The sequence below is a fragment of the Narcine bancroftii genome, chromosome 4 (assembly GCF_036971445.1).
Source record: "Narcine bancroftii isolate sNarBan1 chromosome 4, sNarBan1.hap1, whole genome shotgun sequence".
In the NCBI taxonomy this organism is placed as follows: Eukaryota; Metazoa; Chordata; class Chondrichthyes; order Torpediniformes; family Narcinidae; genus Narcine; species Narcine bancroftii.
In genome coordinates this window covers 45,421,634-45,565,812 of record NC_091472.1, presented here as the reverse complement: position 1 = coordinate 45,565,812, position 144,179 = coordinate 45,421,634, and the positions used below count along the sequence as shown (strand labels likewise).

The following is a 144,179-nucleotide window of genomic DNA, read 5'->3' as shown; positions in this document are numbered from 1 at the left end:
CTCAAAGGATAAAATCAAAATGCTTTTATTAAAAAGGAATGTGGGAGAGAGATTCAATTTTACAAACCTTGTTAAAGATCTATTGGAAGGCTGCCCATTATATGATACAGTCCAATGAGGTATATTTGGGAATGATCATTTCCAATACTTTTCACAGGCCCTCCAGAACCCCAGTCAATTATCAGCACAAGGTTCAAGGAGAGGAGACATCATCAGATATTTATATTTTGGCACTTTCCCAAAAGAAATAGTTCAGCAGGAAGACGTTCGTCTCACTCATTTTGCTCAGGGAAAATGTATATTATTCATACTAACATCAGGCCAATACTTGGTAATGTTCTTAGACTGATTTGTGTGGGTACTTTGTGTATTTTATAAATGAATTATTCACCATCAGGAGAATGAAATAATTATTAATTTCTTTGCACTTTGTGATATCATTGATAATATAACAAATTACCTTTATGTTTTTATCCTTGGGAATTAAAATCTCTTTCATGACACTAAGAAGAGCTGTTTACCAACACTTGTTTTTCCTAAAAAATGCATCGTGCCACATTTCATCAGTATTGTAGGAATGAATGGAATCTCCAATTACTTGCAAATTTTATAGTTTAGGAATGAATTTATCTTGTGCTCCCACAATACAAGTTTTCCCCACATTTTGAGAGAATGCTGACAAACGTTATGCAAATTCTCTGCTCTCCACTGTTTTTACTAATATGGTTAGAATAAAAGATAGTAACTAATCAAAATTATACTCCTGTATTTGGTTTGAAGTTAAAAGAGAATTGAAATTATTTATTATGGCATTCGTATACAGTAATATCCCTATTATCTAGGACCCATCGGGATTATGGATGCTGGAAATGCAAATTTTCCGGTTGCCTGAGAAACACTCTTACAATGCCTAACTATTACACCCATATTAAGAATAAACTGTTTAAAAGACAAAAAGACCATGCAAAATGTAAAGCAATTTGAAAAACAAAATCAATTTTGTGGTCCTTAATTATGTAGAGTTCACTTTAATTAGATAATATCTGTAACTTCCAAAATTTAAATTTAAATTTGAACTAGCACTGTAACAACATTGCACTAACTGCTACATTAACCATGTGTTGTGGGCAGAATCGGAGGGTTCACAGAGAAACGAGTCTGGCCATAAAAGTTACAATCGCTTGTGCACAAGTGATTTCTGTAGACTACAGAAATATTTTACCCTTCATCAGAGATGAATAAGACTGGATGACATAGATTTAGTGCAATGAATAAGAGATTTAGAGAGTTGAGAAGGACCTTTTTCACCCAGAGAGTGGTAGTGTTGGAGAGATTGGTGGAAGCAGAGTTGTTGACAGCATTTAAGAGGTGTCCAGATAAACCCTTGAATTGCTTAAGCATTGAAGGCTGTGGGCCAAGTTCTGGAAGACGGGATCAATATAGATGGGTCCACTGGCTGGCGTGGACCTGTTTCCATGATGATTGGCTCTACAATCATTGCATCTAATTTCTCTTCAACTTGACATGTAAGTGTACCACCTATCTTTGCTGTTAGTTCAGAATCTTGAGTCTCTTTACCCAACTTCATTGTGGAAGCACTATGACATCAAGAACAGTAGTGGATTAGGGAGATCATTTGCTATCAGGTTCTGAAGCCAAGCAGAGATGGGCATTAAATGTGAGCTTGTCAATAATATTTAAAAAAATAAACTTGGTCATCTGTGAAGAATCTCCAAAAAAAAAAACAGCTTTGGGACATGTTGGTTATTCTGTCCCCATCTGACATTAATGGCAAGCTTAACATGTTCCTCATTTTATGCTTCCACATAACCAAGTATTTTGTAGTCTTTTCAAGAAAAAAGCTATGAGTATTCTATTGGAAAAAGTGAGAGATTTCTATCAGAGGATAAGATTGCAATCCAAAGATTGTTTTTATATTGGTTTTGGTGGAGTGATGTTCACAACTCCATTATAAATGCTCTGGATTTACTTAGCAAGAGAAATAATTCTGGTAGTTGAACTTAACAAAATATATGTTGGGAATTGGTGGCTTTAGCATGAGTCCAAATCAAACACAGACACAGTTAAAGAAACATGTTTTGAAGCTCATTTTTTAACATACTGACAGGCAATCCTATGTAACTTTAATAACATCACAGTAAATATATTTAATTTAATTTTCAGAAGCGTTTGTAAAGTAAGCTTACTAATGGAAAATAAATTTGACTTTGCCTCTCCATCATATTGCACAAGAGCTTTCCAGATAAGTTTCAAACAGATAATAAACTTGTGAGATGAAACTGATGGTGATGAATTTTCCAATACCTGATCTTTCAAAATGGAAAAAAAATAGTTTATTTAGCATCTGGCTACGTCCACACAACCGCCAATATTTCCAACATTGATCCTGATTATTTATTCTGCTTCAGCCCTTCAGCACTATGACCGAAGAAAGGACAAGTTTGCAAAAAGCTGCAGCTACTTAAAATGAGATTTCCATTCATTGTAAAGAAATAATTCCAAATCCGAAACTATTTGACCAAGTGATGGGGCTGTTTATAAGATAAACCCTTTGGTTTTAAAAGAATAAGGAGTTCTGCTGAATTACATAATTACTGAATAGTTTAGGTTTGGAAGTCCACCAGATCTTTATTGGTTTAAATGAAGAACAATCCAGTTTCTTGCACTTCCCTATCCTTTCCCCATGGCCCCACAAATTACTTACTTTCAGTTATTTATTCATTTCTCTATTGAATGCTTTAATTGAACATGCTCCCATTACCTTGGCACTGCATTCGAAACCATACTAGCTCCCTCTGTAAAAACAAGTCACTTATAGTTATTTTACTAATCATCTGACTTCTATGTTTCTTCACTCTTGGCTCCTCCACTAACGGAAACAGTTTCTTTCTATTTATTCTATTTACACTCTTCATGATTTTAAATATATCTCAGATTTCCTTCCTCTGTTCCAATTTCTCCTGTCTGTTCATCACAGTTTCTCATCCCTGAAATTATTTTGTTAAATATCTTGCCTTTACACCTCTTTGCCTTTACATCTTCACACCTGAGGTAATATTCCAGTGTTCTATGTAATTTATTTGCTATTGTGGTCATTGTCTTTATATATAAAGCCAATTTTTTTAAACAACTTAGCTTGTTAAATAAATAAGTGCATATACCCCAAGGTTCCTCTCTATTTTAGTACAGAAATAATATAAGGTATTAAAAAAATGGAAAACTGCTTGGTTTAACATAGCAAAGTTCTCTGCCCTCAGAAGAGTTTATGGACACCATGAGATGACTTGGGAGAGGTTTTCATTCCTGTGGGAAATTGCCATTTTAAAGCTGACCAACATTTCCCTCCACTAAGAGGCAGCTCAAGGTAGATTGTTACACATAGTTTCCTCTCAAGCTAATAAATTTAGGCCTGGAACCTCAAATGTACCCAAAGATAAGGATAGGCTCCCTGACCCCAAATTATATTTCCAATGTTGAATACAGGCCTCATTTGCATCCAACCAGGGGGCATGGGAGTAAATAGTGACTTGCAATAGGAAATGTTTGTAGATAAGCCTGTTGCGTTAGAAGAAGCAGACTTGTATCTGAAAGGAAAACTCTTTCTAGGAGATAACAATGGGTTGGATGAAAAGTGAGAACCACGTGACATATATAAGTGGTCAAGGACCAAATTCAGACTCGATCACTTGAGGCTTTACCAATATGCTATCCTTCCTGTCATCTATGTTGGATAGAGCAGTACTGGCATCAATAGAGAGGTGAGGGTCCTGCCACATCAGGTGACACCATCAGAGGGGGTGACAACAAAAATGACTGTCCATAAATTTTTTTTTGTGCAGAGTTTCAGCAAAAATATATTATCTTTTTATAAAAAAATATGCCTGTAGTTAGTTATGACAACAAAAACATTATTTGTAAGCCCAGTTTACATGTATCAAGATACCTACAAGGCTAAAACTCCATGCTAATTTACTTTTTAAACCATCTAATGCTTCATAGCTGTCATTATTATCCAATTACAATGATGTTTCGAATCACGTGATTTCGTCTGAACGCACTAAAAGCATGCGCTGTTGTTTTTGTTGCTGCTGGTATTTTTATAATTGCTGCTTTTGTCAAATTTTCTGCTGTTTTAGCTACAATATTGTGCTAATTAATACTTGTGAACCTATATCAATAATTTTTTTTGAGAATGAAGTAGTAATTAAAGGAAATGAAGGAGAAAAATCAAAAAAAGCCTTCTGCTCAGTTTTCTTACCAAATTTTCACTTTAAACACTTGAAACGATGTAAATGTAAATACATTTAGGCTGTATATATGACATTGTAATTTAAAGGTGTAATTTTAATTTTTCTTGATGTTTATCTCACTACTATTGCCATTACATTCAGTGATATATGGGAATTATGATTTACAAGTAACATTAGTACAAAAACATTACTAAGGATACTGTATGGTCTGGTAGGGAAGGAGTTCCATATTGGGAGGGGGGGGTGTGGGGTGGGGATTTTGACACCATGAATTACCGCACTGGGTGACACCAACCCTAGTGAACCCACCGGACAGCAGTCCATTTAGTATCTGGATAAAAGAATACTAAGAGGCCTGAACTTTCTCATCCACTCAGCTAGTGAACCCACCGGACAGCAGGCCATTTAGTATCTGGATAAAAGAATACTAAGAGGCCTGAACTTTCTCATCCACTCAGCAAGTTGCAAATCTCTGACAAACCATTTTCCTAGGACTATTTATAACCAAGATAAAATTCCAAGGATTGTAATTCATTGACTGTGAATATGTTTGGGTTCTGAGATTGTAAAAGGTAAATGCGATTTCTTTTATTCTGATCATGAAATGGCTATTCATTTAAAAGCATTCATTTAAGATTCGATTCCTTTATTGTTAGGTAATATAGTGCAACAAAACGTAATATTACACAAAATTGCCCTCTGCCTTCTGTAAAGCAGATATAGAGTCACCATTAGTGTCGCTTGTCAGCCCTTGTAGTAAGAGAGAAGAGGGAATTTTTTGTTATGTGAGCGGAAGGCTATTTATTTCACAGGAGTGCTGCCCAGCTGAAAAGTAAACTCTTGAGTTATAAGAAAAACCATTCAGTTTACCAGGAATGAATAAGGAAAATATTGCACATGTTTAACATTCACTTTACCTGACTTACTTCCAAGAACATTAGACATTATTTCATCTAAAGTGCTCTCACACCCCATTAGTCTTACTTTTATTCAACATCCAGATAATTTAGAAATCCTAACAATGACCAGATTAAATGAAGTAGAAACATAAGGCCATAAGACTTGGGCAAAACACAGAAGTCTGCAGACACCGTGATTGAGGACAAACTCAGCAGGTCAAACAGAGTACTTTAAATAGCAAAGCTAAAGATACTGCACATAATCAACCTTTCGGGTTTGATGAAAAATTCAGGCCCAAAACGTTGGTTCTGTATCTTTAGCTTTGCTATATAAAGTACATTGTTTGCCCTGCTGAATTTCTCCAGCACTGTGTGTTTTTATACAAGACTTGGAAGCAGAATTAGGCCAATCAGTCCTTCAAGTCTGCTCTGCCATTCAATTCATGACAGATGTATTTTTCCTTTCAACCCCATTCTCCTGCTTTCTCTCTGTAATCTTTGGCACTCCACTCTTATAAATCAAGAACTCATCAACCTCTGCTTTAAATATACCAAATGACTTGGACTCAACAACTGACTATGGCAATGAATTCTAAAGATTCACAACCCTCTGAATGAGGACAGTTTTCCTCATGTCTGTTCTAAATGGACATCCTTTTATTCTGAGCTGAGAGTCTCAGATTCCCATTACTGGAAACATAATCTCCAGGTCCAATTGATATAGCCCTTTTAATATTCAGAATAATTTGATGAGATCCTCCTCATCCTTGTAAACTCCAGTGAGTATAGGCCCAGTTATTAAATGTTCCTCGTGCTTAATGAAGCTTTGGGCACTCAGTCCAGATTTGTCAATTGAGGGAAAACCAGCACAGCACTTCCTCCTTTTTTTTAAAAAAACAAAAGCATTTTAAGGCTAACTTTAATATAATTGTAACTGTTTCTGGGTCCCCCACTAGCTACCTTTCTACTCATAAGAATTTCAAAATTTCCTAGAATTTTTCAACATAATTATGGTGTAAGACTGGGGTTTTAGGGGACACTCATGTATGCATGCACTGTTTTTAATGCATGATTTTAATTTCACTGATGCAGACCTTCAATTACAGTTGTATTTTACTGAGCTAATATAGGGTATGAAAACTATCTAATCATGCTCCAGTGCAGGCAAATCTTTCTTTTCTTTGGCTTGGCTTCGCGGACGAAGATTTATGGAGGGGGTAAAAAGTCCACGTCAGCTGCAGGCTCGTTTGTGGCTGACAAGTCCGATGCGGGACAGGCAGACACGGTTGCAGCAGTTGCAGGGGAAAATTGGTTGGTTGGGGTTGGGTGTTGGGTTTTTCCTCCTTTGCCTTTTGTCAGTGAGGTGGGCTCTGCGGTCTTCTTCAAAGGAGGTTGCTGCCCGCCAAACTGTGAGGCGCCAAGATGCACGGTTTGAGGCGTTATCAGCCCACTGGCGGTGGTCAATGTGGCAGGCACCAAGAGATTTCTTTAGGCAGTCCTTGTACCTTTTCTTTGGTGCACCTCTGTCACGGTGGCCAGTGGAGAGCTCGCCATATAACACGATCTTGGGAAGGCGATGGTCCTCCATTCTGGAGACGTGACCCATCCAGCGCAGCTGGATCTTCAGCAGCGTGGACTCGATGCTGTCGACCTCTGCCATCTCGAGTACTTCGACGTTAGGGATGAAAGTGCTCCAATGGATGTTGAGGATGGAGCGGAGACAACGCTGGTGGAAGCGTTCTAGGAGCCGTAGGTGGTGCCGGTAGAGGACCCATGATTCGGAGCCGAACAGGAGTGTGGGTATGACAACGGCTCTGTATACGCTTATCTTTGTGAGGTTTTTCAGTTGGTTGTTTTTCCAGACTCTTTTGTGTAGTCTTCCAAAGGCGCTATTTGCCTTGGCGAGTCTGTTGTCTATCTCATTGTCGATCCTTGCATCTGATGAAATGGTGCAGCCGAGATAGGTAAACTGGTTGACCGTTTTGAGTTTTGTGTGCCCGATGGAGATGTGGGGGGGCTGGTAGTCATGGTTGGGAGCTGGCTGATGGAGGACCTCAGTTTTCTTCAGGCTGACTTCCAGGCCAAACATTTTGGCAGTTTCCGCAAAGCAGGACGTCAAGCGCTGAAGAGTTGGCTCTGAATTGGCAACTAAAGCGGCATCGTCTGCAAAGAGTAGTTCACGGACAAGTTTCTCTTGTGTCTTGGTGTGAGCTTGCAGGCGCCTCAGATTGAAGAGACTGCCATCCGTGCGGTACCAGATGTAAACAGCGTCTTCATTGTTGGGGTCTTTCATGGCTTGGTTCAGCATCATGCTGAAGAAGATTGAAAAGAGGGTTAGTGCGAGAACACAGCCTTGCTTCACGCCATTGTTAATGGAGAAGGGTTCAGAGAGCTCATTGCTGTATCTGACCCGACCTTGTTGGTTTTCGTGCAGTTGGATAATCATGTTGAGGAACTTTGGGGGACATCCGATGCGCTCTAGTATTTGCCAAAGCCCTTTCCTGCTCACGGTGTCGAAGGCTTTGGTGAGGTCAACAAAGGTGATGTAGAGTCCTTTGTTTTGTTCTCTGCACTTTTCTTGGAGCTGTCTGAGGGCAAAGACCATGTCATTAGTTCCTCTGTTTGCGCGAAAGCTGCACTGTGATTCTGGGAGAATATTCTCGGCGACACTAGGTATTATTCTATTTAGTAGAATCCTAGCGAAGATTTTGCCTGCAATGGAGAGCAACGTGATTCCCCTGTAGTTTGAGCAGTCTGATTTCTCGCCTTTGTTTTTGTACAGGGTGATGATGGTGGCATCACGAGATCCTGAGGCAGTTTTCCTTGGTCCCAACAAAGCTTGAAAAACTCATGCAGTTTGGCATGCAGAGTTTTGCCGCCAGCCTTCCAGACCTCTGGGGGGATTCCATCCATACCTGCTGCTTTGCCACTTTTCAGTTGTTCGATTGCCTTATATGTCTCATCCAGGGTGAGAACCTCATCCAGCTCTAGCCTTAGGGGCTGTTGAGGGAGCTGGAGCAGGGCGGAATCTTGGACTGAGCGGTTGGCACTGAAAAGAGATTGGAAGTGTTCTGACCATCGGTTGAGGATGGAGATCTTGTCGCTGAGGAGGACTTTGCCGTCTGAGCTGCGCAGTGGGCTTTGGACTTGGGGTGAGGGGCCGTACACAGCCTTTAGAGCCTCGTAGAAACCCCTGAAGTCGCCAATGTCCGCGCTGAGCTGGGTTCGTTTGGCGAGGCTAGTCCACCACTCATTTTGGACCTCCCGGAGTTTGCGCTGAAGATGGCTGCATGCGTGACGGAAGGCTTGTTTCTTCTCTGGACAGGACGGCTTTGTAAGGTGAGCCTGGTGGGCAGCTCGCTTCTTTGCCAGCAGCTCCTGGATTTCCTGGCTGTTTTCGTCAAACCAGTACTTGTTTTTCCTGCAAATACGCAACAAGGAAAGATCGTATTGACAAGATTGGCACAGATAATATTGCTACACTCCTGAATAAGCAAGATCAAGGACTGTATATCGCTCTCAGTAATAGTGCAGTGCAATTCTTCATATTTTTCACTCAATGTGGTACAAGCTTTTCGTTCTCTCCTACTCTATACTTTGTCTGTCTTGCAAAGCATGTTCCTCTGTAACATTTTCCAGTTCTGATGAAAGTTCATCGACTTAAATGTTAATTTTGATTTTTTTTTCTCCATACATCATCCAGCTGACCTTTGCTGCATTCTCGCCAAAGTTTCCACATCCTTCCAGTAATATGGTAAGCAAAAGGCACACAGTACTCCAAACATAGCAAAATCAAAGTTTTATACTTCTGCACTTTCTCCAGTACCAAGATAAATGTCCATACCTCATCCTTTTCAAAGTAAACCCATCCAAAACATGTGAAATGTATGGTTGTCTTTGTAATGTTAAAAGTAACGGACCAGATTCTGCTGGTAAGAAAGAAAATATGCAGATGCTCGGGTCTAGGGCAGCTCACAAAGTCACGCAGTTTCTTTAGGAAGTAAAAAGCAGTCAATGTTTTGGGAAGGGCTCAGGCCCAACATGTCAACTTTCTTTCACTTCATCTAGATGCTGTATGACCTGCTGACTTTCTCCAGTACTTTATTGCGTATTTTACAAGATTATGTTGAAGCTGCCTTGGCAAAAGTTGTTATCTAATTTCTGACAGTTATAATTAAATCTGGGTGGGGTTCAAATTTGCTGGGATTTTGCTCTAGTTAAATATACCCAGAGATCACAGGATGAAGTAGAGTTGCCATCCTGCAAAAAACAGCAAGTTGCATTGATGCAACAACTTTCATTCAGTCCAGATTTTAAGATACTTCATAAAGAAACAAGTATTTAAAATTTAGGAAAAGTAATTAAAACCTGTCAAAGCAATAGATTTTAAAGGGCAGTCTGAGGGAGAAGTTCTGGTCCACATACTTTAGGAAGGATTTAATGAGGAGATTCATCTGAATGTTGGTTGTGGTGGAATGTTTTAGTTATTAGGAGAGATGTCTGATTTCCCCAGAGTGAAGGAGGTAAAGAGGGGACATGATTCAGGTATACAAAATTATGAGATGTATAGAACTATAGAACCATTAAATGCTACAGGCTATTTGGCCCTTTTAGTCTGTGCTGATCATCATTCAGCTAGTCCCATTGACCTGCTCCCATTCCATAAAACTTCAGACCTCCCCCATCCATGTATTTATCCATTTTATTCTTAAGACTTAAGGTCGAGCCCACATTCAGATGGCAGCTCATTCCACCCTCCCATCACTCACTGGAGGAAGAACTTTCCCCTAATGTTCCCTCTAAACCTTTCCCCTTTCATCTTAAAACAATGACCTCTTGTATGTATCTCCCCCAATCTAAGTGCAAAAGCCTACTCACATCCAGTCTGTCTATACCTCTCATAATCTTGTAAACCTCTATCAAATCTCTCCTCATTCTTCTTCGCTCCAAGGAATAATGTCCTAACCTGTTTAATCTTTCCTTGTAACTCAACTCCTGAAGACCCGGCAACATCCTACTAAATATTCTTTGCACTTTTTCAATCTTATTGATATCATTCCTGTAGTTAGGTGACCAAAGCGGCACACAACATTCCAAATTTGACCTCACCAACTTCAACATTACATCCTAACTCCTATACTCAATACTTTGACTATAAAGGCTAAGATGCCAAAAGCTTTCTTTAAAACCCTGTCCACTTACGATGCCACCTTTAGGGAATTGTGTATCTGTATTCCTCAGTGCCCTACCATAAACTGTGTATGTCCTAATTTGGATTGCCCTTCCAAAGTGCAGCACCTCACACTTGTTTGTATTAAACTCCATCTGTGATTTTTTGCCCCAATTTCCCAGTTGATCCAGATACCTCTGCAAGTTTCCACTTCACCTCTTTCCTTTGCATCATCAGTAAACTTTCTGATTCATTTTACCACAATATCATCCAGATAATTGTTATAGACAACAAACAACATGGTCCCAACACAGATCACAGAGGCACACCGCTAGACACAGGCCTCTAGTCTGAGAAGCAATTGTCCACTACCACTCTCTCTTTCTCCCACACAGCCAATTATGAATCCAGTTTACAATCTCTCCATGGATACCTAGTGTCATAACCTTCTGAACTAACCTCCCTTGTGAGACCTTGTCGAAAGCTTTACTAAAGTCCATGTAGACAACATCCACAGCTGTTCCTTCATCTACCTTCTTGGCAACCTCCTCGAAAAACTCTACAAGATTTGTTAAACACGACCTACCACACACAAAGCCATGCTGACTGTTCTTAATCATCACTCAGCTGTCCAAATACTTATCCTATCTCTTAGAACACATTCCAATAATTTGCCTGCTATTGATGTCAGGCTTCCTGGCCTATAATTACCTATAATAGTTTATTTTTGGAGCCTTTTTTAAACTATGGGATAATATGAGCTACCTTCCAATCCTTTGGCACCTCACCCATGGCTAAGGATATTTTGAATATGTCTTCCAGATCCCCTGCAATTTCTATACTAGTCTCCCTCAAGGTCCGAGGGAATATCATATCCAGCCTGGGGGATTTATCTACCTCTGTTCACTGTAAGGCAGCAAGCACCTCTTCCTCCTTAATCTTCATCTGTTCCATGACACTTCTGTTTGTTTCCCTTCCTTCCTTATTCACTATGCCAGTTTCCTGAGCAAAAAAACAACCTAATTATATGAGGCCCTATCCTGATCCTCTAGGGTGCCTATTTCATCCCTTACTATCTTTTTACTCTTAATGTACTTGTAGAAACACTTCAAGTTTACCTTCACATTATTTGCCAAAGCAACCTCATGTCTTCCTTTTGCCTTCTTGATTTCCTTAAGTATTTTCTTGCATTGTCTGTACTCTTCAAGTACCTCATTAGTTCCTTGTTGCCTACAGTTGCTTTACACCTCCCTCTTCATCTTAACTTGATCACCAATATCCCTTGAAAACCAGGGTTCCTTCTGCTTGTTAACTTTGTCTTTAAACCTAGCAGGAAAATGCAAACTTTACACTCATATAATTTTGCCTTTAAAGTCCATCCACTGACATAACACACCCTTGCCAAAAAACAACATATCCCAATCCACTCTTCCCAGATCCTTTTTCATTTCCACAAAATTTGCCTTCCTTCAATTTAGAATCCTAATATGAGGACCAGACTTATCCTTTTCCATGATTAACTTAAAGCTAATGACATTATGGTCACTGGACCCAAAATGTTCACCTACACATACATCTGTCATCTGACCTGTCTTGTTCCCCAATAGGAGATCAAGTACAGCAACCTCTCTAGTTGGTATCTCTATATATTGATTTAGAAAACTTTCCATAGTACATTTCTCATACTCCAAGCCATCCAGCTCTTTCACAGTATGGGAGACCCAGTCAATATTTGTAAAGTTAAAATCTCTTCTTGTCACATCTTTATACTTCTTACATCGGTCCGTTATCTCTCTATAGATTTGCTCCTCCAATTCTCTCTTACTATTGGGTGATCTATAATACAACCCTATCAGTGTGGTCACACCTTTCCCGTTCCTCAATTCCGTCTATTTGGCCTCTAGACAAGCCCCCCAGGCTGTCCTAACATTGCACAGCTGAGATATTTTCCCTGACTAGCAATGCCACTCCTCCCCCTTTCATTCCTCCCCTTCCATCACCTCTGAAGCAACAGAACCCTGGAACATTAAATTGCCAGTCCTGCCCCTCCTGCAACCAAGTCTCACTAATAGCAAAAATGTCATAATCCCACATGTCATTCCATGTCCTAAACTCATCAATCTTTCTAACAATACTCCTTGCATTAAAATAAATACACCTGAGAAAATGTTTACCATATACAAACCTTTGATTTCTGTCTATATATGCAGTCCTTCCATGACCTTTATTCTCCTTCTTCTCACAAACTGTTCCAACATTCTGGTTCCCATCTCCTTGCAAATCTAGTTTCAACCCTTTGGGACAAGACTAACAAACCTACCCGCAAGGATATTAATCCCCTTCCAGTCCAGATGCAATCTGTCCCATCGGGACAGATGGCACCTTCCCTAGAAGAGAGCCCAGTGATCTAGAAACCTACCACCATATCCTCAGCCATATGTTAAGCTGCCTTTCCCTCCTATTTGTAAACTCTCCAGCATGTGGCACAGGAAACAATCCTGAGATCATTACCCTGGAGGTTCTCTTCTTCAACCTGGCACATAACTCCCTGAACTCTCCTTGCAGGACCTCCTCATCCTTCCTACATATGTCATTGGTCCCAACATGGACCACAGCATCTGGCTGATCACCCTCCCACCTAAGAATGTTGTGAACTCTATCTGAGATATCCTGGAACCTGGCACAGTGCCTCTCATCTGTCTTCCTAACTATGGAATCTCCTATCTCTACAGCTCACCTCTTTATCCCCCTTCCTTTCTTAGCCACAGCACCAGACTCCGTGCCAGAGACTTGATTGCTATGACTTGTACCCAGTAGGACATCCCCTCAACAGTATCCAAAATAGTATACTTGTTTTTCAGGGGGACGCCCACCTGTGGGCCTTGCTCTGCCTGCCTGTTCCCTCTCCCTCTCATAACTGTAACCCATCTATCCTCTTCCTGTCTACTATTTGTAATAATGTCCCTGTAACTCCTATCTATCACACCTTCTAACTCCCGAATGCTCCGGATTTTATCCAACTCCTGCTCCAAGGCCTTAATGCGGCTTGTCAGAAGCATCAGCTGAATGCACTTCTCATGTGTGTAGTCATCAGGGAAACTACCAAGTTCCCTAACAATCCACATCCTACAAGAAGAGCATTCCCTGGGCTCCATACCCACACTCTCCCTATCTAACCCTTTCTCACTATCCCTCTTTCTCTATCCCACTCTCTCTATCTCACTCTCTATCGCCACAACACTAACACTCTCTGCCTATTATGCTGGTGGTGTGGGTCCTAGGGGAGGTGAAAAACCAAAGAAAAAAACCTGCAGCCAATTTCAGGAAAAAACTTTGGAAAATTTTGAGCATTGCCAGCAATACTATTTCTAATATTATATAATAATTTAGACCAATAACCAATGATAAAAATAAAATAACATTGATCCTCCCTTCGCAGCTTCTCCCTCTGTGTCTCACCACCCTGGACTTCTCTCTGCAACTGTCGCTGCTCCAACCAGGCTTCATCGGGCTTGGGCTCCGCGCCACTGCTCGCTGGGCCTCACCGGGCCTGGAATCTTTGTTTGGCCTCTTCAGCCAGGTATCTCACGAATCCTCTTACTCTTACTCCTTCTCCTGTGGACGGACCTCTCTCCTTCTTTGAGATCACCTCTGCTCACTCCTCCCACTCTCCGTACACAATCACTCAACTCGTCGACATTCCTGCCTCAACTCGCCAGAACTCCCCAGAATAGACTTCAGGAAACATTTCTAATTAAAACTAAAGGTCATAAATTTCAGGTAAAGGATAAGTGATTTGGAGGTGAACCAATGAAGATCTTTTTCACCCAGAGAGTGGAGAGTGCTTAGAACACACTACCTGAGAGAATGGTGGAAGCAAAGTTGATGACAGCATCAAAGAAGTGTTTAGAACTCTAGATAGGGAAGGATATAGATCATGTGTTGGATGGTGGAATTAATATTATGTGTGTGTGCTGGTTAGCATTGGCATGGTGGGCCAAATGGCCTTTCCTTCCTATGTAAGTATAATTATGAGAATGGAGAAGTAGAGATGAGGGTGTGATTAGGAATAAATTTGAGAGCATTGGGTCCAGGCAGCCTAACTACCACTGTTAATACTGCAATAGTGTAATTAGGGATAGAAAAGAGGCCATAGCGATCAGGATAATGGGGTGGGGGGGGGGAGAGAGGCCACAGAAGAGATTGAAATAATAATTAGAATTTCACACAAAGAACATGGGAACATAAAATATAGAAGCAATATATAGTGCACTACCAGTAACCATAAAGACTAGGCTGAGGGAATGATAGGCTTTCATGTATAGAAGAATCTTGCTGGACTGGATCCAGGTATAGGAATGGCAGGAAGGGAGAGGTGGCTCGACCTTTATGGCCTAGGACCAGGGGGAGGAGTCATAGGGCATGAGTCATCAGTGGGCAGGCCAGCTCCATATATACCGTAGTCAATCATAACTATATACAATGGAGCAAACATATCACCACACAATAGTACACTGTTCTGCTGTACTATTCAATAACATTAAAATGGTGGCTAATCCTTTATCTCAGTGCTAATTCCATTATTTCCCAGCATCCTTCAACAAAAACCAGAAAGTGGCTGGACTGGGGAAAAGTGTAGGTCAGTGAACATGCTGAATGAACAAGATTTAGTGTAAATTGGATTGCAGAGCACAGAATTTTGGATGAACATGTATTTTGATAGTAGAACAAGGGAGGTCATACAGGTGTGTTTTAGTCACACTTCTTATCCAACTAGATAACCCATGGGAGTTTCAGGTCTGGTATTGAGCAGGTTAATCTTTGTCCGCTATTGAGTAGATTAACCTTGTCTAGGCAAATGAAAGGGCACTCCCAATGACTTAAATGTTTTCTAGCTGGTGGATAAAAATGATCAGCCAGGGTTTTCTATCTTGATTACCATCCAGTGACTCTTGCTGCTACAGCTTAGGAATTAGGTAAGAACAAGAATGGGTTTGAATAGATGGCTCACTCAAGTTAACATTCAGTTTTTGGGCTGGTACATAAAGAGACTTCACTCAAATACAGGAGAAACATAATCCAGTGCAAGAGGGTATAAAGCACAAAGTTGTAAACTTGTAAGATTAACAAAATTGTATCTGCATCACTTATGTCATTCGTCCCAGCTCAGTGCAGCTGAAAATGCAAAGGGAGCAGCTGCCATGTGGCTGGCAATATTTCAACAGTGACCAGTGGCTTGTTTTACAAGTGTGAATTGACTATAAAGAGCCATGATTGACAAGTATTCCAGGTGCCAGTGCATCTCAAAGTTTTTTTTTCTCTGGTTAAAAACCTAAATCCAGTAAGGCACCAAGCTGGAATGATCGGCACAGACGTTAATCTTGCTTGTGAGCTGGATATTGTTCCAATATTTACAATGTAATGCTGAAGGGATTTTGGATGTGAGAACCATTGTGCATAATTATGTTTGTGAAATCAGAGAGGAGGAACCTTCTCAAATTACTGTCCTCTATTTTCAGCTGTCCAGTTTAAGTGATATAGGAGCATCTCATTACGCTCAGATTTTTCGAGGACGTGTGTCTTCAAGGTCATTAACCTTCACAGGAAGCAAGTTAAAAAGCATTGTCAGCACTGTAGAATATTGGAAGTCACCACAATGTAGAAATGAGAACAAGGCTTAAAATGTTCAGGGCACCAGAACACAGAGTGCATGACAGTCCTAAAGCAGCAGTGATACTGAAAGCCCATGCATTATCGAATCAGGGGTCCCCATACTTTTTAGACCATCGACCCCTTCATGGAAACCTTGATCCTTCATAGTTCCCCAGGCATGTAAATAAATAAATAAATAGATGGATAGATACATAAATAAATAAGCAGATCATTAAGTAGACATGCACTTTCCATATGCATTAGTGAGGGAAACTGCATACCATGTGCATGGTGTCTGGGACACCCAGTAACAACCTAAACTTTGTTACAGCACCCAGTCGCTAAGTAACAAATTTGTAAACTATGTAAGCAAGTGATTATAATAATAGTAAAAAAAAATTCTTCTGGCTGGGAAGATGCCAAATGGAGCGGGGTCCAAGTCTTCAGCATTGGTGATGGCAATTCCATTTTCGACATTGGGTGCGGTGCCATCCCCATCAAAGAAGTCACCTCAGGGTCCTGAGAGGAGTGGGTAATCTTGAGCTCATGGCAGGTGCGGGGATGTCGGGCTCCCAGCTGGAGCGGGGACCTCAGGCACCTGGCAGGAGCAGGGATGTCAGGTTCCCAACAGGAGCGGGGAACTTGGGCTCCACAATTCTTTCGACCCCAAGGTTCAATTGAACCCCCAGCATTTATCGACCTCCTTTCAACCCCTTGGGATTTTTTGACCCCCCCTGGATAGTCCCATCAACTCCTATGAGTCGATAACAATCACTTTGATGATGTAAAATTTAGTTTGAAAGTCTATAACTGTCGAGGATCAGCAAGTCTTCTTAGGCTATCGCTGTGCTGGTTTGGTCATCTCTAACACATCATTGGGAACTTCAAATGTATCTTATAACATACAGAATCTCTGTCTGCAGATCAGGAACCAAAGAGACTGGGTTTTTGTTGACTTTGCTGGGAGTTACTACTCCATCTGTTCCCATAAGGATATACCATACCATCAGTCCAAGAAACTTGAGGACCACTGTCTTTAAGAATTTTAATTGGCAAAATATCAAAAGTTGAAGAGAAAACCATGGCTCTAGCCATGCATGGCAACATGAAAAACAATAGAACGATTCCCTTACTAACTCTGAATGTTCATTTTCATTTGCAATCCGATTAACTGGGTGCTCTTTTTTAACTACTTTTTAAAAATTCTTCGCTCTTAATATGTTAACCAGTTTGTTTGTTTTTCTACATTCAAAGAAAAAGTCAACGTATATTTCAAACCCATCTTACATCTTGGCCTATTTTTAATTCTCTGCCTAACTTTCAAGGAGTTTAATCAAAGAGTCCCAGAGGTCTTTCAAAAGCACTCATGCTATAGGATTTTCAGCATTGAGTCTCTCTATACTGTCAGTGACTCCTCCTTGTTAGTGTTTCGTTAGAGTGGTTTTCCATGGTTACTTCATGATGATTACTTTTGTGGTCCTTTTCTCACCAGCAGTCTTAGACATAACCTACAATTAAAGTTCTATGACTAAAATTATAGTCCGATAATCTGACTCATAATTACCTGCAATTTAGCCAATAATAATGGTAGAGTGATTCGTTTTGTAGCCAGCTCTTCATTATTATAGTGGGGTTGATTTGCAGTGCTCTCATCAATTCCTTACTAACAATGTAGGGTGAATCTAATTGGCTGAATACTGGATTCTGTGACAATGGGGATCCCAAGATTAAATCCAGGGGAATCATCAGTTGACCATTTCTTGCTGACGTGATTGTGAAAGCTTCTGCCTTTAGCAATTATATTTTGCATCTCACCATTATTGAAAATGGGGAGAGTTTAGGATGTGAATCTTCCCACGAAAAGTTTAATTTTTCTAATGCCATTCATATGTGACAAGACTGCAGAATTTTAATTTGATACGGAAATTGTGGGATAGTTTAAATTTGCCTGTTCCATGCTGTTCAGGTATTGTAGCCTTATCAGATTGTCACCTTATTTTTTTTGTTGTGCCTCATGTTTTTTCTGACATGCCCTTCTGTACTTCTCAAAGTTCAACGTTCAGATTTATTGTCAGAGTAGATACATGACATCACTTACAACCCTAAGATTCTTTTTACTGTGGGCGAGGCAGAATTACCACTTATTGGAAGTGTAAAAGAACTGTATTCAAGATACATATACAAAAGTGAGAAATGTAAACAAGAAGGACGTGCAAAAAAATAATGTGCAAAGTGCGAGTCCTTAAATGAGTCCCGGATTGAGTTTGTTGTTGAGGGGTCTGATGGTGGAGGGATAGCAACTGCCTGAACCTGGTGGCATGATGACTTCATGATGATTAGTTTTGTGATCCTGTTCTCACCAGTAGCTATACCTCTTTCCTGATGGCAGCAGCGAAAACAGACCATCTCCTGCGTGATGTGGATCCTTGATGTAAAAACACAAAATGCTGGAGAAGCTCAGCAGGTCAAACAGTGTCCTTTATGTAGCAAAGGTAAAGATACAAATTGGGCACTCTCAGTTGCCCCAATAATTGCAATGACAAAGACTTGAGGGAAACGATAGGCTTTATTGCACAAAAGTCTTGAGCTGGCCCGAATCCAAACTAGGGATGTGCAGGGAAGGGAAAGGTGGCCCGACCTTTATGGCCTGGGTCCCGGGGGAGGAGTTCAGGTAAGAGTGTCATCAGGGGATGGGCCAACCCAAGCCAATTAGCATATACAATCCATGCCATTACATTACATAACTGACGTTTCAGGCTTGAGCTTTTCACCAAGGTATGAGAAAATGCCGGCTGGCATAAGAACAGAAGAGTGGGGGTGCGTGGGGGGAAAGGGGGTGGCAAAGGCATAAGATGATAGGTGGAGAAAGGAAGGAGGAGGCAGCCACGATAAGGGGAAGGAAGGATGGCTGGGTGGTTGGAAGAACAAGAAAGATAGGAAAGGGGGAAGGGGAAAAAGAAGGTGAGCAAGTTTAGTGGAAAGCAGTAAAGTCATGTTAATGCCATCTGGTTGGAGAGTGCCCAGATGGAAAATGAGGTGTTGTAACTCCAATTGCAGGCAGTCTTGGTGGGACAGTACACAAGTCCATGGACAGACATGTGAGTGTGGGAGTGTGACTCGAAACTGAAATGGTTGGCTACTGGGAGTTTGTTGTGGTTGTGAATGGAGAGGAGGTGCTCAGCGAAGTGATCTGCCAGTCTATAACTGTTCTCTCCAATGTAGAGAACACCACAAAGGGAGCACCGGATGCAATAAATAAGTCTTGTGGACGTACAAGCAAAGTGTTGCTTCATTTGAAAGGCCTGTTTGGGGCCCAGGACCTTGCTGAGGGAGGAGGTGTGGGCACAAGTGTTGCACCTTCTGCGGGCAAAGGGGAATGTTCTGGGGTGTGATGGGTGGGGAGGGATGAGTGCACAAGGGAATTGTAGAGGGTGTGGTCCCTGTGAAAGGCCGAGAGTGGAGTAGAAGTAAAAATGTGTCTGATGGTGCAAACCTGTAGTAAGTGCCGGAAATTCTGATGGAAAATGTGTTGCACATGGAGGCTAGTGGGGTGGTAGGTGAGAATGAGGGGGATTCTATGTTGCATCTGAGGGGCCAGTGCAGATGAGCGGGAAATGGAGGAGATGCAGGTGAGGGCTAAGTTGATAGTGGTGGAGGGGAAAGCACGTTTGTGAAAGAAGGCAGACATTTCGGAAGCTTTGGTTCATGATGATTCTTGATGCTCTCCGACAGCAGCGTTCCATATAGATTTTCTCAATAGAGGGGAGAGTTTTGTGTGTGATATACTGGACTGCGTCCACTAAATTTTGCAGGGCTTTCCACTCAGAGCTATCGCTGCCACCATACTAGGCAATGATGTACACTTTCCACCAAACATCTGAAGAAGGTTGCCAAGGTTTTTGATGTTATATGAAACCTTCATGAACTCCTGAGAAAGTAAAGGCGGTAACATGCTTTCTTCACAATGACATTAGTATGTTGGTTGCAGGACAGGTCCTTGAAATAGTGATCCCAGATAGTTAAATCTGCTCATCCTCTCCATCTCTGATAACCCAATTATCACTGGATTGTACACCTCTGGACTCCCCCTCCAGGTTTTAGTGACATTGAGTGTGATGTTATTGTTAGGACACCATTCAGCCTAGTTTTCAATCACCCTCCTCCAACCTTCTTTATTAAACCAGGAATTATTCCATGGCTTGTTTGTAAGTGGGAGTGTTATGCTGGACCATGACATACAGACTGGTGGTGCATATCAATATATCTGTTGGTTATGGATCTTGAAGTCCCCATTAAGTACCTCCTGAGCCTTCATTACTTTCAATACTTTTCCCAGTGTATTTCAAGAGAAAAATAGGTTCAACAGAAGAGTATAGATTCATTAGTTGAGAGACAACAGTATTCAGTAGAAGAAATCTGAAGCCATGAAAAAATAAGTTGTTATTTAAATGGAGAGAACAACATAGTGGCACAGATAGCTAACAATAGTGCCATGCTATTACAACGGGTTTGAATCCAGTGCTGTCTACAAGGAGTTTGTACGTTTCCCCTATGTCTGTGTGGGTTTTTCCGGAGTGCTCTGGTCTCCTCCCACATTCCAAAGAAGTTGGTAGATTAATTAGGTGTATCCAAGTCGCATGGGTTCGAGGACTGTAAGGGCCCTTTATTGAGCTGTATCTCTAAACTTAAATTAAAAAAAATATATATATAAAACCCTGTTGTGGTACAAATTAATCGTGGGTCCCAGTACTAAACCCACAAAAGTTAACAGGTTAGGACAGGAAGATATATTAAAGACAACTGAGATGTTGGACCAAGTTTTGTACTGTAAAGACCACTTTTTTTCCTCACACTGCTGTCACTGTGAATATTTATTATCTTTTTCTGGTTGAGAATTTAGTGTTCTCATTTTTTAAGTACCTGTTTGGTTCCAGTAAGGAAGGATTTTGGTGCATATGTACAAAGTACTTGTTTATAAGACAATAAATTCATTATTCATCATTTGCAATGGGTAAGAAACACCAAATTGATTTCTGGGATGAGAGAAAATTGAGGAGCTTGGACTTTTACTTATTTGAGAACAAGAAGTAATATTACAGGCTTCAGTGAATGACACGGGATCTCTGCGACCATCTTGTAGTTATGTGTGTCCCTTATAAATGACAAGAATTTTTTTTTTTGGAAAGTCAAGTTATTAATTGAATACAAGTTCCACTGTCGCCAAAAATGCGATTTGAATTTGACTCTCTGGATTGTTAGCCAGGCATCTGGATAACTAATCAGTAAGTTAACATCAGTGGGTATTGGTCACTCTAGTAACTTGTCTTTATGTTGCTTACATGATCAACAGCCTTGCAGATCAGTGCACAATTATCAGGTAGTTGGGTGTGACAGTTTCTTTCTGAGCATAATTTTAGATGCACTGGATGTAAGAAACTTGTGAGAAATTATACTGAGCAGGTATTTATTTCTGCTTATCTAATACTTTCCAAATTGCAATAAAATGACAATTATATTTTAGAGTAGATTATATATACTGCTGCTGTCTTGCTCAGGGCACAGGGCACGATCTTTCAGTATACTTACAAATGTGACTGTGCTGACCTTTAACCTTCTCCTCCTGTTCCCTCAGTAGCTTGTGTGCTACCTCTGCAAACAAGGTTGCACATTCCAGAAGCAACAAGGTCCTTGCAAGAGGACACTGTGATGGTAATTTTTTTTTTAGCCCATCTCTCACTGAGGTTGTAATTAATCCATCCATCAAGTAAAGGCAAAAGGGGTGCTGGTAATTTGGGGGTGGGGCAAGATTCCACCAGTTGCACAGTTGGCATTTCAGGCATGTATTATTGACATCTGAGAATTCATAGTCAGGAGACAATAAGTGTCACAAATTATTTCTGTTGCAGAGATGTTACATCTTTGCCCAATTCAATCTCAAACAACACTCGTGAATTGTTTGCAAACAGAGCAGGAAGCGTGTCAGTTCTTCAGGCCCACACCGCAGCGACTCCACAATCATGTTATCATATCAGAGGTTTGAATCTGGACCTCGAGTTGCCGGTGAATTGAACAGGGTCTGTGCAGCGGCAGAGCCTACGGGAGCGCTGGAGGCAAAGTCAGAAACTTTGTGACTCTGAGGAAACTCTTTTTTGCTTCTCTTTCTCTCTTACTGTAAGGAGTGCCAGGCAATATCAATGATGATCCTTTGTCTGCTTTATGGAATATATATCATATATGTTACATTTTTAATGTATTATTACGTGACAATAAAAAGAAACTTGAACTGTGAACCTTCAAGTATTTTACTAAAGTCATGGGTACTTTACTTGGTGAATGGTGAGTCAATGGACCAACTTAAACCAACAGGCCAAGCACAGGCAATGTTGTACAGATAGTCCCTGGCTTACGACTGTAATTGAGATCGAAGGATCGGTCGTATCTCGGAATGAAAATAAACCGGAATTCTGCCCGTGCGTGTGGAGTATTGAAATCTTTGAGCAAACTTTTTAATCAAATCTTTCTTTCATTGAAGATTTCTTTTTGGATTTGACAAACTATAACAAGGATACATGCAGGGCACATAAGAGCCAAAATGTGTGTACTTATTATTTAGCGTTCCAGGGTCCATAGGCTGGGCGCAGCCATCTTAATTCCTGTGTGCATGCGTTAGTCTTCGGTTGGCGCCTGCACAGTGGGTTCGTGTGTTGAAGTTTAATTGGCGCATGCGGGAGAGTTAAGTGCCCTGATGATATTGAATTTGCGCCCTTAACTCTCCTGCATGTGCCAACCAAACTCCAATGCATGAACACATTGCGCGTGCTCCATCCGAACTCAAATGTGTGAATGCACCACGTATGTGCAAACCAAACTCCAATACACAAACCCACTGTGCATGCAGCAATCAAAGACAAACACATGTGCAAAGGAATTAAGATGGCCACACCCAGTCTATGGACTCCGGGACGCTGAATAACAAGGAAAGTATGCACCTTGTCCCATATCTCTGTTATAGTTTATCAAATACAACATAAACCATGTAAATTTTATATGTTTTATTACATATTTTTTTTTTAAATTGGTTGTATGTGCAGATGGTGTAAGTTGAGTAGGTTGTAAGTCGGGGGTGCCTGCATCTTCAGAATATTTTGGATTGTCTTTTTTCTTGCTGTGAATTCCGCTATATTCTACTATGGAAGAGCAAATAAAAACTCTATTCTGGCACTTTCTCAGAAGTGGGCTTCATTTGTGCCTGAAAGCAGTTAACTTCCTCAAGAAATTTGCAGTTGCAAATATATTTATATTTTCTTGGAGGCTCAAGAGTACCAATTTCAAATCTCAGGAGGGATTTGATCATTTTAAAACCTGTAAGCCAATGCCATTTATAGTCCAAGCCAAGTTGAATGCATGGCTGTGCATGCAGACATTAACTTCAAGCAAAGGGATGTTTCACATTCCAGTGTTCCCCATGGGAAAACATTTTAAAAAGCAAAATCAGTGAATCACCTGTAAGCTCTGTAAAATTAATTTTCTTTATTTAATTGTCTTCAATTTTTTTCAACTTTGCACTTGGCAAATATCAAAACTTGTCAGTTAACCCAAAAGGTCTGCAGAAACTCTCTACAGATAGTTTCTACAAATCCACTAACTCCCACAGTTACCTTGACTACACCACTTCACTATATAGATTCTATTCCTTTCTCTCATTTCTTCCACTTCTGCTGCATCTGCTCTCAGAATGATTTCTTTCACTCCAGAACTTCCAAGATGTCCTCCTTCTTCCAAAAACATTGGTTCCCCTCTACTGCCATCAACTCAGCTCTTACCCACATTTCCTCTATATCCCACCTCTAGACACAACAAGGACAGGATTCCCCTTGATCTCACCTAACACCCCAACAACCTCTGCATCCAATATATTATACTCCACAATTTCTGCCACCTGCAACATTATCCCACCACCAGACCCATCTTCCCCCAATCTCCACATTCCACTTTCTTCAGGGACTGATCCTTCTGAGACATTCTCATCCATTCATCCTATCCCATGAATCACTCCCTCTGTACCTACCCTTGTGAAATTTTAAATGCTACACTTGTGCCAACATGTCCTTCCTCACCACAATTCAGGCAATCCTTCCAAGTGAAGCAACACTTCATGTGAATCTGTAGGGAGTTTCTACTGCATTCACTACTCCCATTGTGGTTTCTACTACATAGGAGAGACTAGACAAAGACCTTCTCGCTGTCCACTGCAATAACAGGGAACTCCAAGTGACTAACCAGTTTAATTTCACACATTATTCTCAGAATGACATGCCTGTGCATGGCCTAATACACTGCCAAACCGAGGCTACACGGAAATTGAGGAACAACACCTCATATTCCGTCTGGGTACTCTCCAATCAATGGCATTAACAATGACTTCTCCAGCTTCCATTGGGCCCCTTCCAATCTCTCCCTCCTTCCCTATCCTTTCCTCTAGCTCCTCACCTCCTTCCCTCCCCAATCAGGAAGCTACCTCCTCCCCCATCACCTCAGCATTTTTCTCTTCTGCCCTTCCACCCATAATTACCTTTGACCTCTGGACTGTTGGCTGGTGCTCTTACCCCTGTCCCTCTCCCCATTTCTCCACTTATCCTCCCACTTTTTTACTTTCAGGCACCTGCCTGCTTTTCAACAATACCTTGACGAATGGCTCAGGCCCAAAATGTTGGATACCCTTTGCTTCCTCTCAATGGTGTGTGACCTGCTGAGTTTCTCCATTACTTTTGTGTATTGGACATCAACATTTTTCAACCAGGATTGTTACTTCAGTCCTTTTAGATCAAAGTCATGCAAATTAAAATACAATAAAAACTGCAGCAACAAAAGCCTATGATGCACTTTTTGGAGTATTTTAGAAAGTCATAGCTCATTGTCTTTATATCTTTGAGAAATATGAAAAGATGGCATAATTTATCAATGCTCCCAGACTTGAATGGTCACAAAATGGAGTAACTCAGGGATCTGTAAGTTCACCAACATTTGGCAATCATGATTTTTGTTTCTACGCTTCATCAACTGTAAGAATTAGACATTTACACCCCAACTTTCCACTGTGATCTTTACTTATAAGATGGAACACTTTTCCCTGCATTTGTTTTATCTCATATGGCTCAATGTTCAAGATGGCCCAGTGCACAGTTTGCTGATTTTAACGTTTTCTCCAAATTCTAGCTTAGTCTAGAATTAAATCAACAGCTCATGATTTTTTTTAAATTTAGAGATACAGCATGGTAACAGGCCCTTAAGGCCATGACTCTGTTCCACCCAAATATACCAATTAATCTACAAATGCCGTACATTTTTGGAGAATGGGATGAAACCAGAGCCCTCGAAGGAAACCAACATGGTCACGGTGGAGCTTAGAAACTCCTTGCAGATAGTGTTGAATTCAAACTTGGGTGGCTGTCACTGTAAGAACCGCTATGCTTACCACACAGCCCATTTTGTGTTCCATTTCTGCACAAAGGCCAATGTTATTAGTTTTATTTTTATAGAGTGTGACTATATGTATAAATGACCCTCTCTGCAGTGTGATGTCTGAGACCATATCACCATTCCTTCACTCTCACTAGGTGACCATTTTGAAATTTCTTACCTTATCTTGACAGAACAATATATAAAACAATCTTGCTCCGTCAAGGTGGAACAAGATAGCTTTAAGAGAAGTACCCTCCAACATCACCCCACAACGCTAAATGTGGTCTTGTTAGTGGTATTCATTACCACTAACCACACTATAAAGAATTGCAGTTCCCCTGTGAGACACATGGAAGCAGAATCATTTAAACAATTGATACTAATGATGATAACGGGTGCAGTTTAGTCTTTTAAAAGGTTACAAATTTTTACCGTATTCCTCAATGGTCTAATTATATTTATTGTCCTTATTTTATCCTTGTTTCATTTCCTATGGATACGTAAGCCAAACCACATTGAATTCTTTGCTTTTTTAGCCAGAACAAATTTTTGTGGGTTATTTTGTTATCCTATCTGGCTCAGTTACAGAATACTTTATTCTGAGCATAGCACTGTTTTCGTTCTGTTTTCCCACAATTTTCTACGTATCATTCAGGATCAGACATTGATCGAGGTAATCCTTGCTTCTTTCACCTGGTGAAAGCATTTTTTGTTGAGCATTATGACACCTTGCACATGCCACCCCGATGTAAATATAACCATAAGACTGTAGAAATAGAATGAGGCCATTTGGTCCACTGAGCCTGCTCTGCCATTCAAATCATGGCTGATGTATTTATCCCCTCAAAACCATTTTCTGCATTCTTGGACCCCCTGACTAATCGAGAATCTGTCAACCATTTTAAATATACCCTAAAAACTTGCCCTCTATGGCCATCTGTCCCAACAAATTCCATAGATTCACCACCCTCTGGCATAAGACATTTCTCATCTCTGTCCCAAAGGAATATCCTTTTATTATGAGGCTGTGCCTTCTGGTACCAAACACTTCCACTACTGAAATTATCTTCTCCATGTCCGATCTATCCAGGTCTTTCAATATTTGATCGGTTTCAATCTTTCTAGACTCCAATCAGTGTTTTGTTCTGAATTCCAGTTAGTACAGGCCCAGAGACACAAACACTTTTGATATGTTAATTCTCTCATTCCATAGAACCATAGAACAGTACAGCACAGAGACAAGCCCCTTCAGCCCTTCTAGTGTGTGCCAAACCATTTTTTTTGCCTAGCCCCACTGACCTACACCCAGTCCATAGTCCTCCATACTTCTCCCAACCTGTCCAAATTCTTCTTAAATGTTAAAATTCACCCCGTATTCACCCCCTCAGTTGGCAGCTCCCTACATTACCATCACTCTGAATGAAGAAGTTCCCCTCAAAACTTTTCCCCTTTCACTCTTAACCCATGTCCTCTGATTTGTACCTCACCTTCCCTCAGTGGAAAAATTCTATTTACAACATTTACTCTGTCTATCTCCCTCATAATTTTAAATACCTCTATCAAATCTCCCCTCATTCTCTTATGCTCCAGGAAATAAACTCCTAACCTGTTTAACCTTTCCTTGTAACTCAGTTCCTGAAGTCCAGGCAACATCCTAGTAAATCTTCTCTTCACTCTTTCTATCTTATTGATATCTTTTCTGTAGTTAGGTGACCAAAACAGCACACAATACTCCAAATTTGGCCTCACCAATGTCTTATACAACTTTTGAATAATATCCCAATTCCTATACTCAATACTTTGATTAATGCCGAAAGCTCTCTCCAAAACCCTATCCATCTGTGACACCACTTTCAAGGAATTATGTATCTGTATTCCCAGATACCTCTGTTCTACTGCATTCCTCAGTGCCCTACCATTTACCATGGTTTGTCCTTCCAAAATGCAACACCTCACACTTGTTTGCATTAAATTCCATCTGCCATTTTTCAGCCCATTTTTCCATCTGGTCCAGATCCCTCTGCAAGCTTTGAAAGCCTTCTTCGCTATCCACATTGCCTCCAATTTTGTGTCATCTACAAACTTGCTGATCTAATTTAATCATTCATTATCAACCAGATCATTGATATAGATGACAAACAACAATAGTCCCAGCACCGATCCCTGAGGCATACTACTAGTCACAGGCCTCCAGTCTAATAAACAAGCACTCATCCCTCCCCACCAATCGCCCCCCGGCACCTTTTCCTGTGGCCGTAGATGGTGCAACACTTGCACCCACACCTCCCCAGGCCTTTCAAATGAAGCAACACTTCATTTGTGTATCTGCAGAACCGATTTGCTGCATCTGGTGCTCCTTCTGTGGCCTTCTCTAAATCAGAGAAACTGAGTACAGATTGGGAGATCGCTTTGCTGAGCACTTTCACTCCATCCGCTCCAGTGACAGATACCTCCCAGTAGCCAACCATTTCAGTTCTGCGTCACACTCCCACACACATATGCATGTCCATAGCCTTATGTACTATCCCAAGAAGACCACCCACAAATTGGAGGACAACACCTGATTTTCAGTCTGCGCACTCTCCAGCCAGATGGCATTAACATCGACTTTTCCGGTTTCTGCTAATCTGCTCTCTTCTTCCCCTCCCCCATTCCCCTAGCCCTTTCTAGTTCTCCTCCAACCATTCCCCCTCGCTTCACCTAGCCATCTCTTTTCCACCTATCATCTCCTGCCTTTGTGACCACTCCTTTGTTCAGATACCTGCCAACATTTTCTATACATTGATGAAGTGCTAAAGCATTAAATGTCGATTATGTATTTTAACTTTGCTATATTGTAGCGCATCGAATAACTCAAAGATTTGTTGACTCAAACCATGACTTTTATTAACAAAAGACTGGAGCGTAATACATCAAGGTTTTTTTTCCGAAACTTTATTTATTAATTTTAACCTATGAAGAAAGTAAGTAATTCACGTACAGAAAAAATACAAAATAAAGTAATACAAGTATAAATAATATAGTTAATACAATACCAATCTCAGCATCTCCCCCTAACAACTAAAAACTAAGACTAAAAAAAAACTATTTTTAACCCCTAAACCCCTCTCCCCACCCCCACGATAAAGAGTGAAGAATTAGTACTATTAGTATAATAAAAAATATATATATATCTTTAAAAAAAGATCGAAGTATATAAAAAACCAAAAAAAATTTAATTAAGTATTAATTATTAATCCAAAAATTTTTATTATATAAGAATATATACGAAAAAACAAAAACAAAAAGAACTTAAATGAAAAAAAACCAACTAATAATAAAAAAAACTAAAAAAAATGAAAACATATATATAGAAAAAATATATAATAAAAGTAATACATCAAGGTTGACCAGTCCAGACTGACCTGGGTCTGGTTAGAAGCAGCCCTTTATGACCTGCCAGTAGGCGTGGCTACCGCTCTCAGCCAATCACTACTACTATATGTAAATATATACAAATATATAGATTGGTGATAGTATCCTGTACTATCACATATATAAAGGACACTGCTTGACCTGCTGAGTTTCTCCAGGTTTGTGTTTTTACTTTTTAAAGCCACCTCCACTCTCTGGCTTCTCCCATGTAACCAATGTTGAATCCAGTTGACTACCTCCCCGTGAATAGCTAGCGTCTGAACCTTTTTGACTAACCTCCCATGTGGGTCCTTATCGAAAGCCTTACAAATCCACAGCCTTTCCTTTGTCAACTTTCTTGGTAACCTCCTTGATAAGATTGGTTAAAAACAACCTGAGCTCATTAGACAAACTTCAAACCATCCAGTGCTTTTACAATATGGGAGACCCAGTCAATAAGTGGAAAATTAAAATCTCCTACTATCACAACCTTTCTGCAGCTGTCTGCTATCACTTGACAGATTTGCACCTCCAATTCTTACTGACTATTGGGGGTTCTATAATACAACCCCATGAGTGTGGTCATACCTTTCCTATTCCTCAGTGGACGAGCCCTCTGGTCTGTCCTGCCTGAGCACAGCTGTGATATTTTCCCTAACAAGCAATGCCACTCCACCCATTTTCATCCCCCATGTTCTATCACATCTAAAGCATTGAGCTGCCAGTCCTGCCCTTCCTGCAACCAAGTTTCACTGATGGCCACAATGTCATAATTCCACATGCCAATCCACACTCTAAGCTCTTCTGCCTTTCCTACAATACTTTTATTGAAAGAAATGCACCTTAGAAAACTTCATCCACCTACAACCCATTGACTTCTAACAGTGTATGCAATTTTTACATGATCTTTTCCCGCCTCCACTCTATATGCTCTGCCACTCTGGTTCCCATCCCCCTGCAAATCTAGTTTAAACTCACTGGAGCAGCACTAGCAAGCCTTACTGCAAGGATATTAGTCCCCCTCCAGTTCAGATGAAAACCGCCCCATCGATACAGGCCCCACCCTTCCTGGGAAGCGACCCCAATGATCCAGAAATCTGAAGCCCTCCCTCCTGCACTACATTTTTAGCCACGTATCAATTGACATTATCCTCATACTTCTAACCTCAGTAACATGTGGCATGGGAGTAATCCTGAGATCACAACCATGGTGGTCCTGTCCTTCAGTCTAGCACCTGAACTTTCCTTGCAGGACTTCCTCACCCTTCCTACCCATATCATAGGTCCCTAAATGGACCATGACATCTGGCCGCTCACCCTCCCTCCTGAGAATACTGCGAGCTCAATTTGAGATATATCGAACCCTAGCACCAGGGAGGCAACATACCATCCAGGATATTCGATCTCTTCCACAGAACCTCTTATCTGTCCCTCTAACTATGGAATCCCTATCACTCCTCACTTCCCTTTTTAATCACAGGACCAGTCTCTGTGCGAGAGACCTGATCACCATGGCTTACCACAGTCAATCCCCCACAACAGTCTTCAAAATGGTATATTTGTTATTGAGGGGAATGGCCACAGGGGTGTCCTGTATTGACTGTCAGTTCCCTTTCCCTCTCCTAACTCTCACCCACCTAGCTTCCTGCTGCCTCCTAGGTGTGACAGCATCCCTGTAACTCCTGTCTATCACACCCTCTGCCTCCTGAATGATCTGGAATTCATCCAACTCCAGCTCCATTTCCTTAACTTGGCTTGTCAGGAGCTGCAGCTGGATGCACTTCTCACAGATGAAGTTGTCAGGGATACTGCTGGCTTCTCTAATGACCCACATTCTGCAAAAGGAGCATTCCCCTACCTTGGCTGCTATTCCCACTGTTTATGACTAGAGAAACAAAATGTATGATATCTAAAACCTACCCTTACCTGTGCCTGCCTGCAGAATACTTTTTGTTCCATGAAAAGGGTAGCCCTTTCTTATTTCAACTACTATAATCCCTCACCTCTTACCTTTTCTCCACAAAGCCTGTTGAGCCAACTTTTTACCACTCTGACTCTGACCACTCCCTTGATGACTTCTCCGCTACGCAGTCCCTCACTTTTATAGTGATACTTGGCTTCTTCCTCCAATCCTGGAATCTTTCTTTTAAATCTCCTCTGGACTCTCTCCAATGCGAGCACATCCTTCCTTAGATATGGGGCTCAAAACTATTCTCAATACACCAAATGCTGTCTGACCAACACCAGAGAAGGCTTCAGGATTGCATCCAAGCTTTTATGTTCTAGTCCTCTCAAAATGAATGTTAATGTTGCATTGCCTCTCTTACCACTGACTCAACCTATGTTATATGTGGATTATGGAGAAACACATGGCCTCCCTGCTTGCCTGGAATATTGTGGATTGTGGGTTGTCACATGTCCTCCATGTCTGAAAGTTATTCAGAAGTCACATTACCTGTCAATCAAGTTGGACTCCAGCTACCCATTAGAGCACACCTTGCCGTTGGCTCGTTTAAATTACCTAGGGTCATTATTGGCTAGACACCCAGATCAGATCTGTTTAAAACATCAACACATAGCACATTCTTGCTCTCTGCCTCATGGTCTAAGCCCTGGACATCGCTCCATGCAAGGACACTCCATGTGGACGTCGGTGGAAGTGTCGTGGGTAAGCTGTGCACTACAGTGAAGCTGAGCCTTGCAGAGGGCTGCACCCCCGTTGGTACACTAAACTGGGTATGTATGTGAAAGTCCCTGTCTGTGTTCAAATGTCTGAGCATGCAGAGTATAGGCAGCCTCTTTTATCGGAGTCCAATGTCTATATCATTGTTTAAGTAAAATAATAATCGAGTACCATTTGACGTTCTTCCCTGTTTGTCTCCCATAAGTTCATTAAAGTTACGTGTGATAGAGGAGTCACGTGATGGAGTAGTGGCCGGTAGGAGAATACCAGCCCTCTCCAGAAAAGAAGCAATAAAGTGAAGAAAATGCAAAGTTCAAGAAACACAAAACATAACAAATAAAAGATAAAGTTGTGGAGAAAAGAAAGAAAATGGGACCCAAGAAGGAAAAAGTAAAAACAACAGAAAAAAAAGAAGAAAATACGCCGGAAAAGAAAGGAGAAGGCCTTACCTGCATGAAAGAACAGGGAGCCATCGTGGAGAAAAGAGCCCATTCCCCAAGGTTGGTGACGATCCTGCAGAGTCGCGACCTCCCGACCGCTGGACTGCAAAAATGGCTCTCTGAGCCAAAACAAAAGTGCGCAACTACGCATGCACAGTGCGTTCACTAAGGAAAAAGAGAACACCGACGGGAGGGGGGGCCCAGCTGAAGAGCGAGCAAACACAGCACGAGCAGCTGAGGGATGCCCGACACCACGGCTCTCAGCTGGAAGAAGAGGAAAGCAACAGGAAAGGGAGTGATAGGAAAGAAGAAAAGCAACAGGAGGCCCAACAGATGACTAACTCAGAAGAAGAGGACCAACAGCAAGAAGCCAACCAAGAAGAAGCCCAGCAAAGTGAGGCAAGCAACTCAACAAGAAAGTCAGAAGAGACACAGATAAAAGGAAGAGAAGTAGAAGACACAAACACAGGTGCAGACACAGAAGAAGAGGAAGAAAAAGACCAAGCTCTGCACAGAGAAATAGAAGGCAAAATAGATGGACAGTATATAGATTTTAAAAATTTCAAGAACAAATGAGAGCATTAAAAGAATGGTTGACATTAGAATTTAGTGAAATGAAAAAAAAAGAAAAGCACAGAAGAAAAACTGAGTAGAATAGAGCTGGTCATGACAGAAATAGGGAAAAGATTAGAAAATGTGGAAGAATGAGAAACGGCTGTAGAAATGGAAGTGAATGACTTAAGAAGAAAATGACAAAAAAGTTAAACACAAGAGTTGTTAGCTCAGAAGATGGATATAATGGAAAACTATAGTAGGCGAAACAACATAAAGATAGTGGGCCTAAAGGAAGATGAAGAAGGCACAAATATGAAAGAATTTATAAAAGAATGGATCCCAAAGGTCCTGGGAATGCCAGAAATACAGGAACAAATGGAAATAGAAAAGGCATGCAGAACACTAGCTCCGAAACCACAGACACAGCAAAAACTAAGATCCGTTTTAGTAAAATTTCTGAGATACACGACAAGAGAAAATACACTGGAGAGGGTAAGGAATAAAATTAGAGAAGACAAAAAAACATTGGAATACAAAGGTCAAAAAATATTTTTTTACCCAGACATAAGTTTTGAACTCTTAAAGAAGAGGAAGGAGTTTAATACAGCAAAATCGATCCTATGGAAAAAAGGTTATAAATTCATGTTAAGACATTCAGCTGTGCTTAAAATATTTATCCCTGGGGAGCAAAACAGACTGTTCTCGGATCCGGAGGAAGCATGAGAATTTGCAGAATGCCTGCAGGACAGAAGGAGAGATGAAGAGATGTAACAAGAACAAAGAACAACAACAAAATACATTTAAGGATGTAAAAATAATGTATAAGTAAGAACTAAAGAAGGGAAAGAAGAGGGAAGAAAGGAAATAGGGGAGAAAAAAGATGAGCTTTGTTATATGTGAAGATAAAAAAAAATTCTGGAGGGTGTTGGGTGGGAGAGAATAACAATCACTGCAAAATCAGTTGATGCTTGCGAGCGGGTTCGCAATCCAAATGGTGAGGGGAGTTGTGGTTGCCCGGCAAGGGACAAGGGGCAACTTAGAGAGGGGGAGGGGGACATTTGGGGTTAAGGGAATTTTAGATGTGGGAGTTGTTGAAGTATTTTATGTTTTAAAAGCATTGTCATACATTGAGTTCAAAAAGGGAAAACTGAGAGATGAAAATGGGGGAAAGGGGGATGGTGGTGGTGAGGAAGTGGAATTGAGGTGTAAACAGAATATGAGATGGCCATGTTGAACTATATGACTATAAATATTAATGGAATACATAACCTAATTAAACAAAAAAGGCTATTAAATTTCCTGAAAAAAGAAAAAATAGACATAGCATTTGTGCAGGAAACGCATCTAACTGAAGTGAAACATAATAAATTAAGGAGAGACTGGGTAGGGCACGTAACGGCAGCATCATATAATTCAAAAGCCAGAGGTGTAGCTATATTAATAAATAAAAATGTACCAATCAAAATAAAGGAGGAAATAATAGATCCAGCAGGGAGGTATATAATGATAAAGTGTCAGATATATTCAGAATTCTGGAATTTGATCAATATATATGCACCTAATGACGAGGATCAAAAGTTTATGCAAGATATTTTTTTGAAGATTGCAGATATGCAGGGGAATATATTGATAGGAAGGGATTTTAACCTTAATTTGGATCCAATGTTGGATAAAACAGGACAAAAGACTAGCAAAAAGAATAAAGTGGCCAAATTTATGGTTAAATCAATGCAGGAAATGAAACTTATGGATATATGGAGGAGGCAGCACCCAAGAGAGAAGGAATACTCATATTATTCGCGTAGGCATAAAGAATAATCAAGGATTGATATGTTTTTGTTGTCGGCCCCTATTCAAGGGAGAGTTAGGAAAACTGAATATCAAGCTAGATTGCTATCTGATCATTCACCCCTGTTATTAGCAATAGAACTGGAGGACATCCCACCAAGAACATATAGAGGAGGTTAAACTCCATGCTACTTAATAGACAGGAATTTAGAGTTTATTGAATGCCAAATTAAAATGTACTTTGAAGTAAATATGGAATCAGTGAAAGACAAATTTATATTATGGGATGCAATGAATGCCTTCATTAGAGGGCAGATAATAAGTTATATAACTAAGATGAAAAAAGACTACAATCGGGAAATAGAACAGTTGGAAAGGGAGATAGTCAGTACAGAAAAGGAATTAGCAACAAGGGAAGATATAACAAAAAGAGAATTGGCCGCAAAGTTACGTGTCATTGTAACATTTGTGTCCAGAGTTATCTCTCTGTGAATCCACTGAACCTGATACTCTTCTCAACTTGACAACCTACAAGTTAAACTTTATGGAATCCTGCACTAACATTCCTAAGCCCCTTTCAACTTCTGTTTTCTGAATTCTTCCCCATTGAGAAAATAGTCTTATACCTTTATGCTTTCTCTCAAAATATATGAGCGTACACTTCCCCGCACTGTATTCCATCTGGCACTTCGCCCATTCCCCCAACCTGTCGAAGTCTCTCTGTAGAGTCTCTGCTTCCTCAGCATTACCTGCTCTTCACCAATATTTGTATCATCTGGAAACATCACCAAGCCATCAATTCCTTCACTCCAATCATTAATATATAAAGTGAAAAGTAGCGGACTCAACATTGATCCCTGCAGAACACCACTAGTTATCAGCAAACAATTAGAAGAGACGTGTTTTATTCCCACTCTTTACTTCCTGCTTGTCCATCCGTGCTAGTATCTTTCCCATAATACCATGGGGCCCCATCTTGTTTAGCAGCACCTTATACAAAGACCTCCTGAAAATTCAAGTAAATGACATTCATTGGCTCTCCTTTGTCTGTCCTGTGTGTTATTTCCTCAATTTGTTTGGCAAGATCTCCCCTGAACAAAACCTGCTGACGTGAGGGTATTTTATCTTATGCTTCAAATCTCATCATTAATAATGGGCCTAATATGTTATCAACCAACCTATTGTTCTCCAAAATTACTACCTTGCTCAGGATTTGATTTATTTTTTTAACCACTACACCCCCCCCCCCCCCCACCCCTTCTGCCCCCATGCCTGATTTGGATGTTTAGCACCCAGCTGTGATCTTCTTTCAGCCATGGCTCTGTTATCCCCACATGATCACTCCTATCAATTTCTAATTGTGCTTTAAACTCATCTATCTGGGTTCAGAAGAATGGGGCGGGGGGGAGGAACACCTCATAGAAGCTTTTTGAATGTTGAAAGGCCTGGAAAAATTACATGTGGCAATGTTGCTTCTTGCGGTCGAGGAGTTAAGGACAAGGGGGCACCATTTCAGAATTGAAGGGCGGCCATTTTAAACAGAGATGTGGAAGAATTTCTTTAGTCAGAAAGTGCAAAGCCTCTGGAATCTGCTAGCAAGGGCAGCTGTGGTCATTGGGTGTATTTAAGGCAGAGATTGGTGTGTATCTGAATAGTCAGGGTATATCAAAGGTTAAGGGGAGAGGGCAGGGGAGTGAGGCTGAGTGGGAAAATGAACCAGCTCACGATGGAATGGCAGAGTGAACTTGAAGGGCTGAATGGCCTACTTCTGGCTCTTTTCTTTTATGGTCTTATAGTTTCATGGACTGCAGAATCTTGCAGAAAAGTGAATTCCCACTATTTTTTAAATTAATCATGAGAACGTCAAATATACAGCTGCAAACAAAAGTTCATGTGACACATGCATAAATCACAATTGACATTACAAGTTGAATTACATGTCATTTCCAATTCCTAAATTGCATGAATTCATTGATGTGTATTTAATTTTTTTTTTGCATACTTTCCGTATATTAAAAATTAAACAGAACAAGTCCAAATGGTGCTTCTCAAAAAATGAAGTGAGAGTTAACATTTTATGACATCTGCAAAGTATGGGCTTTTAAATTTTAAATGTAAATTTAGACATACAATGCGGCTACAGGCTCTTCTGGCCTACAATTCTCAGTACGTTTTTGAATGGTGGGAGGAAATTGGAACATCCGGAGGAAAGCCACACATACATGAGGAAAACATACAAACTCCTTCCAGACAGTGTTGGATTTGAACCCCAGTCGTTCTCCTCAGCATCTCACCTCTCTGCTGCTGAACCCACTGGTGATGACAAAAGTAGAGCTGGTGGAAGTGGTAGACCAATGCAATCAATAAAGATCAAGGTGCCACAAGTTTCATCAGCCTCTGTGCACATACTCTGATATATGATGGACATGGAAACATTGTAGCTCCATTGCTTTTGGTGCAGCTTTGTTGTGTTTTTCATTGGTATCTTGGAGATGCTTTCGCTGCCCTTGCATGCTAATCTCATCAAGGGCTGATGGTGTTAAAGTCAACCCATTGGATACAGTTCTTCAGATTGACTTTGAAACAGCTGTGAAGATTTGGAATTCTCTACCCTAGAGGCCTGTGGGGGTTCACTCACTGAAATAAGAATGATTAAAATATTTCTGGACATTAGAAGAATTAGGGGTGTGATGAATGTGCTCTGATTAATCTTTAGTCTATTGTTAAAACTATATTTCATATGTGCATATATATATATCTTAGTAAAAGTTAGTTTTGGGTGGACACGGCTCATTTACATTCAATGCATGCACATGGTTCTTTGCAGCTGTTAGCTGGCTTCAGCATCAAAAATGCATTTGCATTTTAAACACCATTGGCCACAGAAGCCAAATTGCAGAGACAGAACAGCTGTTGATTGCAGTTGAAGAAAGAGGGATGGAAGGATTTATGATAGGTTTTGAGATACTGAAAACAATAGGTGTTATAAACGCAGGGCCATTTTTCCCTCATTTGAGCAGACACCACGGAGGCACACAGGAACTTAATGCTTTTAACACATCAGTGTGCAAAGACCTTAAGAACTTTGTTATGGACCCTGGACAGTTTTATATTTGGACCAGGAACAAGACTGAAATGCAGCATGCTGAGAAAGCAAGCAGCTGCTTGGAGCGCGAGAGCCATGAACTGGGAGAATTGACAGCTGTCAAGAGCACGAGAGCCCCGGGCTGAAGCCAGTGAGCTCATGGAGAGCATGCCCACTATTGTCAACCCCTCTCCACCAATCAAGAGAGCTGAAGGCATGTGCTGGGGCAGTTGAAGAGCCCAGCGCGCTGAGTTTGAACAGTCATTTCAGATGTCAGTTAGTCAGACGATTGGTCTGTGTGTGGGTGCCTGGCAACTTCAGCAGGCAGGAGGCTGAGTTTTGTTCACAGGTTCCAGCACTGCTTTTTCCATGGGTGCCATCACTGTTGTCCTGACAGCAGTACGTGAGAACTTCATGTTAGTGACGAGGAGGTCACTGTGTGAAAATTCCCCTGTGAAGAAATTAAATGTGGCTGTTACCACATTAAAAACTTAGGAAAGTCTCTGGTGTTTCCCTGCAAAGGTCGTAAGTCTGGAGTGATGACACTAATCTCTCTCCATGTCCATCTGAAAGACCTGTGTACAACTAAACTAAGAAATCGATGCTTGGAGATCACATTCTGTTGACTGCTCTTTTGACTGACTGACTTGAGGTGAGTGACTTGAGGTTTTATTTTGGGGCATTTTGGGCTTGGATTGTAATGGTCTGGGGATTTTTTTCCACATGCACAATATAAATATCTGTTGTTAGTATATAGTTCCAATAAAGGCTTATATTCAGGTGTTAATTTTATTGAGTTAATTCTATTATTGACAAATGTTAATAATTTTTGAGTTAAGCTTCTTTCTTCTTTCTTTGGCTTGGCTTGGCGGACGAAGATTTATGGAGGGGTAAATGTCCACGTCAGCTGCAGACTCGTTTGTGGCTGACAAGTCCGATGCAGGACAGGCAGACACGGTTGCAGCGGTTGCAGGGGAAAATTGGTTGGTTGGGGTTGGGTTTTGGGTTTTTCCTCCTTTGTCTTTTGTCAGTGAGGTGGGCTCTGCAATCTTCTTCAAAGGAGGTTGCTGCCCGCCGAACTGTGAGGCGCCAAGATGCACGGTTTGAGGCGATATCAGCCCACTGGCGGTGGTCAATGTGGCAGGCATCAAGAGATTTCTTTAGGCAGTCCTTATACCTCTTCTTTGGTGCACCTCTGACACGGTGGCCAGTGGAGAGCTCGCCATATAACACGATCCTGGAGAGGCGATGGTCCTCCATTCTGGAGATGTGACCTACCCAGCGCAGTTGGATCTTCAACAACGTGGATTCGATGCTGTCGGCCTCTGCCATCTCGAGTACTTCGATGTTAGGGATGAAGTCGCTCCAATGAATGTTGAGGATGGAGCGGAGACAACGCTGGTGGAAGCGTTCTAGGAGCCGTAGGTGATGCTGGTAGAGGACCCATGATTCGGAGCCGAACAGGAGTGTGGGTATGACAACGGCTCTGTATACACTTATCCTTGTGCGGTTTTTCAGTTGGTTGTTTTTCCAGACTCTTTTGTGTAGTCTTCCAAAGGCGCTATTTGCCTTTGCGAGTCTGTTGTCTATCTCGTTGTTGATCCTTGCATCCGATGAAATGTGTCTAACAATTGCTGCTGGTGAGGCTGAACAACTTAAAAGACAGAAATGATCTCACATAAGTGACATGAGAGATTTGCCAGAAATATATTACTGAAATCCAAAACAAAGGGGTTAGTTGAAAAAAATCTGCCATTTTGTTAAGATGCAGAACTGACCAGCAGCAATATTTCCTGCAGAGGGGGAAAAGCTGCCTATGTATTACTCCTAATAAAAGGGTAACACTGAAAAGTGTATTTCAAAAGGGATACCACTTTCCCACTGCTCTTTTGAAAATAAAGCGTGCAGCCTCCTCATGGAAGAAATCTGAAATCAGAAGATAGAAGATCTTCTCATATTGACATCCTGGAAAGACAAGACTTGTATTATCCTATTCAGAAGAGAGAAAACATAAGTGGCTTTTAATCAAGTAAGACCATTTATCATTTGAGCTCAGAAGATGGTGGCTTTCTCAAGGACAATTCATAGAAAGAATTGTGAGTTTAAAGAGACCTAAAGATATAATGTTTAAAAGTGCATTATAATTATTTCTGAACTGAAAATTTAAGACCTTCAAGCAAGACTAAAATGATGCAATGATGCTAAAGTATTAAAATGAACTTTTCAGGATTTGGGACTTTAACTCACACGCACACGCACACGCACACACTTGAATTTACCCTTGTTTGGTGAGTTTTTCCATTGTTCCTTTGTTAGTGCTAAAAAAGTCTCTTTAGTCCCTATCAAAATTGAGAGGGCTGTTAGTTCATAACAGGGGAGAAAGGGAAACATTTCGGAAAATGGCACAGATGCAAAAGATCTGCCATCATCACTGTCAGATATTCTCTATAAGAGGCGACAGAGTCGCCAGGGGCCAGAGAACATTTAAAAGGGGGCACAGACTGAAATCATAAAGTATTTTTTACATGTTTATGTAGTTGGTTGTTCAAAATTCAAAGTTTAGATTTATTATCAGAGAATCGGTAGTACAAAAATAAAACTGTACTCAAGAAAGGAAATGTATACAAGAGAGAAATGTAAATAAAGGAAAAGTGGAAATCAACTGACTGTGCAATAGAGAAAATGAATACAGTAAAATCTGGGTATCTGGCACCTCTGGGGATTGCAGATGCTGGACATGCAAATTTTCTGGTTGCCTGACACAGAATCTTACAATGCCTAACTAATACACCTGCATTAAGAATAAACAATATGGGAGACAAAAGAAAGTGCAAAATAGTAAGTTATTTGAAAAAAAATCAGTATTGTATACCTTAATTTTGGAAATTCACTTTAATCAAATAACTCCCATAACTTACAAAATTTCAATTTCAATTCAAACGCTGGTCATTGGCACGGTAACAGCTATGCTAACCGTACTGCATCATAATTACCCCCACCAAGTTTACAGATAAAACCTTACTAATATACTTAATACTAGTAAAGATAAAGACACTTACTAGGCAGGGATAGGAAGAAACATTAAGAGAGTTGCCCCAGTGGCGAGCAGAATTGGCCAGCTCATCATCCTGCGTGCTGCAATTTCATTCAAACCACTGCTTCAGGCAGGGCACACAGACATGTCAGCATGAAACGGTTAGCCACTAGGAAATCCCTGTCAAAGATGTGGACAGAGTGAGGGTGATATCCAAGTTTGCGTCCAGTCTCTCCAATGTAGAGAAGGCCACAATGGGAGCACAGGATGCAGTCGTTGATCCCTGCAGATACATAAATGAAGCGTTCCTTCACTTTTTTGAATATTTTATTTAAAAGTTTTTCCATACAGATAACTATTAAACAGCTATGCAATAAAATAATTGTTTAAATTAACAAAAAATCCATTTGCCACATGATGGTTATAACCCCACCCCTTCCTTCCCCCTCCCTCTCCCCCTCACAAAGAATACCACATATATATATATATATATATATATATATATATATAGATAGATAGATAGATAGATAGATATAGATATATAAAGATTTATATAAAGTATAAATAAAGAGAAAGAAAGAATATAATATTATGGATTGCCTGGAGCCTCACAACTCAACACACTGAAATTCAACAGATTTTATCTAGCATTTTTCATTTTAAGGAAGAAGGTTAACACAGGTCTTAAGAGGCTGGAAGAACAGTCCTACATAGTTAAACCTAAAATTCTTTTATATACAGGCTCCAGATTCACAAAAATATGGGATATTTATTTCTCAAATTATATGTAATTTTCTCTAATGCCATACAACTTTGAATTTCTGCATTCCATCTTCCTATATCTAAATATAAGTCTGATTTCCAAGTCACTGCAATATAATTCCTTGCTACTACCAATGCTATTTTGACAAATTTTGTTTGGTATATTGACAATTTTAGTTTAGGTTTTGTTTCTTCTATGTTCCCAGTAAAAATAAATCTGGGTTTAATGGAAGTACTGTGCCTGTAACTTGTTATAAAAAGTTTAGTAAATCCACCCCAAAAGGAGAATGTCTAGCCACATTATCCACTGACTGTCTTGTTTTACCAAAGCCTGTCTGGTCCATATTTATTAATTTTGGTAGAAATGCAGACATCCTATTTGCCAGTGTTTTAGCAATAATCTTACAAATAAATAGGTCTATACGATGACAGCTTCAAAGGGTCATGATCTTTTTTTGGTATCACAGTAATTATTATTGTTGTAAATGATTCTGGGAGATTATGAGTTCTTGATGCTTGATCAAGCATTTCATTAAATCTTTAAATTCTTTATAAAATTCAGGTGGAAAACCATTCTCTCCTGGTTCTTTATTACTTTGTAATGAACTAATTGCTCCCTTCACTTCTAGTTGTGTAATATTTGCACTTAATTCTTTCTGATCTACCATATTCAATCTAGGTAAATTTATCCGCGACAAATATCTCTTTATTTTATTCTCATCTTTTAAGGATTCTGAACTAAATAGTTTAGAATAAAATTTCCTAAACATCTCAATTATTTCTTGAGGTTTATAACTGACTACATTCAAATTATTTCTAATTACATTAATTGTTTTTGATACCTGCTCTGCTTTCAATTACCATGCAAGTACTTTATGTGATCTTTCACCTAAATCATAGTATCCTTGTTTAGTTCTTATAATAGCCTTTTCCATTCTATATGTTGGTAGTTTTTAAATTATTAATTGTCTGCTTTTATCCTTCAAAGTTTCTCTTAAACGATTATTTCTTGTTCTAATCTCTCTACCTCTTTCATATAGTTCTTTTCTGTTTTTTTTTTCTCCATGTTAACCTTCCAGAATTTGTACACAAGGCAGTCCATCTAATACCAAATCCTTTCAGTCCCCTGTCTTTTCAAATAACAGTCCATCATTCTATTTTTAATGGATTAAACATATGAATTGTTGCTTCAAGCTTCTGGTGTTGGAAGTGTTGACTCAAATGTTCTCAGATTGTGCACTGTGTCTACCATACTTATCCTTGCATCAAGGGCAGTCACCTTATAGGCTGCATGGTTCTTCAAACAGCTGGCAGCATTGACCATAATTATGAGTTGCCATGATAACAAGTATTTGTATAAATTATTTCAATGGCATATGTTTATAAATCCACCACATATTCATGGAATACTTTTATTTATTAATGAAGGGTCATTTTAAAGCAAATAAGGATGGATAAATCCCCAGGGCCTGACAATATATTCTCTTGGCCATTGAGAGAGGCTGGTGTAGAAATTGCAGGGTCTCTGGCAGAAATATTTAAAATGTCCTTAGCCACGGTTGTGGTGCCCGAGGATTGGAGGGTATCTCACGTTGTTCAAAAAAGCCTCCAAAAGTATCCCTGGAAATTATAGGCCCATGAGCCTGATGTCAATAGCAGGTAAGTTATTGGAAGGTGTTCTAAGAGATCGGTTATACAATTATTTGGATTGCCAGAAACTGATTAGGGATAGTCAACATGGCCTTGGGCATGGTAGGTCATATTTAATTAATCTTGCAGACTTTTTCAAGGTGGTTACCAGGAAAGTTGACAAACGAAAAGTTGTTGATGTTGTCATCATGGACTTTAGTAAGGGCTTTGACAAGGTCCCACTTGGGAGGTTAGTCAGGAAGGTTCAGATGCTAAGTATTCATGTGAAGTAGTGAATTGGATTTGACAATGGCTGGATGGGAGAAGCCAGGGAGTAGTGGTGGATGATTGATTCTCAGACAGGAGGCCTATGATTGGTGATGTGCCTTAGGGATCAGTGCTGGGACCATGGTTGTTTGTCATCTATATAAATGAACTGGATGATAATGTAGTAAATAGATCAGCAGGTTTGCAGATGAGATGACACTAAATTTAGTGGCATCGTGGACAGCAAAGAAGATTTTCAAAACTTGCAGAGGGATTTGGACCAGCTGGAAAAATGGCCTTAAAAATGGCAGATGGAATTTAATTCAGACAAGTCTATTTTGGAAGGTAGAAAAGAAGTAACTGGGAATACAGATTCATAATTCCCTGAATGTGGATAGGATTGTTGAGAGAGGTTTTGGCATATTGGTCTTCATAAATCAAAGTATTGAGTATAGGAGTTGGGATGTTATGGTAAAGTTGTACAAGACATTGGTGAGGCCAAATTTGGAGTATTGTGTGCAGTGTTGCTCATCTAACTACAGGAAAAATATCAATAAGATAGAAAAACTGCTGCGAAGATTTACTAAGAAGTTGCCCGGACTTCAGGAACTGAGCTACAGAGAAAGGTTAAACAGGTTAGGACTTTATTCCCTGGCCTGCAGAAGAATGAGGGGAGATATAATAGAGGTATTTGAAATTATGAGAATGATAGACAGAGTAAATGTAGGTAGGATTTTTGCACTGAGGGTAGGTACAAACCAGAGGATATGGGTTAAAAGTGAAAGGGGAAAAGTTTAGAGGGAACATGAGGGGGAACTTCTCACAGAGAGTGGTGAGAGTGTGGAATGAGCTGCCAGCTGAAGTGGTGAATACAGGCTCAATTTTAACATTTAAGAATTTGGACAGGTACATGGATGGAAGAGGTATGGAGGGCTGGGGTCTGGGTGCAAGTCAGTAGGATGAGGCAAAAAAAAGGTTTGGCAAATACTAGAAGGGGTCCGTTTCTTGTGCTGCAGTATTCTATGGTTCTATGGTTCACTATTGAGTTTGGAAGTATGTATAGTGTAAGATGCTGGAAAATCATGGTAAATGGTCAATGGAAAAATCTTTCTTAATAAATTCACTAACTATTGAAAAGAACAATAAGTGATCTGCATTTTGCCAATCTGCAACCTTGCTGCTTGGAATGATTCTGCCACATGAGAGGTCCACACAGCTGCCGACAGAAGAGAATATTAATATAATTCCTAATTAAAAATCAAGTTTTACTTCTTGAGCATATTTTTGTCATTTTGATCCTTTGGAACCTGCTGTGAGTCAGGTTCAATATCATATCCATAACTCTGCTCAATAAGGTGTATGTAGACAATTAACAGAATAATTGCTCGTATTTGATACAAACACAGATTTAAGAGATCTCCAGAGAAGTTTGTTTTTACTTGATTTGTCAACGAGTTACAACAATTTAGAACTAAAAGAATCATATCATGTAAGCAGAGAGGCAGTTTGTTCTCATCTGTGATTCTGAGGTTCAGGAACACTAATGGAGGCCTCCCTGATTTACATATTAATTGGATCTTAATGAATGTTGTGTGCAAATGACTCAGGCACATCCAGGGTAGATTAGTTTAAATGTGGTGTGTTTGATGCTTTCATGGCTTCAGTCATATGTAGAACTTGGTGATCAAGCCCATTTGGGAACCAAAGTTAATATATTAGCCTCTAAATGGTTCCTGGCAATCTCAAGAAATGGTACTGTTTATTTTATATGCAAATATCTCACTACTAATGCAGTTTCTCATCATGTTTAAATACCAACTTTTATGTTTTCCTTTGGAAATTATATGCATGACAATCATTCTTTGACAAATTTAATTTATAAACTACTGCTCCCATTATTATAAAGCATTGCTGCTTGACTAAATTAACTCATTTCACTTTGTGCACAGTGGGAGATAAATTCAAAAGTCATTGCTGAACGGCATAATGTGAGTAAACAATTCCCACCACTGCAGAAACCCACCTACCTCACTGTGAATATCTTTAACTAGGCAGTTTTACACAGCTACTGAAACGCAGAAACATTTAGGAAATTTTCTGCTCTGGTGGTAGTATAAAAATGTCAAGACGGAATTTATTATGTAAATTCTACCCCGTAATTTTTCCACTGGTACCCCTTCACATTTTTACAGGGTGGCTGCAGTCAAAAATGACCACAGCTTCTCTGTAAGAAATAGGCCTGACAAATATGATGCCACTTACGATCTTCAAGTGGTGATGATGTGCGTCGGACGTTTGTTTCATGTCCACGTCGACGTCCACCCACATTTGTTGAAGGGTCCACCCATGTTCACCCTCTGACAAATTCCGCAACACAGGAAGGCTGCATAAAAGTGCCCCTGTGTAAAGACCACATTGGAACACACTGGAGGTAATAATTCAGCTGTTTCTGTGTAAAAATCCCAACTGTTGAGCAAGGGATCTCCAATATCTACATGCTGCTCACAAAGTAACATATTTAATTAGCATTTTAACTGCATTCAAAGACAAGAATTGGAAAGAAGAATACATGAGAAAAAATCTTTTGCATTCCATTATTCTCATTGTCCAGTCTTTATAGGAAGGACTCTCATACAAAGAGAAAGATTTAAATGAATCACCAGCAATTTTCCAGTATCATTGAACATTTTTCTATGTTTGGATAGCTGACAGATAAAGCTCCTAAAGGTCTGATGAAAGATAGGGTTTGTTCTGAAAATGTAATCTCCATAAAGAACTGACTTCATACTTACTTGCATGTGTGCATTGGATAAGTCACCTCAGATTTCGCATTTCAGATTTATTGTTAGAGAACATACATGACATCACATACAACTCTGAGATTTATTTTTCCTGTAGGTGCAGCAGAATTACCACTAATTGGTAGTGAAAAAGATACAGCACAAACATGTAAACAAACAAAGAACTATAAACAGATAATAAATGTAAACAAACTGACTGTGCAGTGCAGAGAGAAGAAAATCTATAAAGTGTTCTTAAGAGTCCTTAAATGAGTCTCTGATTGAGTTTGTCGTTGAGGAGTCTGATGGTGGAGGGGGAGCAGCTGTTGCTGAACCTGGTGGTGCACACCTTATGGTCCCTCTACGTCTTTCCTGATCGTAGCAGCGAAAACAGAGTGTGTGCTGGGTGGTGTGGGTCTTTGATGATTGCTGCTGCTCTCCGACGACAGCGTTCCCTGTAGATGTACTCATTAGTGGGGAGGCTTTTGCCTGTGATGTCCTGGGCTGCAGCCACTACCTTTTGGAGGGATTTACACTCAGGCGTATTGGTGTTCCCATTACCAGACTGTGATGCAGCTGATTAGCACACTTTACGTCTCTGTAGAAATTTGCCAGGGTTTCTGGTCTCTTTGTGATTATTCCCAGTTCTTCAGTAATCTATAGCCATAGGATTTATTTTATGCCTGCCAGAGAGAACAGGTAGAGCCTCAGTTCAACAAATTCATCCAAGAGTTGACCCTTTCTGACAGAAATAGTCCAGTGCTGATCCCTCAACCTGAATTAAATCTTTAAGTGCCTCAGCAGGTTTGGATAGACTCAAATCTGCGTCCCTTAGCTCTCTGCCTGTCTCCTTTGTTCTCTTTAGTATGAGATTCACTTTTGTCATTAAAACAAAGATTTTTTAATGGAGATGAGAGCATTACAGATGAAGTGATGGCTGAGCAAATCAACTGACTGCTGAAGGTCACATACATAAACTGTCACAGACCCATCTACACTGGTAGATTTATTTGAAGGCCTGTCTCTTCACTGAATTGACCTTTCTTTTCCTGCTTTCTGCACAAATTTCTGCATATAAATTGTGCCTGCTTGCCTATTCAGATCTTCTACACATGGATTTCATAGTTTCATTCTTACTTGTCTGCAACTTTAGCAGTGTCTTTCCTCAAGTCCATATGACATCTATTCTCACATGTCCTTTCTGATCTCACATTTTCAACCACTGGCACCCCAATAAGTTAGGCAAAGCCGATACCTTCCCCAGCGAGCTGGTCAACTTCCAATCTTTACTAATATTGTTCAAAGATGCCCAGCATCAGCAGTATTCATAATTTTTAAAATCTTAACCATCTGTTATCTTTCCTAAAACATCAGCCAATCCATGAAAACTTCGTTCAGAAATACAATTTTAATTACCATATATACACGTGTAATAGTTGAACCTGTGTAAAGACACTGCTAAAATTGCTGACAAGTAAGAATGAAACTATGAAATCCATGTGTAGAAGATCTGAATAGGCAAGCAGGCACAATTTATATGCAGAAATTTGTGCAGAAAGCAGGAAAAGAAAGGTCAATTCAGTGAAGAGACAGGCCTTCAAATAAATCCCTTTTTGGCCCAAAAATCCCATGTTTTTCATATGACCCATGTAAAAGTAGACCTTCCCCCCATTTTTAGCTCTGTCTGCCCGCCCATCTGAGCTCCCAATGCCCCGATTGCAGATCCTCGACCTAAATGCCTGCCCATCCAAGCTCCTGACGCTCCAGCCACAGACTCTATCCTAGGCCCAGCTGATCAAATGCAGTTTACTACCCTGTTCTGTTGCCTTGCAAAATGCAGATACTTTCTGCGGCCAAAAGAATGACGTATAAAATTTGAGGTTCTCCACCCCCCCCGGCAAAATTTGACCTGAAAGATTTGTCCAAAAAACTCAACTATTATATAAGTATATACCGTAGGTGTGTTCCATCTTGGGCTTCACAAGATTTTTTTGAGAAATGGCCCTAAAAAGGCACAACATTTTAATATTTAAACAACACAAAAATCTTTAGAATTGTGGATTTTGGTGAACAACTGACTAACAATATAATATATTCTTGAATTCATGCATTGTTTATCATTTGCTTTTTTAATTTTTAAAATATTTTACAGTATAACCAATAAAACAGTACAATTACACAATGTGCGTCACAATATTAATTTAATAAATGTTTCAACAAGAGATTCTGTGAAGGATAAATAGATGAGTGGACACCGCAGTAAAACATTGTTTTTAAAAACCGACGCTGGTTCTGGAAGTGCAATAATATATTGAATGTACCAGGCTGGTAGAATGTAACAGGCTTTGTATTCCTGGCACCCCCTCCCCCCACAAAGCTTGACTTACTTCCAAAGTGTTTGTTTCAAATGATTGAAAGGAGCAATTTTTGTTGTAATTATTTAAATTTAAATGCTATTCGGAAATCTCAAAGGGTCGTACAAGACTATATTTAAGTACTTCATATTATAGTTTTAAAAAATGCAGCAACCAGTTTATTCAGCAAGTCAATAAATCTAAGTAGGGAGGTCATTCTGAAATTGTTTCAGAAGACAAGATACGGTTTGGATCTTCTGTGTGCGCACAGTGATGTTCAGATTTCTCATGTTCAACCCTGAAATTATTTTTTCCTGTGGGTGAGGCAAAATTATCACTTATTGGTAATGGAAAAAAAACTGTACACAACATACACATGTAAACAAATTAAAAATGTAAACAAACGTACTGTGCAATGCAGAGCGAATAAAAAAAATCAATAAAGTGCGAATCCTTAAATGAGTCTTTGATTGAGTTTGTTGTTCAGGAGTCTGATAGTGGAAAGGTTGCAGCTGTTCCTGAACCTGGTGGTGCAAATCTTGAGGCACGTATACCTCTTTCCTGATGATAGCAGTGAGAACAGAGCTTGTGCTGGGTGGTGTGGACCACTGCTGCTCTCTGAAGGCAGTGTTCCCTGCCTGTCAGTGGTTCTCAACTTTTTTCTTTCCACTCACACTCCACTTTAAGTGTTCCCAATGCCATGGGTGCTCTGTGATTAGTAAGGGATTGCTTAAGGTGGTATGTGGATGGAAAGAAAAAGGTTGAAAACCACTGTTTTAATTGTACCTAATTGGCTCGTTATGTGCATAACTCCAAAGGAAATGGGCCAAGGACAATTTTTCTCAAGCAAAATATTTCAGTAACAATTGGATCCAGAGCAGTGATTCTCAACCTTCCCTTCTTAAGCAATCCCTTACTAAGCACAGAGTACCTATGCATAGGGATTACTTAAAATGGTATGTGAGTGGAAAGAAACAAAGTTGAGAACCACTGCTGTAGGTGCTCTCCTTACTGGAGAGGATTTTGCCTGTGATGTCCTGGGCTGTGTCCACTACCTTTTGGAGGGCTTTATGCTCAGGGGTACAGTATCGTGCCCCCATACCACACCGTGATGCAGCTTGGATAGTCGGAGGTGGATGTGTGATGTTGCATTGTGAATTATTGTTTCCAATCTGATTCCTTTCAGTTTGTTAATTGGTGTCTCACTGCTTTAGAAGTCTCGGGAAAAATAAGTCAATTATAGACGTCAAATGTCTCAAATGCAACTGTTTGCAATTGTGTATCTTATTCGGGTTAGAATACTATTCAAAGGCACCGTGCTGTACCTGAAAAGTCTGCTCAAAGATGCGGGAAAAATAAATAAGTTTAAACATTTTCGTTTAAGTAATGTTAGAATAGTCGGTGAAATATTAGAGAATTGCCTCTTGTATTACACTCCGTGTTGCGGTTATCTATTTGATAATATGTTCATATATTTATTAATGTGGTGTATATCAATGTATTGATCTTTTCATTTATATTAAAGAGCAATGACAAACAAAAGAGAAAAATGTACTAAGTCACTCTCTGAATTCGAGAGTTTGAACTGCAAGGAGAGGTTGCGCAAAATTGGGTTGTTTCTATGGAGAGGCAGAGGCTTTAGAAAATTATGAAACGCATTGGTGGAGTCGATACCCCGATTCTTTTTCCATTGTGTACAAATGTCAAATATTAGAGGGTATGCATTTACAGTCAGAGAGAGAGAGAGGGAGAGAGAGAGAGAGGGGGGAAATTTAAAGAAGATGTGCATTACCTTTATTTCTCACAGTGATAGGTGTTTAGAACGGGCTCCTCGGGTAGTGGTGGTAACGGATACCAGAGTAGCTTCAAGGAGGCTATGACTTAGGCGCATTAATATGCAGAGAATGGAGAGCTCTAGATTATGTGCAAACAGAAAAAAAATATAGTTTAATTTGGCATCGTATTCAGCACAGATATCATGGTCCAGAGGGCCCGTTTGCGTGCTATGTTCTATTTGGTACATTTGTTTTTCTCTCTAACACCTTGGTTATTAGGGGAAATGGGAACTGCTTCACCTTTATTCCCCGTAATGGGCTTGAAACAACTCCAAAGGAGCAACATGTTAAACTAACATTATTCTTATTGACCAGAGCTTCAATCTATTAACTGAGGTCCGCCTTGAAGACTGGAATTCAGAACCTTGGTGATGTGAATCGTTGTTTATCGAAGAATGCTATTGGAAGCGAGTCTCTGGAACATTTTCCAAACCAATAGGAATATTGCAGAAATCATTATTGTCAGAGCTAAAACTCGCACACGGAAAGGCGAAATTTAGGCATCTATAAACAACGAGAACTGTGGGCTCTTGATACCCTGAAATGGCTCACTGAATGAATATTATAGCAGTTCATTTGAATGAACTCCGTTGTGAACATGTGCTGAGCTCAACAAACGCCCCTGCAAACAACATCCAGAATAATAAGTCTTTTGCGAGCTTCAAACACATATTTAATTGATTATTATTGATGTGATATTCAGCACACCGCTGCAGCCTCCCCAAATATGACATGAAACTCGGGGCTGAAACAGATGCTGGATTTTTTTTTTGGCGCTATCAATAAGTGGAGGTCCCGCCACGCCTGCAGGAAAGGAATCTCAGGGTTGTACGTGATTTCATGTCTGTGGTCTGACCAATGGATCTATCTTGTACGGTACCTAAAATTGCTGGAAAAGCTCAGGAGGTCACGCAGCATCCAGAGGAAGTAAAAGGCAATTAAACTGTTTAAAATTAAAGTCCAGGCATTCGGTTTTGATTGATTCCGCTGGCCTTTCGTTGTAATGAAATTTACAAGTTTTGAAAGTAACTAACACGACAAATTTTCTTTTTTTTTTAAACAAACCGATCCTGAATCGTTTATTTTATATTTATGAATGTGAGCTAATGATCTAAATCGGAACATTAAATTCCCATTTCTCTTACTTTGTCCGGGACGTGTTAATTTTATGTGTGGAGAACTCTAACATCGTGTTAATCAGTGGTGCGTTTGATGACCGAGTTCTAGTTCACTTGGCATCGTCATTTCTATCTCGGGGATATCGAAGCCGTGGATATTTTTACTGACATGTTCTGGGTAAGTGAGCAGTAGGAATGGAGGCTCTTAAACGAGCTGGATTTACTGCTGGGGGGTCGCTTGGTCTCCCAGTGCCGGAATATTCGCCTCTCGGGTTTCAAGGCACTGAAACAGTAGATGGCGTATTTCTTAATGCCGACAGCATTGCTCGACTTTCCGTCTCCCCGAAGTGTGGCGTGTGCGGACACTGCTCACCGCCCCACCCCACCAAACCTGAAGCACAGTGAAGATAGATTTCCTTCCAACGAGGCTTACAATTGAATTCTGCCTATAAAAGGGTATGGCGTCTGTTTTCTGCAGGAAAATAGTGCAGAAACGAATAATGAGCACAGTAAACCTGTCTACAAAAGGAACAGGATGGGTTCGAACCACACACCAAGCAAACCACTGCAGTAAATGTTTTGACTTAACATACAAGTCGCCGATTCTGTGAGTTTTCTGACAAGACTTGCAGCTCAATTAACACACAGAAAATCACACCAAACAGGCAGCTTCTGTGAGAAGCGATGGTCACAAGCAACTCGATGTTTCAGGTCGTCTCTCTGTGTTTTATTTCATCCCTTTACAAAAGGGAAGAGTAAATCATTCAAACGAGTTGCACTTTAACCTGTGCCCTATTCATTCTTTTAAATTGCCCTGTGAAAAGAGGTATGTTTTAAATAAGTGTCTTTTTGCGAAGGTTTTGTTTTCCTCTTAAAGAATTAACAGGGACCTAATCAGATTTGGGGTTCTTATATTCTTCGATAGTTAGATACAGTATTTATTAGATCTTAATGAAGAGGAAATTCAATGATCACATTGGAAGGAATACATGTGCTGTGTGCGGTCAATCAAAAGCCACACTTGTCCCACTTGCTTGGTGTTTTGTTTCACTTAAAACGCGAATAAACTTGATAGCAGTCAATGCCTTATTGTAAGAATATTTTCAGGCTGAATTCAACAGAGGTTACAAGTCAAACTACTGTTTAATTTTTTTTTAGAAAAAACACTCCATCACCAGAAGGCACCTTTCAAAAGTTGCGTGCTGCTGATTGGATGAGGCTTGTAAGAAGTTGCCCAAATTGATCCATTGGCTTTAAGTCCATATTTCAGCAAGTCTTCTGTAACAGTTGTTGACAACATTAATGAACAGGCTGGGTAAAAAAAAGATGCTCGGGTTACGCGCCCCTCATTTATTGCCATTCATCAATTATCGCACTAATCAAAACATTTTTTTTTGCCTCTTTCCTGCTCTTCCAGAATTTGAAGCATGATTGCATCTGTTAATTAGTCGCTAATAGCAAGGTAATGTGCGTTTGATGGATAACCGTGTCATTGACAATCACACCACTCATTCATATCCCCGGCGGTGAAGCGCTCTCGTGTTTGCGCGCAGATTTGTCACGTGTCCATGATCTGGGGCGGGCGAGAATGATCCGCCAGGCGTGGTCTCCATGATTGCTATTCGACTGAGCCAATCGGATTGGCGAGGCTGCCGCCCAATCCAGCCCATCCTTGCCCCTGATTGGCTGAATGGGTCACGGAACAGGGGTCATCGGCCCACGATCTCTGCGTTCACCCTGATGCCCAAGTTAAGCATTGGGACGGGGAGCCTGCCCCGAGCAACCGCAATCACACCCGGCGCCTCGCGGGTGCCATGCTGCTTGCCGGAACATGTAGTTTTGAGCTTCTGGAGACGCGGCCGACCTCGAACCGTGGAGACTACAGCGCCCAAGCTGCTTTGCGCGCGGCTGCGAAAAGGCTGTCAATCACCAAACGTCACGCTGGTTTGCTTATCAATGTATCGGAGGAGGGCGCAGTCAATGCGAAGAATACATAAGAGGGGAAAAAACATCTTCCCTGCAGGGTCGGATTTTTTACTGTACAATGTGAAAACTTCAGTTTCATTCGGCCACCCTCTCTCCTGTTTCCCCTCGCAGGTCGCAGGTTAACCACGAAATGAAACGCAGAAAGATTGCCATTGCGGCGGGGCTTTGCTTTTCATTCTTCCTGGGCACTTTACTGAATTTATTATTGATCCCTGGTTTTGATCATCACCACCAGCAGACCGCCCAGGACCACCTCGGCATTGAGCAGCCCGTGCTTTTGAACCGGGTAACCGACCAAGACCTGTTGAAGCAAATTAAAGAGAGGGACGAGGAGGTTATCCGCTATCGGCGGCAGCTCGCTCCTGCAGCGGCTGCGGGGAGACTGGCCAGACCCCTGGAAAGACGCTTGATGGACTTGGCGCAAAACAGCTCTCCAGATCAGTTCCAATCCCAGCATCAGCAGCAGAGAAGCCCGGATTTCCACGGGAGTAAACCATCAACCGTTCAAGGCGAAAACACCTTCGTTTCCAACAGCCCAGAGACTGACTTTCAGTTCCGTTCCCTTTCTTTAAGTTGTCCAGACATTAATAACGCGACTAGTGTCCATTACTTGGGTTCTGGATACACAAAAGCAGTATACAAAGCGGTTCTTAATGAGACCCTGGCGGTGGCCTTAAAATCGGTTGATTTTGAAGGACACGACATGGAAAACTGCGTTAAACAGTTTGGGACATTGAAAGATTGCTACCGATTGGCGTCTTTCAAACTTGTCAAAGAGATGACACTTTTACAGCGACTACAGCATTCAAATATTCTTAAGGTAGGAACCTGCAAAGCTCATCGGCTATTGCCGAATGAGAAGGGAGTGATAGTGTGTTTATTGGGTGATTTAATTCTTAGTGGAGAAACTCCTTTTCAAAACCCATCCTTGGGATTGATCCTAAGTGTCAAATGTTCACTGTCCGTGAACACTCGGCTCGAATCTGCATCTTAATCTTATCCAAGAGTCTTCAATTAGGAACCGAATGAGTCCTGCACAAAACAACCAGATAGTAATTGAATTTGGTTTCACCATAAATGGATTGTTTGCAAAGGTGTGCTACTAGATTCCGATTAAAAAAAGATTCAGCAGGCCAATTAGTCAGAAATAATTCGGATCGACAGAGTTGGATCATGATATGAACGCGCAACAGTCAAAATCCTCACTATAAACATTCAGTAAACAGACGCCTGGGCTGGGATTCTGCTGGATTGTCAAACGAAATGTCATTTTTATTAGAAGGGTGGGTTTCCCCTTTTCTCTCCCACGTTTATATTGTATGCAGATATCTTGATTGCATGAACTTAGTTCCGCATGAATTGGAAAACGGGTTCTTTCGGGTTGCCGAATTCAGCTCCAAACCCTGTCTCTTTGCGCTCCCCCCCCCCCCCCCCCCCACTATTTAAAGCCTCTCGATTAGGTAATAGAAGATGCGATAGCACCTTGCAGAAAGCTCGGGGTCTGAGAAATGTGTTGCCAGTGTAATAGCAGATTTTCTGAAGGGCCCTGAAATGACTGTCGCTAGAAGGGTCATGGTAGATTTCGAGGCTGCGGCATTGAGCACCAGATTCTGCACAAATACTGTTCCAGTTTAAACTAGAAAATCAGGTCTGATTCAAACATCAACGAGCAATACTTCAGTTGAGGCTAATAGGCTATTTCCTCAGTATTTAAAAAATGATGGCTCTTGCCAGAACGCAGCAGAAACCTGGTACATTACACGTGGAATATGTTAGAAAGTCAATCACACAACTTATGGCTCTTGGTCGTTTTGAAGATGCGCACGTGATTTAATTGGACACATTTTTAGTGAATCCACACTCTTGCAGAGACGTTTAGGTTGTCAGGTCACCTGCTAATGTGCTAATTCCCAATGGCCAAACTTAATCCCGTTACGATCCCCGGGGGAATCCTTCCTGCTGTGATTTACCTCGGGCTTTGTTCACGATTAATGATTTGGTTTTAATTTAAAACAAACTATTGTGGAATCGGCCCTTCAATTAGTCGATTGTGCGGTGCTGCTTTGGACAACCACAACGTGTTTGTTCAGTGTGATTTTCCTTTGGACTCTCTTTGAATAGATCCCTTTTCCAGTGCCGTTGTGCTTAAATTAATTTAGAATGAAGGAAGGCAGATTAAATATATGATAACATGGCCAAAAAAAACCACATGCACTTTTTTTGCGCTCGTACAGCAGGAATGACAATAGCTTATGGGGAAAAAAACGACTAATTACTTTGCGTTCGATGGATATTATTATGTTGTTATCTCATTTAGTGTTTTTAATCTTTTATTTTAATTGGGAAAAGGATTGTGTGGGACGGCCAGGGCAGATGGCAGACTATATGCATAATTTGCAAGATAACAGGCACATTGTGTATTGCCAGGATCAGATGAGACTCATTTCTTTCTGTGACTTGCACAATCCGACCCGTTCACTACCGAATGTAAATACGTGCAGTTCCGAGGTCGAGATGTTGAAACTATAAAGCAAGGCAGCCACATTTTAGGAAAACTGCAGCTCTTATGCTGAGAAGTTAATAATTTCGACATTGGAATTTTTTTTTAAATTCGCAGACGCCAAAGAAACAGAACTCGGCAAAATGTTTTCTGCTTTTGTTTTCATTTCTCAGTGATGAAAAGACAGATCTTAAACGTCAACTCTGTTTCTTCCTGTACATATGCTGCTTGCATGTAGCTTCAGGATTTTCAACGTTTAGTTCCAATATTTAAAGGCTACATTCTAAATGACAGTTAAATGTTACACTTAATAGTTGCATTTGACCCTATCCGCCAACTGCGCTATTCTCTCTCGAATGAATGACATCATCAAATTCTATCTTCTTTTAAAAGATCTGTTTAAGGATCGTGAAAATGGTCCGCAGTTTGTTTTATATAACTTTACGTAAAAACTGTTTGGGCTAATACTTGTTCCTCGACAGTATTAAATCAAAGTTGATTTTATATATATATATATATATATATATAGTGTCAGATTTTGTCAAGAAAAGTTTGGCTGCAAGCAGAAAAAGACCAAGAATAATTGCAACAGAGCTAAAGGGAAGATATCATAACGTTAATTAAGTTGTAGCGGAGTGCAACATGTGTATGATTAAAAGTAAAATGGAAATGGTAGAACCTGGAGCATTCGTTCTATTTCCCCGAGAAGAAGATTTGTGCCAAATTTAAGAATATTTAAGCAAACAAAAATGTAAGCAATACAAATATACCGAACTATTTCAGATTGTATTTTCAGATATGTGTTTAAATGTTTTGTATAAGAATTGTAACAGCCGATGAAATGATACATGGCATTAGTATTGGGAGGCACTTGAGGGTCGACATAGAGCTATTTGTATACGACTACATCAGACGGATGACGAATGACGTTTAAATGATTCACATTAGTGGCACCTCCTTAAAAGAGGTTGTGTTGAAAAATCCAGCTCTCAGGGCCTGCTAAAATGTGCTGCCTGTCTTGAGACATAACCGATTTTTAAAAAATCTAAACTACATTACTTGCTTGTTGAGGCAAACTGTTCATAAACTACTCTTCTGTGAACCACACGCTCACTCAACTAAATGAAGTTTTTAGTGTAGATTTGAATTAGCAGAAACGGCTGCCTTGTTGCGAAATCTATTCTCGTTTCTCCAGGTGCAGGTGTCTAGGGGCAGGGAGAGAATCCTATCTTTGGGCAAAAGTTGTTTAATTAGTAAAATTGGATCCAAGGGTCGCCAGAGCAGAATTGACCCGGATCACTGATTTATGACTTGACATTGAGTTGGTACAAATTACACTCGCTTTGTCACTAAAGCAGAGAAGCCCCCGCCCCTCCCGTCATTGACTTCCCACCCCCTACTAATTAACGTGCTGTCTTGTTCCTTTGCCAACTTGCTACACAACTCGGTCAACCATTTTTTTTGAAATGGACGAAGAAGTCCCCAAATCTCACAGCTGAAACAGTTTATAAATATAGCCAACACTTACAACATCATTGAATCATCCTGACCAGTTATTTTCTGCAAGATGTTCGTAGGAATATTCAATGGCGCTTTGGAGTTGTAAGAAGCATTTGGGGAACACAATATGATTAATGTCTCGATCGATCACTTGTACCAGAAACGCCCCTCCTCCCGAAATCAATGTCATTATTTTACCTGATGGCCGTCATTCGGATGAAAGAAGATGGTAATCTGCGAGACTCATGGGGGGGGGGGGGGGGGGGGGGGGGGTTAAATTGATCATCCACTGGGTGGGGGAAAGCAGTACTTGCATTTCGGTTAACAAAATACACTCGATGAACCAATCTGGAACATGGATCAAGTACAGTACGGGACCGTCCAAGTTAAATTTGCTGCCAAATTAAACTAACTCCCATCTGCCCGCTCGTAATCCATATCTCGCATATTCATATGTCTATCCAAAAGTCACCCTCGGGAGTTGCTTCCACCATTCGAGCGGTAGCGCTTGATTCATGAACGTGGTACTTTGTTTGGTGTGATGTTACTTACATATTATACACGGCCGTGTGAAATATGCGGGAATTCCGGCGAATCAGGCTGATGGGGGGGGGGGGGGGGGGGGGGAAGAGAGAGAAAAACACCTCCCGCCAGATTGAAGCGTGTTCCAGACACGGATCTGTTCAGTCTGGTCTTTTCATTCGTTAGAAGTGGCAGTCTTGTGGATTTGGATTAATGTTGTTCAGTTCATATTAATAGAACATAATAGTTCTCTTCCATTCTGGATGTTATTTTGTCAAGGTGTTAATTTAGTATTGACATTGCAGCAAGCAAATCGTTACAGAGAATCGTCTTGTCAGGCTCACTCGGGCGGGGCAATGCAATGCTCTCCGGTTCGTTATCTCCGAACCTCATTGCTTTCCGCTGGGTTGATCGTTTGCCTGTCATTTTTCCGCTCTGCAGAAGCCGCATTTCAAGAGCAGCTGAGGGCGATCTTTGTTCCGCTGCCTCTCGGGGAGAGAAGGAGGGCTGTCTGGCTGGATATGGCAGTCACCTTCCTACCCCTTGAGAGAGCCGCCCTTTGAGTCTCGGCGGCCCCGAAGGGTCAACACTCTGCCTCCCCGGTCGGAGCTGGCGGCGGTCGCAGACTTAAAGTGGCCCCTCGTGTCGTCGCTCCCGTCCACATGCGCACGATTTTATTTGAATAAAGCCAGTTCCTTGCATTCATGAGAATATAAGATTGGCACGAAATGTTGCACTGTCTCTGAACCCTCTCTCTAATAATAAAGCCCATCACGGTGGAAGAAGGAAAGCACAAATGCTGGAGAAACTCAGCAGGTCAAGCAGTGTCCTTTCTACGGCAAAGGTAAAAGAAAACACACACAAGAACCCACCGGATCGAGGTCATGTGACAAAAAACCCCTGCCGGAGTCTCCCCAGGGAATGGAAGCCTTGTGCAGCACGTTGGGTCTGTTAATGGGTAATTATTAACTCGCGAATCCAGCAATTCAAACACGAGCTAGACTTTAACTCGCCCGAGAATGGCTTCCCGTGAAAAGTTGGACTGGGAGGAAGGTAGTCTTGGGTTAATTTCTTCCGCCGGCACGATAATGCAGACTGGAGTTTGGGTGGGAAATCTGGGTTAGCAAAGAAAAATGACCTGCTCCAGCCACCACTGTGTGATTTCAAGCGGGAGGGTTGTTCATTTAGATCGTGAAATTTAACCATTATCAATTCACTTCAAATGTTGACAAAACAATTGATCCAATTCCACCTTGTTGGAGGATGTAGGGATGAGAAAGAGTAAAATTAGGCTTCTGGTGGTGGTGTTCAGTCACCATTCATTGCTTATTTTCTGTGTATGTGATTGTCGTAAACGAGAGTTACTGACTGAGAACCCTGAAATGCTGGAAACTCAGTCGGTCTTTCAACGTCCATGGGAGAAAAAAATGTATTGCTGATGTTAAGAGCCTGAGCCCTTCTTCAAGGCAATAAAGAGAAAGAACAAAAAAAAACTCCAGGAAATCTCAGAATACAGGCAATCCTGGCTGGGGGAAGAGTCTAGACCAATAAAAGGTGTTAATGAAATGTGATAGAAAGGTGAGAATGGATTGTTTTTGCGATGGAAATAGGGGAAGAGAAAGAATTGGGGGGTCATCAAGGGAAGAATCGGGGGGGGGGGGGTGGTTAATGAAAGCCAGAGAAGTCTTTTTTTTTCTTTTTCAATATTTTTATTGACATTGAAATTCCACATCGAAAAATACAGAGTACATGTTAAAGTCAAAAAGTTACCTTACACTTAAATCAGATCATTTCATCCAAGGAACCTCACATTCTCAATCAAACAAGTTACATTGCATTAATATTTGATTATATCAAAAAAATCTAAACCCACTACCAAAAAAGCCATTTGGCAAAATAAAACAAACAGCCAATGACGGTTGCTCACTCACTCACTGGCCACTCTGAGTGAGGCAGGCCACGGCAAACTATTGATTAGTATTTAGCAAACCTTCCATTGAAAAACGGCACAAAAAGTATTTTTTGCTTAGTGTTCAGATGTCATTAACATTTCAACAATAAACATTTGACAAATTAATCTGATTGTGATTATGAAGATCATAATATCTAAAGCTCTGACAGCTACATCACTCAGAATGTCATCACTGGAGGCGGGACCCTCCTGATAATCCTGAGCAGCAGAATTACCTTCAAATAATGGTGCAGTGTGGAAATGCTGCCGGGTTCAGCTTGCCCTGCAATTTTTCCCGTTCCCTAGGCAGGATGGCAGTGATACTTATAAGGAGAAAGATTGAAAAGGGACGAGAAGGATGTTCCCCCCCCCATACAGAGGATATGGGTAAATGGAGTGAGATGCCTGAGGAAGTCATCGAGATGAATACAATTATAATGTATAAAAGACATTTGGATATAGTAGTAAATGTTAAAAAGGGATGTGGACCAAATGCAGGCAAATGGTACTAACTTCGGAAAGGATCTTGGCTGGCATGGATGAGTTGTGCTGAATAGACTGTTTCCTTTGCTGTCTAATTCTCATTCACATTTCTAAAGAACCCTTCCAGCTTCAGTAACATTAATGCAAAAATGCTCAGTACTAGGGGAAAAATTACCTGTGTATCTTTTGATTTATGTGGTGGTAGTATGAATTCTAAAAGCTTGTGAGAAGTATTAAGAACGTGGACCATAAGATATAGGAGCAGAAGTAGGCCATTCAGCACATCGTCTGCTCTGCTATTCCATCATGAGCTGATCCATTCTCCCACTCAGCCCCACTCCCCATAAGCTTTGATACCCTGGCTATTCGGATAGCTATCAATCTCTGCCTTAAATAAACCCAATGACTTGGTGTCCACATCCACCCATGGTAGCAAATTCCAAAGGTTCACCACTCTCTAGCTAAAGAATATCTATGTTTTAAATGGGTGTCCTTCAATCCTGAAGATAGGCCTTCTTGTCCTAAATGAAGTAATGGAGCATTGAACACTGCCCAGCGCAGGATCAAGCTCTTCAGCCCACGTATCTGTGTTGAATATCATGCCCAAATCAAACTAAAAATCTGCTGCGTGTATCTGATAGCTATTCATTCCTCCCATACAAATTCATATATCTATTAGGAAGCCTCTCCAGTGCTACCATTGTATCTGATACCATCAGTATTCCAGGAAGCCTGTTCCAGGCACCTACCACTCTCTGTAAAATATTTGCTCTGTACATCTCCATTAAACTTCCTCCCTCATACTTTAAATGCATGTTCTTTAGTGTGTGACATTTTTACCTTCAGAAAAGGTGATGAATGTCAATGTATCTCATGATTTTATATATCCCTAGTCAGTGTCACCTCACCCTCAGCCTCCTATATTTCAATCATTCTCCATAATTCATCCCCTCTAATCCAGGCAGCATAATTATAAATTTCTTCTGTATCCTTTTCAAAGCCTCCACATCTTTCCTGTAATGGGTGACCAGAAGGGCACACAGTATTCTAAGCAAGACATAACCAAAGCTTTTCTTTTAGCTGCAAAATGATCTCACCTGGATATGACATGGACTCATAACATCTCCTCATGTGTCAGGAAGCTGCGACAGCAACTGCATTTCCTGGGCAAGGCTACCAGCCACCATTATGTCAACCTTTTACAGGAGCTCTATCAAGAGCGTCCTGGCTCGCTGCATCACAGTGTGGTACAGTTGTTACAGAGAAAAAGATCAGAGATTGATCCACAGGACCATAAGTGTGGCAGAGAGGATCATTGGAATCACCTCCCCACCCCACCCCCCTTCCCCCAATCGACGTGAGGAAAGAGAACCAGGCTGAGGAACAGCTTCTTCCCATGGGCAGTGATGATATTGAACGATCAAAGGAACTGTCTGCATTAACCATCCGAGACTCTCATATTCATGGAACAATATTTAGTTATTTATATGAATACAGTATGTGAATGCTTGTCCTGCATATGTAATATTTGTTTGTGTTTTATGGCTGTGTGTCCGCGTGTTCGGCACTGACGACTGGAGAACTCTGTTTTGCTGCGTGGTACTGGTGCAATCAGATGATAATAAGCTTGACTTTCATATTCAATGCCCTGCCCAATGTAGCCAAGCACCTTCTTTACCACCCTATTTAGTTGTATGGCCACTTTCAACCCCAGATCCCTCTGCACATTGTGGTATTGCTAGGAAGGGTGCAGGGGGAGTGACCACACCCCCTGAGCACATTCTTCCAAAGTGGCACCTTTTGGAACTGAGTGTTCACTGCTCAGTCTCCTGTAATGCGCTTGCACTGGTGGGTCACAGTTCCAAAAGCTGCCACTTTTAAAGAATGTGCTCAGGGGGAGAGGTCTGGCCGCTGGCATCTGGGTAGGAATAGCTCTGAAGGTATTTATTTCTCCTTGCCTTTCAAAATTATGTTAGTGATAAAAGGTTTGTTTTGTTTTCATTTAAATAATTAAATAACACATGCTTATATTATGTTTTAATTTTAAATATGAATAACAATTATGCACTTCCTTTAAAACTGTATCTTACTTTAGTTCCTTGTGCTTTGATGTTAAAATAAAAATGTATAATGAATTTAAAATAATTTGTTATGTGACGTGGTGCTGTCGGCACTACCCCAGTATGATGCCACCACCACTCCCCCCCCCCCCCACCCCAGTCCGATGCTGCCAAAAAAAATCAGTGTGGCCCGCTATTTAACCGTTGACTCTGGTATATGTTGTGGCGTGGCGCCTTTTTTATCTGCTCGCTCCCACTAATGTTAGAACCTGGTTATGTCCTGCCTGCACATGAATGCTTTTAAGAGTCTTACCATGAACTTTATAAATTCTCCTTACACTTGACTTCTTAAAGTGCAAAACCCCAAACATGTCCAGACTTCCATAGTTTGCTTACTTAGGAACTAGTTAATAAAAATGATATTTTGTGCTTCTAGACCGCGTCGAAAGAACCAAAGACTTGTTGATCCAAACCAAGGCTTTTATTAACTAAAAGACTGGAGCATATCACAAGTAGATTGACCAGTCCAGAATGACCTGCCAGTAGGTGTGGCTACACTCTCAGCCAATCACAGTCATCCTACACTACAATCTGTACATATACACATTGGGTGATAGAATCTGTACTATCACAATGCACCATTAAGTGGTTGTGAAATCAAATCAAAAAATGAGTCTAAATCAAGGGATGACCCAGACTTTGAGCTCCCTTTACATAACCCAATGATGAGACAATTTGGATCAGTTTAGAAAATTAAAGTTGAGGATAAATAGTTCAATAGAAATAAAATTAATTTTTATGTTAGTCTACCATTACAACTTAGTTTGCAAATGTTTTGGGGTGAAATTAAAGGCATTGTTTTTTTTGCTCCCATTGAAGTCAGCCACTTGGTTCAAAGTTTCCTTTTAGCGTAATTTAAAATGTAATATACATGATATACTTCAACTTTCGTCTGATTGATGCCAAGAAAGGGTCCCCGTGAGCATTGCCCAGTCCCCCCTAACAATAGGAGAAAGAGAAACAAAAGCAAGTCCCTTCAGAGACTTAGAGTGTTCATGGATTTGCCTCCAGTGTTCCCACAGCTTCACACATTCCTTTTCAAACCGGCAGCAACCCAAACACCAGATCCAGACTGCCGATATGATCGGGGAGTCTTCAGCACCTGAGGCCCTTTAGGATCCCTTCTTGCCTTCAGCATTCTCTGATATCCCGGTTCCAATACCAGGTTTCCATAAGTCAGTCTCCATTCGCTCATATTCTGTGTAAGCCTTTCAACCATGTCCCCAATCACCCACAGCCTGTGTGGGTCCTTCATCCTTCAGCTGCTGAGCCCCTCGCTGGTCCACTGCCGTGGTCACCATTCTGTAGGGTCATTTCTCATGCTTCTCCAAATGGGTTGGAGGGGGGGTGCTCCCTGTTTCTGGTGCCTTGCACATCCAAATTTAAATTTTAGACATACAGCATGATAACAGGCCATTTTGGCCCACGTGTCCATGCCCTTCAATTTACACCCAATTAACCTACACCTCTGATATGTTTTGAACGGTGGGAGGAAACTGGAGTCCCGGGGAAAACCCACGTTGAGACGGGGAGAACGTACAAACTCCTTACAGACAGTGTGGGATTCAAACACTGGTCCCAATCGCTGGTGCTGTAAAGGTGTTGCAGTCACCGCTACGTGCTGTCCCATTTATAAGTTGGAATTTCTGCTTGTATCACCATTTTAAGTAGGAAGTTTCAGACTTCTACCATCCATCCTCTGGGTGAAAATATTTTTCACGTCACCCCTCTCATATTTTCAATTTGACCGTTTTGCTAAAGAAAGTTGGTCATTGGAAATCATTTGCTCATTAGTGCATTGCATAGATGATCACCAGGTTTTTACTCAAAATCCCACCCAACAAAGGTACATGTGCCAAATATCTTCTTCCCTATCCTGTCAACGTGAGTCACCATTTTCAGGCAACTGTTCACCTGTACTCCTAGGTCTCTCAAACGTGTAAAGAAAAAAAAAGACAAATTCTGCATTTTTTCCGTGAAAGAAAACCACGCTGTGAGATAATTGGACACCTACCAAACCAACAGGCTCCACCACTGAGAACGTCACGGGTGGATGACACATGGGAAGGTCACCTTCAAGTTCTCCTCTGTCATCTTCAACTTATCCACCATCTTCATTCATCTTTTGAAGAATGGGAACAGAGCATTTCTGTATGCCCTCTCTGCCTGACCTCCAATCCAGCTGGATTGAGCAGGACAGGTAGCACCGATCAGACTCGCTCGCTCACTCACTGAGTCATGAGGCTGGCTGGTGGCTCCTCTTCCTGTTTCTGCTCATTCTCCAATCCCAGTTGCTTCTGTCATATTCTCTCATGCACTGTTTTTGTTCATTACTGACATGAACAGCTTGGGTTAGGGATGGTTTTCAGAAACAGAACCCTGTCATAACCTGGGAATTTCCTGTACCTTTACCCAGTGGTTCTCAACCTTTTTCTTTCCACTTACATACCACTTTAAGTAATCCCTATGCCATCGGTGGTCTGTGTTTTTTAAGGGATTGCTTAAGGTGGTATGTGAGGGGGGAAGAAAGGTTGAGAATTACTGCTGTAGACCCAATTGTTACTGAAATATTTTGCTTGAGAAAAACTATAATTGCCTCATTTCCTTTGGAGTTATGAAACCATGCACATAACGAGTCAATTGGGTACGATTAAAACAGTGGTTTTCGACCTTTTTCTTTCCACCCACATACTACCTTACTAATCACAGAGCATCCATGGGATAGGGAATACTTAAAGTGGTATGTGAGTGGAAAGAAAAAGGTTGAGAACTACTGAGATAGACAATAGATTGTTCTCCTTGAGGAAGTTTGGAATTGAAAATATGTTTTTTTTAAAAATGATATAATAAATGTTAGATCATTAATGGTTCCTCAAGAGGATTCCAAGGGGATTTGCCATGGGTTTAATACAAATATGCCTAAATGTTCTCCACCATCAAGAATTCCACACTTGCCACTTCTAAGAGGAACCTAAATTTTGGACCTTCAACCCAACAAAAAGTAAATATTACAATCTGTTTGATAATTTTTTTAACATAATTTTGTCATTTGAATTTATTTTGAGTATCTGAATTAGTCATATCCTTTTCTACCATAAATTAACATCTAAACATTGCTTTTCAAACTCCTAAGTCAAGTAAAGTGAAGTTTGTCCCCATGAATACACCACTGGACGTGTAAAATAAAATAGCAAGGTTAATTATACTGTGTTATGTGTTAACTTGCCTTTGAAGTTTAAGTGGGAGTTCATTTTTTTTTAAGCACAGCAATTGATTGTGACCAATTGCATCCATCCATCTACAGAGTAAAATGTTTTGCAAGCTACTTCACTTGCATGATGCTCTCCTTTTTTTTATTAAAGCTCTCCCAGTGAACTTCATGTGCTTGAGCTGAATAAAAAAAGCCATCTGCTCAAAGAAGTGTAGGAAAATGCCTCAGCCCTTTACTCACACAAAATACAGTCACTTTGAGTTAAAGCAGTGCTGGATTCTGGCATAAGAGCACTTCTGAATCACACTAAGATTCTCCCTCCAGTAATTCTGTTTGCTATTCATTTCACACAAAACAGGGCCCATCTTACTTGCTTATTCATTCACGAGGGTCTATTGCTTGCATGCTGTTAACTTGCTGATGACAGCTTAATAAGGTCGTCACTTTGTGTTTCATCCCAGTGAGCTTGTCAAGCTTTGTATGCCAGGCTAACCTTTTCTCTTTTTACTCTAAGTTTGGGGCAGCTGTGTCACTATTATTTAGAAGAATGAAGGGCCTTTGAGAGACCATGGCTGTGACAGATTACACCAAGGTTGTCTTGCACATGAAAACCTACAAGGTTCTCCGTGCCATTATTAGAAACAACAACGGACAATTTAACCTAAAAAAAATTACAAGCTGCATTACAATAGGGAACTTTAACAGATGGCGAGAGACATTGTGTAAATTTAGTAACTTTGATTCTATAGGTCATTCCCTTATTCATACACAATTAATTACCTTTCACCAGAACAATCAGTGGTTGACTTGAGGTGCAAACTGATTTTCTTAAAAAAATACTGTGTCTTGAAAAGTATAAATGTCTTTGTTGTATGTGAAATGAATAAAATTCCAAGCCAAATATAAACCATTTTGTTTTGGAGAATGATGTATAACTAAGGAACAAAGTGGCTGGCACTCTTAGTGTAGCGGTTAGTGCAATCCTATTACAGTACTAGTGACTCGAGTTCGAATCCAGCTCTGTCTGTGTTTCCTCTGGGTTCTCCGATTTCTTCCCACATTCCAAAGGCATACAGGATTAGTTGGTTAAATGGTCACTGTCACATGGGTCTATTTAGGTGGTGCTGGAAAGGACTGTTACCGTGCTGTATCTCTAAACTAAACTGAAAAGAAAGATTGAACTATCTGGAAACCCAGCGATTAGGCTGAAAATAATGGAATCTTTTAACATTACATTTCAGTTATTACTTGAAATTATAAGTACAGTATGTACACAAATGTGAGAGAAGGTTAAATTGTTGTTCAACATGAAATACAAGAATAAATACAATTTCTTTAAATTGTTTTCGATCTTCATTAGTTGAAAATCATATTTTTTTTCCAATACATGCAAGCGATTTCTGTAGGATCTCTATGCCTTTTATTAATGTGTTCGCTCATCAATTTGATTCTGAGAAACAGATGACAGTAGATGAATTATGAAATATGTGGAACCTTTCAGTTAAAACCATTTTTCCAAAACATATATGACTTTGTGTAGAATTTTCCACAGATGTGAACACTTGAAAACATTAATTAAATTGTTTACAAATCACCAATACACAGTCAAATTGTGCTATATTTTGTGGAATGGCAAACTAAGAAATGACAATAATTGGCAGTTTCACCAGCCTGGTGTAAAACAATATAGATTTCCCACTATTTATCACTGATAATAAGGCTGTCATTTCAGGTGTCAAAAATACTTTGAGGGAACAGGTGTAGATGGCGGAAATGTCAGGCTGATGATGTAATCAAGCAGAGGAAGCGTTTCTCTGCAGGTAACCAGTATTATAATTTGACTCCATACTTGACACTTAGTGTTAATGTGGGTAAATATATTGCCATTCTACACAAAAAAAACTTTAAACTCATCATTTATTACATGGATAATACCTGATTTCAATTCTTTTTTTTAAACTTTATTTAAGATTTTCAAAATACATAAAAACGATACAAAAAATAATATCAAAATAATCTAAAATATAAACCTATCCCACCCTCCCGCCCCCCCCCTTCATCCTCAGCATGCCCCGCAAGGGGAGCCAAAAAATATATATGACCACCGAATACAGAAATAAACTATATAGTAACTTAAGATATTTCTAAACCCATACATTTCAAATAAGGTGGCCACATTTGAACAAAAAAAGTATAATTATCATACAAATTATATGTTTTTTTTCCATGTAAATATAGGAGCTCAATTCATTGGGCCAATGAACTATATTTACTACCACATTATCTTTCCAAGTACTTGCAATACACTTCAGCGCTACCGCCAGTGCTAGAAGAACAAAAGCTCTCTGAAACTTATCCAACCCCAAACAAGTCAACGAGACAACATAACCCAATAAAAAAAAAAAAGGGATCTAATGGTAATTTAATCTTAAATAATTTTTCCCAAAATGGTTTGACCTTATCCCAAAGCCAAACTGAATGCAAAAATGTTCCAGTATGCTGTCCACATCTAAAACATAAATCTGAATTACTAAATCCATACTTTTTCAATTTCTCAAGGGTCAAATACAACTAATGCAAAAAATTAAAATTATCCATTAATCTTACATTAAGTAATTTAGTCACCCCATCTTGGCACATAGTTTCCCAATCTTCCTGAGGTATATCATAAGATAAATCCCAAAATAAATTCCCATTTATTTAAATTTGGTTTATCCATGCTAACCTGCAACAAAGCATACATATCAGAAATAAAACCCTTCTTTAACAAATGTGAAATCAAAAATTCAACTTTCATTAATTTAGGTATTTTCATTTCTCTTCCAAAATTATCCCTTATCAATGCTCTAACTTGATAATACACAAATAAAGAATTTGCAGATATTCCAAATTTTCTCTAAATTGATTAAAAGAAAGAAACCGTCCTTTTTTAAAACAATCCTCTATCACCTTTATACCTTCAAGCTGCCATTCATTTCAATTCTTGATGGAGCAACTGAATTAATTAAACAATTATGAAGTAGCAATGTGATTACATAGGGTAGAGTTTAACTTTTCCCATCCATTGGATTTTGCTCTTTATTACTTGCTTCTTTTTTCTCATCTGGTGAGAACCATTCAATTTAACCCCCATAGTTTGGAAATGAAAATTCCTTTGATCCAGTGAAAAATTCTGTCTTCTTTATTGCTTTATAACTAGTGAGGTAGGGTGTATTAAATACCATAATAAGTGTAATCTTGAAACTATATTTTTAATGGAATAATGGAATACCATTTCCAATTTAGTTGGCAATTAGATTAATCAAAATTCATTTTGACTGAAATGTCAAATTAAAAATTTTATCAGCAGTTTATAATTGTAAAACAATTGTAAAAAAGGAGTCCGTTTCCTATGGAGTTTGGCTGTCCTTCTCTCCCGCAATTCTTGTGTTTTTAAGGGTGTGTGCAACAGATCTAGAGACTGGCGTTGACGTGCATTAGTTTAAACATAAGCATCCCCGAATAATAATTTTTACCATGTTTAAAAAAAGTTCTTAAAAATCTATTAATGTTAATTTAAAGTAATTGCAGAGCTAAATAATGTTAAAATATTTTGATTTTAACATCTTGGATCAGAAAATATCTTCCATGAATCTGTTTTTGCAAATATATTAGGTTATAACTGTTAGAATAACACTATGTAAAACAGCAGGTATGGGTAAGTAGGAAGGTTTAACTTACTGTTTAACTTAGTGGACTGGAAGCCAAAATTCTGGAACATTGATTTAGAGATAAGAGTTCAAATCCCACCATTGAAGTAGGGAAATTTAAATTTAAGTACAGATACAAGAAATAGTCTCAGTAATGCACTAATGAAACTACAGTAAAACCGTTAGTATCTGCCACCTATTGGGATTGGTAGATGCCGGATTAGTGTATTTTCTGGTTGCTTGAGACTTGCTCTTATAATGCCTAACTAATCAGAATCAGAATTTATTGTCATGAACAAAGTCACAAAATTCAGCATTCTGTGGCAGCATCCTAGTGTAAACATTTTACAATATTAATATTTAAAAAAAATTAAAATAGTAATGGACAAAAAATAAGGCAGTGTCTTTAGTTCGTCGATCATTCATGAATCTGATGGCAGTGGGGGGAAGAAGCTGTCACTGTGCCGCTGAGTACTTGTCTTTAGGCAGCTGTCCCTCCTTCCTGATGGCAGCAGGGTGAAGAGGGCATAGGTTGGGTGGCGGGGGTCTTTGAGGATAGAGCTGCTTTTTTAAGACCGCCTCATGTAGCTGTCCTTGATGGAGTGAAGTTGGGTGCCTGTGATGTCGCAGGCCGAGTTAACAATCCTCTGGAGTTTTTTCTTGTTCTGAGATTTGGAGCCTCCATACCAAACAGTGATGCAACCAGCCAGAATGTTCTTCACGGTAGTAGAGGTTTTCGAGAGTCTTTGGTGACATACTGAATCTCCTCAAACACCTCACAAAATATAGCTGCTGGCAAGCCTTCTTTGTTATTGCATCAACATGGAGGCTCCAAGTGCATTAAGAATAAACAATTTAAAAGGCAAAAATATATACTGTACTTACACTGAACAAACTTCATTTGCATATATATTTTTAAAAATTATATATATATAAATTTTAAAGCATTTTACTTTATTTTCAGTCACATTCTTTGAAAAAAATTAACTTTTGCTGCATCTGCAGGTTCCTCCCCCTCCATGGAGCTGCCCAAAAGACAAACAATAACATTATAGATAATTAACTCTGCCCCCCCCCCCCCCCAAGTTTACAGATAAAGCTTCTGATCGGGGCAACTTTTACTAGGAGGGATAAGGAGACACTTTAAGAGAGTCACACCAATGGTGAGTGGCATCACCCAGCTCTTTATCCATTGCTGTTTCACACAACTTTATTCAAACAGCTGCTATTAGCAAAGCACGACCAAGGCACTCCGCTGGCGGAATATTTGCGCCCATCTTCACCAAAGATTTATGTGTTACTTCAGAGAACTTCTACAATTTTAAATTTGCGTATATTTTTTTACCAATTATTTTATTCTTATTTATTTCAGTTTTTAAATTTATTTTCCTCGATTTTTTTTGCTCATTGCTTGAGTCAGCTGGTTACTTGAATTTCAGATACCGGGGTTCACTGTACTGGGATGTTGCAAATAAAAAAAAACTTTTGATTCACTAATGTTCTTCAGCGAAGAAAATCTGTCCTTCTTATTTGATCTGATTCGTAGATAACTCCAAATCAATGAATATATTTGATGATTAACTATCTCCAGGACAAGGATATATTTCCGCAAACATCCTTGTCATCATCATTTAAATCTGACATTTATATTAATATCTATGAAATTTGATTGAAATTTGATACAGAGAATATCTGGTGTTTGGGCAAGCTGGTGAGGTTTCTTTCAGTTGCAATCATCTTGAAATAATAATTGGTCTGCAACTATATGATGGGACAGACAAGAATTTGCTTTGCACTACCACTGGCCACATTTATCTCTTTTGTTTTTGTTACAAAGTTTTTTCAATCAATTTCTGGATGCATATCTATGTGCTGTTTTCTTAAAATGGTAACTGAAGACCATATCAGACACCCTGCTGCATACACCTCTGTAAAAACTAACTCGGGCCAACATCTCCGAGGTCCTGGAGCCTCCCTTCACAAATGATTTTTTTTAATAATTATGTTGTAAGATGGTTATAATATGAATGTTTGCACTGTGACGCTGCCACAAAACCCTGAATTTCTTGACTTGTTCATGACAATGAATTCTGATTTTGTTGAGAAATGTTGGAATCTTGAGTAAACAATGAGTTTCTGGAGGAGCTCAGTGAGTCAGGCTAGAAATGGTCAGTGAAAGTTTTGGGACAGGACCTTTACCTCAAGATAAGTAGGAAGAGGACATATAAAATATATCAAGTGGTGATAGAAGTTGGTCTAAAAGGTGATAAGGGATTAGCCCCTCCCACATTCTTCCACCTCTTAATATACAGTAGCTGGTATCTCCCCATTTGACTTTAGTCTCAATAAAGGGTTCTGAATCAAACAGTGACTGACCATTTTCCCCATGGATGCTGCCTGACCCCACCTAACCTACTCTAATATTAAAAAAAAGAAAACTAACCAAAAACAAATCTGAGCATTTATCCTGCGGGTTACATACATTTTGTAGCTTTTGATTCATACCGTGAATCGAAAAACAAAAGTAAGACTTTTACTTATCACATTAAAAAATATTTTCATGAAATGAAAATAAGATATAAAAGGTTGCCATGTATCTTCAAATTTCACCGATGAATCAAATACATGATATCTAATTATTTTCTAAACTTAAACAGGACATAATAGGAGAGAACCATTAAAGCATTGTTGGAGGTCTAAAGTCTTTCCATTTGAATAATATGGTTCTTCTAGCCAACAATGTAGAGAAGACCACAATCTATTGCACATGTACAGAAAAACTCCCTATGTCTAGTTCAATAATCCTAAAAGGAGCAGTTATTGGATTAGGTTGTAGCTCTTCTGAAATACAGTTGAAAAGATATAAAAAATTCCCTTCCAATAGATTTCTAAGGATGGACAAGACCAAAACATATGTATCAATGTAGCAATATCAGATTTCATCTGTCACAAGTAGGGTTAATATTAGAAAATATACAAACTATCTTATCTTTGGACATGTGAACACAAAACATGTGAACACAATGCACCACTTTGAATTGGATTAATGAATGTCGGACATATATTGAAGATGTATTCATCAGTTTAAAAATTTTGTCCCATAGAAACTCCAATAAGGGTCCTGCAAGTTTCCAATTCCCAAGCCTTTTTAATCTTGTCATGAAATACTGGACATAATTTCAATAATCTATCATATATAATTCCAATTTTTTCTGAGAAGGATTCAATTGAAAAAGTATTATCAACTAGATCTGGTGAATATACAAATGGAAAGTACGCTAATATGGTATATAAGAAATTTCTAATCTGTAAATAGCTAAAAAAAATGAATATGTAGAAAGTCATATTTACTTGCCAGCTGTTCAAAAACATCAAACATCCTTAAATAAATAAATTTTCAAAAGAAATAATACCTTTGATTTTCCATATAGAGAAAGATTATCAATTATTGATGATTGAAAAAAGTAATTATGAGAGATAGGACTAGATATAACAAAGATTTTTAAATTTAAAATAATTTCTAAATTGGAACCAGATTTGCAATATATGTTTGAGCATTATAATTGATCTTGGAAAAACTAAATGGAAGGGAGGTACCCAATAAAGAGGCCACTGAATACTGCTGTATAGATTTCAATTCTAAATCTATCCATAATGGATGATCCAATTTGTCAGTATATCTAATTTTTTTGGCCTTTTTAAATGAATATTAACAGCCCATTAATAAAATCTAAAATTAGGCAGGGCCATACCTCCATCTTTTTTCAATTTTTGTAAACAAAATTTACTAATTCCAGAGATTTTGTTCTTCCAAATAAAGGAAGAAACTTTTGAGTAAATATTATATATAAAAAAAGACTTTGTGATGAAACTGGAATCGCTTGAAATAGATATAAAAACTTAGGTAATATTATAATTTTAACTGCATTAATACGACCTATTAAAGATAATGATAGAGGAGACCATTGAGAAAAGAAAATCTCACATACTTGAATAGAGGTAAAAAAAATTGAGTTTACATAAATCTTTAAATCATTTACTAATTTTAACTCGTAAGTATGTGAAATGATCTCTGACAATCTTTAATGGAATTTGAGTGTAGATAGGGACCTGTATGTTGATCGGAAAAAAGTTTACTTTGATGAAGTGTGATAGAATGTTTTGAAATGTATTTGGGAAATAACATGGTAAAATTAAAGTAGGTTACATACATACACACATTTTAAAACAGATCTTATTTGAAATACTGAAGAATTCATATTCAGTGACTTTACAAAAACTATGGAGAATGCTATGCACATTTCACAAGCAGGTGCTAATTGAAATGATGTCATGAAATGAATGGACTGGAGACAGGTCATCTCTGTTGAATGTTTTTACAAGACGTCTGACCTTTCTGCAAAGTGCTCACTCAAAGGTCACTCCTGGGTTCTGGTTTACCTAAAAACAACAGATGAGTTAATAGAGCTAAGTTAAAGTGTGATTCTGTTTTCATGTTTAAAGATAATTAAAAACAACTTTTGTTTAAGTAACTACTTATCTTGGTGAATGTCTATTGCTGCTGGGTTTTGGGGTCCTTTGGGCTCATAACAGAAGACTTAATTTATATCCAGCTGAATTGAGAAAACACGTAAAGTAGTTGGGATAAATCTTTCAGGATCTGAAATATAAACTAATACATCATCTACAGACAAAGAAATCTTATGAATTACTCTATTTCTGACCATCCCTTGAACCTCATGAGCATCTCTAAGGGGTATGGCCAGAGGTTCTAAAGCTAGATCAAATAGCAGTTCATGCAAATTGTTTCAGGGAGGCAGATGAGTAAATCACATTCTCATTGCTTTGCTCTTTAGGCCAGCCAAACAATCAAAAACTATTGATTGCTTTTGGACATCTTGCTATATTTTTTCTGCATAATGAAAGAATAATTAACATTGGAGACCCTAATAAAACTGAGTTCTTTTTGATCAAGTTGTGTTTATGGTAGATTGTCTTAGCAGCAGACTAATCAAGTTGCAGATCGAGGAAGCTACACCCAGGTTGGGGATAAGTGTTTAAAACAAGGAGCTTTTCGTGGGTCTTGGCGTACTAGTGGCGAAACAATCAAGTTGTAGAGTGAGAAAGCTACACAAGAGCAGGAGCAAATCAAAGGAAAGCAGAGCGGCCATTCTGCAAGTAGCTCATTGTAGGAGTGGGAATTTGAGGATTTGGTTCACGAAGCTTCGGTGAGCAGAGGCTGAGGAGAAAGTGCATGAGATATGGCAGGGTAAGGACAGGTTTTTTTTTTAAACTTTTTTGCTATTTCGTAGATAGTGGGTATGATGGTGACATCTGAACTGGTGGGGGTACTAATATCTTTGCAGTAAGGCTTGGTAGTGGTGCTCCAGGGCCGTTTAAACTATATTGGCAGGGGGATGGGAACCAGAGTGCCTGAGCAGATAGTGGAGTGGTGGAAGAAAAAGGTGGTGTGAAGAAGGCAAATAAAGTCAGAAATCAAAGGGTTGTATGTAGTGGAAATGTTCTCAGATGTGGCTACAGTATTTCATTGCAAGGAGTATTGTAGGAAAGGCAGACAAACTTAGACTGTGGATTGACATGTGGAACTATGTCGTTGTGGCCATTAGTGAAACTTGGTTGCGGGAGGGGCAGGACTAGCAACTCAATGTTCTGGGCTTCTGTTGTTTCAGTATCTATAGAGTGGGAGGGAAGAAAGGGGGAGGAGTGGCATAGCTCGTCAGGAAAAATATAACATCTGTGCTTAGACAGGACACACTAGAGGGTTTGTCTGCTGAGTCTATATGGGTGGAGCTGAGGAATGGGAAAGGTATGACCACATCCCTAGGGTTGTATTATAGACCACTCTATAGTCAGCAAGAATTAGAGGAGCAAATCTGCAGAGAAATAGCAGACAGCTGAAGGGAACATAATGTTGTGATAGTAGGAGATTTTAAATTTCCATATATTGACTGGAAAAGGGCTGAATGGTTTGGTGTTTGTAAAATGTGTTCAGTAAAGTTTTCTAAATCAATATATAGAGGTACCAACTTGAGAGTGTAATATTGGATCTTCTATTTGGGAATGTGCAGGGGAACATTTTGGGTCCAGTGATCAAAATACCATTAGTTTCAAGTTAATAGTGGATAAGGATAGGTCTGGTCCTCAGGTTGAGATTTTAAGTTGGAGAAAGACCAATTTTGAAGAAATGAAAAGGAACTAGAAAGCATGGATTGGGAGAAGTTGTTTTCTGGCAAAGATCTATTCAGTTAGTGGAAGGCCTTCAAAGGAAAATTTTGTGAGTACAGGGTTTGTACGTTCTTATCAGGATTAAAGTCAAAGTTAATAGGCATAGGGAACCTTGGTGTTCAAGCGATATTGGATATCTGATTCGGAAGATGTATTGCAGGTATAGGCAATAAGGAGCAAATGAAGCACTCATGGAGTATACAAAATGTGAGGAAATAACATAAGAAGGAAATCAAGAGGGATAAAAGATGACATGTGGTTGCTTTGGTAGACAATGTGATGGAAAATCCTAAAGGTTTCTATGGGTATATTGAGAGTGAAAGGATAGTCAGGGACAACATTGGTCTCCATGAAGATCAGAGTGGTTGGCTTTGTATTGAGCCGGAAGAGATGGGAAAGATCATAAGTGGATTTTTAAATTCAGTATTTACTCAGAAAACTGGCACAAAGTCTAGGTAAGTAAAGAAAGCAGGCAGAGAGGACATGGAACCTATGCATATTAAAGAGGAGATGGTACTTGCCATCATAAAGCAAATAAGGGTGGATAAATCCACAGGGCTAGACAAGATATTCCCTCTAACCTTGAGGGAGGCTTGTGTAGAAGTTTCAGGGGCCCTGGTAGAAATATTTAAAAAGTTATTGGCTGCAGATGAGGTGCCGGATATAGTTCATGTTGTTCCATTGTTTAAGAAAGGCACGAATAGTAACCCAGGAAATTATAGGCCTGACATTTGTAGTAGGTAAATTATTGTAAAGTGTCATAAGAGATCAGATATACAAGTATTTGGACAGCCAAGGACTGATTACGAATAGTCAACATGGCTTTGTGTTTAAGTAGGTATGATATCATTTTTTCAAAGAGGTGACTAGGAATGTTGACGAAGGAAAGTCTCTAGATGTTGTTTACATGGAATTTGGTAAGGGCTTTGACAAAGTTCCAGGTGGAAGATTAGACATTCAGTATTCATAGTGAACTGGATTTGACATTGGCTATATGGGAGAAGCCAGACAGTGGTAGTGGATGATTGATTCTCAGACTGGAGGCTTGTGGTGTGCCTCAGGGATCAGTGCTGGGACCATCATTGTTTGTCATCTATATGAATGATCTGGATGATATTGTGGTAAATTGGATCAGCAAGTTTGAGAGGACACTGCGTGTGGAGGTGTTGTGGACAGTGAGGGAGATTTTCAAAGCTTGCAGAAGGATCTGGACCAGTTGGGAAAGTGGGCTGAAATATGGCAGCTGGAATTTAATGCAGACAAGTGTGAGGTGTTGCATTTTGGAAGGACAAACCAAGGTAGGATGTACATGGTGAATGGTAGGGCACTGAGGAATGTGGTAGAACAGAGGGATCTGGGAACAAGTAGATAGGGTTGTAAAGCGAGCTTTTGGCATATTGGCCATCATAAATCAAAATATTGAGTATAGGAATTAAGATGTTATGGTAAAGTTGTATAAGACATTGGTGAGGCAAAATTTGGAGTATTGTGTGCAGTTCTGGTCCCCTGATGACAGGAAATATATAAATATGATATAAATAAGAGTGCAGAGAAGATTTACTAGAATATTGCCAGGACTTGAGCAACTGAGTTACAGAGAAAGGTTAAATAGGTTAGGATTTTATTCCATGAAACATAGAAGAATGAGGGGAATTTGACTGAAGTAATCAAAATGATGAGGGGTATAGAAAGAGTAAATGCAAGCAGGCTTTTTCCACTGAGGTTAAGTGAGATACAAATGAGTGAGCATGGATGAAGTTTTAAAGGGGAAAAGTTTAGGGGGAACTTTTTCACACAGAATAGTGGGAGTGTGGGACAAGCTGCTGGCTGAAGTGAATGCAGGCTCAATTTTAACATTTAAGAAAAATTTGGACGGGTGCATGGTCTGTGGGACTAAGCAAAAATAATAGTTTGGCACAGACTAGAAGGGCCAGAGTGCTGAAAAAGTTTGCCCTTCCTGCTGCAAACATTTTGACATATTCTTGGCTTCAGCTGCCAGAAAGTCATCGGCTTTGTTCTCGTTGCTGCCATCAGGAAAGAGGTATTGGTGCCACAAGACTTGCTCCACCTGGTTCAGGAATAGCTGCTACCCCTCCACCTCTTCAGCCACAAACTCAATCATTTAAGGGCTCTTGCTCATGCACTTTATCGATTTTCTTTGTTCTCCCTTTGTTGTACATACAGTTTCTTTTCATTTGTTATCTGTTTACAGATATTTTGATTGTACACATGTTCATTTTGTGTGGAGTTTATTTTTTGCACTACCAATTAGTGGTTCTGTAATGACCGCAGGAAAAAAGAATCTCAGGGTTGTATGTGATGTCATGTATGTACTCTGACAATAAACCTTCTGGCCAATGTTCTGGTTGGTGTGAAAATATTTTTCAGTGTCCAAAACAGGGGAATGTGCAATAGAGACTTCTGGAGGCATCTTATTTTGGAATTGTGAGTCTGTGGACTCAGTACCACAATATTGAGAATGGTAATTAGCGTTTATGAATTTGTGGGAAATTTATATAAACATGCAGAAGAAAGAAATTGGGGATTATGCTGTTGAGGGAGGAAAAAAATAAGGTGGTAATGGACTCGTTTGGTGTAAATTTTATGAAAATATAAAGCAAATATGTTCTTTTGCTCATTCAGCAATTCTATATCACAGGAATATCGCCAGTAATTGTCTCTGGCATTCCATTAAAACAATTTTGATTGAACTATTTACAGTATTGCTTTTTTTGTGTTTTTATTTCCCTTTTACAGCTCTATGGATTTTGCTACCAGGACAGTAATCACATTCCTGATACACTGACCACTATTACAGAGCTTGGATCCCCTTTGGAGATGATTCAGCTTTTACAGACCTCCTGGGAGGAGAGATTTCGAGTAAGTAATGATCATCTTTAGAGTTTTGAGTGTAAAGGAAGTTATGGGAGAGGGAGGGATAAAAAAAAGACAAGGAGAGAAAACACCTCAACTGCAAAATAATGTTGTTTTCCAGATACTTTTTTCCTGTAGAATTTTAAACTGTGCTTGGTAAACAAGCATGATTGTAAAACGTTTAATTTTTTTAGGAGACTGCTGGCCAAAGTATAGTGAGATGTTTTCTCTTCTCTCTCTTTTTAAATCTCTTAGCATTAAATTTGAAATATACATTATTTAAAATAAAAAAGTAATGGGCTTCCTGATCTTTCTTAGGGCATCTTGCCATGAATGTAATTTTTTTTTTGTATTTTGATTCAGTGTTTAAAAAAAAATCCCAGAATCCCAAATGTTATGGAAAAGCATTCACAGAACGGACCAGGCTCTGACACTCACTCAGTTTAGGAAGAGACATAATATAATGTTACACATTCCATTTAATTATCATTACTGACTCTGTCTGTGCTTTTATTTACATCACTATATCTCACAGTTTCATTTTCTAACTAATTTTTGGACAACAGGAAAAACTAAGATAAATTTAATTCGCTTTTCTTTTTGTACAAAAAAAAATATTTTTTTATTCCACACAAGTCTCCTGGACTCCCAATCAATTGCTCACACCCATCCAGCAACTATTGGAAGTGTCAGTGATCGTCTCCATATGGAAGAGAGACTGATGCAGGAAACACCAACTAGTGAATGAGGTTTTTCGTCACCTGCTTGGTCCAGAAAGCCTCTTTCCTGTGAGACCAGCATTATTTGGCTCTCTGTAAGACTGAAATAGAAAAATCATCTTTGTATTCAGTAAATCGGTGAAGAGTCCTTCTTCCAATTATAAGGGCAATAGTATTTAAAGTTCAGATGTGGACAACAAATTCTGTGAGTGGTTCAACATTTCTTTGTGCTACATGAAGGAATTTAATATTTAGTCAAGAACTTGACCTGGTGCTTGCTGCTCAATTCTCATTGGACATCAGTTTGTTTGCAAGTCCCCTATGCATATATGTTTATGGACAAGCTTGCCTAGGTTAGCACAATGGTGTCAAATGGCACATAATTCCCATTTTGATGCCACCCCCATGAAATTCCATTATGTATAGATGCCCTGAGGACATGCAGGAAAAGGATTTCACAAGGCTTGAGGCCTTCTCTGTGCATCTGGTAGAAGATCAGTCAAATCGATCAGAAGATCTATTTCATGACATTGTAGCCTACTTTCTCCACTCTATAACACTCTTTTCACATAAAATGTACCCCCAACTTGCTGCATGTCTTTGTTGGAGCCCTGTTTCAATGTCAAACATATTGTCTCTGCCTTTGCTACACTCTCCCTCACCTTTTCCACCCCTATCCCATTTCAACTCTTGAGTTCCTATTCCCACCCCATTGGATCATTTTCTTGCATTTCTTTTCCATCTGTTCTGGAAAGCCTTCTATTGGGGACCCACTATCTCTTGAAGTTACCCAAAGAGGAAGGGTGCCCAACAGAATATTGCTTCAGGGCCCCCAAGTCCATCCATAGTTTAATGTGCCTTTTGAGAGTGAGATTAATTACTTGGCCCTTGTTTCTTTCTGCTTTTCACTTTTGCTTGGCAGTGGCATCAGAGGCATGCCAGATGATGAAAATTTAAAACTGTGTGTAGGTGCCTGAAGGCATCACTACATCTATGCGATGGGGCCGACGGTGTAATTACATAGCTTGGATATTCATAATGTATGAGCAGTTTCAGGGGAATTAATTGTTTTGTGAACTTTTTATTGAGCTTTGTCATTTTGGAGTTTTTCTTTGAAGCTGAAGACAAGTGTGTGATGTGTACCTTGTGCTATTTTCATGGCAGATATGTTTAAGCTTGATACGCTTACTGCACTATTTGGCCCATTCCCCTCTGGGCTCAGTAACATTGCTCGACTTCCGTCCTCGCCAATTTGTTGTTGTTGATGGTGAACTAAAAGTGACAGACTTGGATGATGCCAGCATCAATGAAACACCATGTTCAAGCAACAGCGATTGTTTTATGGAGTTCCCTGCCCGAAATTTCACCTTAACCTGTTCATTGGAAGGGTTATGTCTGAAAATGAATGAGAAGCGGAATCTCTACAATGCCTATAGGTAATCACTTTTTTCACTGCTGAACATGCCAGAAGAGCTCAGATTGCAGCAGCCACCATTGTCAGAAAGTGAATATTTGTCAGTTTCATCATTAGGCAAAATTGTTTCAAAACTGCATTCCACTTTGCAAAGGACATGTAAAATTGACAACATTTTCAGGTTTTCAGAAGGGATAATATGTCCAAACATAAAATACTTTGTTTATTATGACAAGAAAAGTAAAGCAATGAATAGTGAGAAGTTTGCAACACAGGTTTATCACAATCTTGACAAAAAAAAAATCAAACACATACACTGATAGGTTCTGCTTAAACCTTTCAGAATGATTCACTCTGTGTAGGACATTCATGTAGAACATTGTTGAGAGGAGTATGTGCAATTGTATACCAAAAGCAGGTGGTAAGATTCTGGAAGATTATTCTGGGGAATTTTGAAAGATGTTAAAGGCTGAACACCTATGTGATGTGTAGAGCACAAAAATGAACATTTTATACTTTAGCGATGATAGACAGATGTGCACAAAGCTGAAAATGAATCTGCCGTCTACTTTTACATTTATTTGTAATATTAATGAAAGTCCATGTGCCACTATTTGATGTTTCTGAGCAGCTTGAATGAGAAAAGATCCCTTCAACACCACTATATGCCAGCATATAGGATGATCCCAAAATGTAAAATTCTCATCTCAAAATCAGGTGCCATCTTGCATGCTGAGATTTATGTTATGTTTGTATTGTATATAGGTACGTTTTTTGGGAGATAAATTGGAGCAGGTTTTTTAGTGTAGGTCGCATACAACCACATCAAAACAGATCTCATTTAAAATACTGGCAGCTTCTGGGGGCCTTTGCAAAAACTTTGGGGAGTGTCCAAGAGACTTCACTAATGGATTATTGCTTTGAAAAGCAACAGATGAAAGAGATCGGAGGAATAGTTCGGAGCTGCACACTGTCTGGGCGTGTAGCTTGCTGTTCTAAGAGGGTCAGGTGGTTTTTGCAAGCAAAGAGAGTGGAAAAGATTTTTCTGTGAGAGAGAGAGAGAGAGAGAGAGAGATATGTTCCAGTCCCAGTAGCAGCTGGGACTGGAACAGGACAAGCTGGAAAGCTTGTGGAAAATCCCCATTTTGAAGAAGGGTTGTGAGTGCTTAGTTCAGCCTGGTCAAAGCCCTTGTGGTTCATGCAAGAGGAGAGGACTGGCTGCCTAATGTTTCACTTGAAATAAGAGAAACAAGAAGGAACTCTGTGGTGATCTGAAAGAAAGAGGTTATCATCTGGAAAACCCTGATGGGGCAAGTTTCTTCAGCAAGACACTGATGTGGCTGATTAAAAGAGATCAGTTTGTGTCCAGGAGCAACAAATTTCTCTCTGAAAACTGAAAAACCTTCCTGAGCAGTAATCATTTACCTTTCAAGCAACAAAGCCTGATGAACTTCATAAATGTTAAATTCTGTGCACAGTATAAGAATTCCCTGCAACCAGTGAACTTGGAGGAATGAGGTGAAATTGAATTGTGAATCAAAGAACTTTTCTAAACTTACATACACATTACATAATATGTGCGCTTAGAGTTAAAAGGGGGCTAAGTTATGTTAGTTAATAAGTTAAAGTGTGATTCTGTTTTCATGCTTAAAGATAATTAAAAGCAACTTTTGTTTAAGTAACCATTTGTCTTGGTGAATATCTATTGGAGTCCTCTGGGCTCATAACAGTATAAAATCCAAACATTGACAGATAAGTCTCAACATCTTCCCCTCTGGCTCTGAAACAAACTTGCGCATGTCCTGTTAGTATTCAGCGAAGTCTCAGCACTCCTCTGCGGAGTCTATCTGCCCAATCTAACTGCTGTCAGCTCTGTATAGGCTTTAAACGGCCTGTTACTGGAGCCAATGGAGGTTTATTTTAAAATATCTAAATAAAATTAAAACCTTTACAGGGTCATTTAGTTTAAAAATATTGTGAGTTGCTTTTAACAACATCCACTGGGAGGTGGGAAGTGCCAGATATTTGGTGGGGGGGGGGGGTGTTCATCGTATACAAAGGGTATCACTCATAACCTGGAAATTCTAGCTGTCATCTAATACACGAGTCATCCTACATGCTGGCATGCGCGGTATTTAACTGAAGAGGCTGGGCTACTCCTTATTGAATGGCCAGAGGCAATTTTGTCTTGTTTCTGGACAATCTTATTAATTTAGCAGTGACGGAAGTTTGATCACACTGGGCGACTGCAGTACTGTGGCACAGCTGTTAAAAACAATGGATCTAAGCGTCCTCTCCAGCAGAAATTAAAGATTACGTTTTGCAATATGAAAAATAATTAACAAGAGTGTCCAGTGTCCTGGTCAATATTTATCTCTAAGGCAAAACCTGAAGTAATATACAGTAATTTAATTTTTAATTTGGAGATGGAGCACAATAATAGGCCCTTCTGGCCCACAAATCAGTGCCGCCCAGTTACATCCAATTAACCTACAAGCCCCGTACATTTTTGGAGGGTGGGAGGAAATGGGAGAATCCAGCAGTCATGGGGAGAACATGCAAATTCCTTACAGACAGCACTGGATTCAAACCCAGGTCACTGGTGCTGTAATAGGTTTGCACTAACCGTGCCACCCTAATATTTAATTACATGTTGCAATTTAATCAGGAGTTTGCTATGGACAAAATAGAGGGACTATGATTCTAATGTACTTCATAATTGTGAGTATGGATTCTTGCGCTGTTCTGTTGGCATCTTTGCCATGATGTCAATACACTTGTTAAGTCCAAGGCAAAGTAATTGAGCTGGAACCTATTTTAAACACCAGTTCTTGTTTCATTAGCTACGGCACCCTCCATAATGTTTGGGACAAAGATGCTTTTTCCCCCCCTTATTTGCTCCTGTGCTCCTTAGTTTTAAATTTATAATCAAACAATTCAGATGGAATTAAAGTGCACATACCAGATTTTAATCAAGGTTAGTTATATACATTTTGGTTTGACTATGTAGAAATGACAGCACTTTTTATACAGAGTCCCCTCATTTCAGGTCACCATAATGTTTAGGACATTTGGCTTTACAGGTGTTTGTGAGTAATTGGGTATGTTAAATAGCTTCAGTGGTGCAGGTGTGAGAGGGGTGGACTTGCTTTGAAGCTTTTGATCAACTTTGGAGTCTGTAGTTGGCATTTTTCTACATGAGGACCAGAGTTGTGACAATGAAAGTCAAAGAAGCCATTAAGAGGCTAAAAAACAAGAATAAAACAGTAAGAGACTTTCTGATCATCAAAATCAACATTTGGAACATCATTATGAAGAATGAGTGTACTGGTGAGCCTCTGTAATCGCAAAAGGGACTGGCATTCCAAGGAAGACCTCCAGTGCTGATGAGAGAATTCTTATTATAATGAAGAAAAATCCCCAAATGCATGTTTGACAGATCAGAAACACTCTTCAGGAGGCAGGTTTGGCTATGTCAATAACTACTGTCCACAGAAGACTTAATGAACAGAAATACAGAGGCTACATTTCAAGATGCAAACCACAAGTTAGCAACAAAAGGATGGCCAGATTACAGTTTGCTAAGAAATATTTAAAAGAGCCTGCAAGCGGTCTTGTGGACAGATGAGACCCAAAATTAACTTGTGTATCAGAGAGATGGCAAGATAAAAGTGTGGAAGCATAAAGGAACTGCACAAGATCCAAAGCATACCAGCTTTGCCATGGTTTGCATTATGATGAGAATTTTTCTGTCATCAGTAGTGGAGGTCTTCCTTGGAATACCAATCCCTTTGCGATTACTAAGTTCACTCTTTCTTCTCAATGATGTTCCATACAGTTGATATTGGTTAACCTAATATTTGGGTGATCCCTCTTTACTGTTTTATTCTTGTTTTTCAACCTTATAATGGCTTTGTTGACTTTCACTGGCACAACTCTGCTCCTCGTAGATAAATGGCAATTACAGACTCCAAAGATGATCAAAAGCTTAGAAGCAAGCCTAGCGCCCCCATGAAACAATTAAACATACGTACCTGTGAAGCCAAATGACCCAAACATTATGGTGCCCTGAAATGGGGGAACTGTGCTTAAAAAGTGCTGTAATTTCTCCATGGTCAAACCAAAACGTATACAAATAACCTTGAATAAAATCTGGAATGTGCACTTTAATTACAGGTGAATTGTTTGATTACAATTGAAAACTGTGGTGCACAGGGGAAAATAAAAGAAAAAAAAGTGTTTTTGTTCCAAACATATGGAAGTCACTGTATTTGTTATCCCTCTAGTCTTATTGTGTACTGTTACATTAGTAGGGTCAGTTTTAAAGTCCTGTTCATCTGCCTGTTCTCAACTAGAATTTGGATGGCAGACAAATGTAAATGGGAAACCATGACCTTATACAGCCTTACTGAAAAGTCTTCAAATGGGCAAATATTGCACGCCCCCCCCCCCCCCCCACCATATGAAACATGTAGAATGTCGCTAAAATAGGAGAACCTTGCACATGTTTTATTTTCAATGTTAGATCAACTGATAACTATCTTTTTCAGGAGTTAAATTTAATAATTATTGAATTATTTTGTATTTATTTTTTTCCAGTGGAAGTGAAAGTTGAGCAGTTCTATTATAGTCACTGATATGCAATGGCACATTGAGAATTCACACCCTTATTCTGTCTCCTGCATTTGATCTTTAGGAACACAGTCGTAAGAAATTTTCTAAACTTTGTGATTTAATGAAGTGCAAAATAGAAAAGCTGAGGCTGAAAATGTGTTTCAATATAGAATGAAAAGGACAACGTAAATGAGCAGCCATTTTTAATCCTACCCAAGTGACCTCTCCTGGCTGCCCTGGAAATTCATGCCTAGTTGACAGCATGCAATTCAGTTCCAATGAGTTTCAGGGACTTCAATGGTGGGAGGTGGGGTGGGGGGGGGGGGGGTACTTGGAGGCAAGAATTCAATAGTTATGATGTCAATACACTTGTTAAGTCCAAGGCAAAGTTATTGAGCTGGAACCTATTTTAAACACCAGTTCTTGTTTCATTAGCTACGGTGCCCTCCATAATGTTACTTTGTGGGGATAAATTTCTGGGAGTCCATTTTCTGAATTAGATGTAGTGAGCTGCTTAGTAACTTAATGAGAGTGTCTAGGCATGGAATGGCCATTCCATGTAGAACCCATCTGATTTTCCTTTAGATTGGCTTCATACCACTCTTTTTGCACCTTTGAAATGTTGCACTTCTTTAAATAACTTGACCCTCACATCTGTGATTGAGTTTAAACCTTAGTTTCTGGCTCAAATTATTATTCTTTTAGGAATCATTGCTAACAAATGTACTCCATTGCATTACATCATTCACAGGTGCTTGAAAACAAGTTAGTTAACTGTAGATCTGAGATTTCTTCAAATAAGCAGAGATCAGAAGGGCGAATGGAAGAAAATAGTCAATCTCTCAGCACTCCCAAAGATGCCTAATACAGCTCGATGTCTTCTTCTGTTCCAGGTTCTTCTTTACCTATCTCTTGCCACACAGTGCCCCATCAAGTCTACGATCTTTATTGGACAATGTCGTGAATGCTACAGGTATGGTTTTAAAAGATGTATTGCATCTTGCTTCAATCAATCCAAAGGTTTCAATTTATATCTTATACTTTCAAAAATGTTTAGAGCAGAAAGACTGGTGTTTAAAATAGGTTTAGAGCAGTGTAGAATGAAAGCTACCAAGTAACTTTAACTTTCATCAGCATGACCTTTTTAATCCTAACCTCACAAGTCACTTTTACACAGCCACTGAACAGCAGAAAATTTCAGGAAAATTCCATCCAGTAATTTTTCCACTCGTAGCCATACACATTTTTACGGAGTGGCTGCAGTGTAAATTGACTGCAGTCACTTTGTAAGAAACAAGCCTAATGAATACAATGTTCCCCTTCCAACAAACTCCGCAATGCAGGAAGGCTGCTAAAAGTGGCCTAAAAGTACCCCTGTGTAAACTACCACATTGGGACACACTGGAGGTAAGTATGCTAATTTTTTTCAGAATAATTCCAAAGTTTCTGTGTAAAAATGCCAAATAACAACTTTATCAGACACATTTAATCAATTTATGTTTAATCACATGAAATATTTAACTGCATTCATTTCTGTCACAAAACAGATCCTTTACTATTATGAAAATTGTCTGGATTGGTTTCTATTTGTGTCTGTTATATTTCATCGAATTTGATCTTCTAATTGGCTGATTGACAGAGGATGGTGACGACAGATTCCATTTATTTATTATCATTAATATAGGATAAAATGTTTCAAATCTTTCACAGAACCTCTAGGAAAACAGCACCACCAAAGGAGGAATTAAATAAATTTTTATGAAGCGTTTGTTTTTAAGGGGGAATAGCAGTGAAAAGATTTGGAAGGAAATGCAAGCATGAGCCTTGGGTTTCTGAAAGCGTGATCACTAATGTTGGAACAAATCTGGGTGCAGAGGAACTGAAAGTATGAGGACAGACTAGATCTGCATGACCAGAGGAAGTTCCACATACAGACAAGGGTAAGGCTAGGAAGGCAATTCAAGACTTCAAGGCCTTGCAGTCAACATACATTAAGGAGCACATCGTTTGTGTCAGAAATGCACGATTTGTGAATTGTTGGTACCGTTCCAGTACGGAGTTGGTTTATTTGATTAATTCCATCTCTTACATTTCAGAAACCATTGCTTTCTTTATTGCCTTCAGCAGAAACTTTCAAGAAGAATATTTTAACAATTAAGAAGAAAGTACAGCCTGCAAAATAACAGATGGTTTGGTATGAGGAAGGTAGTCTTCACAGGGGATATTCTACAAAGGATTGTTTCCATTGTATTTCACTTATTTGAAAGACAAAAAGAGAATTTGAGACTCATACTTCCCATACCTCCTGAGTATCCAACTAGGGATTAGCCAATAGAGCACCTTTGTACTAGTCACATTGTGTTCCAAACAAACAAAGGTTTCATTTGCAGATGAAAAGATTGTGAATGTTCGACAAAATTACATAGGAATAATATAAACTGTAGTAAATTGGACAAGGGATGACCAAAATGTTAAAAATTATTATTATTGAAAACAAGTAGATTTTTAGATTAGTTGGATAGACACTAAAGAGTACATCCCTGACTGGGCAAGTTGTTGTAGAAGAAGTGACAGAACTGTAAAAACTTCAACATTTTATACAACTGTTGCCTGTAGGGAGCAAGACTCATGATTTGAGCTCTGGTTCCAGGTAAATACCATTTAACATATTGCAAGTGAGAACTACACAATTTATTGATTTGCTTTAATAGTGAAATTTTAAAACTGCTACTTTTTAACCATTTATTCCCATTTAATCTTTACTTTAGCCTCAATATAATTAAACAATAAAGTATATAATCTACCATCTGAATAAATTCAGTTGCTTTGTAATAGTTGTCAGTAAATGGATTGATAGATTAATAATTAGCAGAAAAAACAGAGAAATGCTGGAGGAACTCGGTAGGCCTCGCAGCGTCTACTTAACTAGCATTTTGGGCTTGGGCCCTTCTTCAAGGTATGAGCAAAAAGCAGTCTGAATCAAAAGAAAGGGCAGGGGGAGAAGGACAGACCAGCAGAAAGGGCGTTAATTGGATATGGATAGGAGGGCAGGAGAGAGAGAAAAGGTGAGAATTGATGGGGTGGGGGGGGGATGGAGGGGAAGTGGTGTTGAGTCTGAATGTAAAGCTGGGGGAAAGGAGACAGAGGGAAAAGCAAAGAGAGAGACGTTCAAGGAAAGGAGACATAGGGATAGAAGGACTAACAGAAACCAGAGAAGTTGATGTTAATGCCATCCTATGGGAGGGTGCCCTGATGGAATACAAGGTGTGGTCTCAGCTTGGCAGTGTATTGACAGAGATGTCGACAAGGGAATCCTGAGTTCCTCCATGATTCCTGTGCTTTTGCTCTACAATCATAGGGCTTGCAGAGTTTTGTGTTTCATTCTAGTGCTTAACAGTACCTTAATGTTTTTCAAACAATACTTGATTACTGCAAAACAGGTGCAAGGATGTTTTGTTATTTGCCATGTAGCCTTGAATGCAACATTGGTAATGTCTTGATCTCCTGCTGCTTGATGCCATGGGGTGAAAAATACTAAGATTAATCCAGTCATTCCTCTGGCACAGACACTGGCCCTTGGCTGTCTGACAGAGGACAAAATTTGTTAAAGTAAGCACATTGTCTTCAGCCAGGTGGATAACAGGATGAACTGTCATACGGCAAGCAGGAAGAATGTTCTTTTTTGATTACTTATCCAACTGCACAAGTACCATGGTTGGCTGATTCATCAACAGATCACAATTGAGCCAGCTCAGGCCCCCTGCCTCCTGTCATTTCCTTGGCTGTGAGAGGGGTTTGTGTATTCAGACTGCAACATGAGAAATGGTATGTAGCCAAGACTTCTTCCTGTAAGTTTCATAATCATGAATAAATAGACAATGTGGCAGGATACATTGCCACAGCACTGCCTTCACATTCTGTTTGTTAACGACACTACAGCTGTAGAACTAATGATTGGCAGTCTGAGAATGCAGTTCTGCCAAATACATTCCATTTGTTATTAATTATAAAAGCACATTACAGATGTTTCAGTCAGAGAAGAAAAATTTGAACTGTTCTAGTGTTTGGCAAAAGTATATTCTTTTTCTGACTTGCCTTTTACCCTAATGTGTGGTTATTGTAAGTCATGTAAGTTATTGTATGTAGATTTTTTAAATAATGCTCATTCATTCCTACAGCAGACTACACCATATCACATATGTTTGGTGTCCAAGGATCTCCACAGAAGGACAAATGTAATGTTGCAGTTAGGAAACAAAAATTACACAGGAGGTAATTATCTGTTCGGCTCCGAATCATGGGTCCTCTACCGGCACCACCTACGGCTCCTAGAACGCTTCCACCAGCGTTGTCTCCGCTCCATCCTCAACATCCATTGGAGCGCTTACACCCCTAACGTCGAAGTACTCGAGATGGCAGAGGTCGACAGCATCGAGTCCACGCTTATGAAGATCCAGCTGCGCTGGATGGGTCACGTCTCCAGAATGGAGGACCATCGCCTTCCCAAGATCGTATTATATGGCGAGCTCTCCAACCAAAGAAAAGGTACAAGGACTGCCTAAAGAAATCTCTTGGTGCCTGCCACATTGACCACCGCCAGTGGGCTGATAACGCCTCAAACCGTGCATCTTGGCGCCTCACAGTTTGGCGGGCAGCAACCTCCTTTGAAGAAGACCGCAGAGCCCACCTCACTGACAAAAGGCAAAGGAGGAAAAACCCAACACCCAACCCCAACCAACCAATTTTCCCTTGCAACCGCTGCAATCGTGTCTGCCTGTCCCGCATCGGACTTGTCAGCCACAAACGAGCCTGCAGCTGACGTGGACTTTTTACCCCCTCCATAAATCTTCGTCCGCGAAGCCAAGCCAAAGAATTATCTGATGTTCTAGTGTCCAGTCCTTCTGTGGAGATGTGTCTTTCATTCTTTTATTTAACTCTACATTGTCCTAATCCAGATCAGCAACCTCAAGTCTGGAAGGTTACATAAATCGTTTCCCATTATTCTGTGCCGTAGCACTTTACTGAAGATCAAGGTTTTATCTGTCCTTTTAACCAGGGAACTTCTGCAGAAAGTTGGCTTCCTTATAATTCAGTGACGGTGCTTCAAACGCACTGCATTAGGTATCATTTGGAATATTTTGAAATTGTTAAGATAGAATCTAAAAACACACCTTACTTTCTTTAAATGAATGGTTGTAATATTGAAACAAGAAGAGTAGAAGAGAAAATAATGAAACTCATTGTTAGTGATTGTTATGTTTGAATTTGAAAAGTTTGAAGGAGGAGAAAATAATTGGTTTTTCACATTTTTTAAAGATCCCGGGAAAGTGAAAAGACTGGAGTTAGAAACACAATAGTGAGTTCAGAATGGTGAAAAAAGGAGAAAATTGGTCTTAAAGGAGGAAGATACCACAGTGTTGAAGTAATTAAAAGGAATAAGAGAGCATTTAATAGAAAGATCATTGCTTTACAGGGGAGTTACGCTGGGGCACTGAAGAGACATTGGCTCAACTCGAAGATGTTCTGTACCTGTTCAAGAGTGGTTTATACCTGCAGAATGTCACAAGAAGCCAAACTTTAGGTAAGTCAGCCTCACGTTCTTCAACTGCATTTCTTCCGGTGTTTGAGCACTAGGTTAAACAGAGAGGGACTTTTATTCATCCCACTTTGTCTTATTGATCCAAATGTTCAAAGAACTGTCTGTGATGAAAGTCTGTGGTTTGAGCTGAATGGAGGCAGAGTATAAAGAAAAATAATTATAAAATAATGGCTGCATATTTTATCCTTGGTATGTGGTTAGGTGGGGGTATCTTGCATGTATGTTTAGGCTTCTGCTGTTGTTAATTCAGAAAATAGTAATTTTATCATATAGTTATTCCATTAAAATAGTTCAATATGATAATTGCTAATTAAAATAAATAACAGCTTGAAGCTTTTGAGGTTTTGTATCTTTCTTGGTGCCAAAATTCATGTTTTATCCTAACAGTTTGCAGGGGGGAATTTTTGTATGGTTGCTAACGAGGGAGGTGGGATTAACAAACTTGGCTATTGTAGACTGCCAATCCATAAGTTAGAAAATAATTTGTGTTGCTTTCCTTTTTGCACATGACTTAAAGGGTTAACTCCCAACTGCTCAGAAAATGCAAGTAGAAGGTTTAAATATGTCCAGTAAAAGTAAGAATCCACTTGCTTAGCTTACTGGAGACTTGATTCTTCTACTGATTGGTTCATTTTGGTACCACTCCTTCAGAATTGGATGCAACCCTCCCAGGCACAGCACTGCCAGATTGATTTCCTGCTTGCCTGATCACTCAGATACAGCAGCTCACCAGTTTAGGATCAACTTAACTCTTTGTGACTCAGTTAAAATGAAAATGGGCATTTTCCTGCAAAGATCAACTGAACAGAATTTGTGCCTGTTTTGACTTGAAGTGGCTTATTTTTTGCCCATTCTCGATAAATGCCTTTATAAAACAACATTATGTGATTTATCTGGAGCTGCATCATTGGAAATTCGTCAGGATAGCTAAAATGTGGGGGCGGGTGTAGATACAACTCGCAGCTCGTATCCGAGGAGCTGTGGGGCAAAAAAAAAAAATTTAAAAAAAGGATAGCTAAAATGTTGGAAATTCGTAGGTCTGTCGCCATCAAAAAGAAAGATGGCTAGTTGTTTTGAGAAGGCCCTCATTAGGAGAATTTTTTTTTCAATTGTTTCTACATTCTATTACTAATGATTTTAGATATGCTGAGCTGATTGGTAAAACTCCAAATAGCTGAGAATTTGTCAATACTTTTTGAATTTTGAAATTAAATAAGAAGTTTGAAGCTTTAAACCTTTGGAATTCTGTATGTATTTTCAAAAATGTAGGCATCAGGAAAGATCTGATCATATACTACATATATTCCTGTAAGTAATATAATCGATTAGATTCAGACTAGTTGCACAATAGATCAAAATAAAAGTGTTTGGCAACTGTGAAGAAGAATTCTAAACAGGGTTGGGTTGTAGGCAAATCTCAAGTCTCCCTGCAGTTGAGTTGTCCCACGTTTCTGGCGGCTTGATGGTTGTCTGATTTGAATTGTGTATCTGTCACTTCGTGCTTCATTGCAGCTGCATAGCAGAGAGAGCTGAGTGATGACTGTGGATTCGGAGTGAAGCGATGGAAAGAACAGAAGGACTATTCATTGTCAGACAGAATCGAAATAAACCCAGACTCTGCCATTACCTTGCTTCATAATTAGTTACCTTGAGAAGCTGCACAGGTGCTCCAATGACTTTGGAGTTGTCTGAAATCCACCGTGCTCTTGTTGACTGATGCCCTGTCATCACAGTAACTTTATTTTCAACAGTACAATAAATATAACAAATATTTTCTTTGTGAGGAAGTGCTGAGAAGGTTATGTTTTCTCTGGTGGCAGTTAATCCAACTTTGTGTCAAATTAGCGTGGGTCATTGAGGTAACGTGGATTAACTGCTGTGTGCTGTTTTGATTTTTTTTTAAAGTTGATGAGAGATGTGCTAAATCCAGAAAAGACTTTTCTGGAACAGTAGAAAAGTTAATGATCAGTTATTTTGTTCCTCTGTCCTTTGCTTTCATTCTGCGCTTCCTCCCTTTCACACCAGCACCATGACTTTTTTCCTTCTTTCTTTCCTCTGAGTCTTTTGCAACTTTCTTTCCTTTTACCTCTGGTGATCATACCTCATCATCTGACATTTCTTTATCTTTTATTTCTGGATTTTACCCTGTGTGATTCGATCAGCTGTTCCAGAATCTCAGACGGATAGAATCAGCTTTGAGTCTCAGGATCGAATTAAGTTCACTAATCCTGAAACATCAGTAATTTACCTCCTATGGATGCTGCGAGACTAGATGAATTCCTCCAGCATTTCTGTGTGTTTTTTTTAAATCTAGCAATCCTAAAACTTATCTCCGTATTGGGTACTCATAAAATTCCATTTCCATTGGTGACCCCTGTCCTCTGCCCATTAGCCGGCTAACAGTCGTCACTTGATTCAGACTTGAGGTAGATGGAAGCCACAGGAGGTTTCAGATCTAAAATCTCATTCTGAAGTGAACTATAGATTTTCCAACTATCTCAACCCAAACTACATTGGGAGTTAAAATCAATGCTAGAATATTGAGAAGAAACCTCTAATTTATTTTCACCCCTTTGCCAAATTGATCTTCGTCCAGTAGGTGAAATGTGCCAGGTGGTCCTCCAAGATGGGTAAATAAACCCCATCAATTAATTTACACAATACTGTCTAGCCTATCCATGGTATTTGCTTAGTGGTCATCAACAAGTTATACACTCTCATGTGAGCCGGTGAATGTCAGGTGGATAAGAGGATGAATCTTAAGAAAAAGGTTCATGAATCAAAGCGTGAATGGGCCGCACAATTACACCCAATTGACCTACATCCCCAGTATATTTTGAACGGTGGGAGGAAACTGGAGCACCTGGAGGAAACCCACACAGATACCAGAAGAACATACAAGCTCCTTAGTGACAGTGCCAGATTCGAACCCCGGTCGCTGGCACTGTAACAGCATTGTGCTAACTGTGCCGGTTGAGTTATGTTGATGGCTAGTATCCAGATGCCTGGACTAATAAACCAAAGCCATGAATTCACATCTCACAAGGACCATTGGGAAATTTAAGTTTGGTTAGTTAATAAATTATGGAATGCAAACCTGGTATAGAACATGACCATCCTTAAATATCCAAAAATCTGTTGTAAGTCAATAACTGAGGCCCTACAAAGATTTCCTTCTGATACTGTCTACATGCACTAGTCCCATTTTCCTTCATTATTCTGGTATCCCTCTAAACTTTTCCTATCCATATACAGTACCTGTCTAAACTTCACTGAGATCTGTGATTCCCTGAACCATAGAACAGTACAGAAACAAGGCTTTTGGTCCATCCAGTCCATGGTGAACCACTTATTCTGCCTAGTCCCATCGAACAGAACCTGGACCATAACCCTCCCTGATCCTCCCATACATGTATCTATACAATCTTCTCTTAAATGTCAAAATCAAATATGCATCCACCACCTTGACTGAAAGCTCATTCCACCCTCAGAGTGAAAATGTTCCCCTTAAACATTTTCCATTCCACCCTTAATCCATATCCTCTACTTTCACCCAATTTCAGTGAAAAAAAGCCTGTTTGCACTTTCCCTATCTATTATGTTGTATACCTCTATCAAATTTCCTATCATTCTCCGAGACTTCAGGGAATAAAGTCATAACCTATTCGGCCTTTCCCTATAAACTCAGCTCTTTAAGTCCCGGCAACATCCTTGTAAATTTTCTCTGCCATCTTTCAATGCTATTGATGACTTTCTGTCTGTAGGTGACCAAAATTGCATACAATACTTCAAATTTGGCTTCATGAATATCTTGTACAACTTCAGCATCCTGACTCCTGTGCTCAATACCTTGATTTATGAAGGCAAATGTGGCAAAAAAAAATTTTAATGGCCCTATCCATCTGCAACACCACTTTCAAGGAATTATGTATCTGCATTCCTTGAGATCCCTCTGTTCAGCTGCACTCCACAGACCCGATTATTTACCATACAAAGCTACCCTGGTTCATCCTCTAAAAGTACAACATCTTACACTCACCTGCATTAAATTACTACTTGCATTTTACACCCCATTTTTCCAACTGGTATAGGCCCCACTGATAGCTTTGAGAGCCATTCTTACAGTCCACTACACAAATTTTCTGATCTAGTTTACCACATTACTAGCAAAATCATTGATATAGATGTACCCTGAACATTAGCAATGTACCCTGAACTGATCCCGAAGGCACATGACTAGTTCAGTTAGAGAAGCAATCCTTTACTACATGCCTGGCTTCTCCAACAAAGCCAATGCCTAAATCAATTTAGTACAGGTACCTCATTCTGGATTCCAAGTGCCTGAACTTTCCTGACCAATCTTGGATGCAGGTCCTATCAATGGTCTTCATAAAGCTCATGCAAACAATATCCACTCTATTTCTTTCATCGACTTTTCTGGAAACCTCATGGAAAAGCAAATCTTATAGATTAGTTAGATATGGTCCACCATGCACAAAGCTTGTTGACTATCCCTAATCAGTCCCTGTCTATCTAGTCTCAAGGATACCTTCAATCAATTTACCCTCAACTGATCTCAGACTCAACTGTTTATAATATCCCAGATTATTGTTGAAATCATTCTTGAATAACGGAGTAACTTTAGCTATCTTCCAGTCTCTGGCATCTCATGCATAGCTAAAGATATTTTAAATATATTTGCTAGGGTCCCTATAATTTCTACACTAATCTCCCTCAAGGTCTTGAGGATTTATCCTCCCTTATTTGCCTCAATACCGCATTCACCTCATCCGCTGTAATCTGTCCAGGTTCCACGATGCCACTGCTGTTTTGCCTCACTTCTATCGTCTTAGTGTCTGAGTAAATGCAGAGGCAAAAAAAAAACCCAGTTAAGATCTAGCCCATCTCTTTTGGCTCCAAAATAGATGATCAGTCTGATCTTCAACCAATTTTGTCATTTACTATCTTTTTGGCCTTAGTATATCTGCAAAAACCCTTGGGATTTTCATTTACCTTGCCTGCCAGAGGAACCTCATGCCTTCCTTTAGCTCTACTCACTTCCTTCTTAAGAGTTTTCTTGCATTTCTTATCGTCCTCAAGTACCTTATGTTTTCCTTGCTGCCTATACTGGCTAGGCCCCTCTTTTTTCTTCTTAACTGGGTCTTGAATATCTTTTTAAAATTGGGGTTCCTTAACCCTGTTAGTCTTGCCCTTTAATTTTAACAGGAACATACACACTCTACTTGCAAATTTTCACCTTTAAAGATCTCTCAGCTACCAAGCATGCCTTTGCCAGAAAACCTGTCTCCATCCATATTTACCAGATCCTTTCTGATTCCATCAAAAATTGGCCTTTCTCCAATTTAGAATATCAACCGAAGGACCAGACAATATCTTTCCATGATTATATTGAAACTAATGGCTTCAAGATCATTCAATCCTTGTGTATCCTTGCACACACTTTCATCACTTGCCTTGTCTTGTTTCCTAATAATTCTTCTGAATTCCAGAGACAAAGGCCCAATGTACTCAATTTCTTCTTTATTGGCAAAACTCCAGTATTCTAGAAAGAGGTCTAATGATTATTCTTTGTACTCACTCAGTAGAAAGGATGTATTTTATTTAATTGAAGACCATAATTGCACAATACTCCAGATACAGTCTCACTCTGGCCCTACATAATTACAGTGAACCATTCTTACTCCTGTACTCGTCCTCTTGTAATAAAAAGTCATCATATTTCCCTTGTTTATTGCCTGATGCACAGACACATTTTGACGTTTAGTGATTTGTGCACAAGTACACTCCAGTTCCTGTGAACATCAATATTGTCCAGTTTTTCCATTTAAAACATTTTAACTGCTCTCTGAAATGGACTCGTATGCCACACCATTCAAGGAAAATCAAGAAGGGACAATAAAAACTAGTTTTGTCAGTATCACCCTTGTACTTTGAATGCGAGGAAAGCAGAGCAACAAAAATGAATGGCTCACAATGTTCTCAGAAGGGAGCTATAAAAATGTTTTCACTAATTATAAAGGTTAATCAGTAACGTGGAACCAATAATTGGTATGAGAGAGGAGCTTACTTATGCCTTTGCAAAGAAAAAATAAGTTCTTGAAAAATATGTGTTAGGGTTCATATTATATGTTACATAGCTTTCATGTGGAGCCTGAAGTGCGTGGTCTGTGAGTGAAATTCACCAGCCACAACATAAGGTGCAACTTGGCATATCATCTAAGAGGCTGGTGGTAAACTATATTTAGAAAATGAGGTCACAGCAGATTTGTATCTTCACTGTCTGGTCAGAGAACCCACCATTAAAGAAACCATGTTTTCCTCGTTATTCTGAAATCAAGCAGTGAAATGGTGGATAAGATCTTGCTGGCCAACTTCACTGGTCCTCTGTATTCTAGAATCCAATAGCAAAACCTCTGCCCAAAAACATCCTTGAAAACCAGCAAAGTCACCATCCCACCCTCCTATATTGCCCCCCAGAATCTTAAAAATTGTTTGTTTTTTCTCCTTGTGTTTGTTGGAAAGCAAAATGATTTTTATTTTATTTTGCTGAAGCCATACTTCTCGAATCACGGTGAATTTGCAGGTGATAACTAGAGAAAGACTGTTATTTTTCCATCCAGGGTCTGCAGTAAATCATGACCTGACTTCTGTGGATAGAGTCAATGGTCATTAGCTTTGATTAAACTCAGCTTCAGGGGTTCCTCAGACAAGTTGAGTAAAGAGGCCAGAATCTATTGCATCTATTATAATGCATTAAAAGTGTAAAGTGAGTTTGTTTGACCCCACAGACTTTTGGGACATAGGTTTCTTGAGAATGTGTGCAAGACTGAGTTATTGCTGGTGAATTGTGGCTGTTGTAATCATTCTTTGGCTTTTTAGCTACATGCATTCACAATGACTTGCCTGGAGGCGAACTGTAACAGATCATTTTGTACTCACCAAGCCTGTTTATATGTGATATATGGTATTTGTTCTTTGAAAGAAGTAGGACTGTCAAGTTAATTCAAATCAAGCAAACATTTAATCAAAAGTAGAAATTACTGTCAAACGGTAAGATTTTTTTACAAGATATTTCTTTAAAGGAAATGCATTGACCAATTAGGAAAGTGATTTGCTTTGTGGTTTGAACTAAGAATTGATCTAGCAGATGTTCAGTCACCTCTGCATTCCTACCTACCTTTAAAGAGGTGGATTGAAAGATTAAATCTGTCACGGAGGATCAGGGGCCAGTGGTATAAATTTTGTAACAGAATTTATTATCTCCAATTTTTCTTCCTTTATGTAGGCGTCTCGCTGGTGTAATGTTGCCCAGAAATTTACATTCCTTTTATATAGGACCAGATCATAGGAGGAATTGCAACTGAACCCAATCCTGATTTTGGGGATTGTCCACATGCAGCTTTGTGTATCACTAGAAATGATTAGGAGCAAACAATGCAGCTTGATCATCTTCATCCTTTATTCCCAGGAATTGTTTTAAGCCAGTAACTCCACACATACCTGTATAAGGGACTAAGTGCTGGATCTTCCTGGTCTGTCAACTCTATCATAACTGAGGCCCTCCTTTTATATATTTAGCGTCCAGGTGGGAGATGTATGATCACTGAAGAAGGCAGATTCTGTGCCAAGTTAAATGGAAACTTCCTAACACAGTGGGTGGGTTAGGGAGATCAACAAGAGAATTGCTGGGTCCTACTCAACTAGTTGCTGTTCATTTTGGCAAAGGGTCTCTTCTTCATCCTTCCAGCTAACGTTAGGAGCCAAGAGGATATTAGTTGAAAAAGAAGGCTTAATTCGGCCTGGAAACAAAATCTTGCCATTATCATTAATTTTCCTTACAGGGTAGCATGGTTAGCGCCAGTGATCTGGGTTCCAATCCAGCACAGTCTGTAAGGAGTTTGTAAGTTGTCCCCATGTCCTCGTGGGTTTCCTCCAGGTGCTCTGATTTCGTCCCATAAAGATGTATGGTTCACATGGATATATTTGGGCAGTGTGGGCTGGAAGGGCCTGTTACCATGCTATTATCTCCAAATTAAAATTAATAAAATAAAAATAGGACATAAGAAACTGGAGCAGGAGCTGGCCAATGGCCAATTAAAGCCTGCTCCACTCATCAATAAAATCATAGCTGATCAATCTTGAAATCATTTTCTTGCCCTGTCCCCATCTCTCCTGATTCATCTAATCTCCAGAAATCTCTCAGATTCATTTCCTCCTCTAATAGTATTTTTCAAAATGAACTGCATTACATTAAAAAGAAACTCCTTGCAGCCGGAGCTAAACCTCCCAGTTGAGTGGAAAGAAGTAAATCACGAAAAATCTGCTGATGCAAAATGCTGGAGAAGTTCAGCAGGTCAAACAGTGTCCTTTATGTAGCAAAGGTAAAAATACATAAACGACATTTCAGACTTGAGCCCTTCATCAAGGTATGAAAGAATGTTGGTAGGCATCCAAACAAAAAGGTGAGGGAGGGGGTGGTGGCAAAGGCAGGAGATTAATAGGTGGAGAAAGGAGGGAGAGGACAGCAGCAATGAGGGGGAGGAGGGATGACTGGGTGGCTAAGGGGGAAGGGAGGGTAGAACTGGAAAGAGGGGAGGGGAAAGAAAGGATGAGCAAGTTTAGCAGAAAGCAGAGAAGTTGATGTTAAGGCCATCTGGCTAGAGAGTGCCCAGACGGACATAATGTGTTGTTCCTCCAATCTGCGGGTGGCTATGGTGGGATAGTACATGAGGCAATAGGCAGATGTGAGTGCAGGAGTGTGACTCAGAATTGAAATGATTGCTGCTGGGAGGTCGTGGTTGTTGCGGATGGAAAGGAAGTGCTGAGCAAAGCGATCTCCCAATCTGCAACCAGTCTCTCCGACGTAGAGAACATCACAAAGGGAGCACCAGATTCAGTAAATAAGTCCTATGGATATACAAATGAAATGCCTGTTGAGGGGGCAATGGACCGTGCTGAGAGAGAATGTGTGGGTGGAAGTGTTGCACCTCCTGCGGTCACAGTGGAAGGTGCTGGGGAGGGTGCGGGCATGATAGATAAGGAGGGATGGAATCCTGGTGGTGGAATCCTGTTGTAAGTTCTGGAAATTCCAGTGGTTAATGTTTTGGATGCGAAGGGTGGTTGGTGAGGATGAGGGGGATTTTATGTTTATTGCGTCTTTGGGCAGAGGGGGCCAGGGCAGATATGCGGGAAATAGAGGAGATGTGGGCGAGGGCTGAGTTGATAGTGGTGGAGGGGAAGCCACACTTGTGGAAGAAGGCAAATATTACAGAAACTCTGGACTGGAAGACCTCATCTTGGGAACAGATGCGGCGGAGTCGGAAAAATTGAGAGAAGGGTATGGAATCCTTGTGTATATATATAAAATATATATATATAAATATATATATGTGTGTATATATAGATATATATATATATATATATCTATATATATAAAGGTAAAAGGTTCAATTTTTTTCACATAATACTACATTTTTAGGATGTTACATAAATTAAATTCTTTCACTTTTTCTTTAAGGCAGACAGAGTCTCCACTTTGTCCTGTGCCTCTCACAGAAACCTTCAGCATCTAGGCAGTCTCTCCTCCAAATACTGACCAGGCCTGAGCCTGCTTAGCTTCAGAGATCAGACAATCTCAGGCGTAAGCTTGACTCCTGAGGTGGAGACGGAGAAAGATCCAGGAAGGATAGAGTGTTAATGGAGATTGGCCAGGTGAGTTTGAGATCGGGGTGGAAGTTGATGAAGTTGACTAGAACATCACAGGCGCATGAAGCAACTCTGATGTAGTCATCAATATACCAGAGGAAGAGTTGAGGGGTCTTGCCTGTGTAGGCATGTAGCATGGATTGCTCCACAAAGCCCACAAACAGGCAGGTGTAGCTGGGACCCATGTGGGTACCCATGGCCACTTCTTTAATTTGGAGGAAGTGAGATGTGTTAAAGGAGAAGTTATTTAGAATGAGGACGTTCTGCCAGATGGAGGAGGGTGGTGGTGAAGTGGAATCTCAAATAATACCAATTGTGATTGAATATGTTGAAAATTTTTGAGGATCCTACCACCAAGGCTGGATCATGTAAATTTCAATGTTGCACTTTGAATAAAACCTTCAAGTTGGAAAATGCAAAAGAACTGAGCTAAAGGAAGTGCTTAGATCACCAAGACAATTCGTATCAGAAGTGACATAACCACAGGGGAGTAGCTGCCAGAGAATATAACTGTAGGCTACAACATGAAACTGCCTCAGCCTTGTCTGGGGAATGAGCTGATTGGAGAGTGAAAAATGTTAAATAATCTCATTAAATGCCATTTTATCTGCAAGCTTAAAGAAACCTGCTTGTGTCAACGCTCAAATTATTTATTTTTAAAAATATAACTGATTTGAATTTATTTTACAAATGTTGGATTATATTTTTCGTTCAGTTTAATCACAGTAAAATGTATATATTCATTTAAAGGCAGGATAAAAATATGAAAAAGTGTGAATTTATTGCAGTGCCCAGCTGTGGATGGACATACATTTATTACCTTAAAAGGCAATTAGTGTTTAATTCAAACATAATCTTGCCTTTGGTGCTGTGATTTATTGGTGTGACTTTTTGGGGTGAGGGTTTCTCATGACAGAATGCAAAGTTGAACTCAACCATGCGTCAATAAAATTTAAACATTTTATGAAACATGACGTCTCCAATGGAGGCGGGGAAAAGTTGAGAAAAGCTGGATGAAAGTGTGCCTGGATTTTTGATAAATTGACATTGATCATTTTCTTGTTTGAACAAGGGCTGGCCCTGCTCACAGGAAATCTTTATTCTCATTTTTGTAGATCACCCTGTCAAACTGGCTGTTCTGAATCTCTGAGATAGGATGGGAGTAGCTGCTGTTTTGTAAGGGTTGTGGAGTTAGGAGGTAATGGATTTGCCATGGAGATAAAGGATTTGCTATGGAGATGTACAGACCCCACAATTCAACCATACCTTTTGCTTACCTATACACTTTATTGCAGGAAGTCCCACTTCTCTCTGTGTTTCAGCAGGTGTCTTTGATCAACACTAAAATTGTCCTGGCTGTTATCCAGGATCATTCATATTTACAGGATAAAGATGTGTGCTATGTGTGTGGTTGGGGGTGGGGGTTTGGGAAACCCTCATGCTCGCACTACACAGAGAACATTACTCGTTATTAGGTAACATGGAGGCAGGACAGTACTTTAGGCAAAAGTGAAAAGTAAAAGGTAATTGAGGTTACTTGTAAACCTCTGGGGGGGGAAAAAAATCACATTTGGGATGCTACAGGTACAGTGGGTACAGTTATGATGTTCAAGAGGCAATTGTAGAGAAATGTGGATAGGAAGGGTTTAGTAGGGACCAAATGCAGTCAAATGGGACTCGCCCAAAGTACCATCTTGACCAGCATAGACAAATGGGCTGAAGGGCTTGTTCCATACTATATGACTCTGTTAATCTATTTGAGTATCACTGGGCAGAGAGTGGAAAACTTGCAGGGTCTTTGGCTGGGCTATTTCCTGCTTGTTTAAGCATGGATACTAAATCCAACCCCTGAAAATATGTGCACAGGATTGTACCATCCCCTAATAGCATTCCTTTTGTTTCAGTTCAAGGAAATGGGTAGTAACCAATGTAGAGTACTTCTCCCATAATGGTGAACTGAGAGACTAACCTCGAAAATGATGATTTGGCATCTTGCTGCTGTACCCATCTAGTGCATCCACAATTGCCCACAGGATTTTCTAGGCAAACTGTTTTTGGATAATATCTGGGCTAAGAAACACAAGATGGCAAAAGTTCAGAAATGTGCTATGTTCACACCTCTGTCTCCACTGCAAGAACATATGTAGATATTCTCAGTGGGGATCGCTGAATTGTGAGAAAATGAAAGAACCTTGGCCAGCTTCCTTGACAAAAGGAGAGGTCCTGTGCTGTCTTAGAGATGTGCTGAAAGCTGGCCTCTCTGTGGAAGATTGCACTCCGTGACATGTCAGAAGAAACAGTGCAGCCTAGGATATATAAATGGTGAACTCAGAGTAGCAGAAGATCTAATTCAATGAAATTAATAACTGTCTAAATGTATATCGCACTTCCATAGCATAGATACTGTGTTTTACACTTCTATAGCATATATATATATACTATGTTTTACACTTCTATAGCACTTCTATAGCATAGATACTGTGTTTTACATCCAGGGAAAAGCAAAGCAGCGTTCAAGATATTTGTTATATTCAACACATGAAAATATTGGATCTTTGCCTTTCTTTAACTGCTTACTTCACCAGCTGTCAGTGCTCCTGCAGTAAAAGACGAGAGTCTGCAAACACTGTGATTGAAGTGAAAGCACAATGCTGGAGAAACTCAGCAGGTCAAACAGTGTACTTTAGAAAGTTCCAGGCCTCGCAGTTTGGCCCCCACAAGGATCTCAAGTACTTGCACAGCATTGACTGCTGCTCTCTTCACTTCTCTCGACAAAAAAAAAGACAGCACATAATTTTCCTTCTGGGCACTCTCCAACTGGATGAAATTATCATCAACTTCTCTGGTTTCTGTTAGCCTACTCTCCACTCTTCCTCTCTTCCCTTCCTTCTGTCTTCTTTCTTTCAGCTCTCCACCTCTTTTCCCTCTCCATTCACAGAGACAAGCCCCCTCCCCTTGCTTGCTGTTGTGCCCTCCCTCCCTTATCCATCTATTTTCTCCTGCCTTTGGGACCATGCTCTTCTCCCTGCCCCTCACCTCTCCCCATGATCATTTTTGCTCATACCTTGTTGAAGAGCTCAAATCCTAAACATTGGTAATGTATCTATATCTTAGCATATAAAGTACACTGTTTGATCTGCTGAGTTTCTCCTGCATTGTGTTTTTATGTCAGCACTCCTGCACTATGTAATACATATTACAGTAAAACCCCTGGTATATGGCATCGACGGGCATTGGTAGATGATGGAGAAATGAGTTTTCCAGTTGCTTAAAATTCACTCTAACTAATACACCTGTATTAGAAATAAACAGGTTAAAAGACAAAAATACTATGTTGTACTGACACTGAGCAAACTTCACTTGCAAGAATATATAAACCTTAAAGCATTTTATTTTATTTTCCATCACATTCTTTGAAAACATTTAACTGTTGCTGCATCTGCAGGTTGTTCTCTCTGCCCCCCCCCCACCCCCTCCCCCCACGGAGCTGCTCAAAAGACAAAAATAACATAGCTAATTAACCTCACCTCAAGTTTACAGATAAAGCCTTACTAATAAACAGTACTTAATATACTAATACTAATAAAGGTAAAGATTTACTAAGCAGGGATAAGGAGACAATTTAAGAGAGTCATCTCAACAACGAGCGGCATCAACCAGCTCTTCATCCTGCATGACGCCATTTTATTCAAATACAACTTTATTCAAACAGCTGCTACAAGCGAAGCACGACCAAGACATACCGCTGGCTGAATATTTGCTTCCATCTTCACCAAATGTTTATGTGTTATTTAAGAGAACACTTTTATTTTAATTTTTATTTATTCTTATTTATTTTACTTTTAAAACATTTATTAATTTTCCTCTTTTTTTGCCGGTTGCCGGTCGCTTGAATTCTGGATGACAGAGGTTTTACTGTATCACTTTATAATGGTTTGGAAGGCCTGTCTCATGGAACAATTAAGTAACTGCGTGTAAATACATTCAGTTCAGAGTAAAGCTGATGAAGCAAGTGCAGTGAATGATGAGAAAAGTGTTGAGAAATTGCATTACCATGTGGTGCTGGAGAGCTTTTACACATGGGAAAGGTTGCGAATGGCATCTTTGGTATTACTCAGTACAAACAAACATCAGTGATGTCTCTGTGGATTTGAAGTACTGGGGCACGCATATTTCTTTTTTGGAAAAAATGTTTTACCTTAGCCCTGCTGGAGAGTTTCCACGTCGTACCCTCCCCACATGACTGGATACCCAATTTTCCTGACAGAAAGATTCTGATTTTTTTTTCACTTTCTTGCTAGGGAACCCACCTGGCACCAGCTTGATGTTCCTTTAAAAGCAATATTTTCACCTTGGCTTTGAGAAAGTTCTGGAATATATCATAGCAATTTGACTACAAAGAGATGAAGAAAACTGAAGAATTAACTTCCTTGTGCTCTGCAGTTCATTTTTAAATGTCCCTTTCAGAAATAATCCTGTTTACCAGCTTTATCCAGGGATTTGTTAAAACCCAACACCTGCCTCCTCCCTCTCACAGTTCCTCCCACCAAATCTATTTGTTCCATTCAGAATATTAAATATTTATTTTAGAAGCTCCTGAATACTTCAGGAGTTCTTTCTTCTCATGATGTCTACTTTTTTTCTAAAGTACCGTAACAAATTCTGCAACTGCTTTTACTGGATACATTGGCTGTGGAATGTAATAATCCAGGGATCTTATATTTTCGTTGACTCCCTTAAAAGCAGGACTGCCAAAATTTCTGATCCGGGGATATAAATTCATAACACACATAACGTGATTTTGAAATTGCACTAAAGAGCTGACCTCATGAGAATCTGAACATCATTTATCTGTTCAGTTGTAGTTACTATCACCTTAAGGATTGACCAAGGAAAAATTTAAGCATGGAGGAACATTGCTAACTGAATGAATGTATGGGTCTACCCTAGATGACACTCTTAGACATTTGAATAACACACTTATCCCAAAACCGGGGGATAAGCACGTTTCACTGGATAAATTCATTTCAAAGCTGTCTCAATAGTTCACTGGATTAAGGCACCATTTGGTGTGAATCTCAGCCAGAGGAACCAGAAGGAGCCCGTTTCAGGCTCTGCTTTGCATTTCTGATTCAGGTGAGTATGTGATTGACTAGTAAGACAGAGAAACGGGAAAGATCGACTAAGTTTCCCTTCAGTGATTACTGTGCAATTGATGCCAAAAACTGCTGGTTCTTTGCTGGATGATGCTCTTTGCAACTTACTGACCCGTCATCACTCATTATTACTGCGAGCAGGTGAAGGGCACCCACTTAGGGAGGTTGCAGAAGGCAATAATCTTCTCAACAAGCCAATGCTTAAAAAAAAATGGAAAGAAACAAGTTTGAACAGTCTCAGCCCATTTCCTATTCTCCAATGAGGCTTGTAGAGCAACAGTGGAACCTAACCATTAAAATGAGTACTTGATTACAGGGCCTCCATTTCTTTATGGTGGAAAGGAGCTTTGCCTGTTCATTGGATTTGAAATCACTGGTTGGTGTGGACCTCTACTAGTCATTTAAGGAATTACTCACAGTAAATAATGAACGTTGTGATTATGGTTTGGACCTAACCATCAGCCATGAAATAAATGGAGGATATTCTGCTGTCAAAGTTATTATCAAACCCTCTTCAAGTAGAAGCAATTGTGTTATATGCGACAGAAGTCTTCAAATTGGCATGGTTACAAGGTGGAATCCTTTTGCAGGTGCAAATATTTTTTTAAAAACTTCCATCAGTAATTATTTTAATTTGCTGCTGTCTAAGCTTAAAAGTTCAGAAGAGTTGAGAAAATAAAGTTGACTTTTTTTAACCTTGAATCATAGATAATAGAGAGAGTTAAAGAGGGAAGTGAGACTGAATGGCAGTCAAGGGGTGAAGTGTAGGGCAGGCCAGAGCAACTGGGCAAAAATCATACTGACATGCTTCACATCTTCCATTATTAGAATCCCATCAAGGAATCCTTTTTGTCAAACAGAGCAAGAAAAGTTTTGTTAATTAAAAGCCTCCGCACTATACATGTCTAGAGAGAAGAAAAGCAAAATAGTTTGGTGTTTCTGGTTTCGGGGGAGGGGTCCAGCTCTAACACCAACAATCGAACTCAGTGTTTGGGATTTGATGAAGAAATAGTTCAGTTGAATGGATGCCACTTATTAAGAGCTGCATTCTTTGTGTGAGAACTGAACTCAATGGAGACCTGCACCATCAGGTAATGGATATAGAATCTGCTGAACCAAATCTATCTGTGACATCTTCAGAAGTATGTGGGCTTTTTGTAGATTTAATAAAGATTTACATTTTTAATCACAAAGGAATTTTTCAAATTTACTGTTATTGCTCTTTACAGGTTATTTTGAGGTACTGGTAGTTAAAGGCTTAAGTAAATTTGTTTTTTGCAAATAACTAAAAATTTTTAAATTTCAAGGATGACTCATTATTTAAGCACATAATTATTTGCACACTCTTGGGAAAGAAATATAAAGTCTATTGCTTATTTTAGCAAACACAGCTAATTGGAGAGCAATTGAAAATAATGTTTTGTAGTGGCACTTTAGATAGACTACAACTGTCAAAAGTCTAGCGAACCGGCACAGGACGCCATAACATGGCACGTGTGGCTCAGTATTTTAAAAGAATACGTGTGTGACTCAAATAAACAAGTTCTAATTTACCTGCAACTGCGTGTGTCATTACTTTGCATTCATCAGCCACCACAGCATTTTCAGTGGCTACAATTGGAAACCCTGACTGGTCCAAAACGATACTGCAGCTGTTGCTGTTAAGCTATCGCCCTTCTGGTTGGTGGAACCAGAGCTGTGATTTTGACAGGCTAGGATCAATTTCATCAGGAGGATTGAAGTGGATGCAACTTGCTATTATCACCTTGTCAGTGCCTTGGACCAAACCACTGCCAAATGAGTTCTGATTTACCTGCATCTGTGTGTGTGTCGTTTTTTTGTGTTTATCTGCCATAATTGCATTTTCAGTGGCTACAAATTGTTGACACTACTTTCCAAGCCAATGCTCTCATCAGCTCCTGTAATGAAGAAACATCTTAAGTCAGATAGACAGCCTGTTGATACTTCTACCTGAAGTTTTTACACTGGCAATGGGGAGTCAACACATGTAGGTGCCTGCCACCCTGTGCGTTCTACGCTGGCCGACTGTCCTTAATGGCTGCAATGGTTGGCCTAAAATCTATGAACTTTCTATATGTTTGGGATCTGCTATCCCAACATAAATTTTTGGTGGAAACAGGATTGGAGGTTAGTTTTTTTTCACCAACCGGTTTCTATACACGTTATCCTACCCCTAACCTCCAACTCACAACAGTTAATAGTTCCAACATACCAATGTATGGCACCAAAAAAATGAATGTTCAAGGGGAACATTTACACATGGCCTTTTATCATAGCAGCAGTGTCACAACCGCTACTCGGGGCTGATTTTTCTTTTGAGCTCATTTGTTCATGGGAGATTTTAAAAGGCATCTGCTGGTGGATAGTACCACCTTTCAAACTATTCACCTGGCAGAATCGCATGCTCCTGCGCTATACATTCAAGCCTTACGTAAAACTGTTGATAAGTTCTCCAGACTTGTAGAAGAATTTCCCGAAATTACAACACTGCAGTTTTCAACCCGCACAGTGAAACATGGAGTAAGTCATCATATTTCTACCAAGGGTCCTCCCATTCATGCCAAGGCACGTTGCTTTCCTCCAGAGAAATTGCAATTAGCTAAACAAGAATTCCACAAAATGGAAGAGTGGGGATAATTCGCAGGTCCGATAGGCCATGGGGGTCTCCATTACATTTAATCGAAAAATGCACCAGAGGGTGGAGACCTTGTGGAGATTATAGACAGTTCAATGATATATCAGGTTGCTCCCCTATTTCCCATATTCAAGATTTTTCAGTGAATCTGTATGGGGCAAAATCTTTTCAAAAGTGGACTTGGTGCATGGATATCACCAGGTGCCAGTGGAACCAGACGACATCCCGAAACCGGAAATAATCATCTGTTTCAGATTGTTCGAATTTTTTACATATGGCTTTTGGGTTTAAAAAATGCAGCGAGTTATGGAAACAATAGGCCATGGCATGGTCAATGTCTTCATTTATCTAGAGAATATATTTGTCGCCATCAAAATGAAAGAAGAGCACATGGAACATCTGCATAAACTCTTTAGACATCTGCACAAATTATCCCCTGTACCACCATCATTGCATGGCAAACATGTTTCTTTTGTACCACACGGTCTGAGGGACTGTGAATGCATGATCGTATGTAGAGGAACACATGGACAGCCCTTGTAGGCGTGATACAATGGACTATCCAGGGTGATGAGATGAACAAGGTCAACCTGCATCTTGGACATCGCCAGGCTTCCTCTGTCATTCACAATTGACAGGCTCAAACCTGCCCATGTTGGCAAGACTGCCCCTATTGAACAACCAGCAGTCTGACACAGGGGTGGACCTCCCAAAAAACTACCAGGTGATAGTTCTGGTTCTGAGGTGGGGGTGGGGAGGAGGGAAGGACCGTGTAGCCGCACTATACAAAGACTACAACTCCCAGAAGCCTAGCAAACTGGCACGGGACTCATGACGTGGTGCATGTGGTTCAGTGTTTTAAAAGAATAGGTGGGTGACTTAAATAAAGGAGTTCTTCTTTACCTGCAACTTTACTTGTGTGTGTTGTTATTTCACGTTCATCAGCCACCCTTGGGTTTTCAGTGACTACAGTTTCATATATTGAATAATTACCACAGCTCATACATAAAAATCATGTTTGTGTTTTTTCTGTACTTACACAATTTTCTGCTTTGATTTCAAGGTACTAAATTTTAATTCTATAAACATGATGCTGATTTCTGTCCTGAGCCAAGAGTGAAGACTCTGTGAATTGATCCTACATTGTTGGGAAGGAAGACAAGGTCATAGGTTTTCTGTGGGCATCCAGAGGTGTAATACAATAACTGCTTTTCAATATACAGATGCCTAACCTTCTATCCAGGATTCCAAAAAATGGCAATCTCCAAAAACCGGCACTTTTCTCTGTAGATAGCATCTGCTCACCAAAAATAGAGTTTGGGGCCAAATGTGACCTGACGCAACCCTTGCTCAACTCCTGTGTATCCCGACACATTCCGTGTCGCTAATTAGTGGTATCATTACTGATAACTACCCTACCCATCGAACACGTCCCTTGGTCAGTTAATGTTTGAATATCCCGTTTTGTTCCGCTACTTTATAAGCACCTCCAAATCGCCGTATACTGATGCCCGTCCAGTGTTGCAGCGCTTTCATTTCAGCCCGGTGGTGGCTCAGTAGTCGTTGTTGCTACACATAATCCCCCACACAGTTGAAACCGCTGTACCATCACTAGTGCAGGGGAACCAAGAAGGGGGCCGTTCCCCTAGCACTGGTGCAGTGGTACCGGGTGGGGGGGGGGGGGGAAGAGAGAGAGAGAGAGAGAGAGAGAGAGAGATGGCAGCGCAACTCTGGCAAGCGGGCGAGGGGGGGAGAGATGGCATTGTGACTCAGGCGGGTGAGGGGGAGAGATGGCAGCATGACTCAAGCGGGTGAGTGGAGAGATGGCAAAGTGACTCAAGTGGGCGAGGGGGGAGAGACGCAGTGTGACTCAGGCGGGCAAGGGGGAGAGATGCCAATAGCAAGCAGGGGAGAGATGGCAATGCGGCTCAAATGGGTAGGGAGAGATGGTGGCGTGAATCGGGTAGATGGGGTGGGAGTGACGGCAGCACAGCTTTGGCGAGGGGGAGAGATGGCAGCGCAACTTGGGCAAGTGGACTTAAAGGGACCGCCATTTTAAAATCATTCTGAAATCTGGAAGATTCAAATATTGGCAGTTGTTCAGTCCCAATGGTCCAGGATAAAAGGGTAGGCACCTGTAATAGATATGAGCCTATCTTCCACCTGAGCCCTCATTCCTTTGATATTCTTCTTTGGCTTGGCTTCGCGGACGAAGATTTATGGAGGGGGTAAATGTACAGGTTTAAACTACCAAAATATATCTTTATGGCCCAATGTTGCATTTTAATTTAATTTCAGTATGTTGGGCCAGGAATGTTTACATTATTTTGTAAAGTAGAAATAGGCTTCTGTAATCTTGAACATTATTAAGCAACATTCTGCTAAAGTATCTGCCAAAGCTTTGCAATGTTTATATCGCCATTGATACAATGATGCCAGCATGGATTAAAAAAAAGACTGAATGGCCCTTCCCAATAGCTTCCTGCAGAGGTACCCCAATGCTTGATCCTTCATCACACAAATTAGGAAGATGTAGTGTTCTTATTGTCTTAGGAGGGGCTAAAGTCAACTAGATTTACACTTCTAGGTGCAATTCTACTTCTACGAAAAAGTACACATCTGGGATTATTGGGTGGCAATGGGATCATGAGAATGTGCGAAGAAGTACAGATTGCTTATATTCAATGTCAAGAATTATAGAAATCGGATGGTCATAACATAAGTAGGATGGTCATGGCAAGTGGTGGTGCACTCTGTAATAGCAAGATTTGCTACTTTCTACAGAGGAACCAGCAAATTGGGAAAGTAAACAAAGGCCATATCACCAAACAAACAGATCTGATTTGATGCAGTTTTATCTGTTTTCCGGAAGGTTGCTGATTTTCCAGAAATTAGAGCTTCATGAGAATTCCCTAAGTGAGGCGTTCAACGTTAATATAAAGGTTATCAACCTTTTTTTTTTAACAATAGGAAATACCTTTCTGAATGTCAGTGGTTGATTGTTTTCCTAACAAAAAAGCCAAACTGAAAAAAAAGTCCATCTTTTTCATATTTTGGTCCTGCTTAATACTGATAGTAAAATAACATCTGTTTCCAAGTTACTAATGTGACTGACCCAGCCCCATGGTTGTAAATCTGTTAGTCGTACATTTAAGTTGCACGTGGCAAGTCAGCACTTCTTTGCCCAAGATCGTGATTCACTGAAAAATGAAAGGAAGAATTTGAGGAGCTGTACAGGCTGCAGCCAGATTTTCTTTTTAAACACATGCTTCAGAATCACCCCAGTATAGCAAATCATCTGTTTACAATTAACCCTCCATGTCTGTGCAGTCTAACTCATTTCGAAGAAAAATCCATCTGCAATCTGACTAACCAACTCATCCTCATTCAGCGGAGTCTCGCGAGTAAGATTGCTTTCTCTTGCCCACTTGTTTTGGAATTTTGCTCTCATCTCATGTGCCATAGCTTTTTTTGCTCTCCAGTGAGCAAAAGGAATAGAAAACATAAACTAATTCCACTGCCAGGTGTGCTGAAGAAAGAGCAAAGAAAGCGAGAGAACAGCAAAGGTACAAAGGAAAGAGAATGGGATAAAAGAGTAAGTTGACAATCTTCAGCAGTATCTGTGACAGGTGGAGCTTACTGAATTTAACCAGGTGTATACTTCTAGAGAAACTCTTTAATTTCCGATTATATGATATGTGCATCTGAAAGTCTCCAATTTAACATTTACCTGGTAGTTTAAACTGGTGAGTAAAGTGTTGGCACAGGTACGATGAACTGAATGGCAACCTTTTGGTGTGTGGTCATCTATAATTTCCATGAGAGTAGAATTTCAGGCATCCACATAAAATTGGACAATATTAACTTTTCAGAACAGAAGCCTCCTACAAAGACTGCAGGAGCACCGGAGGTGAATCCATGGGCATTCAGTGTCTGAAATAACTTGTTTTTGCTTCTCTAAAAGGTTACAGGTGCAGGGAGACGCTACTGGTGACTCTTTATCTTCCTTGTGACAAACAGAAGGCAATTTAATGTCATATTGGATGTTCTGTACAGTTACATGACAATAAAGGAATCATGAAAATGAGGAAGAAAACAGATGACCTGAAATAATATCATCAATTTAGATTTTATCAAAGTTTAGAATGCATTTAACTTTAATTTCCATTTAAGGATATGGAGCACAGTGCGGAGATTCTACGGAATGCGAGTTCATGAGGGTACAACTGTGAGAGGAAATTCAGTGAAGCATATGAGAGAGAGAGATGCTTCTGCTCTCTAATACAGGGCTAAATGGCTAAGTTAATTAAAATAATCATCACTGATTTAAACTCTGAAATTTAAGTAAAAGCAATAAGAACAAGAACAATTTAACCAGGTTAACTAAATAATATTTAAAGAGGAAAAATGAAAGTAAGATTTCCCAGATCATGAAAGGCAGCCAAGCCTTATTGCCTGGAGTTCCTGTACATGTGAATGCTTGGAAGGGTCTATGTGTCCTGGGGATTTATAGGTATCAAAAGTGCCTCATAATGATTAACAGAGATTTCAGGATGGCAAATGGGCAGCCAAATGAAAGCAGAGATTTTCATGGGATTTTTTCATTTAAAAAATGTATTTTATTCATCAAAATGTATGCAGGAAATAAAATCAGTACAATTCTTTCTCTACACTTATTATATCAGCAAATCAATGCCATCAAGACATGCCATGCACATACTAGCTATTCAGTATTAGATTTGTGATGACACATTGAAGGAGTACAGTCCAGATAAAGAACTGCATGGGGAGGGGGGATCTTGATGTATCGAAACACAGGTAGTATTCAAGAGGCTTTTTGGAACTATTAGTCTTGCACTGATATGCTGCAAGATAGATTCTGAGCCAGTGCAAAGTAGTCAGTAGGGGAAAGTGAGTGAGTCTGAAGTTGTGCTCTATGTAATTTCAAGGGTAGAAAAGGGATGAGAACCTCCAGGCAGATTATTAAAAAATTTAAAAAAAGAAGCAAGACTTCAATGGACCCCTAACTGTGTTACTGCCAGTTCAACATGCAGTTGAGAACAGAAACCATACCAACCTTAATCTTAGCACTGACCAAATTATATTTTGTCCTTAACTGTTCCAGGAATAGAAATGGAAAAAAATATATCGACGACTTTTAGATTAAAGTTGGAGAATGGCCATTTTCAATGGGATGAGAAAAGATCTAGGCCATATAATAAAACCCAAATATACTGGATGCACTCAGCAGATCAGGCAACATTGCAGCTCAGTGGTGCAGCTAGTCTAGCAGCTATTACACAGCTCCAGCAACCCAGGTTCAATCCTGAGATCTGGTGCTGTCTTTGTGGAATTTGCCCACTTCAGAATTAGAATCAGAATTTATTGTCATGAACAAGTCATGAAATTCGGTGTTTTATGGCAGCATCGTGGTGCAAACATATTATAATCATCTTACGGCGTTACTATAAAAATAATATTGCATTAAAAGTAAGGCCGTGTCTTTGGTTCATTGATTATTCAGGAATCTGATGGCAGTGGGGAAGAAGCTGTCCTTGTGCCGTTGAGTGTACATCTTTAGGCTCCTCTACCTTTCCTCTGATAGTAGTAGATTGAAGAGGGCATGGCCTGGGCAGTGTGTGTGTGTGGGGGGGTCTTTATTCTCAAAGAAGCTGCTTTTTTAAGACACCACCTCATGTAGATGTCCTCCATGGAGTGAAGTCTGGTGCCTGTGATGTTGCAGTTACCAACCCTTTAGAGTTTATTCTTCTCCTGAGAGTTGGTGCTACCATATCAGGCAGTGATGGAACCAGCCAGAATACTCCCCATGGTACATCTGTAGAAGTTTGCAAGTGATATACCGAATCTCCTCAGACACCTCACGAAGTATAGCCACTGGACAGCCTTCTTTGTGATTGCATCAACATGGAGTCTCCGGGACAGATTCTCAGAGATGTTGCTACCCAGAAATTTGAAGTTCTGGACCCTCTCCACTGCTGAGCCCTTGATGAGGACTGGATTGTGTTCCCCTGACTTCCTCCTGAAGTCGACACTCATCTCTTTGGTTTTCCTGATGTTGAGCACCATTCAACGCGCTGATTTATCTTGCTCCTGCACACTTCCTCATTGCCGTTTGTAATTCTGCTGACAACTGTTGTGTCATCAGCACACTTGTGGATGGCATTGGAATTGTGCCTGGCCGTACAGTTGTGGATGTACATCGAGTAGAGCAGTGGGCTAAGGAACTCATCCTTGGGGTGCATCTGTGTTGATAATCAGTGAGGAGAAGACATTGTTTCCAATTCGTACTGACTGTGGTCTTCTGATGAGAAAGTCAGGGATCCATTTGCAGAGTGGGATACAGAGGCCAGCACTGAGGGAATAATGGTATTGAAGGCTGAACTGTTGTCTATGAAGAGTAGCCGTATGTATGAATTGCTGTTTTCGTGGTGATACAGAGCTGAGTGGAGAGCAAGCGATATTGCATCTGTGACTGGGTGTGTTTCCTCCACACTGCAGGCATGTTGGTTAATGGTCACCATAATTTGCCCCTAGTGTGAGGATGGATTATAGAATTTAGAGGTAGTTCATGAAAATGTGGGGAAAATAAAATGGAATTATTTTAGGGTTATTATAAAAGAAAAGTATACTTGATAGTTGACACTGACTCATTGAGGTCCACAGTGTGCCCCAAGGCAAACTGGATTTTAAAAAAATGGGAAGTAAAATTGCAATTGAAGAAGGGAAGCCTTCAAGGACCAGTAGTAGAGCTTATGTATTTTCAAACAAAGGCCATTAATGGAGTGCTCCCTAAAAAGCCAATAAGGTAGAGAGTAAACTAAACTAGTTAGAATAGTAGATTGGGAAAAAATTGGACATGATTGAGCTTGGAGTCAGGAGCAGGGTTAGTCTGGGAAAGAATGGATCCAGGGTTGATCTGAGAGGATTATTGCAGGGCTAGACAGAGAGGCAGCCAAGTGTTGGTGGTAAGGAATTGGGACTGGGGTTTGGGAAAAGATTAATCAGAAGTTGTGGATGGGATTGAGAGGAGATCAGGGCCTTTATGGTCCAGGCAGAGAAGCAAACAAGTATTGGAACTGTGGGTCAGGAAGAGGTGATTGGGAATAGGGCAGGGGACCAGTTGCAACTAGACAGGTGATTAGAGGTTAAGGACGTAAATGGTTATATGGTTATATGATGGAAGTTGGCAGAAGACTATTGTGCAAGTCTGTACTATATGCGTGCACGGAATATACGAAGTGGAAGAACTGACAGCGTAGAGAGAATCGAGTTACAAGGAAAAGAAAGATCAATTAGTACCAAGCAAGACAGATTTGTTATGAGTTCATTCTGATAGCTGCGGGGAAAAATCTGTCTTTAAGCATTTTGTTGCGTAATTTCACATTCTGAAGCCCCAACACAGAAGAGACATGTCCAGGTATAATCGTTCCTTCGTTATGTTCATTGCATTTTTGAGGCAACAGAAGATGTAGATGGAGCCCATAGAGGGGAGGGAAGTGTATGTGATGATCCAAGCAGCAGCTTCTTCCTGCCTGGAGCAGAGCAGTTCCTACACCACACTGTGATACACCCAGGCAAGCTACTTTCTACGGTGCATCTATAGAAATTTATAAGGGACACTGAGGATATTCTGAAAGCTTTGTTGGAATTAGAGATGTTGATGTGCTTTCATGGCCATAGTGTCAGTGTGGTTGGGCTAGGATACATTGTGGGTGATATTGTCACCCCAAAACTTAAAGATTCCATTTTCTCCACTTCAACACCATTGATACAGACATTGGAATATGCTGTTTGACACCATGTATGTCATGCAGCCTCTTTTGAATGAATCTAATGCATGTGAAAAATCAGGTATACAGTGTACTGAAGACCTGATCGTATTTAAGAACATAGCACAAGAGCAGGCCCACGTGCCTGTGTTAAATTAAAACTGTGCTGCTTGCACATGATACATATCCTCTATTCCCTGCGTATTCGAGGATTGATATAGACACTTCTTAAATGCTACTATTATATCTGGCACTTACCCACTGTCTAATTTAAAAAATTCTTGCCCCAATCAGCATTTAATAATTTTTTGATAAAAGTGAACATTTTTACACAAACTGGTTGTACTAGCCATCAGACATTTTAGACACATTTACTCAGGCTAAAAACAGTTCCATTTTAGCATTTTTGTTTCTCTTTTATTCTCAGGTAACTTGCATAGAGTGTTATGGAATTAAGACGGGTGAATGGAGTTAAGATATAGATCAGCAATGATTTAATTAAATTGACGAGTTGGCTCTAGGGTCTAAGTTGCTTATTCCTGTTCTCTAAATACTCCAAGCTCCAAAATGTTACTCATTCCTTCAGAAAGGAACCTCAATCAAGTATGGTAGGTGATAAAGGCAGAGCAATTTACATTTTTCTAAAAATCTAAATCAACTACTTGCTTGGATTAGGTCTCCAAGTTTCCAGACTCAGATGTTATAGAAGGTAATTATAGCTATTTAATGTCTCCAGAATCTGGTCAGTAATATTATCGTAATTTTTGATAGCAGATCACAATCTCATCTTAAAAGGTAATATGTCTGGCTGTTATAACTAACTAAGGCAAGGTTTTTTAAAAAATGGATCCATATTGTATTTATTTGAGCAGTTTATCTTGGCCTTCTGACATTGCATCAGATAAAGTAATGTGCAGATGAGAGCTAAATTCCAAAGACGTAGGTCTCCACGTAATCCTGCTTGTATGCAATGTAATGAATGCTGCATCACACTTAAGTATTCAGCCTGGAAAGACTGCCAACCATGTTATATCACATCATGATCACATGATTTTGGCAGGCCGCCATTTCAATACAGAACGGGTTAAACCTCAATACTTACCCTTGGATTCTTTTTAAATGAAGGCAGATTGGAAAGCTGCCATTGCTCCCTGTGCAGCAGACAAAATAGCACTAAGAGGATTGAAGTATATATGCTTTTTGCCAGTCTAACCCAAATTGTTACCACCAGATACAATGCCAATGTTCAATATGACCTATGCCAAGAACCATGAATACATTGGTTCCCACTTAGAAATAGCAAAGATACTGGTATTAAAATAAGATTAATCAGAAATCCTATTTCTAATTGCAATCGTTCTTTGGCAAATATGCATAAAATCTGAGTTTACTGACACGAATTTTCCCCACAATAATCCCAATTATGAGCCATACTCACAGGGGTAATCCCCCCAAAAATGAGGAAAATGGGGATTGAATTTTGACCCTATTCTGAGTAGGGGTGAGGTTAAAATTCACCCTGTGAATGACCTATTATTGCTTCATGGTAATCCCCTTATTGCTGATAACTGCTGGTATATCTGTTCAAGCAGTGAAGTTACCCAGCCAGGACAAGAAGGGTTTTTCTTATGAAAGAACAGCCTGAACCATTAACATTGCTTCTTCCTCCACAACTCTCTGTGACATGTTGAACATTTTTCTGGCTTGCTTTTGAGTATCAAGTAGGATATAATGATGGTCTGGGGTTTTCTAGCTGCCTGATGTGTGTACAGTACTGATCTATAACACAAGAGATGGCTGGAAAGGCAAGGCTTTCACAGCTTTTATTGGCACGGACAGAGACCAAGAGGTGGAGAAGACATTAATTGATCTTCATGAAGTGATAGGTGCAAAATATGTTTGGTATGAGAGGGAGGGTGGGGGGGGAATTCACAGGCCATTCCCCCTCCAAATGACTTATTGTGCCCCCCATCCGAACAGGAACAACAGGAATGGCAAACAAAACTGCCACACAAATGGTATTTTGTGCTTCTCCCCCCCCCCCCCCCCCCGACTGCTGTTACCCTAATGCCCCACCGATTAGATTTTTTTCTGATGCCAACTCTGGTATGGATGGTAACACAAACTGCTTGTTGTTGAAAATCAGAATTTGCTTCATGTATCAATGCTGTTAAAATCATTTATTGCATTTGTTTTACAGGATACAAGCAATTGACTGATGCTGCTATACCTGAGGAAAATTATAGATGTTGGCCTTCGTACCACCATGAAGGCTGCCTGCTGTCTGTCTATGACATCAATGAGGCAATGGAGATCTGTGACAATCATTCACAGTGCCATGCTTTTGTTTTGACAAATCAGACAACTTGGACAGGTAAGTCTTAATGCAGTCCAGGAAAGATCCAGTCCAAAATACTTACAAGAATTGAGTGAAAAGAATTGACAGAGCAAACTTGATAAGAACATTGGCCTGATTAGACCACGTCTACCTGACCAACAATATTTAGTTATACAAATTTCTATTATCTGAGATTCCACTATCTTTACCATCTTTTTGTTTCTTTTCAGGTGTTTTTATTTTCTCTGTAAAAGACCAAAAAGGTTATAAGCATTTTTTTTTTGCTGATAACTTGTACTCAATATGCAAGATAAATAGTAGAGGATCAAGTTCAAGTTTATTATCATCCTGTACAAATAACAACCAGATGAACCAGTGTTTCTCCAGATCACGGTGCACACACATACAAACACAATACACAGTAATAATAATCGCGTAAACACATTGTGGTAACATTTAAAATAAATTACTATATATAAATATTTTAGAATTATTTCAGTTACAGAATACTCTTCCTCAGTGTCACAGCCTGGCAGTCCTAATTTTGACGCTCCCATATCTCCTTCCTGATGTAGTAGGTCAAAGATCTTGTGTGATGAATGGAGTTCTGCACATGCATTGACAGATCAATTTGCCATTTCTATGTTAACATACAAGATATAATGAGAATCTTAATCACAAACATATTTTCATCAATATAACATCACCACAAAATACTGTAAATCTGAAATAAAATGCAGAATATTGAACAGGTTAACCAATCAATCCTTCTATTCTACACCTAATTTTAATCATGAAAAGTATTCGTTAAAAAAGTTGCAGCTGCTCCTGCCCTTGCTTTACCATGGGTCCCTTCGTGGGTGTATCTTGCAGTCTGGAAAGTTAGACTGGAGTAGTCCTCCGAAAAAGGACAAACATTCTGTCGGATTGAAGAGTACCTAAATTCAAAACAGCCGGGGCAATTTAAGATTTTTTTGAACTGTATGCCGCTTTAATAAAACTTCTGTATCAAGGGACTGCTTTAAAAAATGTTAAAACTAAAGTCTGCTGAAGAAAGGATATTTCTTGAGAAAAGGTCATATGGAATCAGGTTGGATAATGGTGGGGTGGAAGGGAGTTTAGTTAAAAAAAATTAGTTACAGAAATTTATAAGGAACATACCAGTGGTGAACTGGATGAACCATTGATCCATTTTTCTCTGTCATGTCCTGGTGCACACTCCAGTGATCACTGGTAGTGCAGACTGGGATCAAGTCCAGCTGCTGCTAAATGCGAGTGGGAGATCAGTTCAGCTTGTACAAGGTCAGAGTGTGAAAATACCAGGCAATGATGAAATCTACAAATGACACTTCACTGAAAGATGACTTTAATTACTTCTACGAGCTGCTGAAGGATATGCAGTGTAGCGTCAACAGTAATAGGTGTCTGTCTGTCAGCATAATATTCTATTCTGTGTTTTAGCAGGAAGCTTTGAAAAAGTGTCCCATTTTATTAAAGTGTACAGTCAAAGCAAGCTTATCATTTGACATTACCTTTGCCAGTCTTTACTTGCAGAGAGCTTGAACGAGACTCCAGTAATTCAGCACATCTCATGTGAGTGAAATTATGACCACATTACTGTTCCTTTTGTTTTTACTCGTAGGCCGACATCTTGTTTTCTTCAAAGCCAGTTCCAGCCGCATCGTGCCTGACATGGAGAAGGTGACATTTGTGAAAGTGGCAGACTGAGCTAGCATGAGATTTTGAAACTGAGATCAAAGAATCACGGCAAGAAACAAAAGGCAAGGCCCATCACAGGCCAAGATGTTCCTGGCACCATTGCATGTTCTTGGGTGCCACATCATGGGGCAATAAGTAGTTGATCACCAACTCCTGGAATGCTGATGACGGCGGGTTGGAAATGTGAACAGCAGAGCAATTCAAATGTAGATGTGGCTTTTTAATGGAAGGTCACTGTTTCAATTTTTTTTCAAGCTTACAATTTCCTCCACTTTTTACAGCAGAAAAACAAGCAACCCAAGGTGCAGATGCTAAACCATACTCTATTGTTTCAGTTTGTTCTGCATCAGGACACAAAAATGGATTAAGTGTCACTGTGTTCCTTGGTTTTTCAGTTTTAAATCATAACATTAACATCTTATTTTCCCTCATTTCCTTCTCCTACTTTCTACTTAGTTGCTCACTTTCTGCAAAGATTTGTTCTTATTTTCCAGGTGATGCTTTTCCCGATAGCTGGTAGGAATGTGCATGGCCAGTACAAACAGAATCTCAATCATAAGTGTTTTCTCTTCTCCCAGAATCGCAGGGAATCTCACAATTTAAACCTCTCCCTTGAAGTTGGCTCTTTGAGCTTTAACAGATTCAGATGAAATTTCTTTTCTATCATTTTGACTGAGTCATGATGTGTTTAAATAGAGCACTGGGTCTAAGGCACTAGCTTTTTACCATTCAAGAGAAAATCTGCCATTTAAACATTGATGCTGTTAAATCATTTCATTTAATTGCTGTTCAGTAATATTAGCAGGAAGGAAAACATTAGAAAATCAAACAAAATGATACATCAAGAGCTCAACCAATTAGGTGTATTTTTTAAATTAATATTTTGTGATTGACAAAGTTTGTCTCACTTATTTGCTTTCTGTGAAAGTGTTTTTGATGCAATGACATCAGTTATGATTCTTTTAGACGTCTAGAGGTATTTTCCAGCTTTGGGCTTCAGTGAGGAAGCTTTGCCAATTGGAACTCATAATGGAAAAAAGGCATGTGGATTGGCATAATGTTCCAGCATCATTATGACATCATAATCATGCCTGTATTTCCATTATGTGCATGAGGCTTTGTACTGAAATCAAAGTCACCTTTAATATTTTTAAAATGTGATATACATATTTTTTAGCAATCATTTATTTATTATTTTTCTATTGAAAAAGCATTAAACTTGTTGAACTCAACGTGCAAGTTTTGTGTATTTTATTTTAATGTCAGTGTGGATGCCTATCCGAGAACTTTGGTTTGAGATCACTCAAACACAGATGTACATCAGCAATAGCTTCTATACTCTCCACCTTTGGAAAGATAAGCTCACATGGTTTCAGAGCATTTATCTGTATAATTGGGTGATCATTGTGAAGGAACCAGATTCTTGGCCGAAGTAATCGGACTAATCACCCAGTGGGAAAGCTGCTTAGTTCAGTGATGAACTTTCACTATTGGAAGCCATTGGGGGGTTCAGAAAGTTCTGTACTGGGCATTTACAATCCATTTACCCTTTTTAATATACTCTATTACAAATTATTACCTGCCCTGGAGATATGGGTGTAAATGAGATTTACAGTTGTTTGACTGTGGGACCCTGTATAGTTAGGCTGGGAGGTTCTGTCAATAATTGGTGGCCTTATGAAGCCATGTTGTTGGTAAAAACAATGCTGGAGAAACTTAGCAGGTCAAACAGTGCACTTTATGAAGGAAAGAGAAAGATATATAATCAATCTTTTGGGTTTGAGTCCTTCATCAAGATGATGTCTGCCTTCTTCTACAAACGTGGCTTCCCCCCTCCCCCCCCCCACTCCACCACCCTCACCCACATCTCCTCCATTTCCCACTCATCTGCCCTTGCCCCCTCTGTCCTCATGCAACCAACACAGGATTCTTTATGCTTACCTACTACTCCATCAGCCTCTGCATCCAACACATTATCCTCCATAATTTCTGGCACCTACAATTTTTACACCGCTATGAAGCCATGGGTTGAGGGATGATGGGAAAATTTACATATTTTGTTGAAGTTTCTTAAGTTGAGATCATGGGGATTGGATGTGTGCTGTATTTCATGACTTTGGAAGAGGGTATGGAGAGGGAGTAGTTTCTACTGCATATATGGATCCTATAAAACTAATGTAGGACAGACTCAGTGAATGTGTAAATCACAAGAATCATCTCTTGTGCTGAGTCTGACCAAAGTCTGCTTATTACAGGGACATTTTTTTAAATTGCACACCTGATTAAACCAGAATGCTAAACAGTCCATCAAAGCCTTTAAAAGGTAAGGGTGGGGACAAAAGCAATGTTTTATTCATTGTTTTTCTTAAAATTTTACCTTTTGCAATGTGGTTTAAACCAGTTAACAGATGGGTACTGCTTCAGATTAAGGAAGAATCCATGTTGAATGGTGCAGGTGTGATGGATGCTTGTTACTCTATCCTTACTGTGAAGTTCAAACAGGCTGACCTGCCCTTTTGCCTTTTTAAATACATCTCCTCACTTCAGATCTGAGAGATTCAAACTCTGCTCTGAAAGAAGATCTGGCAGTCTGTGAATGGCCTGCAAATGGTTGACTTAGAGCACAAGATAAACAAATCAGTAAGCAAAGCAGCTGAACAGTATTCAGTATATGACCAACAGGCATTGATGACTCTCTGACAAAGGAATGCCCACCACAGTAGTTCAACATATATTTTCTCAAATATCTGAATGGTCCTACAATTTTTTATTAAATATATGGGCCAACAAAACTACTCACTTTTCACACTTGCAAGTGATCCCAGGAATCGAATGCCAATTGGCCTTTAAAGTGGCAAGTGTGAAAGCAAAATCTGCTCAAAGCTGGCATCAGATGATGTCATCTCACGCCAGGGATTGCTGGCCTCGACCCCTAGTACAATCCCCAGCGTCTGCGTTGAGATCAGGCAAGTGCGAAATGGGCAATTGCATTGCAGGCACTTCCTATTAAAGGTAGAACAGACCAAACGCTGGGGATAAACCCTTGCAAGTGTGAAAGCATTCGGAGTCCTAGTTAGGAGTGGTCTAGTGTGAAAGGCCAAACCCCCATTCCTATCCCAGGACACTGAATGGCCAATTTACAAGTGTGAAAGGGGCTTTAAACTCAGAGAGATGCAGTATGGATCCAGCAAGTCAACACCAAACAACAACCAACCCATTTTTAGGCTAATCCTATCTGAAGCCAATTTATTTTCCTTACATTCTCACTGATGATTCCTTGGATTCTACCCTTCATTTACACATTAGGGGTGATTTACAATAGCCAATTAACCTACCAATCACACATTGTTAGATTGCAGAAACTGGAGAACCAGAGGAAACTCATGAGGTCAAAGACATGCAGCATGGAAAAGAGCCCTTTGGCCCAACTCATCCAAGTTTCCCTCTGAGTTAGTCTCATTTGCCTGCATCTAGCTCATAACCCTCAAAACCTTTCATATGCGTGGGTGGTCAGGATGGAATGCGGGGTGCTGGAGGAGAGAGGGAGCGACTCAAGAAGCTGAATCACTGCTACCCTATGGACCAAACAACTATAGGTTGAGCCCTTGACAGCCAAGTATGAAAGTAATCTTCTTTAGAGTGGGCAGAAATTGGATGTCTGCTGAAAGAAACACTCACAAGAACTGCTTGACTGACTCCATCCTTGACTCTATACGCCACAAGCTATCCAGTTCAGCATTGCCACCAGCTCTGGCTGACAATAAATTGAATGATGTATATGTTAACTAAAAAAGCAATATGGCCTTTAGGGTGGAAGGCATTCATGCAGAAGTTGAAGTAACTGTTAAGATTGAACAGGTCCTTTTTGCCTTGGCGTACCAGGTGAGGTCATTAAACACTTTCTGGCAATAAGTTGCCATAAAGCCTTGGATCTGCCACTGGCTGTTTGGACCAGCTCCTTTTTGTGCAGAGTGACTGCTAAATGCCAAATACTAATTCCTGACTCTTCCTAAATGTGTGGAAATGCTCCTCCACAGACCCATTGCTGATTACGAAAAAACTAAAATCCCAAATCAGAATCAGATTTATTGTTATGAATATATGTCACAAAATTTATTGTTTTGTGGCAGCAGTATTGTGGATTACAGGTGCAAATTTGCTATAAATTATGGTTCTATAAATATTTAAAAATAATTAGTGCAGATAAGAGAACAAAATGGGATGATGTCTATATGATCATTGTCTGTTCAGAAATCTGATAGCACAGGGGAAGAAGCTGTTTTTGTAAGGTTAGGTGTGTGTTTTCAGGCTCTTGTACCTTGTTCCGATAGTAGCAGTGAGCAATGGATATGGCCTGGGAGGTGATGGTCTTTGAGAATAGAGGGTGGTGGGTGTGGCAAGATGGCGCAGAGGACAGACTTGCGATCCCACCCTTCCTCAGCTAGTTTTTTAAGTACCCGTTTTTAAAGTTTATAAAAGTGATTAAAAATTGTATTTTTACTTTTTGGAATATTAGTGGATTATAATGGCTACTAATGTAAAAAAAATGAAAACTCAATTGCAGAATAAACTACCTTTTAAGAGTGCTGAAGAATTGAGGCCTACCTGCTTAACTGAAGCTATGGAGTTGACTTCGGGAATTCCCAAGGCACAGAGGACCCCAGCTCGGCTAAGTATGACACTGGCGCTGATCCTGCCTCCGCAAGATGGCGCTGGCTCGATGACGAGCTCGGTTGGTGCTGAACTCCGCGCCCGTGATGCTGGGTGCATGGGCGACCCGGCCAAAAGAGGAGCCCATGAGCCCGCGCTGCCATCGGATGGCCCGGGGACGCGCAGAGTGGCATTGGAATACGCACCTGCACAGTCCCTGGCCTTACCGAGCATGCGCAGTGTCTCCAGGGTTCGGGAGCTGTTGGATCGGGTGTGGGCTGTGGGGAGGCCCGAATGGTGGCATCCCGATGTGGTCGGGGTGCCGTCGTTGGGTGTTCAGACCCGCAACTGCACTGGAAATGGACTGACAACATTTGAAGAGGAAGAAGACTTGCCTCTACTGGGCAGCATGCAGGAGCAACTGGAAGTGGAGACTAGAGAAGGTAGGCCTCAAAAAGAGGTACTGGAATCTGGAATGGATTGCTTATCAAAAGGATAATATGTTTAAACAAATGACTCGAGGATTTTTGGAAATGACAACTAAAATGAATACTACGTCTGAAGATATGACTGCAGTTAAGAGTGATGTTAATAAAAGTATCAAGTCAGTGGATACAGTGCAAGAAATTTTTTTTAAATTGAAACAGCTTTTTTTGAATGTAAAAATCATGTTGAACGTAATAAGGAAAAAATGGAGAAAGTGGAAGATTCTTTTGTGGACTGGGGAATTCAGAAGAAGGAATTGTTGAAAAAAATTGATTCACTAGAAAATCAAAGTCAGAGAAATAATGTGAAGATTGTGGGACTTCCAGAAGATATTGAAGGTTCCGATCCAATAATTTTTTTTAAGAAATGGATTCCCGAGATGTTGGGCAAAGGTTTTTTTTAGAGTTGGACAGGCACATAGAGCGTTGCGGAGGAAACCGCTTCCGGGACAACCGCCACGGGCAGTCTTAATCCGTTGTCTGAAATATCAGGACAGAGAAATGATACTATGGTTGGCGGTCCAGAAGGCACGACAAAGTCAAACTTCAATGATGATTGAAAATAACAGAGAATTTTTTTACGCAGATTTGAGTCAGGAGATTATTAGGTGACGATGGGAATTCAATTTGGCTAAATTGAAGGAAAGGTTACAAATTTGTTTTTCATTACCCTGCAGTGTTAATTTTCCATCTCAATTTTTTGAAAATGACCATGATGCATTAATTTTTGTTAATTCATTACCAGAGTTGTGAGGAAATGGTCAATTCTCGCCACTGTCGCCTAAAAGGAAGGTAAATGGAAATGGAAATGGGAATGGGAAGAATAGGAGAAATGGGAAGAATGGAAAGAAAGAAGTGTTAACTCAAAGTCTTATTGACATTGAAGACCCGGAACAATCATTGGGATTGGAGTCAATGGGTTGAATATATTTACTATATTTGTTGTGTTGATGTGAACAATGTATTTCTGGCTCGGGGTGGGGGGGTGGGTGGATGGCACTGAAATCTTTGATAGACATCTGCCACTAGTGGGGTTTGCCACACCCAGTTTTTTTTAGAGCGTTACTACCTTTGCGTAGTTTTTTTTGAGGTTAATAAAAAGAAACATTTTTTTCTCTTTTTAAAAAATATTTAGAGGAGGGATAGTGATTTCAAGATATAAGGGGAGCGATATTTTGCAGTGAGTGATTATATTGTTAATTTGTAGGGATGTCTAATTTGAAATTTGCAACTTTTAATGTTCATGGGTTAAATAACCCGATTAAGTGAAAACGAGTTCTGGCTTATATTAAGAAAATGAAAGTTGATATTGCTTTTTTGTAAGAAACACATTTGACCGAAAAACAACATCTCAAATTGAAGAGAGATTGGGTTGGTCATGTGTTTTCTTTTTCATTTAATTCCAAGGCAAGAGGTGTAGTGATTTTAAGTCATAAAAATTTTCCCTTTGAATTACAATCTATGGAAGGAAATTCTCGGAGGGTTTTAAGGGTGAATTGTAAAATTTTTGCTGAATCTTGGACTTTGCTTAATGTTTACGCACCTAACATAGGTGATGAGCATTTTATTTCTGATGCTTTTTTGCTGTTAAACCAGGCTAATGGAAATATTTTAGTTGGGGGACATTTCAATTGTGTTCTGGATCCTTTATTAGATAGATCTCCAAAAAGTATAAATAAATCAAAGATGGCAATACAAATTGGGGCCATGATGAAAGACTTAAATTTGATGCATTTTTGGAGAAGAGTCAATCCTATGGAGAAGGATTTTTCCTTTTATTCATCTCGACATGATTCATTTTCCAGAAGAGATTTTTCTTTAGTATTGGCATATTTACAAGGAAGAGTATTACAGGCGGAGTATAAAAGTAGGGTTATATCAGACCATTCTTTATTATTTTTCTCTTGTGTAAGTTCAGAAGTGGCACGTTCACCTTCTAGATGGAAATTTAACACAATGTTGTTGAAAAAACCAGAGTTTGTTACCTTTATTAAAGAACAGATTACTTTGTTCTTGACTGAAAATGATAATTCTGTAGATGTCGTTTTGTGTTGTGGGATGCACTAAAAGCTTATTTAAAGTTTATAACTTTAAATATGCCAATATTAAAGCATTTATTAAAGGTGTGAACTAAAATAAATTAGATTTTAGGATCAAAAGGTAAATTATCAATTTTAATCCCACTATATAATAATCAGCTTATTCCTTTTTCAATATTTAATAATTACTTAAAGAGTTGGGATTTTTAAGGATATAAAGACATTGCAGGATTGTTTTGTAGAAGAACAGTTTCTTTCCTTTAATCAATTGAGGGAACGTTTTGATATTACTGAAAATTCTTTGTTTGTTTATTATCAACTTCAAGCTTTGGTGAAAGATATGTATGGTAGAGAGATGATTTTACCTGTATTGATGGAATTTTAATCTTTGATTTCTTGTATACCAAAAAAAAATTATATTTCTGTTATGTATCAAGTGTTACAAGACAATATGGATAAACTGGAATGGGAGAAGTCTAAGATTAAATTGGAAAATGATTTAGCTTTTGTTTTTCCTGAAGATTATTGGGCAGATATGTGTTACGACAGTGTAACTAAATTGACAAATGTACGGTATGGAATGGTTAATTATAATTTTTTACATCAGTTATATTTAACTCCAGAGAAATTGAAAAAATATGGTTTTAGTAACTCGGATTCCTGTTTTAGATGTGGTGTACGTACTGGTACTTTTTTACATGCTGTTTGGTCTTGTGTTTATGTACAACCATTTTGGGAAGAAATTAAGTTAACTTTGAAAAAAATTATATAACATTAAGTTACCATTAGATCCATCTATTTTTTTAAATAGGTCACATGGTTCCTTTAAAGGGATTAGGGCTGGATAAATTTCAAATTGCATTTGTACATTTAGTACTGTCTGTACCTTGAAAATGTGTAGCAAGTACATGGAAAGATAACACAGTGATTAATATAACGTGATGGAATAATGAATTGAAAGCTTGTATTGTTATGGAAAAAAAACTACATATAATTTGCATGATAATTATTCATTTTTCGTCACTAAGTGGTTATTTGGAATATATGCATTTAGATGTACTTTGATATATTATATATTTTTCCTTTTTTTTAGCTCTCTTTAAGAGAGCTGGCTGATGGGGTGGGAGGGTGGGAGGGGTATTTTTTTTTTTGTTCTTTCTGTGTTTATGTTTTTAATTTTCTTTTTATATACAATTATATAAATTACTTATATTAGATTGTATACTGTTTTTCTATTAACGATTATTAAAATAAATAAAGTTTTCAAAAATGAAAGAGAATAGAGGCTGCTTTCTTGACACACCACCTTTTAAAGATGTCCTAATAGAGTTAAGAACTAATGCCCATGATGATGCTGGCCAAGTTCACACCTCTTTGTAGCCTTTTCTCTGTGCCAGTATGGCACCTCCATACTGGACAGTGATGCAACCAATCAGAATGCTCTCCACAGTACACCTGTAGAAATTTGCAAGAGTCTTTGATAACATACCTAATCTCATGAAACATTTTCACTGGTGAGCCTTCTTCATGATTGCATCAAGATGATGGGCCCAGAATAGATCTTCATAGATGTTAACACCCAGGGATTTGAAGTTCTTTACCCGCTCCATTGCTGACCCTTCTATCTCACTCCTGTACACTTCCTCATTGGTGTCTGTGATTCTGCTGACAACCATGGTGTCATCAGCAAATATGTAGATGTTTAAATTGTCCTTAGCCACACAATCATGAGTGTAGAGAGAATAGACCAGTGGGCTAAGCTCACATCCTTGAAGTGCGTCTGTGTTGATTGTCAGTGAAGAGGAGATATTGTTACCAATCCACACAGACTGTGGTCTTCTCATGAGGAAGTCAAGGATCCAGTTGCAGAGGCCCAAGTTTTGCTGACCTGTACTGAGGGGGTGATGGCAATGAAGGCTGAGCTATTATCAATGAAAAGTAGCCTGATGTAGGTATTACTGATGTCCATGTGATCCAGGGTGGAGTGCAGAGCTAGTGTGATTGCATCTGCTGTGGAATGATTGTGGCGATAGGCAAATTGCAGTGGGTCCAGATCTTTGTTTAGGTATGTGTTCATTTGGCCATGACTAACCTCTCAAAGCATTTAATTACAATATGTTTTACTGGACAATGGTCATTGAGGCAGCTCACTCCACTCTTTTTGGGTACTGATATGATTGATGCCCTTTTGAAGCAGGTGGATTCCAATGTCCACACATGCATGTTCCACTGTGTCACAGAATGAAATTTAAAAACAGGAGTTCTCATTTATTATTATGATTATTGCATTTATTATTATTAGTTTATTCCAGACCTAGGGTGGCACAGTTAGTGCAAAGCTATTTCAGGTTAGTGGAATGCTATTTCAATGCTAGTGACCTGGGTTCAAATCCACCATTGCCTGTAAGGCGTTTGTATGTTCTCACCATGTCTGCATTGGTTTCCTCCGGTTTCGTCCCATGTTTCAAATATATATGAGGCTACTAGGTTAATTGGTCACATGGGTGTGCTTGGACCGCACAGGCTCATGGGCCGAAAGGGCCGTTTACTGCGCTTATTAATTTAACAACTATCCCAAATGAAAACTGGGAGTTAAACTATTTACAGACATTTAAGAAACAATTCATGGATTGTCCAAATATAAATGAAATCTGGGTTGTGCAATGGCTTTAAATAATTGAAATAGTTGTTTGAAAGTGAAGGCACTGTACAGGGAAAAAGTCAGTTTGAGTTATTTGTTGTAGGTATCCACGAGCTTTATGTTCTGAAAACTTCAGCCAAGCTGGATAGATGCCCATCAGAAAATAAATCTAATGGTTTCATTATGCAATTTGCTGGCAATATCTAATACAGACTTTAATTTATGTATTCCAGCATGCACAATCTTAATGGTCACAAAATTTGATGTTTCCACAATAAATTATGTAATTATATCTCTATTAGTCACCCACACAAAGTGCAATTACCTGTTTGGCACAGAACTGTAAGGGTTTTATCTTCTGTCATGAGTTCAAGGAAATTGCAGAGTTGAGCCACCCCAGCCTACTGGCTCATTGGCAATGTAAGCATCTGCTTTCATCTTGTTGCTGTAATCCTCCCAGGAGATCTGGAGTCTCATGCGTAATTGAGAAACTTTAGTGGTAAGCACAAGTCAAATCCAAGAAAAATTAAAAGATCTGTCTGAGTTGTTTCCAAACATTTCTCTGTGCTCTCTAGACTTCCCCCAGGAATAAGTTTCCACTAAACTTTTTAATCTTAAAATAATCAAGGTTAGCAGGTTATACAACCTCAGAGGGCAATGCAGGCAACAGAACATACATTTCTGCAATGTTGGCTTGCGTGACTTGCAGCAGATTTCACTGCATTTGGATCAGGAGCAGAAACTTTGGACCAGGGGAACAAAGTCAACGCAATGCTCAAATAGAGTCAGTCGATTCAAATTGGTGATTTAACTTAAAATGTTTGCAGTTTTTTAAAAAAAAACAGCTTTCCCTTTGTCAAAACGTATTCCAGATAAAACTAGATGGTCAAAATATATTCAGATATAATTAGCAATCATCTTCTAATTTTACTTCAAGGAATGATTGGAAGTTTCTCAGCAACAACACTACCTGGTACATGTATGTTCAGTTGAACAATATAAACCATGATTCATACATGATTTTGATGACAATGTCTATTGGTGAGATGAAGATGACTGCCCTTGACTTGAAGGGGTCCCGGTAAAACTGAAGTCAATGAGCATCAAGGGGATAGCCCTCCAATAACTGGAGTCATATCTCACGCAAAGAAAACATCTTGTTTGTCAGGCATCACCTCCAGCACTCTGAAGATACATTCTCTCCATCACCAGCACCGTGGCTACAGAGTGGACCATCCACGCAAAGAATTGTAAACAGATTACCCTTATAACATTTTCTCAAAGGCTTAATTTCTACTATCATAAATAGGGACATAAGAAATGGGATAGAGTAGGTCAAACAGCAACATTTCCCCCCCATCAATAAGATCATGGATTGCTGGTTCTTATTGCCAACACCACTGTGGTTCATGTCAATCAAACTCTTCCTTGAATAGATCCACATCTTTCCAAAGAGACACTGCCCTCTGAGAGAAGATATCCTCTTAATTTCCTTAAATGGATAAATACTTATTTTGAGGCTTTGTCCTTTAGTTCCAGAAACCCCCACTGGGAGATATATCTCAGCATACATCCTGATGAGAAGTTACAATGAGATAACTTCTCATCCTTCTAGACCCCAGTTTATATCAGAGTTTCAACATGATCAACCTCTCTTCATATATCATTCGTCATAACCACCAAAACCAACTTCGCTGATCTTCTCTGTACGTTCTCTAATGCAACTATATTCTTTCTCAAATATGGAGAGAAGACCGCAAAAAACTGCAGAGGCCGCAAATGCAGCTTAGACCATCTTACAAAACCCCTTGGCTCCATTGATTCCACCTATAGAACCTGCTGCTTTGGGAATGCAGCCAATGTATTGAAAGACTCATCTCACCTCAGCCACACTCCTTCACCCTCCTCCCATCAGGAAGAAGATTCATGAGTGTGAGATCATACCCAACTAGATTTAAGAACAGTTTCTTTTCCATTGTTATCACGCCCCTGAATGAACCTTACAATTATATCCTGTCACTTTTGCTCTTGTACTGACTGACCTCTCTCTGTAACTCTGCACTTCTGTACTGTGCCTAACTTACTTTGCTCTGCAAGGGATGTCTACATCCAGACTGCTTGCAAAACAAACTTTCTTGTTTATGTTTTTTTTCATTATCAGATGGTGGACTACGTATTTTGCCAGTAGCCTCTGTAGGTAGGGGGTCGAATTTGTAATTTAACCAGTTTCTTTTTTTTTCTCTTTGCATGAACTTTTAAAAAAAATGTAATGTAGGTTTTGTTGTTACTGATATCAGTATCATATAAATTTGATTATTGTCATATTCATATTTACCTATGTAAGATTTGCTAAATGAAATTAATAAAAATATTGAAAAAGCAGAACAAACTTTCTCACAGCACCTTTGTACGTGTAACAATAAATTGAACTGATATTGAAATCAAAATTGTATTTGTGTCTCCAGCGGAGGTCACACAACTGCCTTTGACATTGTATCAAAACTTCTCTCCCTTTATACGCCATACCCCTTGCAATATTATCTAATACACCATCAGCTTTCCTCATTACATGCTGGACTAGAGAAACCTTTTGTGTTTTTTTTACACTGGGACTCCAGATCCCTTTGACAATCAACATTTTGTAGTTTCTATCTGTTTAAATAATTAGTTGCCTATTTATTTCTCCATCCAAATGACATTAGTGTCTGAAAACTTTTTGTTTCTTTCCCTTTCCATTTTTTCATTTTCATTTAATTTTCCATTTCCCTAGCCACCTTTTTGTGTCCTGCTCATAACTGCTATCTTCATATATTCCAAATACGACTGCTAGTTCCTTCACCCTGTTCAATGATATTACTTGTAATTACTGAGGGCACAGCAGCGAATCCTTTGATACCTCAGTGGTAAACAATTGCCATTTATCTCTCCAATCTGCTTTTTGTTGGTTCACCAGTTCACCAGCTCAGGAGAAATGAGTTAAGATGAAAGGACCTCTTACTGAGTTTTATGATTGAATGATTTATGATTCACCGACCATGGCAATTCCCATCCTCTTATGGTTGTATTGGTGTTGAAATCTTTTATGTGGAAGCTTAGCAAATGGAAAACCCAAAACACTGCATCTAGTGACTCCCCTGATAACTCTGGCAAATTTGTCAAAACACAATTTCCTCTGCATAAAACCATATTAATTCTGATTGTCAGCTTAATAATAGATTCCAGCATTTTCTCATAAAAAAAAAACAAAAAATAAACCAGCCTATACATATGTGTTTCCTGTCTCAATCCTTTCTCCAATAGATCATTCTCCAGTTGTTTAGGACTTTTCTAGAACCAGTGGAATTTGACTATCAATACATCCACTGTATGTGTAGCTACTTCCTTTGCCCAGCGGCTAAGCTAACCAATGTATGGCCAGGAGGGAGGAGCTTAACCTCTATCACTTGAGATAAAATACTGGGTAAACAAAGAAAGCAAAAAACCAACTTTCCCTGCGCCCCCCCTACCCCCCCCACCCCCGTTATGCTGAACTATTTCCTTCTCTTTTTCTTTGCTTTTATACTTCTTTTGCACCTCATTGCCCTTCAATTCTGCCTTCCATTTCAAGCTTAACTTCTCTCTGCTATTGTTCTAACTTCAGATTAATTTTTTTCTTTGCCAAGTATGTTCAAACCTCAAATGCGCAAGGAAACTCTCCCATGAGGATATAGTCCCATTTCCATTGAGTTCCAACCTGTCTAGCTTGTAGAAATGACATCTTCCCTAAAAATGTGAACAATTCATCAGCCCTCCCTCCAACCCATCCAAATTGACAACTTCACATCAAACTCTGTCAACCTTTTGTTTAAGCTTTCAATTTATCTTAGCTGCTTCTGTGTATTTCTCACAACTTACTAATGCACCTATTTTCATATCATCACCAAACCTAACTACCAGTCCCTTCATCCTATTCAATGAAATTACTTGTAACTATTGAGGGTCCAGCTCATTCCCAATCTTCCAATTTCTGTGCTCAATGGCCTCCAGCTTAGTTAATAATCTCATAATTACCTTTAAGATGCTGTGTTTTAACTTCTTTCAATGCTCCCTCATTCGTGCCTCACGAATCTCATCCCTGTTTTTACCTTTATCGTTGGTACATGGTCGGTGAATCATTGGATGTTCACCAACTTTCTTCAGAATGCCCTGAATCTTTTCAGTGACATCTTTAACCCTGGAAGCAGGAAGGTTATGTACCATTCTGGAATCACATCTGTAGCAGTAAAACACTTATCTATTCCCTTTAATGATTTTTATCCCCATATGATTTCTCACCACTGCCAGCCACATAGCTAAGCATTTCCTGATGCTGTGAGCTTTACTATGGCAGCAGATCCAATAGAGCATCATATATCTTCACTTGCAAATATAACTTTGTTCCTTCATCTTTGGTGCAACCTCTACCCAAGAGCATTTAGGGAGAACCTTTACCAAAAGGGACTGAATGGTTCAACAAGGTTCATGACCTAAATATTATGTGAACTGTAGACTTTTGTTAAGTATGGGATTTCAGTCGTCATTAAGATCTAACTTTAATTTTATTTGGAGGGATGAACAAAATGTCATATCAAGGCAAAAAGTACATCAAAATGTTGAGTACCCAAAAATGTATTCATTAATAGGTGGTCTCCAGCTACCCCAATAAATTAGTAGGGTAGCAAATCACTTAGTGATGTTTACCTCTTAAAATAGGTTACATTTCATTCTGCAGTGCAGAGATGTGGGAGAAATTAACTGAACAGTGTGATTTCCCATTGGAGAAAATTAAAAGTCAACTAGATATTATGAAAATGAAGGCCCACTTAAACCAAATCACTTAAAAGGGGCAGGTTTATTCTCCTTCAGGACATTGTAAAAGCATGTGAATTTCTTCAACAATTCACATTAATTCTCTTGGTATTAGCTTATAATTTATGAGATATTGAAACCAATTTTAGAATTTGACAAGGTGGAATTCACATTAATAACCTTTGGGTCACTGGTCTGATTTCATAATTATTGTTATTATGAGACTGTTGTTTGGGTCCCTTCCTGCAGTTATTTCTTTTACAAGAAAATTGGTTCATTTTGGAACAAGGAATATCAATGGATGAACAGTTTGACAATGCAGCCACTTTTTTCTTCATTGTAAACCAATGGGGTGATAGTTAAAATAACTGTGTTGGAGGGGAGGAAAATACTCTACCAAATAGGTTCAAAGTTTGATGTGAAGTTGTCAATTTGGATGGGTTGGAGGGAGGGCTTTAGCTTGCTGATGAATTGTCCACATTTTTAGGGGAGATGTTTTCCATACACCTATTCTGTTGCAGTGTATTTTTAAAGCTTTTTTTTTGCTATATGATTTAAGGTTGATCTATGAATTATTTTTGTAATGGCTATTTCTTCACTCATTAATTGAACATTTCATTTATTGTATCTCCATATTTTGATATTGAGCTGAATCAAGCAAGCTGTAACCCACCGTGAGCACGAGACATGATTCCAGAAGCAATCCAAAAGTGAGGCTCTTTTTATCAGCGATTGCACGGCTTTACACTGGGGAACCAGTTCTCCAATCCAATGCCTATTGAACTTGACATAGGATTGGAGTTCCATTCCTTTCAATGGGGATTCCTGGAATGGAGAAGGAGAGGACATGCATTTTTTCTTTTGTTTTATTTTAATTTTTTTTAGCATTTCAATGCACTTCACAATAGCATCATGGTTAGCGCAACACAATTACAGCATCATCAAATCTGTCACTGATGTTAAGTGTTTGTATCTTCTTCCCGTGAGTGCATGGGTTTCTTTCAGGTGCTTCAGTTTCTTCCCATATTCCAAAGACATATGGAGTCAATAGGTTAATTGGTCACATGAGCGTAATTGGGCTGTGCAGGCTTGTGGGCCAGAAGGGCCTGTTAATGATAGAGTGCTAGTAATCCTCCTGACCACTGGATGGGTTCAGATTCTAGTTTGTGGCAGTTTGGGTTGCATTCAAGCTGGATGCCTCGTGTATTTTAGCTAATAAAGTATAGTTGTTTTAAAACAACCCAAGTTTCTTTATTACAAAAAAAGAAACATCACATGCAAACCAGTAGTGTAAGAAACACCAGGAGTTGCAAAGTGATAATCAGTTGATGGCAGCAGAAAACATGGAGAGTGTAAAGGCTCTTGACACTCTAAATTGGACTGGAAATGTCAATCACAAGTTGAGATTATTCAACCTGCAGATCATTGGACTTGATAGCAAACCTAATGCATGGAAGATTGCCCTGCTACTTACTGTGTTGAGACCTCAAGCACTGGAGGTTCTCAATACATTTGTTTTTGTTGAGGCAGAAGACCAGGGCAAGTTCAACAAGGTTATCGAAATGTTTGATGAACACTGTTCACCAAACACAAATGATCTGTTTGAGAGGTAGTGTTTCACTCACACATGCAGCTGCAGGGAGAGACCTTTGATACTTCTTATTTACAAACTTGAAATGAAAAGCAAGAACATGCAATTTTGGATCGCAGCAAGATTCAATGATCTGTGATCAAATTGTGTTTGGGATTATTGATAAGAAAGTGAGAGAGAGGTTGCTGCAAGAGACAGAGCTTACCTTAGCTGGAGCTGTGAAGATATGCCACGCCAGGGAATTAGCTCTGCAGTGCTCAAAAAAGTTTGGTGAGAGTGCAAAAGCCGTAGAAAATGAAGGAATAGCCATAGCCACAATGTCTGGACACACATAAACAAAGTATGAGACATGGGAAACAACAAAAAGGAGAGACATTCAAGTGTAAATGATGTGGCACTCAACATAGCCCCCCCCCATAGAAAAGTCTGTAATAAGGGCAAAGAGCAGAATCACTATGCTTTTCTTTTTTTTTGAATACTTTATTTAAAATTAAAAAACCATGATACCTAAAGTTGATAAATACTTAATACAAAATATATATTAATAAGTATACATGGCATATAACAGAAAAATCCCTCTATCCCCCTTACTTAATAAACCCTCCCCCTTTATATACCCCTTAACTAAAACCATCCCTAACCGCAATGTTTTTCCAAAGCTAAACAAAATAGAAATGAAAGCATGCACACATTATGCACTATAGAAGAATCTACTTTCAGTGATACATATTTCATTGGCATGTTAGTGCAGGAAGATTATAAACCAACAGACACTGTACAGCCAAGTGTGAACAGAGTCGAGCAGGATAAGTGGACTGTAGCATTGCATACAAATGGAACAAATATTCCTTTCAAGCTGGACACAGGGATAATGGCCAATTTGATCTATGAGCATAACATCAGGGCAATGAAGATAAAGCCATGCAAATCCTGTAGCGCTCAAAGCCTACAAATGATTAGAGCATTGAGACGAAAGGTACATGGAAATACAAGGTGAAAATTAAAGATAAAGAGCACCACCTCAGGATCATAGTTGTCCCAAATGGACATGAATTACTGCTGGGTGACAAAGCATGTGAAAACATAAGCATGGCCAAGAGGGTGTACACACCAGGGAAACTTATTGTGTTAGTTGACGCATTGTCTAGGGCAATGATGCAGAGTGAAGTGCACAAGAGTTCCACAGAGAGAGATGTGATTTTCCATGTGGATCTGATCACTGAATCTCTTCCTGTATCTGACATGAAATCCAAGCAGATTACAGCTGAAACAGAAGAGGGCACAGTTCTACAGAAGGTCATCAAGAATCTGAATGAAGGATGGCCGAGAGGTGAATTTCAGCCATACTACAACATCAGAGCTGAGCTGAATGTTGTCAATGGGCTTCTACTGAGACAGAGCAGAATTATCATTCCTCACTTGGACAAGTGATGTTGAAGAGGGTGCATGAGGAGCACCTTGGAATGGAAAAAATGCAAGAGGAGGGCCAGGGATAAGAGTTGACATTGACAGAATGGTTTCAAGCTGTGAGACCTGTTTGAAACATCATACAAAGCAGGCAAAAGAAACTGTGGTCATAACTGACTTACCAGCAGAACCATGGCAGAACGTTGGGACTGATCTGTTCCACATCGTTGGAAATAATTACTTGCTGGTTATTGACTATCTATTGAATTATCTAGAGATTGTGCTTCTTCCTAATATGCTGTTTGTGTGATCAAATAAATGAAATCGGTCCTTGCAAGATATGGAATTCCTCAAATTGTCTACGGTGACAATAGACTATGCTACCGTTGTAGAGAATTCCAGAACTTTGCAGAAGAGTATGATTTTTGGCATGTGACTTCAAGTCTCCTGCATCCACAGTCAAACAATAAAGCAGAGAAAGGAGTTCACATGGTTAAATAGTTGCTCACGAAAGCACTAGACAGTGGCTCAGATCCGTATCTAGCTCTTTTGAGTTAGAGAGCATCCCCACTTGAACATAGTATGTCACCAACTGAGCTTCAAATGGAACGTAGACTATACTCCACACTTCCCTATTCTCCAGACCCAAACAAGAACGATGTTGAAGACATCGAATGGAAACAAAAGCATCTGCAATAGAGACAAAAAAAATGAACTATGAAAAGGCAGCAAGAGGCTTAGGGCCACTGGCACAACATGACACAGAGAGACTCAGAGATTCCAACACTTGGGACAAAAAGGCCACTATTCTGGAGGAAGTAAATCCAAGATCCTACACAGTCAGAACAGAGGAGGGTCATATACTGAGGAGGAATCGAAAGAGCCTGCTGAAAATGCAAGAGAATTGCAGGAACAGACAAAAGCAGAAGATCCAGCCTGCATAACAACAGAGGAAATACCACCAGTACTAGACAGTAGTGGACCAGCAGAGTCAACACAGACATCTGTATTAAGAAGGTCCCCTCGTGTTATTAAAGCACCTGACACACTGAACCTCTAAAAGAAAAAGAACTGGACACTTAAAAATTTTGTGCTGATGATGTAGTGTTTACATTTGTGTTGAACTTTAAATTAAAATGAATACTGTATTAGTGTGTCATGTTGTTAGATTAAAACATCTCAAGGAAAGGGGATGTAATAATAGATTGCTAGTGATCCTCCAACTAGTTTGTGGATACTTGGGTTGGATTCAAGATGGATATCTCCACATGGACTTATATACTTTAGTTAATAAAGTATAGTTGTTTTAAAAGAACCCAAGTTTCTTTAGTACAATTAAAAAAATCACAGTTTGTGGTGATATGATCACCAGCCTACTGCAGGGGGTGATAAGGGGCTGACTCCCTCTGGCTGGCTGCTTCTCTTTCTCTAGCCAACATGAATATAAACCTGAGCCAGTCCCTCTTGAGCCAGTCACATGGGGAGCCAGCAAGATGTTCAGACTTTTACTGGGATAAAGCCTCTTGTACAATCTTTTCTGAGTTTGTGCTTGTTTGCTGCTACCACGCAGTTACCATGATGGATCTCGAAAAGTTATTTGTTATTTTTTTGTGTTCATTTTATAATATTTACATCTATTTTAACAGTTTCAAAATGCCTTCTGTCGAAGTTTTCCTTTATGGGGGAGCATGGAAAAGTACAGCAATGGGGCAAATATCACCATACATAATGAGCAGCACCCAATTACTCTATGCCAGTAATTGGGATAGAGCCAGCTCATAATTCAAATTTACTTTTGCTTTACCTTGCAGTCTTATAAACATGCTTTGATTGTTATGACCAAATCCATTTCTACTGTTCTTTCTGGGAGTATATTGCAGACACACTCACTCCTGGGGCCTCAAAACACATTGAGCCTGTGTAGGAGTGGATTGATCACTTCTTCCACATTTTGTTCAGGTACAAGGGAAAGTCACTGAATAACTCTATCCGAGTGTGCAATAGAATCAAAAGATCCTGGGAAAAGTCAGTAAATCTGCAGGGTGAGAATCAGAGGTTTAATGAAATGCTGACAACCTGAAACATGACCTCAACTTTGATGATTTTCTTTTTTTTGCTTCAGATTTCCAGTGTCTTTTGCTTTTGGATCATATTAATGGAGGCTGATGTAAATTTAATGTCAAGAACTAAAGTAACTGCTACCAGGACTGTCACCCTCTTTAAAGCATCCTTCTTCCATGCCATGGAATCCATTCAAAGCACATAGATTGGAGAATAACCAAGGGCTTGATGATGAAAAATGTTTTATGAAGTAAGTTATTATGTGCTGCAATTCAGTCCCAAAAAAGGATCGTGGAATGGATTTAATCAGACATACTAAGGGAAATTGGATAAGAAATGGAAGTTTGCAAGAGTGGGAAGTGAACAACATTGGAATAACTGGAGGTGGCACAGAGAAGATGGTGAATGGTCTTTTTTTGTGCATTATTTTTATGATGCATTGAGTTATTGAGTGCTGTTTAATATACAGTGTATATCTATGATATAAGCCCCATGACCATACTTCTCCTTATTGGTCCAAGAAGCTATTTTTATTCAATATCTAAATTGGAGACTGTTGAATTGCTTCCCAATGAGTAGGACTCCAGCAGATTAAAGCTGCCAATTATATTCATAGTTGAGACTATTAGTCAAAATATCTTTGTTTCACTCATATTTTCAAGGTTTAAGGGTTCAAGATTAATTTTATTGTCATGCAATAATAATATTAAAAATGTAACATACATGATGTAAAGCAGACAAAGGGCCACTATTAGTAGTGGCTGGCACCCCTTAGAGAAAGAGAAGCAGAAGAGAATCCCTTCAGAGACACTGAGAGTCTGTGGACTCGCCTCCAGCGATCCCGCAGCTTCTGCAGCCGTCCATCAGCAACCCGAGTTCCAGATCAAAACCACTGACATGATTAGAAGCCTTCAGTGCCCAAGATCCATCAGGAGCCCTTCTTGCCCTCAGGACCCTCTTGAATCCTGGCTCCAATATCTGGTTCCCTTGAGCCATTTTCCACCTGATCCCCTGATCATAAAACAGCTGCAGCCTGTGTGAGTCCCTCAGCTGCTGAGCCCCTCTCTGGTCCGCTGCCATGATCACCTTCCCTGTATGGTCCTTCAGCCTCGCTGGTCCACTGCCTGGTCACTGTCCTATAGGGTGATCTCCTCTCCTTCTCTTTCTCAACCGGGCAAGAGGAGGGGGTGTTTCTCCTCATTTCTGGTGCCCTATGCCAGTTCATCGCTCTCTCTGTGTCTGCAACCTCTGGAGGCCACTCTCGAGCACAGGCATTGCCATCTTGGCCACAGACCCCTCTGTTGCAGGACTTTACTTACAAACTATGTCGGCTCCTCTAACAGGCCTCCTAAAGCATGTAGAGAGCCACTGGCATTAGGACTGAGCACTTGAATTCTTTGGAGCAATGCTGTGTCTCCACTATTCACACTCCCAGTCTGCACCAGTGGCGGCACCGCTATATTTTCAATTACATATTAATTTATCTTTATCTAAACTGCAAATGCAGTTATCAGGGGAATAAGTATGAAGCAGATCATTGGTTTGAGTCTATACTGAATGTGAAGGAAAACCATTTAATGTCACTTGTGATTCCAATATTTAGGTCAGGCATAATATAGACATTAATGTTTTTTACATAGCTTCGTGAGATTTCACCATTAGGAAGTGTCTCCCGACATCCCGACAGTGGCCTTTCACACAGGAATGACCAGAATTGCGAATTCAGTTTCTGACCATGGGTTTAGATAGCATACTGACAGTGCGGTATGTAAAGAGGCGGGACGTTGACTGTGATGTATAACATATGTGGGACGCACAGCGCCACTATGTTGACGCTGACTGTGATGTGAATCATACATGTCTGGTCTATCCTTTAAACAGAGAAAAATGGCTGATGATCCCGAGGTGTTTTCAAAGCTAACAGTGGCTATGTATCCTTGGCTTGGCTTCGTGGACGAAGATTTATGGAGGGGGTAAATGTCCACGTCAGCTGCAGGCTCGTTTGTGGCTGACAAGTCTGATGTGGGACAGGCAGACACGGTTGCAGCGGTTGCAAGGGAAAATGGGTGGCTATGTATAGCACTATGTAATGTGCCAGATGCTGCTTAACTTAATGTCTGCTGGCTGCACATTTGAAAATCCCGCGCTTTACACATCATTGCACATTGTCGCTACATCATACTCATTAATCTCTTGGTCACGGAATGCCTGCAGTTCAGATTTAGACAGCAGATGTTCCAGAAAATGACATGGGGTCTAGGATGTAAAATGTGGGAATGGGAATGGCCCCAATATTCCTGTTCCGAACTTTTTTACACAGCATGCGTTTCGGGAAAATAGGAATAATTTTCTGGAATGTAGCGGCTGTGTAAAAAAAGAACATAATTGAAATTTCAAGTCTTCCTCAGCTTCCTTGCACTTCCTTGCATTGTTGAACCAAGGACTCCTCCAGGCCATTGACAATATAGTCTTCTTTACTCATTATAACATAAAATGACAGGGAGGAACTGTCTGGCTTTCTCAGAGTGTCTCCCTCAATTTAGTGGAGGCTGCAAAATTAGGCTAAGCTGGATCCAAACTTGATTCACCCAGCCATGGGAAAATCAGTAAAGAATGTGACTTACCCAGCATGAAGAATGCTTTACGGGCCCTTCCTCTCTTTAAATTAAATAGAGCTGTTCCAAATCCACAGGCTGGAATTTAAGTTTCTCCTGAAAAGTTTCACCTGAACGCTTATGTAAAGGGAACAACCTGAAATGGCATGTCTGTGTGAAGCAACACCTCTCTTGTAACAATAGAGCTTACATTAATCACGGACAATGTTAACAGATTTCCCCCTCTCTCACAAACATTTCCACTTCATAGCCAATTTTGCAAAAGGAGTTGCAAATTATCTACCCTTGAACCTCAGTGGTATTTGCTATGGTTGAAAGAAAGCTTTGTGAGAATTTCTCAGTAGGAAAGATTTACTTCAATATTTACCCATTTTATCCACTGCTAAACTGAGGAGTCATAAACTAGAGCCAACATTGGACCTTTTTTTATTAAAACAGTGCTCATCCATTACTTTCCTGGTTTAATATGACCCACAAAATAAGCAGAAGAACATCAATCCCTCTAATCTCATCTGAACTGGCAGAGACTCCAACATTAATCCTTCAAATCTCCCTGTATCCACAGTACATTATTGGTTGGTGACACACGCCTGCCACTGGAATGTGCAAGTAAAGTTGTCCTAAAAAGGGAATGTAAACACATTTTTCAATCCTCCAGCTGTCTGATACCAGAAAAGAATGATTGTGATATAAAAATGTGTGAACAACACAATTACTGGTTTGTTATGAAGTCCCTTGCGCAGTGTAACTCTGATGTTATAGCATTGTACAACATAGAAACAGGTCTTTCGGCCCAACTGGTCCTTGCCAACCAAGCTACTCCCATTTGGCTGCATTTGATCCATCTCCCTCTCAGCTTTTCCTATCCAAGTACCTGCTGAATGTTACAACTGTCCTCACTTCTACCTCTTCCTCTGGCAACTCATTCCATAAACCCACCACGCTTTGTATGAAGCCTCTATAGGAAGTAAAGAGTAACCAACGTTTTGGGGCTGAGCCCTTTGTCAAGGTTTAAGGCTGAATAAAGGGGAGGGGGAGGGTAGGAGAGTAGAGGAGGGAGGAAGGAGCAGGGGGAAGAGTGCAGGTTAACAGGTAAGAGGTTATAAATGGATTTGGCTGGGATGGTAGAAGAGAAAAATAAAGGTGAGGTGATGGGAGAGGCTCGCTCTCAGAGGAGAAAGCAATGAGAGCACCAGATGCAGTAGATGAACCCATTTGGATTCACAAATGGTGCTCCTTCTGCAAAATTTGACTTGTGAGTCTGGAGGGGTAATCTTCTGCATTCAGTACTCCTGCTGTGGTCTCCTCTACATTGGAGAGAGTGGATACAGGCTGGGAGATCATTCTGTTGAACATCTTTGGCTCTATCTGCTATAAAAACAGGGAACTCCCAATGGCCAACCATTTTAATTCAAACACCCCATTCCCTCACTAACATGTCAATCCATTGCTTCATGGTTGCCAAACTGGAGGAACAACACCTATTCCATCTGGCTACTCTCCAACCAAATGGCATTAACATCAACTTCTCCAGTTTCCATTAAACTCCTCCCCATCTTTCTTTTCTTTCCCTATCCCTGCTTTGTTTCTTTCAGCTCCTACCCCGTTCCTTTCCCTCTCCATTCAGAGAGCTAACCCCTCCCCCTTTTGCTTTTAAGCTTTTTTCCTTCTACCCCTCCATAACAATCTATGACATCTTATCGATTAGATTGCACGCCTCTCCGAGCCTCTTCCTCCCTCCTCTGCTCTCCTCCCCCATCTTTTAATTCAGGGGCTCATCTGTTTTTTTTTCTCTTACCTTGACGAAGGGCTCAGGCCTGAAAGGTTGGTCACCCTTTACAGTGAACTGGAATTCACTATCTATCTAGTGTTC

The 144,179-nt window shown here is 39.7% G+C and overlaps 1 protein-coding gene and 1 long non-coding RNA gene across 4 annotated transcripts; one reads left to right on the top strand and one right to left on the bottom strand.

The window, feature by feature from the left end:
• The first annotated feature begins 53,148 nt into the window (after nucleotides 1-53,148).
• pkdcca (protein kinase domain containing, cytoplasmic a) lies at nucleotides 53,149-121,222 on the top strand. 3 transcript variants are annotated; one of them, XM_069931148.1, is made up of 7 exons: nucleotides 53,150-53,983; nucleotides 78,143-78,265; nucleotides 80,143-80,414; nucleotides 85,900-85,979; nucleotides 90,480-90,587; nucleotides 118,134-118,307; nucleotides 119,914-121,222. In XM_069931148.1, the coding sequence occupies exons 1-7, from the start codon at nucleotides 53,294-53,296 to the stop codon at nucleotides 119,997-119,999; spliced, it is 1,533 nt and encodes a 510-aa protein (XP_069787249.1). In that variant the 5' UTR covers nucleotides 53,150-53,293; the 3' UTR covers nucleotides 120,000-121,222. The 3 variants fall into 3 exon arrangements, with proteins under 3 accessions (XP_069787250.1, XP_069787251.1, XP_069787249.1); XM_069931149.1 differs by lacking the exon at nucleotides 90,480-90,587 and having other exon boundaries at nucleotides 53,149-53,983; XM_069931150.1 differs by lacking the exons at nucleotides 118,134-118,307; nucleotides 119,914-121,222 and adding an exon at nucleotides 92,118-92,386 and having other exon boundaries at nucleotides 53,149-53,983.
• On the bottom strand, nucleotides 118,126-120,998 carry LOC138760514 (uncharacterized). Its single transcript, XR_011355675.1, has 3 exons — nucleotides 120,899-120,998; nucleotides 119,804-119,958; nucleotides 118,126-118,911 (listed from the first exon to the last, which is right to left on the bottom strand). It is a non-coding gene; the product is annotated as an uncharacterized lncRNA (long non-coding RNA).
• Nucleotides 121,223-144,179: the final 22,957 nt, after the last annotated feature.

Bases quoted from the DNA above. Each gene is read 5' to 3' on its own strand.
- pkdcca (XM_069931148.1), top strand. From the start codon at position 53,294: ATGAAACGCAGAAAGATTGCCATTGCGGCGGGGCTTTGCTTTTCATTC. The intron at 90,588-118,133 runs GTAAGTCAGCCT...TTTGTTTTACAG, and splicing joins CACAAGAAGCCAAACTTTAG to GATACAAGCAATTGACTGAT. The intron at 118,308-119,913 runs GTAAGTCTTAAT...TTTTACTCGTAG, and splicing joins AAATCAGACAACTTGGACAG to GCCGACATCTTGTTTTCTTC.